Source organism: Stegostoma tigrinum, chromosome 23 (genome assembly GCF_030684315.1).
Source record: "Stegostoma tigrinum isolate sSteTig4 chromosome 23, sSteTig4.hap1, whole genome shotgun sequence".
In the NCBI taxonomy this organism is placed as follows: Eukaryota; Metazoa; Chordata; class Chondrichthyes; order Orectolobiformes; family Stegostomatidae; genus Stegostoma; species Stegostoma tigrinum.
In genome coordinates, this window is record NC_081376.1 from 37,427,555 (window position 1) to 37,571,733 (window position 144,179).

A 144,179-nucleotide genomic window follows, 5' to 3' on the forward strand; every position below is an offset into this window, starting at 1 on the left:
CCCAAGTAGGCTGGTAGCCTGTCACCAACTCACCTTTAATTTACACACAAATAATACTGACCCAGCTAGTACAGAGCCAGCTCCTATAGTGAGTAGAACCCCTGACAGAGATAATGGGAACTGCAGATGCTGGAGAATTCCAAGATAATAAAATGTGAGGCTGGATGAACACAGCAGGCCAAGCAGCATCTCAGGAGCACAAAAGCTGACATTTCGGGCCTAGACCGTTATATCTGTCAGCTAGGACTGCCTGATTGGACCAGGTTAACAACCCCAATCAGGGAAGTCATATTGTATGAGATCCACTTGGTTGACCTCGTTCTAATCACGACATTATGAAATGAAATACAGTGGGTGTCCAAAAAGACAGGGCGGGGGGGGGGAGTTGTTGGTGGTGGAGGGGCTCCAGGTGCACAGATTTTTAAAAATGTCGTGAACAGGTGCAGAATAAAATCAAGGAAGTTATTGGAATGCTGGTCTCGTAAATCTAGAGGACTGCAGCACCAGGGTAAAGAAGTTATGTTGCAGTTACACAAAACCCTGGTTAGCCCCCACTTGGAGTACTGTGAGCAGATCTAGGCACCTTAGGATTGATGTATATTGGCCTTGGACAGAGTACGACATATGTTGACAGGAATGGCACCTGGACTTCAGGGGTAAGTAATGAGGAGAGATTACACAATTTATGCCTGTTTTCTCTAGAATTTATAAATTTAAAGGGTGATCTGATTGAAGACTTCAAGGTGTTAACAGGAAAAGACAGGGAAAATAAAGATAAACTATTTCCACTGCTTGGGGATTATAGAACTGGGGGACATAGTCCAAGATTTAGGGCCAGACATTCAGCAGAGATGATAGGATGCAGTTCGACATACAAAGGGAGGTAGACGTTTGGAACTTGCTTCCATAAACAGCAGACAATGCTGGATCAGTTGTTATTTTTAAATCTGATATTGATAATTTTTTTGTTAAGCAAAGGTATTAATGGAAATGGGCCAAAGGCAGATGGAATTCATCCAAAGATCAATCATGATCTCACTGAATAGTAGGATAGCCTGCTCCAATGTGTCTGATGTGCCTATGTGTGTGTCACTGGTAAAGTCAGAATTTGTTGTCCATCTCTAATTGTCCTGAACTACATGGCTCATTAGAGCCATTTCCTTGTAAAAGGATAGTTAAGAGTCACCCATATTGTTGTCGGTCAAAATTCACATGTCGGATAGACCAGATAAAGATGGTAAATTTCCTTCCTTGGAGGTCATTAATTAACCAGGTAAGATTTAGAAAAATACTTTGTGGTCACCGTTATTGAGCTTTATATTCCAGATTTAGCCACTAAATTTCCACCAGATGTTCTAGTTAGATTTGAACTTTTGTCCCTAAGAGTTTTGGTGTCTGGAATTTTAGTCCAGTCACATACCAGCATCTCTCTTTTATGTTAAAACTGGAATCCTGTTTTCATGACTTGCCCCAATATCTACACACCTTCAATGATTTGCACAGAAAAATCCCAAGGTCCCTCTGTTTCTACATGCCCTTTTAAAATTGTATGCTTTATGTTACCATTGCCTGTTCGTAAGATCTAAGACCAGTAGGGATAAGAGCAGAATTAGGCCATTCAGCTCATTCAGTCTGCTTTGCCATTCAAGAAGAACATTTGCCTGCTTTTCCCCCAGAACTGTTGAATTCCTTTCCAATTAAAATTCTGTCAATCTTAGTCTTGAGCATACTAAATACTAAATGAGTCAGCCTCTGCAGAAAAGAATTCCATAGGTTTACTGGACTCAGAGTGCAAACTCCTCCTCATATCTGTCTTAAATGTGCACCCCATTGTTCTGAAATTTTGCCCTTTGGTCTTTGACTCTGCCAGGAGGAAAAACAACCTTTCCGCATCTACCTTGTCAAGCTCTGTAAGAATTTTGTATGTCTCAGTAAGATCACCTTTCTCTCCTCTAAATGCCAATGAGTACAGGCCCAACCTACTAAACTTCTCCTCATAAACTTGTCCCACTATACCAGGCATCTACCATGTAAACCTTCTCTGAACAGCCTCCGAGGTCAGTATATCTTTCCTTAGACAAGAGACCCTAAACTTTTCACAGTATTACAGCTGTGGTCTGACTAGCTGTGTACTTTTAGCAAAACTTCCCTATTTTTATATGAACTATCTTTGAAAGAAAAGGCAAATATCCCATTTGCATCTCCTATCATCCTTGAATGCTGGCGTCTTGTGATTCATACGAGGACTCCCAAATCCCACTGTTCTGTAGCTTTCTGCATTCTTTCTCCATTTAAATAATATTCTGTTCCTCTTTTCTTCATGCCAAAGCACACACCTCATATCTCTCTGCATTATATTCTATCGGCTGAGATTTTGCCCGTTCACTTAACCTGTCTACATCCTTTCAGTATATGCCCTCCCACCTATTTTTGTGCCATCACAAATTTGATGACAGTACATTCATCCAATTCATTAATATTTATTGTCAATAATTATGTACAGCACTGATCCCTATGGCACTCCACAAGTTACAGGTTGCCACCCTGAGAAAACCCCTTTAATCCAACTCTCTATATTCTATTAATTAGCCAATCCTGTATCCATGCTAATATACCACCTACACCAAGGGCTGTAATTGTATTAAGTAGCCTAATGTCCGCTACCTTGTCAAATGCCTTCTGAAAGTCCAAATCTGTTTATATTCACTGCTTCCCCTTTATCTGTCCTGCTTGTTACCTCCACAAAATAATTCCAGTAAATTTGTCAGGCATGATTTCTTCTTTGTGGAGCCACACTTACCTGTTTAATCTTATTATGTATTTCTAAATGCTCTGTCACTAAATCCTTTATAATACTCTAACACTTTCCCAATAATAGCCATTCAGCTAACTGGCTTACAGTTAGCTGTTTATTTGTCTCCTTCAGTCATTAAATAAAGGTATTACATTGACAGCTTTCCAAATCTCGGGCTTTTCAAGAATCTGAGGATTCCTGGAATGTTATTGTCAGTGCATCCATTATCTCTGTACCTATTTCCTTTAATGTCCTACGATGCAAACTTTTTTTTTAAATTGACCTATCAGGAACACACCTCTGGAGCAGGTCGGGCTTGAATCCAGGCCTTCTGAGCCAGAGGTAGAGACACTACCACTACACAACACAAGCTACCTGGGTCTGCTTTTTTTAATTTCCAGTAGTGCTCTTTTGTTTTTTTTCAATTGCCAAATCACTGTGATATTTTCATTCTTGTTACAAACTACTAACCGCTACCAAGAATCACCCCTGCAGTCGATTAGATATTTACATGCAAAGCCTGTTCAGAGCAATGAAAACCATTGAAAATGAAGGAGAGGTATAGAGAGTGAGGAGGGGCTAAATCAAAATGGAGTTGGACATAATCACATCCATGGCGGTACCCAACTCTCCGTAAAGGCATTGAGAGTATTCGTGGGCAAGGTGTGTTCTCTGTCCAAGGACACACACCCGCTTTACGAATTTTCCTAATCAACCTGTTCAGAGCTGTTATTACACACACCTCTGGAGTTGGTGGGATTTTTTGAAACTAGGTCACCTGGCTCAGAGGTAAGGATACTACAATTGTCTGTAAGATCTTGAGGTCTGCTTTATTTATTTATTAAATCAACCTGTTCAGGGATGTTATGACTCACCTCTGGAGCAAGTAGGACTTCTGACTCAGAAATAGGGAAATAACCACAACAACTGCATCACAAGAGTCATCTGGGTCTGCTTAACGAAGGGTTTAGGTGGTGAGTTCGAGCAGGGCAGGGCAGGCCGTTCCTGTTACTAGGGGAACTCAGACTCAATGAGCTCCACAAAGAGATGAGAGATACCCCATGGACTTGGAGGGGTTATCACAGTTATCAGGGATTAATGTACTCCCATTGTTACATGCCCTCATCATTTCCTGATATATTCTCTGTCCCATTGTATAGTTAATGTTAGGCAGCCTACAAAGTAATCATGCCAGAGTTCTCCTGCCCTTCCTATTTCTTATGTTTATATGGATTCCATGTCTTCCTGTCCAAATCCTATCTTGATATTGTACATGTTCGATCCCATGCCAACAATACCGGACCAAGGATCTGACAGCTGCTCCTGAGTTCACAGGCTTTCTTGTAAATTTCTTATGGTTATTATATATCAGAAGCAAAACTTGTTACATTTTCAATCTTTTTCTGGAACTTTTATAGTCCCAAACAAAATACACAAAAAAAGGCAAAGGGAAAATTTCATTTTCAAATGGAGTTTGTGTGGGAGACGCCTCCATGTGTTTGTCGAGTGTCGATGGAGAGGGACTTTTTCAAATTTTAAAATTTCAGCAAAAAAGCAATAAAAGTGTACGTGAAGGAGCGATTACATTTACGTCACAAAGAAGGAGAGTTTTTTTACAAACAGCATTTGTGTGGGAGAGGCCTCCAAGGGTTTGTTGAGTTTTGATCTGGGGAAGCTCTTTTTTAGTTTGAAACTTCATACTTCAAACAAAATTTACTCAAACAAAATACAGAAAGGAGGAGAGATTGTTTTACATATGGAGCTTGTGGAGATACGTACACATGGATGGCTTTTTTTAAAATCTGGAGATTGAAAGGTCACAGTTGGGGGACTTGAGGAGGAGGCAGTTTTTCCCGACTGTTTCAGCTAAATACATTTTATTTAAATTTTTTAAAAATCTTTTCCATGATTAACATTAAAATCTGTAGGTAAGGAAAGGTAGTTTGTTTTTATACATATTGACGGCTTCTTCTTTTGAATGCCCTCAGTGACATTAAACTTAAAGAGACACAAAGTGTGATGACTAGTCGATTTAAAGAAGTGATTACGCATATGATCATTCAGATAAATGGGTGACTGTCAGGAAAGGTAAGAAGGTAGTTCAGAAGTCTTCTACGGCGATTCCTCTCTCAAACAGATATTCCATTTTGGGTACTTGTTGAAGGGGATCGTCTCTCTGCGAAAAACAGAAGTAACAGTCAGATCTTGGGCGGTAAGAATGAATCTTATGTTAGACTGGGTTTGTTAAGATTTAAAGGATAATTGTTATAGGGAAGTCTCCTGTCAGGGGCACAGACAGGAGATTCTGTGGCAGTGAGCATGAATCTAGGACAGCATGTTGCTAACCCAGTGCCAGGGTTAAGGGATCTCATAGACATCCTATAAGTACATTACAAGCAAAATAGCACGAGAGAGAGAGGACAGCCCCTTCAAGATCGATGAGATCGTCTTTGTGTCGAACCTCAGGAACTGGGAAATATATTAAATGAATATTCACATCAGTTTTCATTGTGGAGAAAGAAATGGATGTTAGACAACTCAGGGAAATAAATATTGATGTTTTGAAAATAGTTCACATTACAGGAGAGGAAGTGCTAGAGGTCTTACAAAACATATAGGTGGATAAATCTCCAGGATCTGATCAAGTATATCCTAGAATGTGTGAGAAGTTAGGGAGGGAATTGCAGGGCCCCCTAGCAGAAATATTTGTATCACCTATAACCACAGGTGAGGCGCCAGAGGACTAGAAGGTGGCTAATGTTGTTCAGTGTTATTTAAGAAAGGCTGTAAGGGGAAGCCTGGGAAATATTGACCTGTGAGTCTGACATTGGTGGTGACTAGGTTGTTGAAAGTAATTCTAAAGATAGGATTTCTGTGCATTTGGAGAGGCAAGGAATGTTTGGGGTAGTCAGCATGGTTTTCTGTCAGGGAAATCATCTCTCACAAACTTGATTGAGCTGGAGGAAATAATGAAAACTATCGATTAAGGGCAGAGGAGTAGGTACTGTTTACTTGGATCTTTGTAAAGCTTTTGATAAGGTTCTGCTTAGTAGACAAATTAGACAAGTTCGACTACATGGGATTCATGCTGAGCTTGTCACTTGGATACAAAATTGGCTTTACACAAGGAGACAGAGGATAGAGGTGCAGGGTTGTTTTTCTGACTGGAGGCCTGTAACCAGTGGTGTTCCACAGGGATTGGTACTGGGTTCACTTTTGTTTGTCATTTGTATAAATAACTTGGATGAGAACAGGAGGCATGGTTATTAAGTTTGCAGATGAAACCAAAATTGGTGGTGCAATGGAGAATGAATGTTATCTAAGATTTAAAAGAGATCAGTTGGGTCAAAGGGCTGAGGAGTGGCAGACAGAGTTTAATTTGGATAAATGTGAGATATTGCATTTTGGTAAAACAAACAAGGGCAGAACTTATACAATTAATAGAGCTGTGGGTGGTGTTGTAGAACTGGGAGACCTCGGGGGTTAACGTGCATAATTATTTGAAATTCGCATCAGCGGTAGACAGGGAGTTAAGGCGGCGTTCAGCATGCTAGCCTTTATTGCCCAGATCTTTGGGAATTGGAGTTGTGACATCTTATCAAGGTTGTACAGGACATTGGGGAGTCCTCTTCTATAGTACTGCATGCAGTTCTGGTCACTCTGTCATAGGAAGGATATGATTAAATTGGAGAGGGTTCAGAAAAGATTTACCAGGACATTGCGAGGAGTGGAGGGTTTGAGTTATAAAAATAGCCTGAAACTTTTTTCACTGGAGCATAGGACGTTGAGGGATGAGCTTATGGTGGTTTATAAAATCATAACGAGCATAGATAAGGTGGACATCAAATGTCTTTTCCCTAAGTTGGGGGAGTTCAAAACTATAGGGAATACTTTTAAGGTGAGAGGAGAAAAACTTAGAAAGGACATGTGAGGCAACTTTTTTTTTTACACAGAGTGGTTAGTGTGTGGAATGACCTGGCATAGAAAGTGATTGGTAGATGCAGGTACACTTCTACCGTTTAAAAGACATCTGGACCAGGACATGAGTAAGGAAGGTTTGGAAGGAAATGGACCAAATAAAGGTAGGTGGGACTAGTTTAGTTTGGGAACATGGTCGCAATGGACTGGTTAGACCAAAGGGCCTGTGTCCATACCATATGATTTTCAATAAACACGCTTTTCTTCCAGCTTGTCTTTTTGAAAAGTCTGATATCCCTGAATTTTAGCTCCTAGCTTTTACCTCGTTGTAACTAAGCTCATTTAGCAACACAACCAGTAGAATTTCAATTCCTGTCCTGACTGAGGTAGACACAGAACCCCTTTCATCACCTTTCTGCATGTTTGATGAATATTGGGCAAGCTTTACATCAAATGGTCTCTCTCTGATAGAGAGAGCTATTATGGTGACTTGTGGAGTATGGCTCATTATTCATTTACCTCCCACATTCTTCCAATAAAAACGATTACACTACACACTTGCATTCCAGCAGCCCTTGTCCATCCTACTGAAAGCTCTCACCAACCTCAGTTGCTTCAGTCATCTGCCCATTCTTCTGCGTTGGAAATAGTCTAACGTTTTACCATGAAAAAGTTCACCTTTGATAACCTGACTCTAATTTCGGAATTAAATAACCTGTTGTGTGTCTATCTACTTTGTACCATGTGTACCCAAAGGAGGGATCGTCTGGTGCAGGAGCAGTTCCCTATTGTAGTGTTCAACTCCCATCTGCTCCGAAGGTATGGTTATAACACATCTGAATAGGTTGGTCGAAAATGTAAATACTGATTTAATGGCGCACTGGGAGCGTTCTTACCTCTGTTCAAGTACATGTTCAAGTTCCACCTGCTCCTGAGCTGCATCAGAAGATGCCTTAACTGCGTGGCTAAAAATATTTGTACAGCCAAGCAGCAACGGAGAGTGACAATAAAGTTGGTTTTGTTTAAAGTGCCATCAAGCAAGTCCTTGGCAACGGTCGTAAAGTAGCGGCTAGTTGCCGTTAGCAACGGGGAAGATGGCGGCTGTGGAAGAGGAGGAGGTGGTTGAGGCCGAGCAGGCGGCTGCCACATGTCAAGCGCTGAGCCGCCACATTAACTGTCTGAGCAACGACAGCAAGAGTTCTCGACGCCGGGCATTGGAGTGTATCCGCGCTGGGACGGTGGAGCAGAAGCAGCTGTCTAGCGGGGTCCAACAGCGCCTGTTGACCTCCCTCCTGCGGCCTCTCCTCCGCTCCCTCTCCGATCCGGCCGAACGCTGCCGGGAGCTGGCCGCACTCACCCTCGCCGACTTTGTACGGGCCGTGCCCCGGCCCCACGAGGCCCTGCCTCAGCTCATCCCCGCCGTGGTGCAGCGCTTGGGCCAGCAGGAGATCACCGAGCCGGCTGAGGAGCTGCGCCTGACCCTGCTGCAGTTGTTGGTGCTGACCGTCGAGGTGTGCGGTCGGCAGCTGGCATCCTACCTGGAGGACATGGTCAGGATCCTGCAAAGAACCATCGTGGACCCTTTCCCAGAGGTTAAGAAGAAGAGCTGCGAGTGCGCGGCCAAGTATGCGAAATGCACCCCCGGTAAGTGCAGAGTTTGCCCACTTTCACCATGCTCAGGAATAGCAACATTGTGGATTGCCCTTGTCAGCTTCGATGCTGGTGAAACTTCTTGAGACGGTTACACCTCCTAACACGCAGGATGTTACCGAGAACTACTCAATGTTTTGATATACCACACCCCCCATCAAACCCGCAACATGCAGTATTTAGAGACAATGAGAACTGCAGATGCTTGAGAATCCGAGATAACAAGTTGTATTCCACCCCCTATTCCCAACTCCTTCGCCTCCGCCACATCTGCTCCCAGGATGAGGCATTCCACTCCCGTACATCCCAGATGTCCTCGTTCTTCAAGGACCGCAACTCTTCTTCACCCCCCCCCCCCCCCCCCCCCGCAGTGATCAGGAACGCCCTCGATCGTGTCTCCCGCATTTCCCGCAGCTCATCCCTAACAGCCCGTCCCCGCAAAAGCCGCCAAAAGAGAATCCCCCTGGTCCTCACATATCACCCCAGCAACCCCTGCATACAACGCATCATCCTCCGACACTTCCACCATCTACAATCCAACCCCACCACCAAAGACATTCTTCCATCCCCACCCTTGCCTGTCTTCCGGAGAGACCACTCTCTCCGGGACTCCCTTGTCTGCTCCACACTCCCCTCCAACCCCACCACACCTGGCACTTTCCCCTGCAACCACAGGAAGTGCTACACTTGCCTCCACACCTTCTTCCTCACCCCCATCCCAGGCCCCAAAATGACTTTCTACATCAAGCAGATGTTCACTTGCACATCTGCTAATGTAGTATACTGCATCTGCCGTACCTGTTGTGTCTTCCCCTACATTGGGGAAACCAAGCGGAGGCTTGGGGATCGCTTTGCAGAACACCGACGCTCGGTTCGCAGTAAACAGCTGCACCTCTCAGTTGCGAACCATTTTAACTCCCCCTCCCATTCCTCAAACGAGGTGACACTAAGCCACGTGAGAATATTAGGACAGATGACGAAAAATAAAGAGGAAAGAAATGGGTTTTAATTTTAGGAAAGGGCAAAATTCCTGATTCCTGTAGGCATGGCTACCAGTGGCGTGCTACAATCACACGGAAGACAAAATTCCCTTAAGTCTCACTCTGATCTCTGACTATCATCCAATGCAATAAGTGCACATGTGGGCTTGCTGTTTTCTTCCCTCGCTCTGCTACTACTCTTCTTTCCAAATTGCTAGCCAATTGTCCCACTCTTCCCATTCAACTGGAGCTTTCTGAGATCTGAAGAATTCTTCCCAGGCTTGAAATGTTAGGCCTGTTTAACACAGATGCTGCCAGATCTACTGTATTTGTGCTTGTGACTGAATTTTGATCTGGTCAACAATTGCCAGCTCTGACATACCACGTTAAAAATTACTGTGTATCTCTCTCTGTCTTTTGTCAAAACTGTTTAATTTTCCAGGCAACTCAAAGTTCATTTTGCTCACTGCTAACTTCTTGAAGTCCCTTTCCTCCGATCTCGCCACCTCCAGTCCAATTACAGAAGTGGAGTCTTATGAACTTCTTCTTAAAAGATTGAGACGAATGGTAGAGCTACGAGTTTTTCCTTTCATTACAGTTTGCTTCGAACATTGTGATTAAACCCATCATTTACCTTTTTTCTTATTGCTCCTTCTCCCCTAACCCTCTCAACATTTATCTGCTGTAGGAGATCAACTTTCTGCTATGTCTCTTCTGATTGTCATACCAGTCAAATTCCTTTGCTGACTCTTAGTTGAGTAATGCATTAATTGTTCCCATTGTTTGGAAACAGTCATCTCAATCTTTTTTTTGCAATAAAAAAATCCAATCATTTGTCCAAAACTTTTTCTCTATCTCTCACTTGCAGCATTAAGAAGGCTCTGATCACAAATTTTGTTCACTCTGTCATGTTTGACATTGTGGACCACACCATCCTCCTCTGCTACTTCTTATTTATCATTTTTTAAAGGCCACATTCGTGTGGTTACACTGCAGCTTGTCTGAATGCAGCCGAACATCTATAGCAGTGATATTTGTTCTTGCCCAACACTTGCATTCCAGATCTACCTCGATTCATGTCATGATGCCTTTCTTCTCTCTACCGCATCTTCTTGGCGATGTTGTCTGCAGACCCGGATTCAACTTACCCATGTGTTTGTGAAGACACCTCGCTCTGACATAAATAACAGTTGCATCATAATCCCTCCTTAATCACAATCCCTCAAAAGGCCTTCCTCAGTTGTAGGGTCTGCTGGATTTAGACTTAGTAGGTTCCTCACTCATCCTTCTTTTAGCGGCAAAATTTCTTCTTGGTCTTCCTGCCTTTCTATTCTATGGAAGTGACTTCCACGTCGAGGGTTGTAAACCCTGATAGTCTTCTATAATTCTGTGTGAATGCTTGTGTAGTAATTTAAAATCAGACCAAATAGAGATGTAGAGACACCAGTCTGTTATTTGAGCCTTTTAGCATATACAAATGTGTTGGAGGGTGCTGAGAATGGAACATCCTGAAGAAAGCTCTGTTAGCGTGAGTGGAGGAGCAACAGGGCAGATATTTTGATTTGAACTATAGTTGAAACCATGGGAGGGAAATTACGTACAGGTAGGCCACAGGAGTCATTTTCATTTTTGAAGTAGTCGAGTGGTAGGTTGAGCTTGAGCCATCAGAAGGTAAATCCACAAAATGGAGATGTATCTTCAAATGTTAAACATTTTGTTCTTCTGTGTCTGGATAGTATAGGCTTGATTGCCTCTTTCCCCCCCCCCGCCCCCCTCACCATCTTCAGATAACTGAAGATTAATATTAATATTTACTGTTTAGCATCATAGTTTTTCTGCTGTTATTGCCTGCTGTTCTATTGATGGGGCATTTTAAGTGTGGAATATAATATTCTTAGATCTCTTTTAGTTTCATTCAACATAGTTAGTCTTAATACTGACTTGTAGCTCGAAGCAGGTAAAATCAAAGCATTTGGTATAGAAAGGTGTTCACGTTCTTTAAAGTGCATTCATTTTAAGAACACTGAATTATCAAGGGAAATGTGCCCCCATGTTGACATTTGATGATTATTGCACACTGCAAAGAGGGTACAAAATAATAACACAGATTAACTGCGTTAAAGAAATTCAGAAAACTCTGAACATACTTAACTGATCTTCCAGCAGCTTTGGCAGGGGAAATAATCAACATCTTAGATTGGTGACTATTCAAAAGAACTTTGAAGGTTTGACAAACTGAATGGTCAACTTTGATTCTCTCTCCAAGGATACCGTCATATTTGCTATCTATTTGCAGCATTTACTTTTTTCAATTTCTAGCATCCCACATATTTTGTTTTTCATTTTGAAAGAACGTTCTCATAAGATTGTGTTATGATGTGAAATAAACATTGCATCAAACATACAATTCATACGTATCTTGAGAGGCTTTCCAAACTTATTCAATTGGTGCTGACATAATTGCACTATAATTCACTTTTGGAAATAGGCAGTTCACCCAGTCACTGATGTGAAAATTCAAGGAGGTGACTGTTGACAAAGCTGTTTCACAACCAGTAGCGAAGCCTCTCAGTTCTTACTGGTGCCGCAGCCAATACTATGCTTCCAAGGCCTTGGTTTTCTGCCCTCTGAGACTCTGAAAAGAGTGTGGCTTGGCACAATGTTGTTTGCCTGCCTTGAGAAAGTTTGATAGCAATTTTCTTTCTTAACTGGGACAAACTTCACAATTTTGCCAGAGAAATTTAATTCCAAGCATTAGAGCATTAAGCCCTAGAGAACATTTTTTTCTAACCTATTAACTGTTATTACAATGGTTGATTATAACCTGTGGACTTGTGCCAGTAAAATGGCAATGCAGTGCTGGTTCTATGCTGGCTTCGTTCAGCTGTCTGCAAAGGCATGGCAAATGTAAAACATCCTGTCACATCCCTATGAGACTTCTGGCAGCAAATTTATTTTGACTGCTTACGTAGCATTTGGAATATGGGCCAGGTGGATCTCACTGACTATGAGATCCTTGATCAGAGAGATTCAGAGTCTTCTCATTCTAGGGACTGGCTCTGAGCTGGCTGGTTAGAGCCCATGTACAATGCACTTATAAATAAAGGGTGACTTGTGACAGGCCTTTGTGCAGTCATTTCAGTGATGAAGAGAGAAAATAGTATACTTATGAAGAAAATTTACTCACAACAGTTGTCTTTGAGTTGGGGTAAACATTCTGGCATCACACCTTTATTTGGGAAGCTGGATTCGTTTGATCTTGCTGTCAAAGACTGGGATAGTTTGTGGAATGAATGTGTTTATTTTTTCTGGGCAAACAACATTGGGGCAGATGAAAAACAATAAGCAGTTCTTCTGACTGCTTGCAGATCTGCAGCATTTTCGGTTTTTAGGAGTCTAACTCCTTAAGTCGCCAGATACTAAAAACTTTCAAGAGTTGATGAATTTAGCTGAGGAATATTATGACCCCTAGCCTCCCCTAATTCTGAGGCATGGTTTGAGAACCAGGGGAATCTGTATCAGTGTGTTATCAAGGTTAAGATGACTGGCAGAGACATATGTATTGAATTAACGTTGAATGAGATGCTGAGAGACTGTTTGGTATGCTGGATTAATGTTGTAACCATGCACCTACTAGCTGAAGCCCAAGTGGACTTCAGGCAGGTAGTACAACTCGCTTTGTCATTAGAAAATGAAGCATGTGAGTTACAGGGTATGTCAATGGAAGTGGACACTCTCATCTGTCCGATTGAGCTTGGGGAATACAACTTGAATGTAGAGAAGTGCAAAGCCTCACATAGTGCATATTACTGTAGGGAGCAACAGTGATTGTGTCGAGTAAAGGTCACCGCCAGCTACTGGCTGAACTTCAGGGTTGTCTTGGAGTTTCCAAAATGAAACTGTTGTCAAGAAGTTACATCTGGTGGTCAGGATTAGACATTAACATATCTATCTGTGTTGTTGGGGTAGTGTCCAGAGTGCCAACATGGACAAAAATTACTGCGTAACACCCTCACATTAATGCGAATGGCCAGGTCTCGGTAATCCTGGACCTGTCGTGATCTTAACAGTCCTAGTCACTGTAGATGTCAATTCAAACTGATTGGAAGTGCATAGACTTGATTTGGCAAACCCAGGGATGATTGAAAAGCTGTGAGCACATTTGCAATGCACACAGTCCCAGAAATATTGGTCAGAGACAACGGGACATCATTTACCAGCAGGGATTTCAAGTATTTCGGAAAGTCAAATGGCATTCGGCATGTTTGGATAGCTCTGTCATCTAATGCTCTGGCAGAAACTGCAGTCTGAATGTTGAAGGCAGGTTTACAGATACAGCCTACAGCATCACTTGATACCAAACTGTCCCAGTTCCTATTTGATTATGGGACCAGCCCGCACACAACAGGGATAGTTCCAACAAAATTGCTGATAGGTAGAAGAATCCGCACCAGGTTAAATCCGATATTCCCTGACCTGAGACAACAGAATGTGGATGCCTCCTCAAAGCAAGAGAGACAATTTAATTCAGGAAATGAATTTTGGTGTTGTAAATGGTCCTTCATGGGCATGAAACGAGATTGCATGAGGTCAGGTCCCATGACATTCAAAGTTAAGGAATGTGAGACGTCCTGAACAAATAAGTAGATCACCTGAAAGCTGCTACCTCGCAAACAGGGCTGAAGAAAAACGTACCTGACCCCTGGTAGCCCAGGTAGCCCCAAGCCCCTGTGGAGGCTGTCACAAACCATGGTTCTCCTCGCTCTGTCCAGTGTTGAAGAAACCTCAGAGCCTGAGATTGATGCAGCCTTAATACTGTTCCTGCCTGAAGAAGAGAAGGAGGAAACTCTCCCAGGATGCTCCAGGCATGAGAGCCAGGTTATGGTCTGGTACACGCTGCCTGAGTCCAAATCAGAGATGGAGGAACCAGACCTGGGCCAAAAAATTTCCAGGAGAAGCTACAAGAAAAGGAGCACACCTACATCCCATGGATCCGGAGTGGAGGAGGGTGTAGCAATTGGAACAAGGGCCAGGTGGATCTCATTGACTGAGGTCCCTGATCGGGGTCACCTTGGGCCAATCAGCAAGCTATGGCTGACCAATATAAACAGGAGTGTCAGGGGTTCTGTTCACACTAGGAGCTAGCTCTATGCTAGGTATCCACTATGCACATTTAAATAAAGGGTAACTTGATGACTAGATGTCTGTGCAATTATTCCAACTTAGAAAGGTGATTCTTTGCATTTGTGAAATTAAAATTCATGTACTGCAAAATTATCTTTAATGATGAGTCTGTACATGTTTTTAATTAACTCTGTTGCCAGGACCTAGAGGTGCCACATCGGAGGGACTTCAAGTGAGTGAATTTATAATGGCTTTTCTACCTTTTAATTCACAAGTCACAAAAGGATTCTGTTTTGACTCTGCCAGGTTTTGTCTCAGTTGTAATAGGGTGGTTTGATGCCAAAAAAGTGCTGTTAAATTTTTGAAAAGTGCTCAGCCCATTGACATACTGCAAGTGAAACTTAGTCCATTCATTGGAAGTGGACTAGTATGTTTATGAAGGAGTTCAGTTTTAGTCATCTTAATTGTGAAAAAAAGTGTTTTATTTTAAGAAATCTGCTGCAAGTCTCAGTTAACCTCAGCAGAAATAAACAATAGTGCTGACAAAACTGAAATTTGTTTTCTGGTCAGACATTGAAAGGAAATCCTCTTTTCCCTTCACTCTATTAAATGCTGAATAAGATTATAAATAAGTCTTGTATATAATGACTTGTGAATAAAATTGGATTATGTTCACTCAGTTTTTACCTTTTTCCAGCAACTTTTCATATGCAGTCCGAATCTTTAATAAAACCGCTGATGCAGACCATATCTCACCAGCATTCAAAGGTCCGTGTGGCAGTCATACAGGCAACAGGAACAGTCATTCAGCATGGCAATGGAAAATCTGTTGATGATGTTCTCTCTCATCTGGCACAACGACTTTTTGATGATGCACCACTGGTGAGAGAAATTCTATCGTGTTGGTTTTCATCATTTAAATAATGTAGCTATTATTTATGTCAATAAGTAAAATGTCTTCTTGCAAACTGGTTACAAACATTGCTCTACCTTGGAATGATATGGTACACTTTCCGCTTTACAAGCCTATCACAGGGCCAACAGCTTAAGCAAAGTATATTACTCAGTCGTGTTTTTAGCTTTGTTCCCAGTCACACAAAATTAAAGCCCTGTATTTTTTTTTTGAGTTTTTAAAACTTATTCATTAATGGGATGTGGTTGTTGTTGGTTGGCTAGCGTTTATTGATAAGGTGGTGGTGACGAGTTGCCTTATTGAACGACTGCATTTCTTGCTGCCAGGAGTATTTAACTTTTAAAAGTATCAGAATTTTAACTTGGTAACAGTTTAACAAATGCAAGATATTTCTAAACCCGGATGGTGTGAGATTTAGGGGAGATGTTGCAGTTGGTGGTGTTCCCACGTACCTGGACGGCACGAGTTGTTGTGAGAGTTCGTGGATTTGGAAGATGTTTTCAAAGGAGCCTTGGTGAGTTGCTACTGTGCTTCTTGTAGATGATGCACATTGTTGTAACTGTGCATTGATGGATATGAATATGAATGGGCTGCTATGACTTGGTCCTACTTATCTTGCTGAAAAATTAATTCAGTTAATGGAACACATTGGACATAGCTCTTATTGCATTTATGTTTTAGGCATATCTTCCCCCATTAAATTTCCTTGTCTCCAAAGTTTCACCATTTTCTTCTAGGATCTGTTTCCATGAATGCTCACCAGCCTTTCAAATGGTTACTTTGAAAAGGTTTACTTTGTTCAAGTTGATTGTCAACATGGCAATTTTGTTTGTGACAGAACAGCTCAGATCACTCCATGCTATCTTAAGTGCCCATGATTGCACATTGAAGGAAAAATACTCAGTTGGGATCTAAATAGCCAAACCTAAAGTTTTTGTTATTCTTCCAATGCACTAAACGGCACTGACAACAATTCTGGAATGCATTGAGACTGTCACAATTTTCCTTCTATGTTCTCATTTTTGATTTGGAACGGAGGGTTAAAGTTGAGAACTGAACTTCGAATATCAGCTTACTTTTGAAAAAGAAGTATTGCATTTTGGCAAAACAAACAAGGGCAAGACTCGCAGTTAAAAGTAGTGCCTTGGCTAGTGTTGTGAACAGAGAGATCTAGGGGTTAGGTACATATTCTTTGAAATTTGTGTCCCATGTAAATCGTGTGGTTAAAAAGGTTTAGCATGCTTGCCTTCATTGCTCAGACCTTTGCATATAGGAGTTGGGATGTCATGCTGAGATTGTACAGGATGTTGGTGAGGCCTCTTCTGGACTGACTGCCATGTTACAAGAAGGATATTATTAAGCTGGAGAGAGCTCAGAAAAGATTTACCATGATGTCACTAGGAATAGGGGCTTTGAATTATAAGGAGAGATTGGATGGGCTGGGACAATTTTCACTGGACTGTAGGAGGTTGAGGGGTTACCTTAGAGTTTAATAAAATCATAAGGAGTATAAATAAGGTGCATGGCAGGTGTCTTTCCCTGGGGTGGGGGATTTCAAGACAAGGGAGCATATTTTTAAGGTGAGAGGAAAATCATTAATAAAAAGCATGGTGTGAGTTTTTTTCAGAGTGGTTTGTGTGTGGAATGACTTTCCAGAGGTAATGGTAGATGTGAGTACAGTTACATTGTTTAAGAGACATTTGGATAAATACATGAAAAGGAAATGTTTGAAGGGTACTGGATCAAGCGCAGGCAGTTGGGACCAGTTGAGTTTGGGATTGTGGTCTGCATGGGCTAGTTGGACTGAGGAGTCTGATTCCATGCTTTATGATTCTATGAGAGAACAAACTGGCCTGGAAAGACAATGCCTGATAACTTCTGCAGTAAGGACATTGTAGATGATTTGGCACAGAGATATTGCAATGCTCAGGGATTGACTGCTAGTTGGAAGTTGAATTGGTCAATGAAAGGAAGACCAGTGCTGACCATCCCACCATTGAGAAAGAACTGTAGATAGACAGGACACAGATAAGTGAATGGACAGGGGTTTGGCAGATGAAATTCAATGTTGGTAAATGTGAGATCATCCGTTTTGGGAGAAATAACAACAAAGTGGACCATTATTTAAATGCTAAAAAAACTGCTGCATACTGCTGTGCAGAGGGACCTGGGTGTCTTTGTGTATGAATCACAAAAAATGGGTTTGTGGGTTCAGCAGTAACTAAGATGGCAAATGGAAGTCATTGCGAGGAGATGGAGTTCAAAAACGGAGATTATGCTGTAGCTGTTGAGAGTGCTAGTGAGGACACACCTGGAGTACGGTGTACAGCTTTGGTCTCCTTAATTAAGAAAGGACGTACTAGTCCTTGAGGGGGTGCAGAGGAGATTCACGAGGTTGATTCTAGAGTTGAGGGTTGGCTTATGAGGAGAGATTGGGTAGACTGGGACTATACTCACTGGAATTTAGACTGAAGGGGGGGGATCTCTGTAGGAACAGATAAAATTATGAAGAGATAGATAAGATAGAAACAGGGAGGTTATTTCCACTTGTGGGTGGAACTAGAATTAGGGAATATTGTTATGAAGCAGACTTTGACACCCCTTTGCTAAGTAAAACTGAAATACCCAGAGAGAAAATCTTTGCCATATAATCTGTTAAAAGGAGTGTGATCCGTTTTTTTCTGTAACTTCTAGTAATTAAGTAAAATAAACCCCTGATGCTCACTTTACAATCAACAAGTAACAAATTATTTATCCAACTCTAACAATGAACAAATTAACTAAATTATTAACAAATTGAATAAACCTCTTCTAACTACTATCTATTCCCAAATAAAACAAGATTCTCATCCTATGCTGTTCCAATAAATAAAAGTCCCACTTATAAAAAATAAAATGTAATAAAAATAGTCACTCAAAATTGCAGCCAGATTAGGTATCTTCTGGAATGTTCTGTGCGTTCTCCATGGAATGTTCTGTCAGGATCGCCTTCTCTGGTATATTCACTAGTTGTGTCATAGGTACCTTTGATTTAGATGGTGATTTTTCGAAAACTTAGTGAAAAATGTGACATCTAGCGATGCTCTCTTGAGAGCTGACAGCTGTTAACTTTTAAAGATGGCAGCTTGCACTGCTGTCTTAGCTCAACTGCCCCTTCTTTTATGCACTTGATGATATATCAATATTCCTTACAAAAGCATTGGTCCTGTCTTGTCAAAACTATCAAATCTGAATTTAATTGGTTTTGGTATCTGGGTGCCTGGTTCAAATCAATTGGCTAAATTCAAGATTTCTTGTCATGATAACAAAACAAAACTGCTGTTTGGCCTACTGACTGTACAGACTTTTAATACAAATGTTCTAATTCAGGAGTTCTGTGCACCTGCAAACCCAAAAGCTGCTGCCCACAGACATCCTTTTTGAAACCCTAAGCATAGAAAAAGCACATCACCTTTTAAAGGGACCACTCATTGCTTTCACGCTTAGCATTTTACAAATGCCAAATTCTAACATCCTGCCTCCCAGTCCACAAATACTTCGCCCAACTTTGCAACAGTAGCCTTGAAATCAAGGAGATTCATCTTCTAAAAGATTGTGAATCTGTGGAATTCTCTGCCCAGAGAAGCAGTTGAGGTTAACTCATTGAATATTGGCAATGATAGTTTCATTACTGTTCAAAAAGCTAAGGGTTATAGTGAGCAGACAGGTAATCGGAGTTGAGTCCACAAAAAGAACAGTTGTGATTTTTGGAATGGTGGAGCACGCTGCTCATGCCACATGGCCTTCTGCTGTTGTTTCTTATGTTCTCATATAAAACAAAAGAATAAAAGTGATTTTGACTGAGTTTTGAGCAACAGGGAATTTTGTACTGGAAGCTTCCTCAATGGGGCTATCTTTGGTTCCTGCACCCTCTAGTTATCATCAGTTACCAATCTGTGAAAAGAACTAAGTAAGTTTCCACAGTTCTCAGCACGTTATTTGCATTAACCAGTGACATGTGAATTTGTGCAAGATATACGGTTTCACATGCCTATAAGACAACTCATCGTTCAAAGATTTCACTAAGGCCTGTTATTCATCGTTGAAATGATTACCAAACTAGCAAATTATACTTCTTTGACTTTTTGAAATCTATCTCTGAACTCTGTGTGAGAGCTAAGGGTTTGAATCAAAGACAGTTGGGATTAGATTTTAGATATTAAACAACAAGGCAATCTAATTATCTGTGTTTTGTGTTATTAGTAAGAAGTTAATTTTAAGTCGTAAACTTGATGTTCAAGATGGGTTGTTTGTAATGTCCGGTTAGAGACAATTAAGCAACTTTGAGGGTTATTGAATGTTATCATTTCATTGTGTTGTAAATGAACTGATTGTAGGTTGAGATAATGGGAACTGCAAATGTTGGAGAATCCAAGATAACCAGAGGTCTGATGAAGGGTCTAGGCCCGAAACGTCAGCTTTTGTGCTCCTTAGACGCTGCTTGGCCTGCTGTGTTCATCTAGCTCCACACTTTGATAGTCGGCTGATTTGGCTTAGTCTGTTATCCCCATGTTGTAACAAATGACACTGGTTTAATTTTAAGTGTGATATTCAACTTTTATAAACTCACTAATTATTGTAAAATAACTATTGCAAAAAATTACCTCTGTTGAAGTGGGCCCTATGATTAAATGTCACCTAGGCTCAACTGCCAGTGCTCTTACCTCAGAGTCAGAAAGTTATGGATTCAAAGCTCTATTCCAGAGAAATTAGCAGAAGTTGAAACTTAAGAACAGTACTGAGGGATTGCAATGCTGTTTAGTGATTAAATTGTGAGTTTGCTCAGGTCACTGAAATATTTCACATTTCAAAACGAGTGCAAGGGACTTCTCGCAAAGGTACTGGCTGATGTTTATTTCTAGCCATTGCAACATTGGGGGGTAGCTGATGAAATAGTGGAGGCGTTGGTTGTGATCTTTCAAAAGTCACTGGAGTCAGGGAAAGTCCCAGATGATTGGAAAATCACTGTTGTAACCCCCTTGTTTAAGGATCAAGACAAAAGATGGAAAATTATACGTTGATGAGCCTAACCTCGGTTGTTGGTAAAATTCTAGAATTCATTGTTAAGGATGAGATTTCTAAATTCTTGGAAGTGCAGGGTGGGATTAGAGCAAGTCAGCATAGATTTAGTAAGGGGAGGTCGTGCTTGACAAACTTGTTAGAATTCTTTGAAGAGATAACAAGTAGGTTAGACCAGGGAAACCCAGTGGATGTTATCCATCTAGACTTCCAAAAAGCCTTTGAAAAGGTGCCTCACCGGAGGCGGCTGAGTAAGGTGAGCGCCCATGGTGTTCGAGGTGAGCTACTGGCATGGATTGAGGATTGGCTGTCTGATAGAAGGCAGAGAGTTGGGATAAAAGGCTCTTTTTCGGAATGGCAACCGGTGACAAGTGGTGTCCCGCAGGGTTCAGTGTTGGGGCCTCAGCTGTTCACTCAATATATTAATGATCTGGATGAAGGGACTGGGGACATTCTGGCGAAGTTTGCTGATGATACGAAGTTAGGTGGACAGGCAGGTAGTACTGAGGAGGTGGGGAAGCTGCAGAAAGATTTAGACAGTTTAGGAGAGTGGTCCAAGAAATGGCTGATGAAATTCAACGTGAGCAAATGCGAGGTCTTGTACTTTGGAAAAAAGAATACAGGCATGGAATATTTTCTAAATGGTGAGAAAATTCATAAAGCTGAGGTACAAAGGGATCTGGGAGTGCTAGTCCTGGATTCTCTAAAGGTTAACTTGCAAGTCGAGCCTGTGATTAAGAAAGTGAATGTGATGTTGTCACTTATCTCAAAAAGGTTGGAAGAGAAAAGCAGCGATGTGCTTCTGAGACTTTATAAAGCTCTAGTTAGGTCCCGTTTAAAATACTGTGTCCAATTTTGGGCCCCACACCTCAAGAAGGACATACTGGCAGTGGAGCGTGGCCAGCGGAGATTCACACGGATGATCCCTGGAATGGTAGGCTTAACGTATGATGAACTGCTGAGGATCCTAGGACTGTGTTCATTAGAGTTTAGAAGGTTGAGGGGAGATCTAATAGAAAGTTACAAGATAATGTATGGCTTAGAAAGGGTGGATGCTGGGAAGTTGTTTCTGTTAGGCGGGGAGACTAGGACCCGAGGGCACAGCCTTAGAATTAGAGCGGGTCAATTTAGAATGGAAATGAGATATTTCTTCAGCTAGAGAGTGGTGGGCCTGGAATTCATTGCCACGGAGTGCAGTGGAGGCTTGGACATTAAATGTCTTCAAGGCAGAGATTGATAAATTCTTTATCTCGCAAGGAATTAAGAGCTTTGGGAAGAGTGTGGGTAAGTGGAGTTGAAATGCCCATCAGCCATGATTAAATGGCGGCGTTGACTCGATGGGCCGAATGGCCTTACTTCCACTCCTATGTTTTATGGTCTTGTGGCCAACATAAAACTAATGACCTTTGCAACCTCAACAAAAATGCCTAAGACATGATACAAATGATAACCAGAAGGAAACAGTTTCTAAATTGAAATCTGTTTAGACCTGTGATTGACATTAGTTTGTCACTGTCTGTTCAGTTGCAACTTTCCATAAATGGTTTGCTTTCTACAGAGTTGGAAAAACACATCCAGATTGAAAGGTAAAATGTGTCAGTGAAGCAGTGTATTGCATTTGGAAGTGAAATTATTTTAACAAGGTTAATATTTGACTTTGTCAATTCAACCGATAAATTGCTTCTTGGGTTTGAATATGAGTAGACCATTCAGCTCCTTGGACCTATTCCATTCAATAACATTATGGTTGATCCACATCTTACCGTACCTAACAGTGTTAGGATTGATTCAACAAGTCTGTCAGTATCTGTGGAAAGAAAGCAGAATTAATATTTCGGGTGCAGTGACCCTTCAGAGCTGCCTTCTCTCCAGTTGTGCTTCCTCTGCACAAATGCAGCCAGACATACAAAGTTTCTCCGTCAATTTTCTGGTTTTGGTTTTGTTTCTGATTTCCAGAATCTGCAGATCTTGGGTTTTTGTCATAGTATAAATGTTGGGTATAATCTTGGTGGGCTGAGTGACTTTTCTGTTGGGCTAATTCTTAGGAAGAAGGCAGGTCTTATTTTAGTTACGTGAATGTTTACAGGGAAATAACAGATATGAACTTGTAGTATTGTATGTTATGGAATTCTTGTTTGTGTTAAATTATAATAGAAAATGTTGTTACTTGTAACTCAACCAGGTACGCCAAGCTGTTACGGAAGTAGTGGGGGGATGGCTGCTGGAGCTCAGAGATCGATACTCTTACTTCTACAAGCTCATCCCACTTCTGTTGAGTAGCTGCAGTGATGAGATTCCTCACATCAGGTAAAAGCACAGAATTACTATTTTAAAGTGTCTCAGATTTTTCTAAATATCTAGAGGTAGATGATTTTGGTGGTATATTTCTAACAGACCTTGTACCTTTTCAATTGGTTTTTTGTTTTATTTTGAAATGGTAGCTAATGACTCTTTCAAAATAATATTTTCTTGTGAAGATGTGTCATTTCTCCCTATTGTGCAGACAAATAAATAATAATACATTCAATCTCATTAAGTTTCTGTATTAGAAATCTAAAATGCATTCTGATCTGGTTACTGTTAGAAGTGTTTTCCGGACATTGAAGGTAGATTCGAGTCTAGTGGTGTTCATGAGGAATCTTTGATATTCCATGTATGTGATCTGTGGTCTGCAAAAAGCTACATGTAAGAATCAAACAAAGTATTGCTGCTGCTTGAGCGACTCCAAATGTTCTCCTTGTTCGGAGAAATATATCATGATAATTGTAAATGCCTTTTCTTTTAAAAGATATTTGAAATAGCAGCAATATTTTCATTTTCCAAAATACTTGTTGAGGAATAAATTTTCAAAAAAATTCATGAAACTGTAGAAAATACTATGAGAAGCTGAGGATAATGTTGACGTGTGTGTTATGCACCTGATATCAGCTCACTTGCTGTTAAATTCTTCCCCTGACCACTTGAATCCTGAATAGGAGACAGAGTTACCTAGTGATCAAGCTAGTATTGCACATTTTTACATTGTGATCCAAGGCAAAATCCACTCTTTTTCCTTCCTATTGTCAGTACTAGTATGGGGGAATACTGCAATTTCTTTATGACAAACAATTTGTGGTAGGCTTAGAACAACTTAACTGATGGAGGAAAAAATAGTGAATATTGCAAAGTAAACAAAGACTATATTGATTGATTTTAAAAGAAAAAAAATCAGTTATTTAACTAGCAATAAAGTGTCAGACTGTATAGGTCAGAATGAAGTGTTAAAGTAGCCACAACTACAACGTATCCAGGTGGAGTCCTAGACAGTGCGTATCCAAAGTAGAATACACAAATCCTGTACAGATAAAGTAAGCAAAGTAGTTTTAAAGAGCATGAGGTGAAGAAGGAAACCACTCCAAATAAATGTGTATCCTTACTTAAAGAAGAATGATGAGAAGTAAACTATGTATGTAAACACCAGCAGCTTCTAGTGGTGGGAACAAGTAATACAGTGTTGAGATCTCACAGTCTTTCCATTCATTCGGGAGGCCTTTCATTGGCATTCTTGTGTTGGCTCCGATTCAAAGCATGCTGTTCTCTAGACCTTGATCAAATGGAATTTTCAACCCTAATTGACCTATGAAGGCTAAGTTGTACATGATGTACTGCCACCTTGTTGAAAGTAAACTTAAATTAATGGTATGAATGCATTAATAAATAAATAATGTGGTGTTTTGATCTTGTTTGTTTAACCTTGTGTTGGCAATGTAGGGAATTAGCTTCTGATTATTGGAGGAAAGTTGGACTCCAGTGGCAAAAGGAGAATGAGGATGATCTTAAAGATAAGCTTGACTGGTCAGCCCAACTCTCTGTTCGCTACCCTGCAGGTGGTAGGTGCATAATTTTATATCTTCATGTAACTCTTTATTGGTTAGAAAAGCTCCTCTTGCTCCTTGCATCATGAAATGTTCCACAAAACATTATGGACACAAAGCTTAGCAGTACTATTCGAGTGAAAATGTTTACAAAATGCAATTGCTGATTTAGGTGAGATTTTCATCTTAGATGTAGAGTAAATTCTGCATTATTGTATACATCGAACCAGGTGTCTGACTGGAAAGTAACAGCTGAATGTTGCCTGACTCGCGTGACAAACATGCAGACACAGTTTACAATAGGAAAATAGTAACATAATGGTAATGTTGCTGGGTAACTAATCTAGAAGCCTGGATTAACATTCTGGGCAAACGACTTTAAACCCCACCGTGGCTAGTAAGGAAATTTAAATTCATTTAATAAGTCCAGAATAAAATCCAAGCCTTGTCATTCTTGTCATTATAATTTTATGATTGCAAATATTCATCTGGGAAGCAAATGTGCCATGTTTACCCACAGATGAATGTCAGTGACTGACTGTTTAGCAATGTGGTTGACTCTTCACAGCCCTCAGAAATGGCTGAGCAGGCCACTCCGAAATTTCAAACTGCAAAAGCGGGAAAAAAAAACCTTGTGCCACACTGCAGTGGTTTAAGAAGATGGCTCACCACCAACCAGACAGGAGTAATTGTGTTAGGTGATTATTTCTGGCCTTGATGATTCAATCCAAATGATTCAGAATGATTCAAATAAACCACTGGGCTGTAGCTGCATGTATAAGCAATATTAATAGTGAATTGTGACATGAAAATTCAAAATTTCTGTTATGTAACCAATATTTCTTTTTATGTGTGATTACAGCCCAGTAACTTGATAAGTGTTATCCATATAAATGTTTTCACCTTTAATCTTGAACTAAATGATCAGATTGTCAAAATAGAAAAATCATGCAATTATAGGGTAGTCCTCTGCGTAATAACCCTTTGCGCTGATCAAAGGAGTTGACATGTCTATTTGAATTCAGAAGATGGTTTTACTTGAGAACAAGCCTCCTTGTGTATACAGTGTCTAGTCAAACTGAGAGTATTTGTACTGATAGTAAGATTTTTAAACCAATCATCTGGAGTAGTTTGCAAATATAATGCCATTTTGTCTTGTATCCTTGCCTTTATTCCCTGTGTGATCTTTTTGTTCTCTAACACGTTGTGAGTTTTCAGCTGGCTTTCCTATGACTTCTCTGATGTGCAACCTTGATGCCAAGATAGGAAGCAAAGAGCTAATTAAGCATGTCCTATATTTAGACCCAAATTATCAGGAAAGTTGGGCATAAAATGTATTTTTGCTGTGCCTGAACAATTTTGTTTGTAAATTTTCTCAAATCGGCCATCATTGTTACTTGAAATATAGTCAAAATACACCCTGATCCAGAAACAGCAATGCATATAGTTCAGCTGAAGTGTTTGACTATTAAATTGCAACATCCGGATAAGCTTGCACACTACTATCCAACATTGACACCTGTGATAACAGGAGCCCAAGACGTCAGTGCAAAAAAAAGGCAGAAGCATTCGCAGCTAATTTCAGCTGGAAACAGAGTGGATGATCTGTCTCTGCCTTCCCAGCAGCACTGATGCCAGATTTCAGCCAGTTTGATTCATGACCTGTGATGTCAATGTTGAAGGCACGGTATACATCAAAAGCAGTGACACATGCTAATTGTCATGAGATAGTTGTGCTCCTGCACTAGTCACATCTGTATCATATTGGATCCAGTACATCTGCAACACTGGCATTCATGCAACAAGTGGAAAGTTGACCAGGTATGGCCTGTCCATAAAAAGACAAAAAAATCAAATCCGCCCAATTACCATCGCTTTGTCAGTCATCAGTGAAATGAGAATGTGTAAGTTACATTTCCTGCCACTGCATAGGCTGTACAAGGTTTATCTGTGGCAGTAACTTCCAGAATCAGAAGTCAGTGCATCAGCACTTCAATTGACATGGGCAGATCCTCTCAGCAGCTGCACAGCTTAGAGATTGCAAATGGTATCAAGTTGTCCTTGTGCAACAATAACCTGGTAAATAATGCTCAGCCTGAGTTTCCCTGAGGCAATTGCTCTCGACCTTGTAGCTTTGATAGAAACATAGTTAATAAATCTGAAATCCAGAGGTGAAGTGAAAGTGACTGTGCTTGATACTCAAGCAATATTTGATTGAGTATGGTGCCAGAGAACCCTGTCAAAGTTAAAGCCAACATGAATCAGTGGAACGAGCTACAGTGGCTGGGGGGCAGAGCTAATAGAAAAGAGGATTGTTGTGATTATGGAAGTACATCCCTTTCAGATTTCTTCACGGCTATGTGTTGCGCTCAATCATTTTCCAAGTGCTTCATTACATTAATGCTCCATTAAGTTGTAAGTGGAAATTTTCACTGATTACATAGTTTCATTCACAAGGACTCTGATAATAGAGCAGCCCTTGCCTCCTTGCATTGCCTTCTTAAAAACCTGAACCTGTGCTGATAAGTGGCAAGTCACATTAATGCTGCACAACCATCGTGCAATGATTGTATGCGACTGGACAGATTGCATCTATCTTCCCTTGAAATTCAAAATATTCAAAGCTTCACCATTGCTTTGTTGCAACCTCTTCAAATCCACTCTCCACCTTCAACACCTTGGGTTGTCACTGACCAGGAATTTAATTTGGCCAGCCACACAGACTGACGATGAAAAAAGGAACAAGTCTGACTGTGGTAACCACAGAAGAATCTCCCTGCTATCACCTGTTGACAAGTCATTGCCAAGGTTCACCTCCCAATAGCTGAGGAACTCCTCCTGGAATTGCAGTGTGGCTCTCGGTTGTAAACTGGCACGACAGATGTGATTTTTACCATGTGACAGCTGCAGGAGAAATGCAGGGGAAAAAAACCAACCCCTGTACATGGCCGCCTTCGACATCATCAGCTGAAAAGCATTAAGGAGTGTCTTTGTCCGTTTTTTTTTGGTTGCATCATGGAAGTTTGTCACCATCCTTTTTGTCTGCTGTACGATGACCGTGGAAGTCACAGTAATGACAGATGACTCCACCACAACCCATTCCCTGTTTGGACTGTTGTCAAGCAGGACTGCTTCATAGCCCCAGCACTATTGGGTCTCACTCTGAACATCTGCACGACAGTTCCTTCACCAACCTGCCCCAACATATTGTGGAGTGAACCCCCGATCATCAAGGCTCACAGAGAGGCCTTAGAGAATGTGACCGTTTCCAGTACTTGGGTCTGCCCTGTGAGCCAAAGCAGCTATTCATGAAGGAATCCAGCACTGTGTCCAGAGTCCTAGCACAGCCTTCGGCTGCCTGAGCAAATGGATGTTCAAGGACAACAACATCGAGATCAGACGCTAAGCTCGTGGTTTATAGAGCTGTAGTGGTTCCCAACCTCATGTTTGGTTCTGAGGCATGGACGGCCTACAGCAGATATCTCAAAGATCTGGAGTGGTACACAAACGCTGCCTGCGCAAGATCCTGCAAATTTTCTAGGATGAAAGATGCAAAAACACCAGTGTCCTTGACCAGACCAACAGGCCCAGCATTGAGGCACTGAACACCCTTGATTGGCTGCAGTGAGCTGGGCACATTGTCTGCATGACCAACATGTCTCCCTGAGCAGGCGTTCTATCCCCAGCTCTGAAATGGCAGGCAACCCCATGTAAACAGAGGAAATGCTCCAGTGATTTCCTCGAGGCCTCACTTGGCAAAGTGATTCATTCCCACAGACACCTGAGAATAACTGGCTCAAGACTGTTCGAAGTGGAGGAGGAACATCCTGGAAGGTGTTGAGCACCTCAAAACTTACAATTGGGGGAGAAAGTGGAAGCCAGGTGCAAATAACATAGGGAGCGTGCAGCCACACCAGTTAGTACAATCACCTGTAGACTCGGCCCAGGAGTGGAAGAGAATTATTCTTGTCTGCGAGGGACTATCAATAATGATGATGGCTTTGACAGCAGATCACAGGCTGTTGACTGTTCCTCTTCACTCCTCAAGGTCTGTCCATCATTTAGCAGGCACATGTTGGGAGTGTGATAGAATGGCCTGCACTTTCCTGGACTGTTGTAAAACTCAATCATTAAAGGCAACAGTGTATAGTATCTACAGGATTTATTGCAGCAACTCTTCAAACCTATTTTTTGGTGGATCTCCTAACCTCTACTACTTAATAGAACTAGCCTAGCGGATACAAGGGAACACCATGTCCTAGAAGATCCCTCCATGTCATGCACCATTCTGACCTGGAAGTATGTCACCATTCCTTTACTGTTGCAGAATCAAGAGCCTAAAACTCACTTTCTTAACAGCATTGCATATACACCTATTAGTGATGGATTGAAGCCGTTGAAGAAGGCGTATGTTTGGGTTTTTTATGTTTTAAGACGACATTGGAGAGTTGCGACACCATTCGACACTTTTTTCACTGTTTTTGTAGCAAAATTTGCATGGCAATAAATAAGTCAAATAATAAACCACCAGCACCTTCTTGAGGGCGGTTAGGGTGAGCAATAGATGCTGGCTTTGTCAGTGACTTCAATGCCCTGCAATTTTTAACAAGTGCATTACGTTTATGTGGGCTCATGCGCTTTCTTTCACTCTTAGAAAAAAATTGCCATCAAGTTTTTGATAAATGTTTGACATGTGCATAGTCTTGTAACAGCTTGACAATATTAGAAGCTTAGGTGTTGGTGGTAACCAGAAGGTACATCTGGTGGGTAAGCATTTGGGTTCGTTTAATATCCTTTTAATATCTCATCCAGTCTGGCCTAAGTGTTACTCCTGGCTCACAACAATGTGGTTGACACTTAGCTGCTCTCTGGGCAGTTAGTAATGGATAATAAATGCTGGCCTGGCTAGTGATGTCTGCATTCTGTGAATGAATGAATGAAGAACATCGGAAATCTGAGCACTAGGAAATAGATCTGCAGAGAATTTCTTAAGTTTTGTTTGACTGTGTGAGATTTTGTAGGAGAGTACCTAGTTTTGAAGATGTTGTGAAATTTAGGCTCCCAATTGCTAGATTTCTTTTATGTAACCCCTTTAACAAGGGGTTGAAGCACAGGAGGACAGTTGCTCGTGGCTCAGTGGGGAAGGTGGTAAAATACTGCCAGGTGATACCAGGTTTTTGCAGGTGGGTGCCTGGATTCAATGGAGAGGAGTAAAGGGAGGTTCTCATGTAACACAAACATCACTTGATGTGGATCATTACTGGCTTGATTATCCTTGATTGCATTTGCTAGTTGGGCCAAATGGCCTGTCCCCGTGCTGCCCAAACAGTGTAAAGTACATATTTTGAAATTCTCAATTAATCTGTGCTGTGGGGATCAACACCAACAGACATGGTACTTGGATTTTGTGGCACAAATTCCTGTAGATAGATCTGATGTAGCACTGGGGAGCTGTAATCGTGAGGTCCAGGGAGTGAAAGTTAGAAAATAAAAGGAGAACAAATAACTTAAAGAAATTTTTATCTTGAATCAACCTTTCGGTAGTCCTTTCTGGGTAAGATAATATACTTGCTTCTGTGAAGAATAAGAAATTGTTGCCTGTCTTTTCTGGAATTTGAAATCAAAACACACAAAACCAACCATGCAAAAAGAAATGCTAGGACCTCATGGTCATTGAGACTAAACAGGTGCAAGCTCATTACTCTCAAATCAGAGGCCAAGACTTATACTGTTCTAGGTCAAACCTCTTTGTTTTGAATTGGAAGATGAGCCGGGCAGCTTGTTCATTCATCAAGGGTAATAAATAGAAATTGGCATCTTAGGTATTTAATCCCCTTACAGAAGAATTTATAGACTATTGTTAGAAATGTTAACATTTTGCAAAATCTTAGCATTGACAAATTGAAGTTTTCTTTTCTGAACAAGGGCCAGTATTGCGTTTGTTTTTTTTAGTTCAATTAACTTGACTTCAGTTACCTGTCTGAAATGAATCTGTAACAATTTGTTGAAGAAAATGGGAAGCAAATTGATTTAATTGTTGATCAACAAAGCTCTGGGAGTCGTATGCCCATCTGTGGGCAGGAGCAAGGATAGGTGACCCAGTGATCATTTTAGAAAGTTGGGACTGTATAATGTTCCATAGTTGTCTTCATGGATGTTCCATATTCACACAGCTGTTGTGGAAAATCATTGGGCTTGCTGCTAATTTCCAACAACTTCACAATTGAAGTACAAATGCAGTTTGTGCTACATTTGAGAGGTATTATCTTAAGGCTGGCTTGTCTAGCAGTTTACAGGACTTGAGGAATAACTGGCTATATAAAAATAATGTTGATAGAATTACTAATAGGCTTTGTCTTAGAAGATTAATAATATGATGACTGCCAGTTTATGCATCCATTGGTGTCACTGGTAGAGTTTCTGTGCTTAAGACAAAACAATGGACAAAGAAAAAAATTTGGGAGGAATTAACCTTCAGACTGTGTATGTGTAATGCAAGTGATATTCAGCAAACTGCTTACTGGTAGGAGAGTTGGTATGAATTTAAGGTTGTTGTCAAAAGTCTAGAGCTGATACGAGAACAATTTATTTTTATGCAATTAGTTGTTGTGATCTGGAATGGACTGGATCTGAAATGATGGTGTAAATAGACTCCAGACTACATTTCAAAAGAGAATTGGATATGTAATTATATGACCTAGCTAGTGGGACTAGCTGAATAGCTCTTTGAGGCCAGGCACCAACACACAGACCAAATAGCCTTTTCCTATACTTCAATCATTGTTATGATTCAGTGCTTCTCTATACTTAAAGGTGAGAACCCCCACACAATCGGGGAAAAATAAGAAATAAGAAAAATAAGAAATTTCATGGTCTTTCTGAAAAGCTACCACAGATGTAATAGGCTAAGTGGCCTTCTGTACAATATTATTCCGTGGTGGTTCTAGTTAAATATTTGCATTCCACCAAACGAGTTGAAAGACCCTGTATAGGTAATTGGTATACACTTCCAAAAAATTCATGGCTCAACACTTGAGGCTGCGGATGTTATTGGGCCTGCATGAATATAGGAGCATGGTGTTAATGTTACTGGACTAGTTACCTAGAGTATGAGTTCAAATTGTACATGTAAGAATTTTATTTCAATGCATTAAAAACAATTTTTGAACTAAAAGCTTATAAAGTAGCTCTCCTTGATAACAAAGTGTGGGGCTGGATGAACATAGCAGGCCAAGCAGCATCTTACGACCACAAATGCTGACGTTTCATGTCTAGACCCTGCATTGGAAAAGGGGATGGGGAGAGGATTCTGAAATAAATAGGGAGAGAAGGGGAGGTGGACTGAAGATGGATAGAGGAGAAGATAGGTGGAGAGGAGAGTATGGGTGGGGAGGTAGGGAGGGGATAGGTCAGTCTGGGGAGGACTGACAGGTCAAGGGGGCGGAATGGGGTTAGTAGGTAGGAAATGGACGTGCGGCTTGAGGTGGGAGGAGGGGATAGGTGAGAGGAAGAACAGGTTAGAGAGGTGGGGACGAGCTGGGCTGGTTTTGGGATGCAGTGGGGTGTAGGGGAGATTTTGAAGCTGGTGAAATCTGCAACCGCAGGAAGTGCTACACCTGCCCCCACACCACCTCCCTCACCCCCATCCCAGGCCCCAAGAAGACTTTCCACATCAAGCAGATGTTCACCTGCACGTCCGTCAATGTGGTATACTGCATCCGCTGTACAAGGTGTGGCTTCCTCCATGTTGGGGAAACCAAGCAGAGGCTTGGGGACCGCTTTGCAGAACACCCATGCTCAGTTCACAGTAAACAACTGCACCTCCCCAGTCGCGAACCATTTCAACTCCCCCTCCCATTCCTCGGACGACGTGTCCCTCCTGGGCCTCCTGCAATGCCATAATGATACCACCTGAAGGTTGCAGGAACAGCAACTCATATTCCACTTGGGAACCCTGCAGCCCAATGGTATCAATGTGGACTTCACCAGCTTCAAAATCTACCCCCCCCGACCCCCACCCCACTGCATCCCAAAACCAGCCCATCTTGTCCCCACCTGCCTAACCTGTTCTTCCTCTCACTTGTCCCCTCCTCCCACCTCAAGCCGCACCTCCATTTCCTACCTACTAACCCCATCCCGCCCCTTTGACCTGTCCGTCGTCCCCAGACTGACCTATCCACTCCCTACCTCCCCACCCATACTCTCCTCTGCATCTATCTTCTCCTCTATCCATCTTCGGTCCGCCTCCCCCTCTCACCCTATTTATTTCAGAATTCTCTCCCCATCCCCCTGTTCTGATGAAGGGTCTAGGCCCGAAATGTCAGCTTTTGTGCTCCTAAGATGCTGCTTGGCCTGCTATGTTCAGCCAGCCCCACACTTTGTTATCTTGGATTCTCCAGCATCTGCAGTTCCCATTATCTCTGATCACAAAGTAGCTCTCCTTGCCAAGTTTTGTCAATAACTGTCTTTGATTTATTAAAATACTCCAGCTGCTCAGGAAGAAAATTCACCTTCGCCACCATAAGCTAACCAGAGTTGCATAATAAATGCCAACCTGTTAAATGACACCCATATTGTGAAAGTAACTCTTTAAAATAAACAGCTAGAACATGCATAGAGCTTGAAAGGAAAAAACACCATTTTCTCTGTGCAGGATCTGCTTTAACAGGAAGCAGCTATTTGTGCATCTGTCCTGCCTTGAAAAGATTCTGGAGATTACAGGTGTTTTGCTAAATTTAGAGAGAGAATTCTATAAATGACATGATGGTTTTCTTTAATCCTGAAAGTTGGCAGATGTGCATGCGACTGCTAATGAAGAATTATTTGGTGCAGCGTGTTGGCCAGTTTATGCATAATACCTGTCACTGCATCTCAAAAGCATTTTCGTGAAATTCATTTTCAGAGGTGATTTGCAGAATGGATAGAATCGATTCAGTAGAAAAACGCATTTTATGATGGCAGCCAGTTGGTGCTTTTGGATATTGTGAAAGCGCTATTACCACTTAGAAAATCAATTGCCGCTCAAATCATGAGAAGAAACTTATTTATGGTCCCCATGTTTCAAAAGGTTTTAGACAGCTACTGAGTTGAATGTGGGTCAGTGTAAGAGAGAACATATAAAAGTTGTGTGCAAGTTTATCTATTGCACCCGGTGATGTGTGTGGCTGCTCTGATCATGAGGTCTCCAAACACTGCAGCAGTGCAGAGGTCATAATGATGCAGGACAGCAGCCTAAGCAAGTGATGATTAGCATGACAGGGATCACAATGATGTCAATAGTTTGTGCCAATTAGCAGAATGGGTATTGACACCTGTTCCACTTGTCTGTCAATGACATCACAGCCACCAACTTGCTGTAATATTGGTTTTACGGGATATTCAGATCAAGAAATAGTTTATAAGTTATAATCAGCAGGTGTCTGATGAGAGACATGAGCTTTATACTTGTTGATTCTGAAAAGCTTCAACCAAGGGGCAAGTTTCATGATGTGTTGACTTTTTTAAGCTTAACTGTTTTGCTAAGTAGTAGAAAAAAAGTTGAAAGAAAGTCTATTAAGCTGGTCAGGAGCGATGAAATCCTTGACTTGTTCTAGCCAGTGACACACGTGAAAGACATTCGCAGCACTGACGTGCTACCCAAAGGACAAGTAGTGATACCACCTGTAATTTTTTGATTTAAATCAAACAAATTTATTGAACTAAACATAAACCAACCACTTGGTAACTTCAATGTATAATAGCTTTAAAATTAAAAGCTTAATTTTTCTTTCAGGAAAATGAAATTGATATCACATTGTTCTTTAGAAATTACACTTCACATGATGTGTTTCATCCATATGTATCTTTATGGCCTTTGTTGAAGTTGAGTCAAATTGTTTAACTCTCCCTTCATTTCCTGATGTTTATCTCAAATGCAAAATGATAAACAATTATACTCAAGTCCTTTTTGAAGATTCCTGAAAATTTCCTTCACACTTAGTTAATACCACCCAGTTTTGTGTCATCAGCAAATTTGGTAATGTTCCAGTTGGTCCCCACATTAAAACTGTGGATCTAGCACTGATCTCTAGGCTATCCTGAGAATGATCCATGTATTGTTATTGTTAACCATTTTCTCATCCATACTAATTTAATCCCATGCATTCTAATTTTTTTGACTAACACCCTATGTGCAACCTCATAAAAATACTTCTGAAATCCAATTTCACAACATTCTCTGGGGGTTCTTTAGCTGTGCGACAAATGACATTCTCAAAAATTTGAATTTTGCGGAATCTTACCATCCTTTAAGTGTCCTGTTATCCTATTTTTAAAAACAAATTCTAACATTTTCTCCAATACTGATGTCAAACTAACAACAGGCTAATTTCCCTACGTATCTATCAATTCTTTCTCCTCTTAGAGTGAGGTTGCATTTGCAACTTTGTAGAATCCATAGCATTTTGAGAGAAAGATGCACCCATAATCTCTTTAGCCCCCCTGAGGGGATTCATCAACCGTTAATCCAGTTAACATTTCCATTACTGTCTCATTATAAATACAAATTTATTTTACTTCCTCGAGTTCACAAGTCTCTTGGTCATCCAAACAAGGTCGTACACCAAACATGCATTGTCTGACCTAAAATGTCACCTCTTCTATACCCTGATTAAACATTTAGTTCTCTCAGAACAGTGACTTCAAAGGAATTCGGGGATTTACATGTACATATTAATCAATTAAAACTTAACTGATTAAAGATTTAACAGCATCTTAGGTTTGTTTAGTACATACTCATTAGTGGTGTGACCCTTTGATCTTTTACTTATAAATTCTGTGTCTGATACTAATTCTCTGGCTAACACCTGAAGAGGGAGTAAGACTCCAAAAGCTTGTTTTCAAATAAACATGTTAGACTATAATCTGCTGTTGTGTGATTTCTGACCTTGCCCGCTTGTAAGGATCTACATTTTGTCCCAGTTAATGTTTCACATGCATGTGCAAGCTTTTATAGTATTCCTTTGTTTCTTGCTTGCTTCCAAATTTTTTTTTCTTAATCGGTTTCTTGGTCCTTTTGCTTCGTTCTAAATTGCTCCCAATCTGATGGTTTACCACTTTTTTTCTGGTATCCTTATTAATCACTTTTATTCTGATTTACTGTGGTCTTTAAATTTATTTTGTAAACCACAGTGAATTCCCCTTTCCTTCTTGAACATTTAGCCTTAATCTGCAACAATTCTTTGCCGTATTTCTTTAAACACTAGTGAGTGCCTATCTGCTATTAAATATTTTAGTGTATTTTCCATACCCACCGTAGACAAGTTTCCCTTCAGACCTTGAGAGTTTCCTTTGTTCAGATTTAAGACCATAATGAACCATATGTTGTCAAACTTAATGTTCCAGGAATTCTTCAACCACTGTTACTGCTGATTTGGTTAATTCAATCTATTTGTAAACTGGAAACTGAATATGGTAACATGTAACCCCACCATACTGTTCTATATTTGTAAAAACTTCCTTATTGTTCTAGTTTGACACCATCACCGTGATAACTTGTTATGATCACTCTACCTGAATTAGTTTGTACAGTTTTGAATTACTTGTTACTTTTGTTAGATCCTTAGCATCCAACTGTTATCTGTCATGTTATTCCAGCTATTTGGTTTGTCTCCAGTATCGTCTTATTTTTAATCTTTTGTAATTATCTCTCTGCCTCGGTTAATCTCATCATAGGTCATCCCTTCATTTGCTGTTCAGCTGTTGACACTTTACTGTCAGTGTTTGACACTTTTGATCACCAGCAGAGACTTGTTATTCAGCCTATTGACACTCCATTCCCACCGTTTATACTATGCTTTGATCTCTCTGCCTATAAATTCTGTGCCTGTGTGCTTCCCATCACTTCGCCTGATAAAGGACCAGAGCTCCAAAAGCTTGTGATTTCAAATAAACTTACAGGACTATAACTTGTTGTAGTGTGACCTCTGACCTTATTTAAAAATTGAAGTTGCCACTACGTCTGTCTGTGTATTATCCATATTATATGCATCTTTAATTTTTTTTTGTCAATGCCCAACCTTGCCACGAGTGTGTTTATAGGTCACCAAAATGTTCCTTCCACCAATGTTTGCTGCACCATTTTCTGAACACAACTCAAACTGATTGCACATCTTGATCCTTCAGTCTAATATCCTCTGTCACTATTGTACTGCTCTTGTCCATTAAGTTGTACCCCAGATCTTTTTACATCGAAACATAGAAGATAGGAGGATGAGGATGCCATTCAGTACTTTGAACCTTCACCATCATTCTTCATGATCATGACTGATCGTTGAACTCAATAGCCTAATCCTGCTTTCTCCCCATAACCTTTGATCCCATTCACCCTAAGTGCTATATCTAGCTGCTGATAATGAATTCCACAGACTGACTACACTTTGGGTGAAGAAATGTCTCCTCATCTCCACTCTGAATTGTCTACCTCAAATCCTCAAACTGTGATTCCTGATTCTGGATGCACCCACCATCGGGAACATTCTCCCTGCATCTACCCTGTCCAGTCCTGTTCGAAGTTTATAAGTCTTTGAGATCTTCCATGCCTTCTCCCCCCCGCCCCCACATCTGAACTCTAGTGAAAACAATCCCGACCTTGTCAATCTCTCTTCATACATCAGATCCGCCATCCCTAGAGTTAGCTTGGTAAACCTTCGCTGCACTCTTAAGAGCATCCTTCCTCAGAAAACAATACCAAAATTGCACACAATATTCCAGATGTGATCTCATCAATGCCCTTTACAAGTGCAACAACACATCCCTTTTTCTTTCTCTCCTAACTACCAAATATATTTGGATGTTCAATTTCCAATCTTGGTCACCTGTAACTGCACCTCTAATGGTAATCATATGATCTTCATCTCAATTCATGTCTTCAAATCATCAACCTTTTTGAAAATGCTATGTGCATTCAGATAGTGAGCCTTTAATTCTGTCCTTCTTAACATTGCTGTCCATGCTGATCCCAATTGGTGCTCAAACTGATGAAAAGCTGACCATCAATATACATCATTCTTCACATCTAAACATGCCAATGATGAAATAAAGTAGAACAAGAGAAAGAAAGCAAATGAAGCACGTGCTGTGTTCTGGATGTCATTACGATGGAGACATCCTGCCTCATATACTCACAGACCTGTGGGTTGAGAATCAGCCTGTTGCTTGTGGATCCATGATGACAGAAGCAGCAACATAATTTGGGTGTGCAATGATTTCATTAATCAATACACCATGTTGTGTTAGACTGTGTAAACGAGCCTGGAGACTGGCTGTTAAAAGAGACACGGATAGACATTGAAATATGCGGATTCTTGTGGTGCAGTGGTTCTGTATTCAACTCAGAGCTGAGGATAGAGGCCTTGCTTCACCTCCCACCTGCTGTCTGAACAGGTTGATTAGGAAACATTTAGTTGTAGGAATGTTACTGAAGAAAATTGCACTGTTCATCCAGCTGTACACCTTGTTATCTCAGATTCTCCAGCATTGGTGTTCCTACAATCTCTGAAAATAAGTTGTACCTCTTTTGATCTCAGCAATTGCCAGATGTACAGGAAAATCTTACTAAATTAAAGTTCTATTTCTTTTCCATGGGATGTTCTTTTAACAAAAAAAAACTTGTCAGTTCTTGGCCACCCATTTTGAATAACCCTGAGTTGTGGCATTCAACTAACTCTCAAAATTTCTGCAATTATAAACTATAAAATATTAAGTGTTCAGTTTCTGAAACCTTGATTCCTATCTAAACTTCTGTATATTTCAGAATTTTCTGTGACTTAAACAATGTTTAATTTTTTATGATTGGTTAGTGATAAGGTGTGTTTTGGACTCGCATTTTCCCTGGATATTTAGAGGCAAGTCTTGTTTTCTGCAAACTGGTGTATTTGAAGAAAGCCAAGAGGTTTTGCTGTATCATAAAAAGTATCTTGCATTCAAAAATGTTTACTTTCTGTCTGTATCAGATAGCTTTATAGCTAAAAATGTTAAATCTTGTACTTATTTCCCCATGCCTCAATTTTAAATGTGTAATTGTGTAATTTTTCTCTTGAGGGAATGCATTCTTCATTGTCTCAGCCAATAGGTCAGCTGACCACTTTGCGAGCTTCTAGCAATTGACAGTATTCTGGTACGAATGATATCTCAAAAGTGAAGATTCCATTTTCCCTTTTCTAACCTGTATTAATACATGGAGGTGAATTTGATATTTTTTTAAACCCACTGTAGAAGCCAGTTATAATTTTGTTTAAATTTCAGTCTGGGTTTGCTGCCTTTCATAAAATCCTCCTTTTTTTTCTCAAAAAGGATTGCTCACTCAGTTCATAAATTACACCATAAAATGCAGATTTAAGCTGATTTCTGATGATAACATTTAACTTTGCCCATTCTTTAAAGCTGATGAATAGAAATCTTCAATGACATCCCTGGAGTTGAAGTTATAGTAGTAATGGGAAGAATTGTCTTGCTTTTTACAAGTGATATGCATTTTTTTTGTCTTGCAAAATTCTGTTTTAAGCTGGTTTGTTGCATTTAAAAAGTGTATTTTCATTTTACACCATAACACTCTTTAGATTTTCCTATAACTGGCATTTTTTCCACCAAATGAGAGGGTTAATACTAGTCTTTCCAGTTCTGTACAGGTAGTAAGGAAGAACATGAGAATTTTTCCTTTTTTTTGTGTTTGTTTAGAGCAGAAGCTGTTTCAAGAACCATGAGCATTGAGCCACTTGCCACATTTCTTTTCTGCAGTTGTAGTGGGCACCCCAGTTCTGATTTTATTCATCCAGTTTGTAAAGTACTGATAGTCTATCATCTTTCCTGTTCTGAAGTTCCATTTTGAAGTACCATGAGCCAGGACTTTATCACAGACGTTTTTGTTCTTTCCTTCTTCTACTTTGTATTGCCTTCCCATCAAAAAAAATCTTAGCCACTGCAAGGTAATTAGATGGCTACTGTACCAACAAGTTAGTAATTTCGGAAGAGATTATGTTGGAATTGGCCTCAAGATTATTGTTTGAACTTTTACAATCTGAAGATATTTAATAAAATATAGAACATTACAGCACAGCACAGGCCCTTCGGCCTTCGATGTTGTGCCGACCTGACATACCAATCTGAAGCCCATCTAACCGACACTATTCCATGTACATCCATATGCTTCTCCAATGATGACCTAAATGTACATAAAGTTGGCGAATCTACTACCGTTACAGGCAAAGCGTTCCATTCCCTTAATACTCTCTGAGTAAAGAAACTACCTCTGACATCTGTCCTATATCTTTCACCCCTCAATTTAAAGCTATGCCCCCTCGTGCTCACTGTCACCGTCCACCCTATCTAATCCTCTGATTATTCTATATGTCTCAATTTAAGTCACCTCTCAACCTTCTTCTCTTGAACGAAAACAGCCTCAAGTCTCTCAGCCTTTCCTCGTAAGACCTTCCCTCCATACCAGGCAACATCCTAGTAAATCTCTTCTGCACCCTTTCCAAAGTTTCCACATCCTTCTTATAATGCGGTGACCAGAACTGTACGCAATACTCCAAGTGCGGCCGCACCAGAGTTTTGTACAGCTGCAGCATAACCTCTTGGTTCCGGAACGCGATCCCTCTATTAATAAAAGCTAAAACACTGTATGCCTTCTGAACAACCCTGTCAAACCTGGGTGGCAACTTTCAAAGATCTGTGTACATGAACACCGAGATCTCTCTGCTCATGTACACTACCAAGAATCTTACCATTAGCCCAGTACTTTGCCTTCCGGTTACTCCTACCAAAGTTCATCATCTCACACTTGTCCGCATTGAACTCCATTTGTCACCTCTCAGCCCAGCTCTGCAGCTTATCTATGTATCTATTTCTGTGCGGGAAAGAGGTTAGACTAAAAGTGGTTTGAAATTTCTTGCATCTGCAGCTGACAATACATGCTGTCAGTGTTGAAATTAACAGGTTCATTCACGACTTCTGTATCCGTGATTGTTCAGTAGACAAATTCCAAAGAGCATGGTAATCTTAGATTATGAATTCTCTTCATGGATTCTGTACTTTAATATGAGAGCAATTTAGTCTTTTTTTTAAAACTTTGACACTAAAGATTTCAAGTTTTCAAATGTTAGGTGATGTACTTTATGGCTAATTAGCTCCTTTCATTTTTGATTGGCATTAAAAGGAAATTTTTCTCTCTTCCTTCACCCTGAAATTTGCCAAGAGTAATTTTAGAAAAATGTTAATTTTGTTCCCCTTATAGGTTATGTAAATGTTGATAATTGGAAAATATTAAGAGTTCATTTGTAGACTTGCAGCACAGTTAAATGGGCAGAATTGATAGATCAACTTTTTTTGTACATTCATATGTTGGGATTTATTGTTCTTTGGATAATTTGAACAGAAACCAAAAAGATTTCCACTCAGCTCCAACACATTGGGTCTCTGAAGCAAGCGTATCCAGATAGAAGGTTGATTTTTCTTCTTCCAGATAAATATCAAGCTTTTTCAAAAGCTGTTTTTTTTCAGGGCTAATGTTCTATGAAATGTTTATTGCATATTAATCACTGGCAAGCATTCATCTATTGCTCATTGTTTAGTTGCCTCGAGAGGAACATGATGGGTTGCCTCCTAGAACCACGACAATCTTTGTAGTACTAGTGTTTTCACAATGATGGAAATGGATTCATAGCATAGGTGCTGAGGATGTGCAGCTGCATGCTGGTGAGCTACAAATGGTAGGGTGCCTCTCTATGCCAACTTAATAGATTCTTACTGGAAATATTAAAGATTCTGTTGGCAGCAACACCAATAAAAAGCATACCACTCCTTTAAACCTGAACTCATCCCAAATGCAAACGTGGTGGTGGTAATAATATCTGCTGGAAGCATTAAATTTTAATGAATATATTTCTTAAACATAGTCAATGGGTATCAGCTAACACAGTTTTGTTGTCTCATCTGCATTTGTGGTGACTAGCCATTGGGAATTAACCATATTTTTCAGTGGGCATCAATCAAAAACAAAATAACTTCTTTGGACTATAAGAAGTAACATTCCTCACTTTGCTTGGCTTATTTGACCATTAGCTTCAGCTGTTGGCCCTCAAAAGTTAATTTGTTCTCCAAGCACTTGGATCTTAGAAATGTATATGTTTATGAGGAGGAAAATATTATGGCCAACCACTTCTATGGAACGTCACAGGTTGCTGTGAATTAACGAGCTGATAGCAGCTGGCTGAGAAATTTTAGGCACCAAGTCAAAAATGTAGGCAAGTTGGCATGAAAATCTGTTGCTAAATTGAGACACTAGTGAACTCCAGAAGCAGTTTCTTTCATATGAAATCTGTTCTTCAAGTTTTTTTTTTCTATCTTCCCGCAAAGGAAATGAACAATCTCTATAGAGATTGAATTATTTACCTATTGGATCAAACGAGATATATGCAAGAGGAAGTGCAGTTGTGAAATTTTCATGAAATATTCTTAGCTGCCCCCTCCAATTGCCCCCCACCAGTTAATGTTTCACAGTTAACTGACAGGTTTTGCCGAAGTTTTAAATAAGGCAGTTTCGTTCTGGTCAAGGTATTGCCCTGAGAAATTAACCATGATTTGCTGTAGTCCATTTTCTTGAGTTAAAGCAGATACAATGGGTGTCCATGTTCTTTCTGTTTGCAAAGAACAGAGCCCCTGCATTAAAAGATGTAGCTTCCTGTAACACAACTCCAACGTCAGATATACATCTGCATTTAGGCATCATTTGCTGGCTAATCCCTAACCTGCCAAGAATTGTGCAATCAATTTAGGATTGTCAGTTGAACTCATAGTGTGGTGCACTTGAGTATATTGGAAGCTGTATGTATTAATCAACATGCCCCTGTTCTTTACAAGCAAAAAGAATATGTGCATGCTCTGTACCTGTTTGAATACAACAAAATAAGTGATTACCATTTGTTGGTGCATTTCTTTGGATAATACCTTGGTCAGTGAGTCACCTTGCCCATTTAAATTTTTTGGTGAAGCTGGCAATTCTTTCCATCAGCATTAGTTGATACATTTTCCATGACAATGTCTGTACCAATCAGAGTCGACTTGCCAACAAATCAGTTCCTCTCATCAAATATAAATCTTGGTTTTCCCCCTTAAATTAGTATCTTTGTGATGTGCCCTGATGAATACAAGGAAAGCTTGGGCTGAATGTGCCTTTTCCAGCAACACACCAGAACAATAACTGTACAAGTTAAATGCCATTTTGCATTAGCTTGTTACAATGTTACTCCTCAGGTGTTACTCTTCAGAATTTAATCTGTATTACAGAAAAAAGTTTGTTTTATTTTGTCACAGGCAATTTGTTCCCTTTTAAGGAAGAATAGTCAGGAATATGAAGAATAACAAGCTGCTTATCATCAATATGTTTGAATTGTGCCATGAATGTTCCTTCCATGACCACGTCCTGGAGTTAGACATGAACCTGGAGGTTCTGATTCAGTGGCAGGGGTGCCATTTACTGAGCTACAAGATGTACAAAAAAAAATTTCCGTATGCAAGTCTCAGTATAGCCATGACTTCCTGAACTGAAATCTGAAGGGGTGCCCTTTTGGTACTTTTTTCGCTATTCAAAGTGAAGGATGGTTGTGTGGGGAATGAAGTTCGGTCAGGAATCTAGTTTCAACATCAGACACTCCCCTAAATAATCTCTTATGATCCCTTTAAGCAAGATTATTTGTATTAGGAACAGATTTATGCTGTAGACCCTTGATGAGTAAGAACTGGTTTAAAAGTTGACCTCTGTTATTTCATTTGGTAACATTGCACGCACTGAACAGCGGAATCTTTCACCCTGTCGTGGTGGGCTAGATTTGTACTTGCGTCCCAGGGTGAATACATTATTTTTCATCCCCATCATAAGAAATCATTCGGATAAAGTATGATTGTCCTCCATTTGTGTGTATTCACATGGCTGAAGAAGCCAGTCCGGGATCCACAGATTCCTTTGCTGTATGGGCATTGGTGGGTGGTAATGGTGATTGGTGGTGACTGGGCCTTCCTGATGTTCTGTCTCTCTTTGCAAGAGAGTTGCTTCTGTTCACTAGTATGGCAGAGATTGTTTTCATGGTGTACAGCTCCCTGCTGCATGATGTTTCTCAAGTGAGTCTGGTTGGTCGCCATGTCCTCCCAGTTTTTGGTGTTGGTATGGAGTTTCTTGAGGTTGATCTGAATGTTATTGTTGAAGTATTTCTTTTGGCCACCAGGAGCAAGCTGATCTTCTATCAGCTGGGACTAAGTGATCTGTTTTGGGAGGTGTGAGTTGCACTTTCAGATGACACATGGCCCCTCCATCACAGTTGCTGTTGAATTATGTTGGCGGTGACACTGGCTATATTGGCCTCCTATGCTGGTTTTAGTGGGCTTGTCTTCCCAGGTGACGTGCAAGACTTTTTGTAAGGATCTCTGGTGGTGTTGTTCCAGTGCTTTAAGGTGCCTACTATAGGTGGTCCATGTTTCAGCTCTATATAGTAATGTGGGAATGACAATGGCTTTGTGGACCAGAAGTTTAGTCGGGGCCTGTACGTTTATAGTCTTCAAATAACCCTCTTCTGAGCCAAGTGTCGGCTCCATTGGCACAGCTCAGATGTTGTGTTTCTGCATTGATGTTGGCCTTGGAGGAGAGGAGGCTGCTGAAGTGTGGGGAGTGTTGCACATTTTCAAGGGGATGGTTGTTGATCTTTATTGTAGGAGGGTTGAAAGGACCGTTGGGTGGTGATTGATGGAGTTCTGGAGTCTTTAATGTTAAGGTTAAGGCCGAGGAGCTCATGTGCCTTTGCAAAGCCATCCAAGATGCACCGCAGATCTTCCACAGAGTATGCTGCAATGGCATTGTTGTTAGCATATTGACGTTGACCTTGATCGTTAACCTGTTAAGGTTAAACAGCCTGCCATCAATATAGTAAATAATTTTAATTCCCATGGGCAGGTTTTGGCCAATGAGATTGAGGATGGCAGCAATGAAAATGGTGAACAGGGTAGCTTTGGTGCAGCTCTGCTTCACCCCTGTTTCTGTAGTGGAAGGCTCAGACTTCAGTCGATGGTTGCTAAGCACTGTTGCAGACAAGTCATCCTGCAACAGCCCCAGCATCCTAATGAACCTAGCAGAATAGCTGCGTCGTGACGGTTTCTGCCAGAGACCCTGACAATTAACTGTGTCAAAAGCCTTAGTTAAGTCGATGAAGGCCATGCCTAGCGGTTGTCTGTTCCTGGCATTTTTCTTGTAATTGACATGCTGTGAAGATCATGTCTGTTGTTCCTGTGGCCAGTTGGAAGCCACACTGCAATTCAGGGAGTATTTCCTCAGATAACAGCTGATGTCTGTTGGCAAGGACATGTGCAAGTATTTTGACGGTTGACAGAAGGGAGATGCCAGTGTAATTCCCACAGTCAGCCTTGTCACTCTTTTTGAATGTGGTCACAATTGGAGCATCCCTGAGCTCCAAGGGGAGTTCTTCTTTGAGTCAGATCTTCAAGAGCAAAGTGTGTATGTGTTTATGGAGCTGTGGGCCATCCTCCTTTAGGATTTCTGCAGGAATCCCATCAGGACCAGCAGCCTTGTTGTTTCTTACGCTTGTTATGGTATCGTGCACAGTGGGGGTGGGCGTGGGTGTGGGTGTTCTCCCATGTCACCTTGCCTAGATCTCGGGGGATTTGGTCAATGATTGTCATGTAACATTGGTATTGTGGTTGAGGAATTCTTAGAAAGTAATTTTCCAGCAGCTGTTTATTACCATTTTATCCATGAGCAATTTTTGTCTATCTTTCGAGCACAGGAGATTTAAATCATGGCAACTTGGACTGCATACTGCCTTGGTGGCACCGAAGCAGCCACTTGTGTCGCTGGCATCTGTCAGCTGCCGAATTTCCAAGGTCTCATCAGTCTACCATTTGTTTTTGAACTCCTTTTACCCTATTGGATATCAGCCTTAGCTTTGGCAGAGGCCCTTCTTTTGGCCTTGCAATTGATGTCATTTTGCCAGTTTCCATGCCGTTCTCATTGAACCAGTCCTGATGTGTCTGGACTTCTATCTGTTACTGCAGGTACTGAGAATATTTGTTTTGTTTGTTTTTGTTTTGTTTTGTTTTAAGCAGACTCCAGTGTTCTCTTCAGCCCTTTGGGTATTCTTGAGGTAAGTTTTTAGCAAATGAGGCCTGTAAATGTTGTTCATTCTTTCTGTATAGTCTCCTGGACATTGTGGAACATATAAGGCAGTGATCAGTCCAGCAGTCATTTGAGCTGATCATAAGCCTGTTGACATTCACATCCCCACGATCCCTGGAACGAGCAATGATATGATCATTGAAACAATGGCATCTCAATCATGGGTGCCTCCAATCTGCTTTGAATTTGTTTTTCTGACAGAAGAGGTGAGGTTGTACTGACCGCATTCGATGAGAAGAAGGACTTCATTTGTTACCAATTCTGTCCCATCTTATGGAACCATTGCAAAGATTATGGTCTCAACCAACCTTGGCATTGAAACCTTCAAGAAAAATGATCTTGCCCTTGTTCGGGTGTTCGACAACAATATGTCAAGGTTGGCGTAGAAAGTCTCCTTCACTTCCTCCTCTGAGTTAAGGGTAAGGTATAAGCGCTGACTACTGTAGCTACCCGGTTGTTGGTGAACATCAGGTGGATGGTCATGAGTTGGGCATTGATCCCCACAGGAAGCTCAGGGAGGCAACTGATTGTGAATCCAACACTGAATTCTGGGCTCATCAGCAGCCTTCCCTTTCCAAAAGAAAGTGTAACTATCTTTCACCCCCTGTTGCCCTTTGTCTGCAATGCAGATTTCGGAAAGAACAGGTGGGTCTATCTGGCAACCCCTCAGTTCTGTGACTATGATTGCTGTTCTTCTCTCAGGTCAGTCACCATCAGATGGGTCCAACAGGGTTCTTACACTCCAGGCCTCAATTTATCAGGTTTTATTTCTGACCACGTGGGGGATCCCTCCAGACATGGTAATCCAGTCAGAGTTTTGAGGCAGGCTATTCTTAAGGCACCTCATCCAGCAGTGCACCCCCTCCCCTGCTCAAAGCGAATCCTAAACAAGGCTGTTTAAGTTGTTGGCACAGTTGCTGAAATGCTGTGTCTACTTCACCCAGAAGCAAGACAACTGAATCCGACACCCTCCACTCAAAATTCAACCCACTGGGCTAACAACCTGTCATCAACGACTGGCTTTTCTTTACTTCATCTACAAATGTTTCACAACCTTGATACCACTATTATTTTGCCTCACCTTCGGGGCATGTATTAGACTCACACCAGGCCAATGGCAATATAAACCTCTACTGCAACATAGTTTTGTATTTCTGTTGCTACTCCAATTTCCTTATTATACTTGCCGCATCAGTCTCGTTTTATTGCCTGGCATCCATCCTTGCTGTTGCTTGGTCAAAAATAAGCTTGCACATCTCTCATATTTTAAATATTTAATCACTGACTGATATATATACACAAATCACAAATGGATACATAACTGGTAAGAACCATTTAATCCTTGCAGATTTGATTATTGACCTTGAATTATGATGGTGCCTGAACATATTTTCCACAGGATAACCAAGGCAGTGTACTGAGGATCGACTGACACAGATAATTAAAAGAAAGCTTGCGTTGCTTTGTCCATTCACACAGAATATTGTTCTCCCCCATATGATACAAAGTTCCCCTTCCTGCTGTAGGTGGGGGTACCAGTTTTCAAGATGAAAATAGCTTTATGCTACACTGTTAACAGTCAGCAGTTTTAGTCTTTTTTTTAGCTGTTAATTAAAGCTGTATGCAATTTTTTTGGCAATTTAATTTCAAAAGTTATTTTTCTTCATTAATACTACTTCCAATCTAATCAATCATTCAATCCAATTAATCACTTCAATATCAGATTAACATATATTAGTAATGTAGTAATGTATCAACATTACTGTGTTTGCTGTAAAACCTTGCATGTAATGCTGTGTGAGAAGTGTTTAGAGCAAAAGTCTAACATTGCTGTTAGTTTTACTTGTAATTAACTGAACAGATGTGTCTGTCTATACTGTCACTGAAAGCTCCCACCTACAAAATAGCCATTGTTCTCATGCACACATGAATAACAGCTTAAAAGTTTTAAGAATGAGCAACAACAATGAGTGACTGGGCCTTTGGAGAGAGCCGTTTCACCTGTTCAAGAATTAAGTTTTTATGTATCCTGAACTTCAGAAATAGAAATGCACTTTACTTTAAATGATGGAACTTTTCATTTGGTGAAGGTAGTTAATGATACTAGAAGTAGGTCTGCACAGACTAGGTTGTCAATTTCAGGTTTATGGGTTGTGATTGAATTGACTTATCCACATGCAGCATATGTTAGCAATCTGCCTACATGCTTTCACAAGGATATGTTTGCACAGAGACAGACAGTTTAATTTGTGATCTTGGGAATCCGGTATCAGGAAACCTGGAGGTCTTTGTTGTTCATATGTCCTTTCACAAGGTTTTAAACCAGTGAGGTGAGCAGTTTATTACTTTAAAAAAAAATTGGGGAAAACTGTGTCACTGCTTATTGGCAGGACTCCAGTGATACACAAAGGCGGAACAATCCAGCAGGTTAGTCATTATGGAGTGTAGTAGAGAGTGAAGGACCACTGAACATTGGGTTTAAGGGACTTGTGTAGTTGCTCTGAAATTCAAGTAATGATGAGTTTAGCTTATAATTTCCTTTTGGTGTCTGAAGGAGTAATCCTTCTTGAAGTAAAATAGCATTTAGTGAACGGACAGAAATTCGCTGCAAGAAACCGGTTGCAGCAGTACCAGCCTAAATTTGAGCAAGGGTCCTGAAGAAATTCAATTGTGAAATTTCCACCTTTTCTGGTACCTTGAATTAAATCCTCCCAATGTTTTGTTGCGTGTGATATTTTCTGTGGTTTTCAGGTTTAATAAACATTTTTGTGTTGGGTGTGTTTATGGATGATGCCACAAGTAAGTGGAGCTTTGTCGTCTGAGAGTGCAAAAAGTCCGAGTTGCAAGTGACTGTGTGGGAAAAACTAGCTGTGTCTATTGTGTCAGAATTCTTGCCAAGCAGAAAACAAATCAGACCACAACAATTTCTTAGATTAAATGTTCAGCTAGTTACAAGATCCAGAAAAAAAGCCAGCAACAATTATCATCTGTTTATAAATATCTTTGGAAATCAGCAATTCTGGTGGCTGTTAATTAATCTGGTCTCCATTCATGTGTAGTGTGATCAAGGCTGACAGTCAATCATCCTCCTTTTCCTTGAAATCAGGACCCTCCTACCAAAGAAATTTACAGTTTGTTTGTAATTGTTCCTGTGTTTTCCGGATCTTGCAGCTAGTTTAAGCTTTAATGTTACGCTGGTGTGATGACATGGGTGCAACTGTGAATTCCCAGATCACAGCAGCTGTGTTGGGAATAATTCTTTGTTAAAAGTACACTGGCAGCCTCTGGTCATTAACTGACCTCCGTGATTAAAAATCAAACAAAGCTAGGATTTAATGAGCTGTGTTTCATTCTGGGATGTGACGTAGCTTGTGATAACATAAGCTGGAATCATAATGATAAGCACACCTAGAATGTAAATTCAGTTTTAGATCAAATCCAGGTTGCACACACACACACACACACACACACACACACACCAGTGCTCAGTTCCAAATATTAGAATAAGGAAATGACCACTGTACCTGGCATTATTGTCATTCTATCTGAGCAAGAGAGAAGCAGCATAAATGGCCTGGCTGGAATATGAACTGCGGAGCAATATCAATTGTGTATATAGATGCTTGTGCTCATACCAATATAATTTTTATATCGCCTAAGGTGTCTGATCTTTGCAGTAGAAGTATGTCTTTAGCATCATGAAAAGGATTTTCTTTTTGTAAATCCCTACTTGCTAGTTTGAAACCAAGTATAGAAAATGTTGTTAGTTGTGCTGCTCTTTCCTCTCCCCAGGCTCTTTAAATTGTAACTATTGATCCATTAATTAAATCTATGAAACAGTAGCAAACTGATTCCTCATGTACAGTGTAAAATATATTGGTGCAAGAAAGATGGATTTTTTTGTCAAGGATTTGCATCAGTTTTGCAGAAAAATGACTTGAGGCATGGAACTTCTGAGGAAACTGATCATTTAATATCCAAAAGGGTGCTTTGCAATGTGCAAATAGCTTTCAAAGTAAATAAGTTAAGGGTGTGTATATGTAATGTTCATAACCCAGATGTTTTTCAAATTCTTTGCAACTTTCCAAAGTATTGGCTGAGACCACAGACATGTGACTGAATTAATTTACATTCTCAACTTTGAAGTGGTGACCAGATCCGCTCATGTTCTGCACGCCATTTTAATCAATTTCAAAGTTCTCTGTGTGGTCATAATATGTGTTGAAATATGTTGTGAATATTGAGGTACTAGAGTATCAAAATTTGGCTAGTTTGAGGGAGTGCATGAGAAACACACTGAGCAATTAAAGAATTAGGCAGCTATCCAGAGAACCTGCCTGATGGGAAGTGACAATGTCGACGTTCATATCTGAGGCTTGGAGATCATTTCAGATGCATTGTAAATGGAGAATTTGTTTCACAGCTGTGTGTGGTAACTTAAGCTCTTGTTTATATGAGCAAATTTGAAGATTAATTAACTCTGAGTGCTTAAAGACTTTTCAGTTTAAAAATGTGTAAGTAATCTTGGCAAAGCAGATTTGCTGCAAATAATAAAGATGAATGCTGTTATGTATAATTAAATGCAATTGTGGAAAGAAAGAACATTTCAAAGTTCTAAACGTTATAGTTTTTGATGAGAGCACAGTGATCATGCTGCTGATTTCAGGTAAATCTTATATTTGCACTGGATTTTCTCAGGGACTGGAGAAGCTGAAGAGAAAAACCACTTGGAACACAACAGCAACAAATGACGAACACATTTGTGCGTATAGTCAGTTGAAGTTCAAACAGAAGTCTGCTGTATTTCGACTTAAATTCTTGAAAAAGGAAGAACCTGCATCGGAACAGTGCTGTCCATAGACTTTGGTTGTCCTAAACACTTCACAGCCAGTTAATTACTTTTAAACTGAGAGAGATTGCAATTAATGTGCATACAGAAAGATCCCATGCATACAAATAACCAGCTTATCTGTTTAGTAATGTCAATTGAACTATACAGGCCTTCTCAACTATTGTGCACTGTACCCCTAAGCAATGAACATCTCCAAGTCTCTGCTTTATGCCTTACTGCAGCTTCCTGTCATAAATGGGTTAAGTGAAGGATATAATTGTAATTTCAGAGCATAACATAAGAAATCGGAGAAGGAGGAGACCATTTGGCCCTCAAGCTTGTGCTGCCATTCACTGAGATCATATAACTGTAATTCAGTTTTCCTGCCTGACCTCCATTACCATTAACTCGTTTGTCAGTCAAAAATTTTTCTAATTTAGCTTTGGATAAATTCAGTGATTTAGCTTCCATGCTCATTGTGCGGTTCTCCTGTGCTGAGTTCCAAATATTAATGACTCTCAAAGAAGAAATTCTTGTTCGTACATTTCTAAAATGGGAGAGCCCTCATTTTGAAACTGTGCCCTCGGTTCGATTTTCCTCCACGGGGAAAGCATTCTGTAGGCAACGACCCTGTGAAGACCCCCTAGGATCTTTCACATTTCGACAAGATTACCTTGTTCATCGAAGGACAGAAGAATATTGGTCTAACTTACTCAACCTTTCCACATGAGATACCCCAGGAATTGGTTTGGTGAACCTGTAGAACCTTTGACTTGTTTAGATCTTGTGGCAAACAGAAAGACACTCTGCAAGGAGGAAATCTCAGCCAAGCTGTGCATGCACAAAATCTTAGCTCGAGCTGCACCTTTATGACTTCTCCTTCTCTGCTGAAAAGTAGGTTACGTTTTACAGGAGTTACATAGTACAAAAATCACTCCGTATCCAAAAGCAAAGACAGCAGAAGAGACTGCAACAACTAGGGGCATCTCACTTCTTAGCATCATGGGGAAGGCCTTCGTGAAGGGCATACTTAAAAGATCTCATATGAGTTTGTTGTCTTGCTCATCAAGTTAGCTCGTTTTTGTTCAGACACTTCGTCTCCATGATAGGTGGCATCATCAGTGGAGCCTCCGATGAAGCGATCTAGTTCTACTCTGCTTGGAATTTATACTGTCTAGTCCGTTATGATGAGTACTGACATTTCCGGTTTTGATCTGTGTGGGTTTGTATATGGGGTCTAATTTCCATATGTTTGTTGATTGCATTGTTTGTGGAGAACAATGCCTCTAGGAATTCCTGTGCATGTCTATGTTTGGCTTGGGATACTATGGCTACCTTGTCCCAGTTAAATTGACGGCCAAGGTAAACATAGGGACCTAAGCCAAATATAAACATGTGTAGGAATTGCTAGAGGCTTGGTTCTCCACCCATACTTCAATCATGTCAATTTGGACCCCATATATCAACCCATGCAGATCAAAACCGGAAATTACAGTACTCACCACAACGGACCGGACAGTATAAATTGCAAGCAGAGTAGAACAGCATCGCTTCATTGGAGGCTCCACCAGTGATGTCACCTAGCGTGGTGACAAAATGTTTGAACAAAAACAAACCAGCTGGGCGAGCAAGTGAACAACCTGAGCTACAGATCTTTGTCAAAACTTTAGACCCCATATGCCTACAGACCAGGTTTACCCAGAAGCATACTGTGTAGGTTCTGTCATAACTTGTTGGCAGATCTATTGTGGACACAATGTTTTCCATATATCAGCTACAGAGAAGTATGCAGGACAAGCTAGGTGTCTTTACCTTACATTTGTAGATCTCACCAAAGCTTTCAATGTTGTCACCAGAGCAGGCCTTGAGAAGATCTTGACTACCAAAGCTGCTTGGTCTCATCTGCTCCTTCTGTGATGGCATGCCGTGCATGGTTCAGTTTGCAGCCTTTCCAACAGTTTGAAGCATGGAATGAAAAGGGTAGACTCAGCCCCCACAAAGAAAATATTTGACATCTTCTACATTCTCTTGACCTTACTGCAAATGTGAAAGGAGGTTTCTTTTACAAATCAGTCATGTGCTATGCTCTGTAATCTATCAAGACTGTGTTTTATAACTTTGCATTCAGTGACATAATCAGAGAGCTCTACTATGCTGGTGATACTGCACTCCTCACGCAAACAGAAATCCAGCTGAAAAGAGGTGCTGTCTGCCCCATACCTTTTTAATTAGGTCTTGATTATGAGCATCAAGAAGAAGAGGTTTGTAATGCATAAGGTGTTGTGATTCTGCCCACGGTTACATTCATTAACACTTTTCTGGAAGTGGTTAGAGAATTCTGCTTCCTGTGATGCAAGGTGACAGCCTATTTCATAATGTAGAATTTGTTGCAAGCATAGAAAAAAACAATGACCACCTTTTTGGTTGACTAACTAACAACACACATGAATTATATCATGCTGGCCCTTGGGATCAAGATGATAGGTGATTTGGCTTGTGCACTAAGTTTGTATGGTTGTGAAACATTGATGGATTACAACTATTAAGAAAGGAAACTTGACAGTTTCAATCTTGCTGTGTGTACTGAATTATGGGCATATGTTGGCCACACAATTATATGCAGCAGCTTTTTAAAAAGCAAGCACTTGAAGTTTGTTAGCTTTCAGAAAACACAGATGGTTATGTTGGTTTGGGGATGACTTAAGAATGGAAGATGGTCGCATACCGAAGGCTATTTGTGGTGTTGCAACTTGTGTTAGACGATCAGTAAGACACCCAAAAGTTGTTCTTCAAGAATGCTTAGGCTTTTGAGTCATGTTTGTAAGCATCGACTATTGCATCTGGAAGACAGTGGTTAAAGGAAGAGAACTATGGTGGTATTTCCTGTATGCTGACATGTACCATTATGATACATGGTATCTGTATTAACTTGTTAACTCATGTTAATTCTGCAAACAAAAAGGCAAAATGGCACTTGGTAGCTCCATGTGCAGCATTTGCCACAGAACCTACATCTCAAGGATTGGTCTCTTGAGCCGTCAGCAAAGGTGTGCCCTGAGTAGGCTATTGCTTCTGTCCATCCTCCTCTGTAAATGGGAGGGTGCCGAAAATGGCTGATGGGTAAATATTGGCCGGAGAATCATGCAAACACTCTAGCTCATTTTTGAAGTAGTGCCGTGAAGTCTTTGTGATGTTCTGATGGATTTTTTTAATATTCAGTATTGGGGGATAACATTCATTTAGCCATTCTCCCATAAGGTAACACTCTAGTCATTAAACAATCTATCTGGTGATCAATTTACTGTTTCCAAGGTACGGTAACAAAATGTTCACATCAGTTTGTGGATTCAAATGCCTAGATTTCCAGATCCATTGCTTTGAATGCGTTTTCTTTTGCTGGGATGTAGGGGGTTGAGAGGTCACCTTACACAAGTTTATAAAATAATGAAGAGTATAGATAAGGTGAATGTCAGGTGTCTTTTCCCTAGTTTTGGGGGATTTCAAGACTAGGGGGCATATTTTCAAGGTGAGAGGAGAAAGATTTAAATAAGACACAACAATTTTTATTTTACAGAGTGGTTTGTGTGTGGAATGAGCTCCTAGGTGGATGCACCTACTGTTACACCATTTAAAAGATACTTAGGAAAAGTACATGAATATTAAAGATTGGAGAGATAAAATGCAGGCAGTTGGTCTAGACTAGTTTGGGATTGAATTTGACATGAACTGGTTGGACCGAAGAGTCTGTTTCTGTGCTGTCTGACTCCATATATAAATACATATTTGAAGTCTTATACACCAGTGTAACAAACCATTCTTAACTCAAACAATAATAACCCAAAATTCATGTCAATAGGATTGAGATAGAGATATGTATCCTGATTATAAAAAGCAAAATATGATTGATATGATAATTGAACTAGGGTTCAATATTGTCTTGGGCACCAAAAAACGTATTTACGTTGATTATTATTGCAGCGTAAGCCAAGTGAATTTTTGCTGAGTGGGGAGATGAAAAGTTAACCTGTAGAAAGTTTTTGAGAAGATTTTGAAGCTTGGGTTGTGGACAAGGTTGCAGACTTGCTTGCCGAGCCATTGTTGCAGTCGTTTTGTCACTCTGCTCAGTAACATTATCAGTGCGCCCCCAGTGAAGAATTGGTGTTCTGTCCCATTTGTTATTTATCTGACTTGGTTTGCTGGAGTGGTTGACATTACTTCCGCTTCTGTTTTTCGGTGGTTTGTATTATTAGGTCCAGTTTGATGGAGTTCCAATTGGCCTCCAGGAATTCCCTGGCATGTCTCTGTTTGGATTGTGCTATTATGGATGTGTTGTCTGAGTCAAATTTGTGTCCTTCTTTGTCTGTGTGTATTGAGACTGGTGAGAATTGGTTGTTTCTCTTGGTGATTAGTTGGCGCTTATGTATCCTTCTTGTCAGTTTTCTTCCAGTTTGACCTAAGTAATGTTTTTCAGTCCTTGCATGGTATTTTGTATATTACATTAGCTTTATTGGTTGTGGGTATGGGATACTTTCTCCACGCCAGTAGCTGTTGCAGGGTGGTTGATGGTTTGTGGGCTACCCTAGTACCTAGACGTCTAAGTAGTCTCTGATGTATGGTAGGGTGACTAGTGTGTCTGGCCATGTTGCGTTATCTTGTTGGTGTCTGTCGCAAAGATAACGGCAGGTTGTGCTTTTTGAATATCTATTACTTTTAAAAACCCTGTATAAGTGCTTCTGTTCTGCTTTGCGCAATTCTGGATAGCTGCAGTCAAACTGGCCGCAGATGGGAGACAAATGCCATCTGCCTGAGCATGGCCTGCAAACAGCTATACTTCCTGCTTGAAAGCCTCAAAAAACAGGTACGACCACAAAGCTTAAAATATAAACCACCAATCAACAATCCACAGGCATAAAAACCTGACAATAAAGATACACAAGCACCAACTAGCCACCAATAGATGTGATCAATTCATGCTGGTTTCGATTCACACGGACAGAGGAGGACACATATTTGACTGGGACAACATATCCATAATAGCATGAGCCAAACTGAGACACATCAGGGAATTCCTGGAGGCCTGACATTCCAACCAGAACTCCATCAACAAACACATTGAACTGGACCCGAAATACAAACCACTGAAAAACAGCCGGAAGTAATGTCAACCACTCTAGCAAACTGAGTCAGATAAATAACAAGTGGGATAGAACACCAACGCTTCACTGGAAGCGCACTGATGATGTTACCTAGAAGGATGACAAAACGTCTGCAACCAAACACTCTGGCTCAGTGAGCAAGTCTACAACCTGAAGTTAACCTGTAGTTTGAATGGAGCCATTTTAACTTTTAAAAGACACTTGTTCATAGGTGAGCATTGGAGAATTTTTTTTACAAGGCTTCTTAGAAATCACATTACTGGTGATAAATGCTTGTTTTGCTGTAAATCCCTGCTTGGGCTGTTTTTGAAAGTGATTGAATAGAGAGTTTGTTATTTAGTTTTCAGCTGGGGAACAATGAGCCTCCAAGGAAGGAGACCCAAGTAATCTCTTACGTTTATGAGGATAAAATTGTCCTGTTGAGTTCAGGATGAAACCTATTTGTTCTTCTGAAGAGTGTGATTGGGCAAAATTCCCAATGTAGTACGTCCTAAACAAGTTGTATCTGAAAGAGTCCAAGAGATACTTGTATGAGGTTAATGACTTGACCACATGTGAATATCAAAGAGACAGACTTTGAGACATTTTACACTTGATCCTTTTACTTTTGAGACTGACCCATTGGCTAATACCTTTCTTTTAGAAAGACAAACTCTGCATGGAAATTCACTTTTTCCCCTTATGCATCTGTGTGTGAGACAGTGTGTGTTTCAGGGCTTTTTAGAGGGAGAACCATTATACTCAAACATTACTAACTGTGTATTTTAGCAAATGTTTGCATATCTCTATTGAATAAGTATTTTCTTTTGATAATAAATCAATAAATGTGTTTATTAACGACCTGGTAGTGAATTTTTTTTGGTTTAAACCTGATATAATTAAAGTATTTTGGTCATTTTGAACATTGGGGAAAGTATATTTATTTTGCATTTTAGAACCACGATGTAGAGGCACCATAAGACCACGAAGAGATATGAACAGAATTGGGCCATTTCAGGCCATCAAGTCTTCTCCACCATTCGATCAGTGTTTCTCAACCCCATTGTCTTGCCTCCTCCCTGTAACTCTTGATCCCCTTACTAATCAAAAATATATCTTGCTCTGTGTAAAATGCCCTCTTGGTGTCCACAGATTGACACTTGGCTGAAGAATTTTCATCTGATCTCATTTCTCAAGGGCCATCTCCTCACTCTGAGGCTGTGCTCTTGGACCCTAGTCTCTCCTAGTAGTGGAAATCTCTTCCCCACATCCACTCTATCCAAGCCTGTCAGTATTCTCCAAGTTTCAATAAGATCCCCTCTTCCTTACAAACCCACATAACTACAAGCCCAGAGGCCTCAACTGCTCCTCATGTGATAAGCCATTCATCCACAAGATTATTCTTGTAAAGCTCCTCTGGACCTCTCCAACACCAGCACATCCTTCCTTAGATAAGTGATCCAAAACTACTCTCAGTATTGCGAATGTGGTCTGACCAGAGCCTTGTACAGCCTCAGCATTCTTGCTGTTGTATTCTAGCCATCTCAATGTTAATGCTAACATTGCATGTACCTTCTTAACTGCCAAGTTAACCTGCATGTTAACCTGAAGAGAATTCTTTCAAGTGTCACTGTGCTTCAGGCTACTGAAGCCTTTCCACATTTAGAAAATAGTCCATGCCTCTAATTTTTGTACCAAAGTGCATTAGCTCAAACTTTGCTACATTGTATTCTATCTGCCATTTCTTTGTCCACTCTCCTTGTCTGTACAAGTTTTTAGCCTCTCTGTTTTCTCAACACTGCCTGGCCATCCGCCTATTTTTGTCGTCTGCACCAGAGTGACAGTGTGCTGCTTAATCCTTTGTCATAACACATTATTGCCATGCTGGAATATTTCAGTGATTTCTCCTGGACAGTTTTAGTTAATAAGCAGATTCTACACTTGGGTTCCAACTTTGTGTAAGATCTTTAAAATCAAATGTGCTATGACCCTTGACAGCAGGAGAAAATGGCAGCTGTTGTATCACTTTTCGCATCTCTGTCTTAAAGTGATAGTGTTTATACTCCATTTAATGAATTGCTCCAGAAATTGTTTAAATCATCTAAATCTAAGTTAATTCAACTTCTTGACAATTGTTTCCTCTTGAGGCACAATTAGGATGAACATTTTGTTTTGAAGAATGTTGTAATTACCCTTGGTATTTGATATGTTTTGATGTGGTGTGCTGGTGTACTGTGGGTTTTGTGTGTGGATGTAATGTTAGATAAATAACAAGGAATATAGGTGTGTGACCCAGTAGTTTTACATTATTCTCAAAGTGAAAGAATTTTTCAACCTTGAGGCAACTCTTGCCTTTTAATAATTCTTCATTGACCACTGTGGCCTGCTTTCAAGTTAATGAACCTGGCATTCTAGCCTTCCCATTCTTTGATCAGGGTGACAGCTGTAGAAGGTTAGAGGAAAAGTGAAGTCAGCTCCAGTCCTTAGTTGAAACCAGGCAATGGGATAATTTTTCTCTAGCACAGCAGTTATCGCCTTGAGATACAGGTGCAGACAATTAATAGGCGCAGTCTTTGACAACAGGTAGCTGCAAGGCAAATGGCTAAACTAGTGGACTGAAGTGAAGAAAATGTTTAAAAGAATGGTCAGAATCTAAAAATCCTGCCTTAGGTCAAAAGAGGCCTCTCCATATTTTTCTTTCAAGCACTGGTTATTACCCAACCTTTTACCATCTATTGGCATGTAATTATACAGTACAATTGTTTTTGTTAGAATTCTTCTCACCACCACCCCCCCAACATTTCGTTCTTTCCCATACTTGCTCCTGTTGTCAGCACTAATTACGTCTCCCAATGTTAGACACCATCCCACATTGTGTATCGTCTTGCAAACAAAGAAGTGATGACCTTAACTTTTTGGCTGCAGTGCTCTCTCCAGCTGCCAGGCAGAATACTATAGAAACTGAGATTCAGTTTCTCACAAGGCAATCTCTTCTGTTCATCTCTTTCTCTCCCTCCCCAGCCCATCCTGTTTCCTCACTAGTGAAATTTAGCAGTTTAGCTCTTTGTGCAAGCAGGTTTTTGTCCTGGCTGGACTGAGGAATTTTAAAACAATCTTGTAAATTGTTTCTGGATCGTGGCATTCTGTCAGTAAATTAAGAATGCTGAATTGTTAACGTGAAATTGTGCAGTTAACAGAAACTAAATTTCCACAGCAACTTAGATTCATGCTGCTATGTAAATACAATAAAACGTACTAAAATACTCCAGAGAAGCATTATACAATAAAATACAACCCCCGAAAAGAGATTTTGGGGTAGGTAACAAAAAGCTTGTTCCAAGCATTGGTCTTGAAAGAGGAAAGAAATAGAGAAGTTTAGGAAATTTCAGAGTTTAGGGTCTCCACAATTGAAGGCATGGTCATCAGCAGTGGAATGATAGAATTAGAGAACCTGTATATAAGGAGGGATGTGGGGTTGCTGGAGCCTGAAGACAGGGGCAAAGAGGTAGAAGGACTTGAAAACAAGGACAAAAATTTTAAAATTAAGTTGTTGCATGTTATGGAGCTAGTCTGGATCAAGTGAGCATGGAGATGTTGAATGGACATGGAGCGCAGAAAGAAACTATCAGTGTTTTTGATGAGCTCATGGGATGATTCAATATGGGAATTGTATAAATTGCATTGAAATCATTAAGTAGAGAGGTGACAAATACGTGATTAAGAATATCAGTCTCGGAGAAAGTCAAGACCAGGATGAGGCTTGGCAATAATACTGAGCTGTATTTAAACTGTCATGGTGTGGATATGAGGCTGGAAGCTCATCTTGTCATCACATGCTCATTTCTTCAGCCGGAAGCTGTTATTTCCTATAGGAGGAAAGAAAATCTGCATTTATGTAGGGTCTTTCACAACTTGAGACATCTGAAAGCACTTTACCATGAATTGAATACTTTTTCGAACAGTAATGTAAGAAAAAAAATTCTCTGCTCAAACTTCTGATGATCAGATCTGTTTCTGTAATGTTAATTGAGTGACAAAGATTGGCTGGTGCACCAAATATAACTCCCCTGCCTTTATACAAAATAGCTCTTGGATCTTTTACATCCTGTGAAAGGGGATGTATCATTTTAACATTAACTGCTAAAGTTTTGGACACTGCCACGCTCTCTGAGCATTAGACTGGAATGTCAGTTTTGATTTTTGACTTCGTCCCCTCAAGTCAAGTTCATCTCAGTACTTTCTGAATCTGAAGCAAGACTGCCGCCAGCGAGCTGCAGCTGACAAATTCTTGGATTCAAATGATTATATTGCTGAATCTAAGTATGTTGCGGTAGGATATCCTGCATTATCTGTGGGGTGCTATTTTGACATCCTTCTCAGAACTTTGCTCAATGATTTGCAGGCTTTTAGTAATTGGAAATTATAATTGCAACTTGGAAAAACACTGACCTTACCACTTACAAATTGATTATGATTCCTGAATGATTTTGTTATCTTATGTGAGCAATCGATTGGAATTGCTGGGAGTGCTAAGGAGACTCTTTGACTTGTACAAGGAAGAATGCAGGCAGTCTTCATTTAACATGCCCTGTATAGTGTTGTTTAACTCTGAGGTCATGGTTATTTTAGTCTGAAAACTTGTTCAACATTTGTGAGATTTGTTTAAATATTATTTATGGTACCTGACCTGTTTAGTGAGATTTTGGCACAAGCTCTCTGACTTGAGGCTACTGTCAGTGCCTGGCCTCCTGACTTGTAACCATGCTACAGTGTTGGCCAAGGTCTGCATCCAGGTCACCTACCGCTAGTCACCAACCATGCTGCAGCCGGCACCAGTAGCATCATGCCAAGAAGCTGTGCCGGCCCACCCCAAAGACTACCACGACTGCCTGAATCCACCTGGACGGGCCAGAGTCGATCGTTCCCCTAACTTAGCCTCATGACAGTGGCCAGAACTGCTGGGTCGCAGCACCCAAAGCCAGTGCTTAAAGCAGGAGAGCTACTGTACACCATTCTGGACAAGTGGTCATCCCCCTCCAACTATCCCTGTGATGAGACAAAACCCTGTGGTCCGTTGACCGTGCTGCCCTGCTTGCTGTGAGCCATGATCCGCCTCAGGAGTCCTGCATTCTCGGCCTCCATGCCAGAAAGAGACGAAGGAAATGGCACCAAGCCCATCCACAGCTAATGTCATAAGGAGAACAAATGGCAAACCTCTATACCAGCCAAGAGGAGCAGCCTGTCCGAGTGGGGCCTGAGCAGACTCCTGGAGGTGGTGGGATCTGACAGAAAGGGGTGTTTCAGTCCCCCATAAAAGACACCACCAGGCAATGTTTGTGACAGCCAGAAATGAGTAATGGCCTCGGCAAACAGTGTACAACCTGATGAACAAAGGCTTTTCAGTGCAGATCCCAAGCCTCAAGGCCCTGTATTCCACTCTGAGGGTATATTACAGTAGCTCTTGTAAGTAGAAGGTATTCCTTGAATATGAATTTTTTAATAATTGTTTTATTTTAAGTTACGTCATTTACTGGTGAAGTAACTTTACTATTTACTATTTAAAGTACTAGTTGAACTTGAAGGGTACAAGTAAAATGTTGTAATGGTTTTTTTCAGCTAAGGCAAGTCATACAGAATCTAGCTCCAGTTTTATCCTTTGCATTTAATTTTAAGATTTTCAGGAGCATTGCCACAACTTTGTGAGGATTTGAGTAGAAGTATGGAATATACTTGCGTAAAGGAAAAATCAGTAGATGCTACTTTGATTATAAATTGGAGATTTTTGCAAGTTAGTATTATAAATGGCAGTTCAGGTGGAAGGCGTTGAAATATAGATCAGTCATGATTTCGTCAAATTGTGGAAGAGGCTTGAGGATCTGAATGAATTTTTTAGATGCGTTTTCAAAAGTAATTCTGTAGTCATTTGATTCGCTGCAGGAACTGCTGCCTCCTGGTGTTAAAAACCTGGGAAACTTTGAAACTTTTCACCATGAAGAATATATTAAATTTTGCTTTCGTAGTTGTTGCACATGGTTTAGAGAGACTCAGACTTTCTAGCTCACTGAAAATCATACCACACTTGCTTGTAATTGGCCAATCGTTCTAGAAGACATTGTCTGATGTGGGTCACATAGCTATTGAATTTATTTTTGTTAACTTCTTTGTTCAGGAAAAAAAGGGTCAACATTATAGATGGCCTTCTAGTGAGTTGCCCCTAAATAACAGGAGGTCAGTGAACAGGAATAGGGTGGTTGGCATTCAGTCAATTCAGTTTTGATGTGAATTTGTCTGTGTATTAAAGCCATGAATAGTGCTAGGAAAGCTTTCATTGTGTTGATGTAACATATAATTATAGAGCCGCAAAACATTAAGCAGAAGATCCTGTTCTGTCTGAGTGCTGTAGTCTGTTATTTGTCATGGAAGGATATGAAGTTAAAACCCGTTATTGGGTTTGTGGGTGCATGTGTTCCACAATTCTAAACCTCAAACAGTTGCAGGGTTGGTATGCATCTGAAATAAATCAATTATATTTAATCCAGGTGTGTGCTCTGAAGCTTTTGATTGTAAATTCATTTATTGCAAAAAAGGAATTTGTATTTGTAAGATCTTGTATTGCAACGATCATGACCACTTCTCTGCCAGAAGATTCAGATTCAAGTTTCACCTTAGGATACGATGACCACTGAGGTTTGTCATCACATGCACAAACAGTTTGATTTTAAAAATAACTTGTCTTTACGTGCTGTAGCTTTAGCACCTACCAGAGCCGCTATACCAACTCTTTCCCACAATGTTCTCATCAGCCAGTGTAGAACTATTGCCTTGTGGGAAACTTAGCAACCCAATGACATGCAGCAATACTTTTCAAACAGCAGTGAAATAATTTGTTTCATTAACGTAGGTTGATAGATCAATGTTGCTTTGGCTATAAGGAAATAATGCTCCTCTTAAATAGTGCCTTGCACATCATCTCTTTTAAATTGTGCCTTTTAAATAAACTTGAGGCAGTCACGGCTTTCTGTTCAATAACTTATGCTAAAAACTGTACAGTACTACTTCAAAACTGTGGGGGGGGGGGAGGGGGTACTGTAGCCTGTGTCACAGTTGTGTTAGTTAACTTCTGCACCTCCCTAATGAAAATATGAGGCCTGCCAATTCTATTGTATTGATTTCGTGTCTGGTTTCAGGAGGTGAACTATTACCGTCCTTTTTGGACACGGGCATCCATGCTTTATGTATAAAAATTAACCATTATTTCATCCCTCCAGGTTATGTCCCAACAGTGACACTTAGACTGGATTTTTGTTTTTTGCTTTTAGTGGAACGACCTTGTCTTGGATGCCGAGAGCTGGTGTTTCGGAACTTGTCCAAAATTTTGCCGGCTGTTAGTCGAGACATGACTGACTGGGTTCCTGCAACACGTGTTAAAGCATCACAGCTCCTGACTGTGTTGCTGCTCCATGCTGAAGATCACATCACACAGCACATGGAGCTGCTTCTCAGTACCATGTATCGATCATGTTCTGATGAAGAGACACTTGTGGTTCAGAATGTATGTAGCTTCTTCTGCTGCTTTCCCTTATGAACAATATTTCAATAATATTTATCGCACAGATTTAACAGGATTAGTAAAATGAGACAAAAGGGGTATGAGGAAAAACAGTTTTACATGTATGGTTAGGTTTTGGGATGTGCTGCTGAAGAGGATTGTGGATATAAACTTAATTAAAGGTCTTTAATAGAAAATTGGACAAATATTTTGAAGAAGAAGGTAGAGCATGTACATGGTAAATGAAAAAGTGGGTATTGGGATGAAATGGGTTACTCTTCAAAACAGCCAGTACAGATTTTAATGTGTTTAAGCCTCGTCCTGTGTTGTATTATTCTGTGCAAGTAATCAGCATAAAGGTAAAACTGTCACAGTCCCCGGTGGTCTGTTGGTCTGCTCTCTCATTAGAGGGAGACTACTGATAATGAATTTAACTTGAGGATCACCACACATCAGTTGAGCATGAAGTTGGGAAGACAGGACCTTCATGGTAACTTCAGCTGGTGTGGGAATTGAACCCATGCTGTTGGATTGGCTCTGCATTGCAAATCAGCTATCCAGACAATTAAGTTAGCCAGAGATAATGGGAACTGCAGATGCTGGAGATTCCAAGATAATAAAATGTGAGGCTGGATGAACACAGCAGGCCAAGCAGCATCTCAGAATTAAGTTAGCCAGTAGACTACCCAGAGAACATCTTGCAAACAGTCGCTCAGAGGGAAGTGTTTTTAATAAAATTTTGCATTGAATGAATTTTTAAATCTCATAAATGAGGTTAAGATTTGGAAAAGTTTTGGAGTGGAATTCCACAGCTCAGAGCCAAAGTAGTGATAGGCATCGCTGCCAATGCTGGAATGAAGATAATTAGGGGTACAATTCTCAACTTTTTCACTGTACAATATCACTTGAGGTATTAATATTACAACTTAATTGCTGAGCAATCTACAGTTTGTTTGACTTGTATTCCTCTATTTTGAAAGCTGTTCTGTTTTATAAGCATTTGCTGTTTAATTTTTTCTGCTGCCTTAAGGGGTGATTTCTGGTACTGCATTGTTTTCTCGAGGATGACGAACACTCGTGATATGCAGTAACTGTCAAGCTTCAATTTAACACTAGTTTTTAAAATGCTTCTACTGGGCTTTTTGACAGTGATGTATGTTAGGTAAAAAATGATAGTTTAACCCAGTAGCCATAAATGCTACCAGATGTAAATTTTTTTTGCAAGAGCAGCTTCCCAATCACAAGATAATATTTTTATTTGCCAAGACTGTTTGTCATACCAGATGCCTAGTTCGTTGCCCATGTGTTACTGATAGAGCGGTAGAGGAGAATAATTCTTCCAATTTAACCAGGAGCAATTCCTATGTGGAAATGCTTCTAACATATGAATTATTGTAGCTTCGTACATTGAATGCCTTTTATTTTGATGTATTGTTTTTTACATACACAGAACATATTGCATTGCCATGTTTGCAATCTGTTAGCTGCTGAACTAGTCTGCATTATATTGTTTGTACTTCTCTGTTATAGTAAACTTGGTTCTTCCTGTAGTTTTCAAGAGAATGAACCCATCTGAATTCATTGTTTAAACTTTTTTTGCAAGGACTTAACGACAAGCAAGTTATTGAATAGTATTTCTTTTCCCAAATGCTTCGTTTTGAGAGTTTGGAAGGTGAATTGCTGCACTGCATCTTGTAGGTGGTACAGGCTGCTGCTATTAAGTGTACGTAACCCTGCAGAATATTGATAGTGGAGGATTTAGCAATGATAATAGCATTGAATGTCAAGGGCTAGTAATTGAAATCAATCTTGTTAATGATGGCCATTACCTGGCAGTTGTATGGTTGTGGATGTTACTTTTTCACTTGACAGTGCAAGCTGGCTGTTGTCCAGGTTTTGCTGCATTAGGACATGGTCGTCTTTGATATTTGAAGAGTTGTGAATTGAGTCATAGAGTCACGCAGCACGGAAGCAGACCCATCAGTCCAGCGCATCCATGCCAATCAGCTGTCCCAATTTGACTTAGTCCCATTTGCCAGCATTTGGCCCTTATCCCTCTAAGCCCTTCCCATTCATGGCACCCATTCAGGTGCCTTTTTAAATGTTATAATTGTCCCACCTCCACCAATTCCTCTGGCAGCTTGTTCCTGACACGCACTACCCTTGCATGGAAAAAGTTACCCATCCAGTCCTTTTTAAATTTTTCCCCCTCTCACTTTAAACCTGTGCTCTCTAGCTTTGGATTCCCCCACCCGAGGAAAAGACCTTGTCTATTCACTTTATCCACGGCCTTCATGATTTTATAAACCTCTGTAAGGTCATCCTTCAGTCTTCAATGTTCCTGGAGAAAAAGCACCAGCCTATTCAGCCTCTTCCCTTAAGTCAAACCCTCCAGTCCTGGTAAAATCCTTATTAATCTTTTTTTGCACCCTCTCGAGTTTCAGAACATCCTTCCTATAGAAGGCTGACCAGAATTGTATGCATTACTCCAAAAATGGCCTAACCAATGTCCTGTACAGCTGCCACATGACATCCCAACTCCTATATTCAATGAAGGCAAGCATGCCAAATGCCTTCTCCACCCTGTCTATCTGCAACTCCACTTCCAAGGTCTCTTTGTTCAGCAACGTTCCCCAGTGTTACCATTAAGTATGTAAGTCCTGCCGTGGTTTGCCTTACCAGAATGCAACACCACACATTAATCAAAATAAACTCCATCTGCCACTCGCTGGCTGTAGGGCTTTGTAAGTAATTTTATGGCATTTGCAATTTAAGAAAATTGAATACTTTTGAGGAATGTACTTTGAAATATATCAGGTGATTTCCAGTTTCCAGGTTCCAGTTCCAACCTTTGACTTCTTAATACTTCTGTCATTTCAGTCTGTAAAGGCAGCAGAGCTGATTGGAACTTTTGTGGATCCCGAAGTCTTTTTGAAATTGATTCTGACAACACTCGAGAAGTCAGCCTGCACTGCTCACCTGATGGTTCTCAGTGCGGTCATTAGAGGTAGCTCAAAACAAGTGCTGCATCCACATCTGCTGAGAATTGGAGCAACACTGGCTCTTCCTGACACATGCCAAGTGTCCCAAAAGGTAAATGTTAATAGAGTTAAGGTTTGTCAGCTAAAATCTTGGCCAGTATTTTTCTCATAGTTACTTTTTTTCTCTTCGAAAACAAAACTTTGTAGATACTGGAAATCAGAAATAAAGGTGGAAGATGCTTTAAATGCACAGGAGGTCTCACTTCCACATTTACTCAGTTCCTTTCTCATTTACATTAAAAACCCAAGTTATGGAAGATAAAGAGGAAAAGCAGAAATATTGGAAATACTCAAGGGGACAGAAATGATCCGTGGATAGATGTCATATTGAGGTCCTTTTATCAGAACTCATAGGTTAGATATGCAACATATACTCAAGAAAGAATTGAGATAATAAAGTTGGGGGAATGGGATCAGAGGCAAGGAAGAACAAATGGCAAATCTCTGCGATGAGGTGAAAGACAAGAGCCCTTAGCTCCTTTAATGAGCATGGATCTGCACTTGAAGCATTGTAACTCGCAAGGCTACAGAATACATGCTAAAAAGTGGGATTGGAATGTGTTCCTAGTTTATTCAGTCAACACAGATATGCTGGGCTGAATGGCATTTCCTGTGCTGTAACGTTTCCATGGTCATCAAGTAATGGGACTAGAAAAGAAGTAAAGGAGAGGTCTAGAAGAACTGCAAACAGCGGAATCAATACGTGCTGACTTTGTATTTCCTTCCTGCCCTCACTTCCCTCCCTCTATACTTGTTTAAAAACCACTACATTTCAGCTTTCCAATTCTGATACCAAGTTTCCAACACACAAGGTCAGCTCTATTTCTCTCTGTACAAATGCCGCCTGATCTTTTGCTGTTCTGTAGTCTGTCATACGATGTAAGCACATATGATATGCTTTTGATTTTTATTAGATGAAGACAATTATTCTTTCTTTAGGAAGTCTGACTAATTTGTGTCAGATAACAATGCAGTTTTTTAATCAATTTAAAAATTGTGATAAAGAAGCATAGAACAGAAACAGGAAATGCTAGAAATACTCAGCTGGAGTGGCGGCATCTGTGGAGAGAAAGTTTGTTAATGCTTTGAATCTTTGACATTTAATCAGAACAAAAGAAGGAGGATTGGTGAACGAGTAAAACAGTGATGTATTGAAGCTCTAATTTAGTTGTTGTATGTTTGTCTGTTTATTTGCCGGATGTTAGCAGGACCAGATGTGGATTGATATGTACAGGTTAGTGCTATGCATGTTTGGTACAAAAGCTAACACATATCTTGTGGTCATTAGAAGATGGAATGGTAAGAAGAAATACTGTGCCAAACAGCAGGCAATTAGAATCATAGCGTCATATAGCATGGAAACAGACCCTTCAGTCCAACTCATCCGCGCCGACCAGACATCCCAATCTTACTTGGTCCCATTTGCCACCTTTTCACCCATATCCCACTCAGCCCTTCTTATTCATATACCCATCCAGATGCCTTTTAAATTTCCTGTGGCAGCTCATTCCAAACACGCACCACCGTCTGTGTTGACAAAGTTACCTCTCGCGTCTTTTTAACCTTTCCTCTCTCACCTTAAACCTATGCCGTGTAGTTTTGGACTACCCTGCCCTAGGAAAAGACCATGGGTGTTCACCCTATCCATGTCCCTCATGATTTTCTAAACTTTTATGAAGCCAAAGCACAGCCACTATCACCACCACTGACCCACCCCTAACCCTCCAAGCCTCTGAAGCTCCAGGAGATCCAATTCCCAGCCTACTCAGCCGATCCCTATAAACTCAAACTCTTCCGTCCTGGCAGCATTCCTTTGTAAATCTTTTCTGTACCCTCTCTCTAGTGTTTTCAGAATGATAAACCTATGTTGGTTTATCTGTTGCTGTCAACTGTTTTTCACTATATTGAGATTATGGAATACCAGACTTGTTGTGAGTTTGAACCAGAAATGACTAATAGAAATTCACGAGTGTTGCAATTGGATAAGCTGAACTGCTTTGGAGAAAATGAGCATCTTCGTGAGATGTGGGCATGGAACAGTAGGACGGCGAGAACTGAATGTGTTATTCTCACTATTTTAGCTACCCATGGATTAATGATCGGTTTATTTAAGTAACAAAAAGGAAGAAATTTAGATCATTAAAAGTTTGCTGCCGTGTATGTTGGCACGCACTTCCTCTGCTATTGTGGTGGCTGTAGTGAAGCTTTTCTTTGAGGACTTAAATTACAAGTTCACGTTTTCTGTTCCTGATTTAAGGCAATAAGTAAGAAGAAATTCAAAATTAGCTGAGTGGTAGAAGACAGAGAATAGTAATGATCGCTTGCTTCTCAGAATGGTGTAAAATGTATAATGGGGTTCCTCCGGGTATGCTATAGGAAGACTGATTATTTCTGATGTTCCTGATGGATCTCAACTTAGGCATTTGGGGCACAATTTAAAAATTTGGAGATGACACAAAACTTGGAACTGTGGCAAGGATAGTGACTGATTTCGTGAGGAAGTAGGCTGGTACAATGAGCAAGCATGTGGTAGGTGAAATTTAATGTCTAGATGTGTGAAATGATTCATTCGGGTACGATTATCAAGGAGATGTAGTGGGGACTAAGGATAAAATTCTAGAAGTGCTGCAGGAACAGAAGATTCTGGTGCAAGTATGTACTAACTGTTCAAGGTGACAGGGCAGATTGAGAAGATGATTAATAAAGTATCTGGACACCTCGGCTTTATAAATAAGTGCATATAGTCCAAAAATAAAGAAGTTACGGTGAACATGATAAAAACCTAGTCCAAACTTGTTCTGATCCAAGAGACTTAGTCATTGTTAAAAATCATGAAACTGAGCCGAGTGGACAAGGAGAAACCGTTTCAATTGGCCAAAATGTGGAAAACCAAAGAAACCAAATTTAAGCTGCTATTGAGAAGAACATTTTGATAGCCTGCTGAAGAACTAGAATTGGACTGGCTGAGTGTGTGGTGGAGGTGGATTCAATTGTGGATTTCAGAGAGGAATTGGATAACTATTTGAAGAAGACTTTGGCCAGCTGGGGGGTGGAGGTGGTGTGCATATGCAGTGAATGGGACTAAGTAGGTCTTGCAGAAAGTTGCATGACATGATGGCCCAAATTGCCCCCTCATGCTATAACCATCCAGTGCTTTGACTGCCTTATTAGTCTTAGATTTTTCAGTCATTGCTAAATCCATCAATAATCCAATTAATAATGAAACATAATTAATAAGCCCAAACACACTTGTGCTTTTGTCAATGCTGCAGTAATTATTTTTGTATCTGAAGGTTTACATTGAATTTAAAAGCTGTATTATGAACGTGAAATAGTGTCGCTGGTAATTCAGCTAATGCTAAATGCATAGATTGTTTGAAAGGTTTGTCACAAATGAAAATAACAACAAATTAATTGATTAAAATGCTTACAGTATGCTGATTTCTTCCTTGTTCCGTACATTGCATGACAGTAATTGCAGCCAATTTGAGCAAAAAAATTAAAGCAGTAATGTTTTCATGATTTGTCCTCTGTACACTTTAATGATTGTTTCCAGTTAAGCTTGTGAGTTTGGACAACGTAGTGGTATTTGAACCTTTAGACATTGAGAAATTTACCTTGTATATGTGGGAAATTCATTTTCTTATGCTTGCAGTAACCTTTAGAATGGATAGTACTATAATTCATGTAAAGTGCTTTGCATTATTAAGCACAATTTGCTTAAAGATCCACCAAGCCTTCATTTTCCATCTATTCTCTCAACTGTTGATGTGACACAAGTGTATTAATTTGGCATCCATAAGCCAAGCAAAGAAATGAAAAGCACTGGGAGGCTGTTGGTGGTTTCTGGAAAGGTTTGTTTGGAACTGGTTATTAGAGTAACCAGGCACTAGCTGTCAGTGAGAAGGTTATTACAAACTTACACATACTTAGTCTCTATTTCTCATGAAAATAATGCTACTGAGAAAGATTGCTATCCAAGGTCTACTTCTCACTGAGTAAATCATTCCTTATGTACATTTATAAGTTATATCTCAACTATTTGACCTAATAGCTTCACAGAGATACAGATTTACTGAAGCAGCCCCAAGCTATGGCATTTAAAGTATTGTTGCTGTTATTGTAATAATGCCTTTCAGATGCCATATGTATCTTTACTGCTATAATAACTGTTATTACTGATGATTAAAATATATTAAGCACATTGTTACTTTGCCAACTTCCCATTTTTGTCTCTGTTTTTGTTATTTTTAACTTACTCTTAGTTTGAATTCCTGCCCTCCTTGCCCCTGCCTTGCCTTTCTTGGATATACTGACCTGCATAGAGATCAGTTAAATTGGTGCTCATAGATTGTGTTACTTAGCTCAACTGCTGATCCCCTTGTTGATTACTAAGGGAAAGAGCGACACTTCTGTCGACTGAGAGCTGCAGAAGATCTCTTTACAGTGTTTTATGTTTTGGAAATTACATTTGAAAAACACAGCATAATTTCTACTCACGAAAGTGAAATGTGTTTTGTATCAGAACGAGCTTTTTTGTTGGGTGTAAACTAATCCATTTTAATGCACAAAGATCATTTTGTGCATTTGTGTCTTTCAGTTGACATGTACATCCCCTCCCTTTTCAATAGGGAATGCAGAAACACTGTACCAAGACATGGTCGGATTTGTGTTTATGTTTATCAGTCATCACATGGTTAATGGCATGATACTGCACATTCACATTCACAATCACATTTTGTCTTTAACCACCTGTCTGCTTGTTGTAGCTTTGCCACTTAAGTCTTTGTATAGATAGTTGTACTATCTCACTTTTGACCTCCCATACAATCCGGATTCCTTTTAGATCCAGGGATACTGGTCTAAAATTATTTGGCAAGCATACCCTACTTCTCTTCATTAGTATTGACTAATATCCCTGGCAGACTGTTGCTAACACACACTCCTTCCACTTGTTAATACTGCGCCTTTGTCAGGTTTTAGTTGGCACCGCACACAGGTATTAACTGGACACCACCATTAAAGAAAAGATTGTTACCACTGATTACATTTACTATTTTTTAAAATTCTTTTCCAATTTTATTTTTGCCTTTTTTATTCTTTGATAGACTCTTTAAGTATTTTGCACTTCGGTTGTTGCTTGATTGCGTGTAAAAATAATTGAAATTGCTAATTCTATGGTTAATGAATGAAAGTAAGTGTAATAGCTATCTCAAGATAAAATATGAATTACTGCCCAACATTGATATTTGTTGCACTGTTTCTTTGGGGAGTAAAGGGAAATTTTTTTGTTCATCAAATAGATTGTATAGAATTTACCTGGAAACACATTTCTTTTCCCGAATAGAGCCAGGTGTTAATAATGGTGGCTAAAGAAAATATATGATGATTAGCCCAACAGCAAATTGAGATTCTTTGTTGTGGAAGGGAGCTCACTCCTTTCAAAAATTGTTCAGCGTCTTCTCTGGAGGTATTTGCCCTTGTGTTCTCAGCCAAATTTTGCACCTGGCAGTCTAGCTGAATGAAATTTGATCCATGTCTTTGAAATCTGTTGCATTAATGACAACCTGCGAGAAAATGGTATGAGAAAATAGATTTGTGTCTTTTGTCTAAACAAGTTGAGAAAATTTTGTGCATGTACAAAAGGAGCAGTACTTCTGCACTCAATAAGGTCACACAGACTCAATCCTGATCTCGTTTTAAATTAGCAGTAATTCTTTGACAGTTTCCTAACACCAGAAATCAAACAAATGGAAATAAAGGATTCAAAAATTCAAAATCCAGAAATGATGTTTAAACGGTCCTTTTTAGCCATTATCGAAGCTGTTCACCAACTAGCAATCTGTTGCCAGCAAGGTGATTTAACTTTTATCTTGTGTCTCCTGCTTCTGGAAACAAGTTGATCTGTATGAAGCAGCAGCTGATCTGTAGAAAATGTGTAGGTTCCCAGCATATAATCTGAAGTGTTTTTTCCCCCCGCTTCTGTTCCCACCAGAGTAGTTGCAACTTACTGAATATGTGAAAACATGTTGTGAAACATTCAAATATAGCTTTGAAATAAAATTTGCAATATACTTTTACTTAAGGCAAATAATCTCCCTTTGCATTCTAGTCATGTGAACAAGAATGAAATTAAATGTGCATTTCTAGTGGAAAAATGTGAGTTGATTATTTCATTTTCTTCTTTCTGAAACTGTAGGTTGAGTATTTGGAACAACTGCTTCTTTGTGTGCAGATCCTAATTACGGTATGTGGAAAGCAATGCAGTGAAATCAGTTTGCATCTGCTTAAAGTGCTGGTGACCATCACGTCCTTAACACCTGATCAAGAACTTGAAAATAAGGTATTACCACATGCAAACGTATCCACATCAACTATTTGAATAGCCTGTCTGTAAATTAGGTTTTGAAAAGGTTAACTCTCTTAAACAAAACATCAATTGCTGAGTGCATTTGCTGTCTCTTAGCTTTGTCTTTAACTTTAAATACCTTATTTTATAATTGAAGTTTCACCTTGCAATATGTTTGATTTTTATAAGTTGAAATGATTTTGAATTGAAGATATGTTGAAGATGTTGAATTAAGTTCACATTTTTAAATCTAATACAAGGTACACTGAATGTTAGCTGTTTCCCAGTTGGTTGTGCTGTTTTCTCTTGGTCAGAGGTTACGACTTGAAGTTCCACTTCTGGACCTGAATCCAAAAATCAGAGGATATTCCAATGCAAAAGTGAAGCCACACTGTTGAAGGTGCTGTCTTTGGATGAGCAATCGAATTGAGGCTCCCTTTATCCCTCAAGTGGATGTAAACTATTGCATGGCACTACTTCATAGCAGAGTAGGGGAGTTATCCCTGATGTCAAGCCTAATGTAGATGCCTCAATTAATATCACAAACAGATTATCTGGTCATTGCCACATTGCTGTGCAGGGAGTTTGCTGTGCAGAAGTTGACTGTTGGGATTCCTACATTAAAACAGTGACTAAATTTAAAGTACTTAATTGACTGCAAAGAAGTTTGAGACTTTTGGTCCTAAAAGGCGAACTCTTTTTATGTTTTTGAAATGAAAACTTCAGTGTTGATCATGCAGCCAGAATTAGTTTGTCCCTGTGCATTTTCTCTCTCACTTGCATCATTATATGTGCTTTAATTCGCACAAAAATGTCACATTTCTTATCTTGCTTGGTTCTAACACTATGGTTGATGGCCTTGTCGTGCCACCAAATTGTATTGGGATATTGAAACCCCAATTTGCTTTTGTCCCCCAGCTCTTTGCTATAGCTTTGCTTGAATTTGAACTTCACCGTTCGTAGCTAGTTTAAGAGCAGTTGGGGTAGACTGAGGGATAGCAGACCATTTTTGACTCGGGTGCAAAATTTCCAGGAGATTTTCAATATGGTTAATTGGATCAATGCATTAATATGTAAATGGATTTTCAGAATGCTTTAGGCAATATTCCATATTTCCAATTAAGCAGTTATGAGCAGGTTATCTCAGGAATTATCGCGGAGATCACATATTTCAATGTACAAATCTTGATCGTCGACACAGCAAGTGAAACTGACAATTTGACTAATAACGAATTCAGAAGGATTCATGTTTTTTTGAATGGATTTTGGGTAGATAAAAGACGCTTTCCAGGAAATTGTAAAATTGTGTGAAAGTGTGGAGTCACATGGGAAATGTGTTAAATTAAATAAGTTTACTGCAAGTTAGGCTCTGTTTATTGTGGATAGATCTGTGAAGTAGCACTAAGGCACAGTAAAAAAGACGAAAAACACTATTTGGTTGGATTAGTCAGTGTTAGCGTAGAGATTCCAAGGTAGTAAGATTTTGGAATGCTTTGAACAAGATCCCATGAAAAGCATTGGTCAGATTTTCTTAACTGATTTTTTCTTTGAGAGACGAGCAGTGAAGATTCTTGTGCCCATCAGCAAAATGAGGTCACGTTGGACTTTTTACTTTGGAAAGGAGAATCCGTTGAGGTGATGTCATTTTGAAGTTTTCAAGATTGAGAGGAATTGGAAAAAAAATTGAGCTGAATTCTTTACATTGACAAATGGTTAGGACTCTCAGAAAATAGGGGAATTTCCTATTAAAGGGAGATGAAGCGACCCAATAAGCAAGAAAGCCTTTGAATTCATGCAACACTTTTCACCACCTCAAGATAACCCAAAATGTTTGCTAACGAATAAAGGTATGTTTTGTTGTCATCAATGTAACGTAGGAGTAACACAATATGAGAATTATATTGGAATGTTTCAAACTTTAAAAGATAGTTGGAAGACATTTTTGAGAGAAATTTAGAGGACAAGTGAGGTAGGTCTTGTCTCTGGCAATACAATGGCTAGGTTGGGTGGAAGGCATTTTCTGCTGACAAAGATCTTAAAATTTTGTACAATACAAGATCATTTTATGCCTCTTCAATCACTATTCAGTCTAAGTTAAAATTATTCTCAGTAACAAATATAAAGGGGAACAAGTTGCTGTTGAGACTTCTCATGCAAGAGTAATGGAAAATGGGTGCTGGACGCTGGAACAAATTACCTCAATCCATTGCTTTTGACAATTTGGTGCATGAAGTATTTGACTCAGACCCTAGTGGAAATCCTCAAATTTATTCAGATGGTGTATTAGGTACGTTTATTTTTAGGTTAAAATTCTTTCGAGTTTTCAACAAATTTCAACTATCTGAAGACTAAAATAGAGCTCAGGTGGCTTCTGGAGTTGGGGCCGCTGGTGATTTGGGATTTCAATTATTTATCTTTGCAAACTGTTGTAATAATGAATATTTAGGCACCTTTTAGTTTCACAAATATTTTCTGAATATCTTTGATTATGGATGTTCTGGCTTCTAATCGAACGAGCGTATTTGTGTAGTCATTAGTAACATTTCAGAAAAAAAATGGCCTCTGATCCTAAGCAATTAATGTAGCTGCTGATTCTGAACTTTTAAAAAAAAATTCAATGAAGCAACTTAGCTTAGCTTTGGCGCCACGGGGAAGAATTGAGAAGAAGTAGACATTTTCAATTTGTTCCATTTCCTGACATGATTGGAGAACAGATAGAATAAATCAGAGTTTTCAGTTTTGAATCAAAATCATGTTTTTCTGTGACGGGCGACTGCCCTCTTTTTGGTCTAGTTGTTTAATGGAGATACTTGAGCAGGATAGAAAAACCATGGTAGAAGTACACTAGGAGGTTCTTGCCTACCCTTTTCGTTTAACGTTCTTGCCTGATACTGTATCCCATTCATCAAAAGGGGGCTGACCAGCATCGTTGCCATAGTCAACCATTGATTAGGTACATAAGATCAACTGTGGCAGTCTTGTGTAGAATTGGATATTTGAACTTTTAGTTTGCCACCTCAATTGCAATGCACTTGTTTAATTTGCATGGAGAGAATCTTGAAAAAATGACTTGGAAATAATTTTCACCACCTATGTTATGAACTAGAGGTAGCTTGTCCTGTTTGGGTTGTAAATTAATCCTACTTTTTCTCAAATCATTGAAAAACTATGCCTCCTTTTTGAAGTGTCCACCAACGTGCTTACTCATGCAGGAGCTTCAGATTGACTGCTACTCAGACGGTGGTCAACACTGATCTGCCTTAATTGCTAAGATTTCTTACCTTTGTAGTTCTCATCGTAACAACCTTTCTTTGATAACATTCTCAGAAGTAACTTTCTTTGTGTGACCTTGAATTAGTGCAAAATCATTTGAACTCTGGAACCTAACTTTGAATCCATTGCAGATAAGTGGTTTTAAAAAAAAAGGCAGTTGGTACTATGTGTGAAATGGGTTTGATACAATCAGATTTCTAATGAGCATTGTTTCATGTCACAATTAGTGTCCACTTCCCATGTTTCTTTCCTCCTTTCTACCTAGAAAGGTAGAAAGACCTTTAAGAAGAAGACCTTTTCTTAAAATTAAGAAATGTTGAATTTATCCAGCATACTCCTTAACCTCAGAACATTCCATAATACTTGACAGCCAGATGACACCTTTTAAAGTCTAGTTACTATTAAAATGTCAGGAAACAAAGCAACCAATCTGCACAGCAAATTTCCACAAATGGCAATAAGGTAAGGACAAGTTAACCTGTTTTAATAATTTCAGCTGAGCCAATGTTAATAAAGGCACTGGAGTCAGCTAGAAGACTTCACCTTTGACAATGCAGTGGCTGCCTAATACTGGCCTAAATTTTGTGTTCAAGTCCCTGGAGTGGGACTTAAATGTGCAACCTTATGTCTCAAGGAAGAGAGTGCAACCCACTGAACTGTACCCAGGAGTATAGCTAATGTGAGAACAGATTGGAAAATGCATCCTGGCACAATAGGGGAGGTCTGCTGGTTGCTGATATTCTCCAAGTAACAGATTACTAATGTGCCTATGTCACAGAATGGTTTAATCTTGTAGAAAATCATTGGCGAATCGAAGGTTTGAAACAGTTGAGCAGATGAGGTTTTCAGAAGCACAGTTAGTTCATTCTCACCTCGACTTTGAACCCAGCCGATAATGATGAGATGGAAGTCTGTTCTGTGTACCTGCTATAAGGGCTTGGAAGTGAAATAAATTTGGGCAGTCTCCATCCATTCCCTAATGGGCACAGGGCCACAACGCATAATTTTGTGTAATTAGGCACAAATTGGTAATCTGACTGTGAAAAGCTGTGAAGATGGGTGGAGTGGGAAGTAGAAGCATCACATTGGTGTAGCAGTTGGTGATCATTATTTGACTTGGGAGTGAAGGCACAAGTTTTATGCTTCCATGACACAATGTGATATCTGTCACAGGAGTGTTTGATTTTGACAGAAGAAATGTATTTTGAATGTCGACACAGCATTTAATGAGCATGAATTCCTCTTTGCACAGGTTATGATTTTAAAACAAACATTTTAAAGTGCATGTACAGTAAAACCTTTCTAGACTGTTATTAAGCATGTTCTTATCTATGAGCTGACTTCAACCTTGATATTTTTTCCGCAGCTGGCACAGATGGCTGTTGAGTTGGGCATAGAACAATGCATCCAGTACAAGCAAAAATCAATCTATCTGATAAAATGTATTTCATAGAATCATTTAGCACAGAGGTACATTCAACACATTATGACTGGACTGGCTCTTTTAAAGAGTCATCCAGTTAGTCTAACTTGTCTGTGCTTTAACTGTATTGCAGTTTTTTTTCCATGTATCCATCTAATTTCCTGTGTGAAACTTATTGATCTGTACTTATTGGGCTGTAACATGAAGGGAAACATCATCTGAGCGTTTACTCTGTTAAGCCCCTTAAGAATCCTCTCATTCTTCTAAATTTTAATGAATAAAGTCCCAAACTGTTTGGCCTTTGCTGATAAGACAATTTCCATACCAGGGTCATTCCCAGTGAACCTTTTCTAAACTGTATCCAATGAAATAATATCTTTCCTTAAATAAGGGGACCAAAACTGCTCATGATATTCCAGACATGGTCTCAGCAGCACCATGTACAATTGCAACAAGGCTTCCCTACTCCAACTCCTTTGAAATAAGAACCCACATTCCATTAGCTTTCCTGATTACCTGCTGCACTTATGGACAAGCTTTTTGTGTTTCGTGCACAGGTATACCCAAATCCCTTGTAGTCTGTTGCAGTTTTTCTTCATTTAAATAATACTCTTGTTCTTTTGTTCTCCCTTCCAAAATGAACACTTTCTCATTTTCCCACATTATACCCTTTTTGCACACTTACTTAACCTATCAGTATCTCTTTGTAATCTGTTTCTTTCCCTCTCACAACTTGCCTGTTCAGTTATTTTTGTGACATCTGCAAATTTGGCAGCAGGACAATTGTTTCCTTCCTCCAAATCATTAACATCATGTGTAAACAGTTGTGGTCCCAGCATTGATCCCTTTGTAATGTCATGGGTAACAGATCTGAAAAAGATCCCCTTATCCCCAGTCTCTGTTTCTGGCTCATTAGCTAGCTCACTGCTCATGGGTGTGCTAGCTCCAACACCGTTTTATGACTTTAGTGAGACACCTTGTCAGACGCCTTCTTAAGTCCAAATACAACACACATCCTGGTTTCCCGTCCATCCACTCCAGTTGAGAATTACTCAAAAAACTCTTAAGTGCTCCGAAGCATGATTTCCCTTTCATGAAGTCATGCTGACTCCACCTGATAAGATAATGATTTTCCAAATGTTCCATTATTAACTGCCTGATAATTGATTCCAATAATACTTGTTAGGCTCATCAGCCTATAGTTAACCACTTTTTGTACACCCCCCCCCCCCCCGCCTTTTTTTGAGTGGGTCTATCACATTGGCAGTTTTCCAAAAATCTTCTGATACTTATGTAGAATCCAAGGATTTTTGGAAAATTACAATCAATGAATGTGTCCACTATCTCTGTAGCTAAGTCATTTAGGATTCAATTATGTAAGCCCCGAGGGTCAAGGGACTTATCCCTTTCGCCCCATTAGTTTGTCTACTACTACTTACTTAGTGATGGTGATGGTACTTCCTCCCCCATATGCTTTAGGATCAATGAGATGTTTGAAGTATCATCTGCCGTAAAACTGATGCAAGCCATCTGTTTAACTCCTCTGCCATTTCCTTGTCTTCTATAATTGCCTCCCCGATCCTTTTCTAAGAGGCCTATGTTCACTTTGACCTCTCTCTTCCTTTTCATATGTTTAAAGAAGTCTCTGTTGTCAGTTTCTATATTCCTCACTAGTTTACTTTTTTCTTTCTCTGTTTTCTTTTTAGTTGTCCTTTGCTGGATTCTGAATTTATCCTGGTTTTCGAAGCTATCATCACTGACTTTTGCCTCTTTTATATGCTTCTGCTTTCAACTTAATACTGTCCTTAACTTCTTTCTGTTTGTCTAGGTAAACTGTAGCTCATGTAGACATAAGTTTGTTTCATTTCTTCTTCTACTCTGCTATGATGCAGGATTGCTTCTCCATTGAAATCCTCTTCTTTTGCGCTGATCTGTTGACTCTGCAGCTGTCACAAGGAAGAGCTTTGGCATCATTCATTCAAATATTGGAACTTGACACACCCAGTTGTTTACTGGCAATAGATATCAGATGTAGTAGGCACATTGGGTCTGTGGTGAGAAGTCTCCTGTAAATTGTCTACTTAATTCTAGTGAATTAGTTATGCCATTGCAGTGAGCTGTTAGGTTCATTTTGCAACATGTTAAGAATGTGAACTTGTTGCAGGTAGAGAAGACCTTGACTTCCTTGGCTGCAGCACAGAACTTCAATGACTCTTTGCATCTGTACAGACAACATATGAGTCAACTGATTGGATGGGTGGCCAACACACAGCACCAGTGGACTAGCTACTCTGTGCAGCACTTGCAGTTTGAAACTATTATAACTCAATCAGGTAAGAAATATAAATTGCTCAGCCAGATTTTACATTACTGATATATTGTGGCTATGTATCTTTTTTACATGTGTTGCAAGTGAAGTTTTTTGTATACTTGAGAAGACGTAGTATATTTCAGATTGTCAAGCTGTATCCTTAAATAAAACACTGTACAGTGGGCAAAAGTGTGACCTGGGAGTTGGAGTAGGACACTTGATTGCGCACTCCTGCTCTGCCATTTAATAAGATCATGGCTGATCTGTCTCTGTCTTAAGACCACATCCCCACACAATCTCCATGTCACTTGAAATGTCCATTTATCTGGAAATCTACCAGCCTTGAATATGCTAAATAACTGAGCCGCCAGATTTCTGGGGTCGAGAATTAGAAATATTCACAATCCTTTGACTGAATAAACTTCCCTTTATTTCACTCCTAAATGACCAACCCTTTATTCTGTGATGTCTAATTCTACACTGTCCAGTTAGGGGTAATATCCTTCATCTAACCTGTCAAATCATTTAGAATTGTATCTGCTTCAATCAGATAACCTAAATTCTTCTGCTTTATGCTTTTTTTTTTAAAAATTGAACCTGTTTTTCTAATCAACCTGTTCAGAAATGTCACTACACACTTCTGAAATGGATGGGATTTGAATCTGGGCCTTTCGGTCTCAGGGTATGCCTATATTTTACAGAATTTAGGAGAACTATTTAGTTCTCCTAAATTCTGTGAAATATAGGCCAAATCTGTTCCACCTTCCCTCAGAAGATATTTTTCTCATTCCAAGAATTATTATACTGATCAGACTCCTACATAAGTAGAATAAGAACTTTGCCATTACCTGCACCCTAATTATTTGCCTTCCCACAACAGGTCTCTCAAATGATTTGGGGAGTGGGATTTAGATGGTAAAAGCTCAGTTTTATGGTCTTTTAACTCTAATCTTTTTCTGCCTAATATAAATTAACCTCACATTTATGACAACCTCTTTGAGGCCAGTGGGGAATCACTAATTAATCTCCCTGTGGAGTTCATTGAGTATGGATTCCCCTGGTAACAGGCAATGGCCTGTCTAGCTGGAATTCAACTGAGCCCTTTTAGAAAGCAGACTTGGCCCACTTGACGCACAGAGGTAGTCCCTACCCTGAGACCGAAAGGCCCAGGTTCAAATCAAACCCATTTCAGAAGTGTAGTCACATGGCTGAACAGGTTGATTAGAAAAATTGGTTCAATTTTTTAAAAAAGCATAAAGCAGACCCAAGGATGGGTCTGTCGAACTATCTGTCCTGGGCTTGGACTAGCCGATATATTCTATGAGTAAAGGTAGTTCCTTTCCACTCGGGCTTCACCAATTATTACAACATTCAAGAAAGACTGTTTGTTTGGGTTTCAGATAATACAGTGTGGAGCTGGAAGAGCACAGCAGGACAGGCAGCATCAGAAGAGCAGGAAAGTTAATGTTTCAGATCAACTGGATCGTCAACTTTCAGACAACGCGAAACATCAACTTTCCTGCTCCTCTGTTGTTGCCTGGCCTGCTGTGTTCCTCCAGCTCCACGCCGTGTTATCGCTGACTCCAGCATCAGCAGTTCTTGCTTTGGTTTTTAGTTGCCTTTAGCATCTCCGCCCATGCCTGAATTACTACATTGCCAGACCAATAAATCCAAATTTTGCATTCACCTGAATACTTTCCTGTTTCCAGTATCCACCAGCAATGCTTCTTTCATATGGTTTGTAATGGGATCTCCATTTTATTAGTTTCATTTTCCAGTATTCAAAGCAGTTACTTTGAAACAAATCCAGTATCCTGACATTCAGTTTAACTTTATTTTTCAGTTCTTTTGATGAGTCATAAGTTACAACTGCTTCATGTCTTTTCAATTTAATCCTAATTGAACAATTGCGTTCATTTTAATTTAATGTGTGCTTGAATTGAAAAGTCTGTTCTAAAAGAACAAACGAGCTTAATTGCACACAAAAAAAATCAATGACCTCATTTCCACTGCCTTCTGATGCATACTGCTCCAATGCTGCATGGTCCTGAGAGAGAATTTTGCTTTCTCTCCACAAAAGGATGACCTCTGCATTTTTTACTGACCCTGCCGTGTGTATTCTGGACTTGACCACAAGAGGATGCACTCTTTTTCCACATCTGCTTTGTCCAGACCATTCAGGATCTTAATCTCTTGAATCCCACCACTTGCTGTTCTCAACTCGAGCAGAAACAAGCCCAATTTGTCCTACTTGTTGTCATTCTGCTTTGACAGTCTGCTTGTTCCAGGCATCAGTTCAGTAAACTTGCTGTGAATTGCTTCGAGTACATTTATAAATCCTGCTTTAAATAAGGAGACCAAAACTTTAGCAAATATTTGAGATATGGTCTCACCAGTGCCATAGAATCATATAGCATGGAAACAGACTCTTCATTCCAACTAGCCCATGCCAACCATGTTCCCAAAATAAACTAGTCCCACCTGCTTGCAATTGGTCCATATCCCTCCAAACCTTTCTTATTCAGGTACATATCCAAATGTCTTTTAAACATTATAACTATGTCTGTATCTACTACTTGGGGGTGTGTGTGTGTGTGTGTGTGTGTGTGTGTGTGTGTGTGTGTGTTTGGGGCGGGGGTGTGGTTGCCCCTCATGCCCTCTCTTTTTTGATCTTTCTCCTCTCATCATAAAAATGTGTCCCCAGTTTTTCATCTCACCCACCCGAAGGAAAAGATCCTTGTCATCCACCTTATTTACGCCCCTCATGATTTTATAGACCTCAATAAGGTCACCCCTCAACCTCCTATGCTCCAGTGGAAAACAGTTTATAACTCAAACCCTCCATTCCCAGCAACATCCTGGTAATTCTTTTCTCAACCCTCTCCAATTTAAACATGTCCTTCCAATAGCAGGGGGGTCCAAACTGGGCACAGTACTCCAGAAGAGGCCTCACCCACCCTGTTCAATATTATGTCATTTCCCATAATGGAATGTAAATGGCTTTCTGAAGTGACTGTTCACTTCAAAGAGATGTTGTTCCCTCCGGGTGTTTGATTCTCCACTGCACCAGTGTAATGTGTTTTCTTGTACTCCCTTTTATGACCTGGCCAACCATGGCCCTAGCCTTTGGGCAGTGCAGTTAAAATCTCCAGTGTTCAGTGATGCAACACTTGGCCATCAGCTCAGTGGCAGGATATCAGGCCTGGGACAGTCTCACAGCTGACCCTGTGCTGGCAAATCATGGAAGTCATGCTTAGGGTGTACAAGAGCCATAGATCCTCCCCATTCCTGGGGGCTCCATACTGAGGCTAGTGATTCTCAGTATGAGAGGCTGTAAGTCTCCTCCTGAGAGGTGACTCTCAGTATTACTTATGGGACTAACAGGGAGGTGTCTACCTCAACACTGGAAGTTCACCCACCAAGGAAGTGCAGCCATTACAATATAATGTCAGACCTTACGGAGAGAGAGAGGGAAGATGGGACTAATACCATCAGGCAGGATGTGATAGACCTGAGGAGCTTTCTTCAGCTTGAGGGCTCTTTGTCTAGTCTTCTCTTTTATGAAGGATTGGCCTAGAATATTGCAGCTCTCTGGTTTTTGTGGGGGTACCCACTGTCTTAGTGATAAATAAAGCATAATGTCCTTCCTTTTATGTTAAATTCCTCTCATGTTGAAGGATAGCATTGCATTAGCTGCTCTAATTACTTGCTGTATGTGTATACCACCTTTTTGTGACATGCTGTAAACATAGTTATCCAGAGGATCCCCTTTATCCAACTGCACTTATTACTCATAGAACAAAGAACATTACAGCACAGTACAGGCCCTTTGGCCCTCAATGTTGTGCCGACCTGTCATACCGATCTCAAGCCCATCTAACCTACACTATTCCATGTACGTCCATATTGCTACTCCTTCAAAGAACTTCAATAAATTGGGTAAACATAATTTCCCTTACAAAACTCCATGTCAGCTCTTTCCAATTACCGTAAGTTTTTCTAAATGCCCAGTTTTTCACCTCTTCAATAATCAATTCTAACTCCATGGCCAGCTAAATGGCCTAGGGATTCCTAATTAATGCATCCTACTGCTTGAATAGAGAGTGTTATTTGCTCATTTTCAGTCTTTTGGAATCCTTTCCAAAATCTTGGAAATTTTGGAAGTTAACAAGAAAGCGTCTTACTAGCTTCTCTTTTAAGACCCTAGGATGAGGTCCATCAGGACCCGGTGCTTGTCAGCCTGTAGATCCTTCAGTTTGATCAGTACCATTGCCCTGATGATTGTAATTTTATCAAGCTCCTCTCTCCCTTCCATGTCACAATTTACAGCTATTACTGAAATGTTTTATGTAGGCTGTATTATAAAGACAGAAACTAAATACTTGTTCATTTCATTTTCCATTCTCTTATGTATGAACTCTCCATTCTCATTCTCCAAGCAGCACTAACTTTAAGTCTTCTCTTTCTCACATACCTATCCTACCCATTTTCACATGTCTGTCTAGTTTCCTCTCATTCATAATTCCTTTACCCTGATGATTTTTCTTTAATTTTCTGTTATGTCCAATCATCTGACCTTGCACTCACCTTTGCACAACTACAAGCTTTTTCCTCAAGTTTGATGTTTTCTTATCTTTTCTTTCATTAACCATGGATAGTGAGTTGTTCCTTTATAATTTTTCTTTATGGTAGAAATACACTTGTTGTGAGTACCACGAAATATACGAAATACCTTCTGTTGCATCTGTATTATTCAGTGCTGCAGTCCAGTATCCCAGTTTACTTCAACGAGCTCAGCTTTTATGTTCACATTGTTGTCCTTTGTCATGTTTAAAATGCTAATCTTAGACTCACTGTTCTACCTCTCAACTGGATACAAAATCTAGGCAAATTTTGGTTGCTGCTTCCCAAGGCTGTCTTTATTCTGAGGGAATTACTTAATTCTGTCACATTACATAAAACCACAACATGATGTCTTGAACCAAAGTAATCTGTCACTGTTGGACCAATGTTACCCATAAATTAACAGTGTTAGTCCTCCGGCTTTACCTCACTGCCTTTTATTCTTGAATGTAATTTCTCCCGACGTTCACAACCCACTCCTTGACATCATGCAGCTGCACCTTCATAATTGTTATCAGGTCACATTGCTCACGATGTACAATCAATTTGTATACTTTGTTACAAATGCTACGCTCACTCAGAAAGCTTCTCATTTTACCTTTTTGTTAATTTTGTAACACTACTCATGACTATTAGTGCATTCTTAGGTTTATTGTTTCTGTCACACCATGCTAATTCTCTCACCTTAATTTCCAATATGACTAATTTGCTGTCCTGCCATGACTCTACCTGTGGTTTTCTCCACTAACTAAGCTTGATGCCTTATCCCATTACTTGTCTAGTTATATAATTTGTTTTGTTAGAACATTAGTCCCAGCAAAGCTCAAGTAGAGGCAATCCCCAATAGTGCAGTCCCTACTTTGCTTCACAAACTGGAATCTACTTCTCTTATACCTGTGTTTGAGTCACCTTTCATTGCAATAGTCTGATATGACCTCTGTCCATTGACATTTTGGTTTAGAGATTATTACCCTTGAGGTACTGCTCTTTGATTTATACCTAACTAGTTATACTCTAAATAGAATCTCTTTCCTTGTAATACCTAGATCATTGGTACATGTGTGCTACATACTGACTGGATCTTTCCCAAACCACTGAAAATTCCTGTCCTTCCCTGAGCAGATGTGTTCACCTTGGCATCAAGTAGGTGATACAGCCTTCTGGATTCATGGCCTTAACTGCTCAAAGCAGTAACTTTCCTATACTCCTGTTCGTTCCTTTTTACTTCCTCCACTTGAAGGTGAATCAAGGCCCTGGTTGGGACAATCATCTTCCTCACAGAGCTTGCTTTCATCCATACAGGCAAGTACCTGAAACTTATTAGATAATTGTAAGGACTGAGGCTCCTGCACTGCAGCATTCTCCAACGTCTTATCTGCCTCAGTTGTGATCATTCACTCCTGCCCCTTACTGTCGATGGCATCAGACTGCCCTATCCTAGGGAATGTGACTGCTTATGGATCAAAATGTAGCAGTACCTCCCTGATTTATCGCAATGTCTTCAACTCAGTCTTCAAACTAATACCTCACAATTGGCGCTCTATTTTATAGTTTTAGAAATATGTCACAAATGTATTTGAGCTGGATCACTTTTGAGTGTAGGATCTCCCACATTCCGTTGCTGCGGCACACGTCTTCCCAGTGACCATGTGCTGATCAATTAAATGCATTTTGTTAATTTAGTTACTTAGTTAATATTGACTTATGAGAGAGACTGGATAGGTTAGGACTGTATTCACTGGAGTTTAAAAAAATGAGGAACCTAAAAAGTTCGAACACACTAGATAGGGTAAATGTAGTCACAATGTTCACAATGTTCCTGATGACCAGGGAGCCCAGAACTGGAGGCCTCAGTTTAAGGATATGCCATTTAGAACTGAGATGAGGAAATGAGGAGAAGTGTCTTTACCAAGAGAGTGGTGAGCCTGTGGAACTCTCTGTCATAGAAAGCAGTTGAGGCCAAAACATTGATTGTTTTCAAGGAGAATTTAGGTACAGTTTTTCGGTTTAAAAGGATCAATGGGTAGGGGAGAAAGCAGGAACAGGCTACTGAATTGGTTGATCAGCCATGATCAAACTTAGTAGAAGAGCAGGCTTGAAGGGCCAAATGACCTTGTCCTCCAATATTTAATGTTCCTATTTAATTGCTGTTATTTGTGAAAAATTTGCAAAATCTGTTAAATACTGAGGGATGTATTGTTGGTAGATTATTAAACCAGAGACCCCAGTAATGTTTTGGGGACAAGGATGAGATGCCAGATGGTGGAACTGAAGTCAGTTCTTTTAAAAAATCTGGAAGTAAACGTCAAATTGAACCATGAAACCATTGTCGATTGTTGGAAAAATCTGTCTGGTCCTTTTGGGAAGCAACTCTGCGATCCATGTCTTGTCTGACCTCCATGTGACTCCTGACCCACAGCAATGGGGTTGTCTCTTAATTGGGCAATAAATGCTGGCCGAGCCAGGACTCTGGTATCCCGTGAATGAATTTGTAAAACCTTACAATTGAAATATATATGCTAATTAATTAAACAGGTAACTATTTTAAGTACAAAAACAGAAAGCAGAGTTAACATTTTGAGTCCAGGGATTCCCCTTCAGAACTGATTTCGATATCTGTGTTCAAATTGTCGTACTTTTTATTTCTAGACATGCAACATGGGTGTCCTCAGTGTACGTACATAGTGCTTACCAGGTGCCTGTTATGTCATCCTTGTTTTTCAATCTGATTTTCAAAATGAGTTTGCACTGGCATCTAGCAGCTAAAGTGGTGCCCTCCAGAATGATTAGGAAAGGAAATGCAACAATACACCGTCTTTAAGCACACCTCCTTCCCCCTTTCCGGGTTCCAAATTCATCTGATTCCCACACTTATCAACTTCTTTAGACTTACACTCTGTGTCAGCTGCACTTGTAGCTGGTTGCGCTCTCTCAACCCTATATACTCCTGGTGACTTCAGGGAGTCAGCTCTGCTCTCCTGTTGTTCGAGAAGCTAGTTTTAGCTGGATTTGTAATCAACTAACTGCACTAAACTGCTGTAAACATTATAGAGTTTAGTTAAATTTAAAATCTAAAACACAAAATCTCGTCTAAATACTGAATGCTAAAAGCAGCTAACATTGCACTGAGCTGTAATTAGGCATTTAAAATGGGAAATCATTGTTCTCACAGACTAAAAGTATAGATTAGAGAAATATGTTTTTAATCAATAATGGGACTGGAATTGTTACTGCAGTGCAGTGAAATACGTTGTGGAGCAATTTCTATGGTAAGAATATTACTAAGAAACATGCATTATTGACCTAGTATTGAGTAAAATGTTGCAGGTTTTCTTCCAAATACTTAACCACTAGCTATCAAATCTCCTGTGTGGAGAAAGAAATAGAACACAGCTAAGTATCCCATGTAGATTCTAACCGCTAGAGAAACACACTTTGGAATTATGATATTTGCACAAATTACATGGGAGAAAGTGTTGTTTAATATTCATCTTATTCATGAACAAACTTAGTTTTTGTTAAAATAGTCAAACTAGTAGCTCTTTATTTGCTAATTTAGTTTAGAGACTCTGCTGCGAGCATGAAATGATTTTCTATTCATTTACATCTTGGACCAGTACCTGTCTGTCCCATGGAAAGTATGTGATAGAATTGATGCAACACAAAGATCCTTGTTGCAGTAACATCCAGAAGAAAATCTGAACTCCTGCATTCCAGAAGCCATATTTAAAACAGTCCTTACCAATGTCTGCACCCAAGATAACAATTTTCAGTTTCAGTAACCTGGTTACTGAATTTGACATAATCTTGTGCTTTGGTTCCAAATTTTGCTCAGTGATGAAGATATGAAGATGCCCATGACCACTTTATTGATCATGTTAATCATCTTTCTCCACACAAGTGGTGCCTATGTGTATTTACTGAAGATATTTTGTTCTACACTACAAATGCAGTTTGTTTTCCTGTAGAATGAACTGTCAGAGATAGCTGTGGATGCAGGTACAGTTACAATGTTTAAAAGACAGTTGGATAAGTTCAGGAATAGGAAGGCTTTGGAGGGATATGAGCCAAGTGTAGGCAGGTGGGACTAGTTTAGTTTGGGAACATGTTCAGTGTGGAATGGTTAAACTTAGGGGTCTGTTTCTGTGCTCTGTGACTTTATGCTTCTGCTTGAAAATTTGTTAACTCTCAGATGTGTGCTTTGGGATCTTTTTGTACAGTTTGAGCAGCCGTGTTTTGGAAGACCTGTGTCAATCAACTTCGATTTCACTTGGCACCCTCACAGCTGTTATAGAAAGTTTTCATTGCATAAGTCTTGGCCAACTTTGAGCACTGGGTTTCCAGATCTGATCCAGCATACTAGTCAATCCCTTTTGTAGACTTCTGAGGCAGAGCATTATGAACGGCTGCCACTTAGTTTTAATGGATTGGATTTTGCGGTCAGCAGTGAAGGATTGGAGCGCACTATTCTCTCACTGACAGCTGCCCACAAATGTTTTGGAAGCTTTAGAGTACAGACTTAGTTTAATCCAGTGTCTGATCCAATATGACGCTGTCCGCAAGACGTCTGATAGCATCTGTGAGTAAGGCATAATACAGCAAGGCTCTTCAGATTTAAGTTTCCTCTTTGAGATGTGAAGAATCTCAACCTAGACACACAAAGCAAGAATAATAAATCAGATTCTAATCATGGACAGAAAGCAAAATGAAGATTGGTAAAATAGGTGTTTGAGAAAAATTGATAAAGATATGGGCAGGAAAAGTGGGGAAAGTTTGAATCTTAAAAATTTCCCAACCCTAGCTAACTTGGAAAGAAATCAGACTACACTTCTTCTAAAATGAAGTTTTCTGAGTCAGAGAGGTTGTTTGTAAGATGTAAAATGTCATCAAAGTTATTTACTTGTCAACGTACCAGCTCAAATCTCTTCCGATGTGCTGATTGGGCATTTTCCTCAACTTCATATGTTACATATGTTTCAGTGTTGAGCTTGTGAAAGAGGTTTGTTACAAGGTAACTTAGAGAACTCCTCCCGTTTTCTGCATATAATTGCACATATGTGTATTCCTGAAGTTGCAAACCAGTTTACTCCACTGATGAGACAAATGCTGTTAAAGCAAAATGAGGGCCAAAGTGCTGGTGATGTGACCAGTAATTGAATAACTTCATGATTTGTGGCCTGCTCGGAAATGCAGTCAAAATGATTTTACAGTTTACTGCAGATATTTCTTACAATTAAAGCTTCCTATACAATATGTAAATGAAGTAATAAGTAAACTCTATCTTCTAAAGTCTAAAATTAAAGCAGATGTTTGTGCATCATCTGAAAGGAAAAGGACATTTGCAGTTATGTATCCTTGATGAAACCAATCTCTTCTCATATTTGGAATATGTATCATTGCGATGAGAATAGCAAGTTTCTTTCTTTTTCTTCATGCAAACTGCAAACGTCTGATAAATATTTGAGTTTCATGCCAGTCTCTTGTTTCTTTGTGATATTTTCTGCCTAGCGTGTTTCTCAGATTCCATAAGTAGCAATGTTCTTCTCTCAAGTCTCCCACCATGTTCTTCACCTCTCTCTTCCTATTTTGACCATACCCATCTTTCTCAACTTTCTGACTACCCCACATTCTGAACCTTGGTATGATTTTGTATTTTGTTAACCTGGAACGCACATCCTTATAGCTTTATATTTAAAAAAAAACTGTGGATGCTGTAAATCAGAGACAAAAATAGAAATTGCTGGAAAAAGTCTTGCCAAAGTTTTGTAGCTCAGGTTGTGGGTGATTTGCTTACCAAGTTGGCTTGTTTTTGTTGAGACATTTCATCACCATGCCAGGTAATATCATCAGTGAGAATCGTTGCACAATGCAATCAACGTCTAGAATTGGACCCCATGTACAAACCCAGAATTGACACTACTCACCATAACGGACTGGACAGTATATATTCCAAGCGGAGTAGAACAATATCGCGTTATCAGAGGCCTCACTGATGATGTTATTTAGCCAAATGACAAAATGTTGGAACGAAAACAAGCCAGCTTGGCAAGCAAGTCAGCAACCTCATTGCTGGAAAAGCTCAGCAGGTCTGGCAGCATTTGTGGAGAGAAATCAGACTTAACATTTCAGGTTGACTCACCCTTCCTCAGAACTGATGGTAGCTAGAAAAATGTCAGTTTATATGCAGAAGATAGGAGGGGAGGAAAGTGTGAGGATGAGTGGAAGTAAGTTCAGAGCTTCCAAAATGTCCACCTTCTTCCTCCACCGAATACTGCCCAGCACCATTGTTGACAGGGCCCTTAGTCGGGTCCGACCCATCTCCCGTGCTTCAGCCGTCACCCCCTCTCTTCCCTCCTGCAACAATGACAGGGTCCCCTTGTCCTCACCAAGCACCCCACGAGTTTCCAATCCAGAAGATCATTATCCAACATTTCCGCTACCTCCAGCAAAATGTCACCACCAGACACACGTTCCCCTCCTCTCCTCTCCCCTCCCCGCCTGGCGCAGGGGCCATTCCCTCCGGGACACCCTGGCCCACTCTTCTTTTACTCGCACCATCCCCTAACAGCCTCATGGCACCTTCTGTTGTAATTGCAGAAGGTATAACACCTGTCTGTTTACTTCTTCTCTTTTCAGTATCCAAGGGCACAAGCATACCTTCCAGGTGAAGCAGTGCTTTACCTGTACATCATATAATCTAGTCTACTGCATTTGCTGCTCACAATCCTCTACATTGGGCAAACAAAGCATAAACTGGGTGACCACTTTGCAAAACACTTGTGTTCTGTTTGTAAAAAAGATCCTGAGCTTCCAGTTGCCTGCCACTTTAACACAACTCCCTGTTCGCTGGCCACCATCTCTGTCTCAGGTTTGCTGCAGTGTTCCAGTGAAGCTCAGCGCAAACTGCAAGATCAGCACCTCACTTTCTGCCTGAGCAGCAGCCTTCTTGACTCTATTTCGAATTCAATAACAGTAGGGCTAAGCTCTCCTATGTCTTCACCCCAGCACCTACAACCTGGCCTTGGTATCACATAGTCTGCTATGGCATACCATCCATTGTTAGCCACTAACAGTCCCCATTAACACTTATTCACCTTACTAGCAAGATTGTTATACACTCCTTTGACTGTCAAACTGCTCTCCTTTCTCTTTGGGCTCTATTCCCACCCACCATTTACTCCTTAACCCGCCCTGTAATCTATCTACTGCATATAAACTGGCATTTTCCGAGCTACCATCAGATCTGAGGCCACTCAACCCGGAACATTAACTCTGATGATTTCTCTGTACAGATGCTGCCAGACCTGTTGAGTTTTTCCAGCAATTTTTTATTTTTGTCTCCTTTCAACTTCCTTCTGTTTAAGCCTTTCCATGATTATAGAAACTGACTCCAGTTTAGCTAATTCAGGGTGGCAAATCCAACAAGCTTTTGCCATCTAGTAAGGTTGTGACGTGATTTCTAATAACATTGTGTATGCCTACTGCTCGTTGGAAAATACAAGCACAAATCTCTTGTTCTGTATGCAGCTGTCAAAGAGATATTTATGTGGAGGTTTGAGCCCATACCTATGTGTTGGAAGTTATTTTTTTTGCTGTCTGAAAGCAAAAGGAATTTGTTAATTTCCAGTAGAAACTATTGATCATCGATTTGTGAATATTCTTAAAGATGAGGATCAAATTTAGGTGTGAATTATACTGTTAATGTTCCTAAGGGTTTTGGCATTAACATACAGATATATCTGGGTGTGCAGGTCCACCGTTCCCTAAAAGTGGCAACACAAGTGGCCAAAGCGACTAAGAAGGTGTCTGGCAAGCTTACTTTCATTGACCAGGGCATGGAGTACAAGAGTTGGAAAAACATGTTGTAGCTATATAAAACCCTTGTTAGGCCGTGTTTAGAGTATTGTGTGCAGTTTTGGTTGTCATTTTACCAGAAGGACGTGGAAGGTTTGGAGAGAGTGCAGAGAAGGTTCAGCAGGATGTTGCTTGATCTTGAGGACATTGGCTATGAGGAAAGGTTAAAAGACTAGGATTGTTTTCTCTGTGAGACAGTGGCTGAGAGGAGAGCTGATGGAGGTTGACAAAATGATAAGAGACGTAGATAGGATGGATAATGAGAGGCTTTTTCTCAGGATTGAGGTTTTAATTACGAGGGGACACAGGTTCAAGTTGAGAGGACAAAAGTTAAGGGAGATGTGCAAGGTAGGTTTTTCACGCAGAGTGTGGTAGAAGCTTGGAATACCCTGCCAGAGATGATGGTGGAAGCGGGCACATTGACTTTTAAGAGGCATCTGGATGGTTACATGAATGGGGAGGGGATAGAGGGATATGGATCGAATAAGAGCAGAATTTTTTTTAGTTTTTTCAGGGCATGATGATCAGCACAGGCTTGGAGGACCAAAGGGCCTGTTCCTGTGCCATACTTCTCTTTTGCTCTTTTGTTCTTAGTTGAACAGTGCATATTTGACAGCTGTCCCTGCAGCTCTCGTCACCTATGTTATGAAATTAGTGCTTTCAAAAACTTACATTAGAGTACTTGGTTAGTTGTGATGCAAAATAATAGACAGCAGTAATGCTTGACCTTAGAAGGTGACAATGCGCAATTGTTGAGCATTTGATATTTTAATGTTGAATTTGCTGCTAGAAAAGCTCCACTGCCATCAAAAAACGTTCAAAGATGTGTTATAATTTGAGATTCATTCAAAATACTCCTTGTCAAGCAGCCAGACCACGTTGATAATGTTGCACTTGTTTCATTGCAGAATTAAATCTGATGACCTAGTTTTGTAATAATACTGTACGTAAAGCATGTTCAAGACAAGTTCTGTGCATGATCTATGCATTGCCACAGGGCTGCAGCTGAGTAGGGGTTTAAATGAAACTACTTACCTTTAGACAAATTCATATTCATTTTCTTTGGAGGCACTTTTTAACCTGCTAAGCAGTAAGTGGAAGTTTTATTTCAAAATAACAAAATTGCCAATTGGCACTGTTTATATTGTGGGTAACAGTTTGGTCAGAACAATCCAGAATTCACAGTCATTGTGTGAGGTGAGAAACTGATAGGATCTTTGAGAACTGACAGCTTTATCACAGATGTGAGTTTACTCTATTGAGCTTAGCAGTGCTCCTAAGTGGAACCAGATACTTTGAAAACCACTCAGAATGCAATGTGATTATTTGTTACACATAAAGTACTTACCACAGTTGAGCAAATAATGAATTAAGTAAAACGAACGTTCTTTTTATCGTGGTTTCCGTACGGCAAGTTCTCAAGTAGCTGCAAGATGTGTGAAACTAACCGGATAAAATCTGAATAAAATTGACTTCAGTTTTGTAAATGTTCATTTCAAAGTAGCCATTATGCATATAGGGATTATCTAGCTTTTAAGTACACTCAAAATACCTCTTGAAAATACAGGTTCTGTGGAATCAATTCCTGAGATTTTTGCATTTTGTTTTGTAGGTCCTGTGCTTGGGGAATCATTGCATGAAGTTTTTCCAGTTTTGAAAACTTGCCTTCAGCCCAGCAAAGATCCTGAGATGCGCTTAAAAGTCTTCACAGTGCTGTCAAAATTATTGCTTAATGCCAATGAAACTCTGAATTCTCAAGGGTAGGTGTATTACAGATGCATGTTTAAGTTCAAAATTCCAAATTTCTCCGAGTGAGAGTTGTGTCAGTTAGCAACTTCGGATATTCTCGTAGCTTGGTTAAGGAAAAATTTATGTCTGGTCAGTGGTTACTAGATTCATCCCTTTACAATCGTTTGATGTTGTTCGAAGGCACGTCTGCTTTATTGAGTAATCAATAAAGGAATAAAAATCTTAAAATGACTAAATAGTATTCACACTTCAAGATTTTGAGTAATCTGAAGACCATTGTTCCTCTGAAGCAGGCCCAAATCCTCGCTCAGACATGTATGCATCTCATCTGAGATTTCAATCGTTTCGGGAATTCCACCAAGCCACTTTCGTGAAAGATGATGATATACCATTTAAAAAATGGTTGCATTTCTGGAAAAGAAACTACCTTCTAAACTAGGAATTGTCATGTCAAAGAGCAGTTTTGCAAGCTCTCAATTCATGGTATTTAGACAGTGCGAAGTTAACTTGTGAAATGCAGAAGAGAGATTTAGGGTTATGAGACACTATTCCACTTTGAATGGCTTGCTTCTTCGTAGTTGATTTTTATATACATTTGTTTCATCATGCATGCCAGCTTTGGTTGACATGAAGGACAGCAAATTTCTGATGCTTTATTTGCAGTGACAATACAAAAATCATTACTGAAGAACAACTATATCCTTGGACAGATAAGACTTGGTCACTGCAGGATATTTTCAACTTTTCTGTGGAATTTTACAGACTTATGATTCAGATGACAGGTGCACAATTTCTCTGTCATGGCGAAGGGCCACACTGTCTCATTCTTTGTCTCAAATTAATGCTAATGGTGCTGGATATTTCTTGGCAGTGCAGACTGAATGGCCCACCCACTTGTTCTGTTTTCACTCTCATTTTGTTTTCTCTTTTTCTTGTTTTACATGATTGGCCTTGAATAAAAAGCATTTTTGTTTTTCTTCCTTGTGCAAATCCTATTGGAAAAATGTTTAAAGCCAAACAAATATTGTGCTTTGATGTGGACATTTTACCTATCAACAGTTCCTCTGAACAATGCAAACACACAGACAAAACTGGAATTGGGTCATTGAATGTAGACCACCTCGTAGAATTGTGTTAGTTAGTTAAGGTTGCATTATTAACTGGATTAAATTCAACGTTTCCTTCTTGGGATAATCCAACATCAGTCACACATGATGTATTTAATTATGTTGTAAGAAATTACTTTTAATTACATGCTATTTTGGATGGAACTTGAATGAGTTGTAATTTTGGCAGCAGCTGAGGTCACTTCAACAATTATAATAAGGGAGTGCCATCTTCTGGACAGTGCTGACTATAACACAGGTGAAAATCATTTTTCTCTCGCTTGCCTTGTCAGCCAAAGCTGCTGAGGTTAACAGGCATGTTCCGACTGTAGCATCCACTAATGGGAGATTCAAGTTTGGCATCCTAAGTGCATTTTTCTGATGTAAATGTGTACGTTATTGATGAGGTATAGCTAAATGTAAATTAACATGTTGCATGATATTGCTGACATCTTAATTTCTTCATGTTTATAGTGTCTGCCTTGCTTCACGAAATATGCATGGTATGTACAAAGGGGGAAAAGTGGGAGAAATGAGCTAGGGAACAAGAGATAAGAAGTAACTCTGGTATCTTATGATACCCTGACAACCACCACTCCCCTAAACTCTCCAATCTGGTCAATAACATTAAAATTCAGGCCCTTTAGTCAGTTTATTTTATCTTTTACAATGATTATCCTTGTTCTGTTGTTTCATATTATGTCACAGGATACCTGTTATTTTAGCATTGCTATTTATTTTCAAGCGTGATTTGCATATATTGTACAGGTTTGCATGCTTTAAAATCAGAATTCGTCATTTTTAACCTCTTGTTAATACTGCTAATTATTGCTATGAATGCTCCTTAACAGAAGGAAATTCTTTCTGTGCACCACTTAACAATCTGACTTTTATGTACACTTCTGTTCAAATTTGAAGGACTTTGTCATAAATTTTGGAAGTTTTCTATTGAACTTTGTTGCATCAACTGCAGCTGTCTCTTCTCTATTGCCTGTGGCTAGAAGTGTGTTATACTCCTTTCAGACGAACTTGCTTTGTACTAAATCTGTACACCTTTCCATCAGAGGAGGCTTTGGCTGTTACCTGCCATTCAGGCAGAGTTGGGAAATACCCAAACAAAGGAATCATTCAGGGTAGCCAATAAATCCAGCACTTTGGACCACAGTCCTCCAAGTAAACATCAAAGACTCAGTTTTCAATGGCACATTGAAATATAAAGAAATTGGGAACAGTGAAAGTTAAGGTAAATCAAGCTAAGTTAACAAGCACATTTTGAACTACCCAAACCTGGTTTTCCGCACCATGCCTATCTTGTTTAAGGCAGCAGAGCAGCAGACAAGTGCTAGCTCCTTAATGTTAAGGAAACTCTTGTAAAAGATGTCCTATCAGGTGGAGGTTTATACAGTTTTGATTTACCTGAATGGTGGGGACCCTCCATGGAAACAACATATCCTGAGAGCCTCCACACAACCCTTTTTCCTGAAGAAAATGTCAACTGTTAGAAGAAGAACAACTCTACTACTGTACATAAAATTTCTCATTATTATGCAGCTGCAGAAGTTACCTGCTGTTAATTCAGGTGCAGAAATTTGATGTCAGTCAAACATCACCTCCTTTTGCCAGAAAGATCTGCCCTTTAAATCTTCAGCTCAGGAAATCCTCAGATCCTACAGAATTTAGATTTGGCATATGTGTTCATGGGTCAATTTGCTTCTTACCTGCTTATCTACTTGTCAAATTTCTTGAATGTATTGTCACTTCCAGGTCTGTTCCCATCTTTCCCAAACTCCATGTTTGAATCCCTGTAAGTGGGGGTTCCTCATTGCCCCTGCTGCAGGACCAGACCTTATCAAAGTAACTATTGTCACCCTATGTGACAGTGTGAAACAAATAAACTTTTCCATCCTTGTCCTTTTTGACCTCTATCTACAACCTTCAACACAGTTGATAAAGTCATCCTTCATCAATTCCTCCCCATGTCTTCAAACTGGATGAAACTGCTCTCATTTGGTACCATTCATATCTATCAAATTGTACTTGCTCCTGCAACCTGACCTCTTCTACCGCCATCCAATTTCTCATCTATATGCTGTCCCTTTGCAGCACCATCTGAAAGCAGAGTTAGTTTCCACATTTGCTGGCAACAAGCAGCATTATGATGTCACTGCCTTTCTTAACACCTTCATTGCTGTGAAATACATAGATTGGTTATCTTGAATCCAGTGCTGAATGAGCATACATTTCCACCAGTGAAAATATTGGAAGGACTGAAACCATTTTTTTGTCCCTGTCCAAACTGTGCTCCCTATCCCCAAAACTGACTGTCTCCCAAATAACAGTGAGTGATTCAACAAACCAGTTAATAAGTTGTGTCTCTGTATGATCTTGAAATGAACTACAGATCACATTCACACCATCATTATGACCACCCATTTCCACATCTCAACTGGTTCCGGTCTTTGTTGACGCCAGAATTGACTGTTCGAATGGTTGGCATCCTACATTCTGTCTCCCTACAAATTTGAAGCCATATAGACCTCTGCTGCTCATGTCACAACTTGCACCAAGTCCAGTTGCAATTACATTTGCAGAGTGTACATCATCTAGCAACAAATTGCAAATTTGTTTGTGCAGTCGGACTAGTTATGGATGTCAGAGTTATTAGCATGATAACAGCTCTCTGGCTCCTGGACAGAAGAAGAAAGAGAAGAATCAGATCGCAGAGAAGACTGGAAGGCATTTATAGTAGTAGTTAGTTGCTGTAAACAGTTGCCCAGAACTAGTAAGGGAAATACATTACAATTAGTGTGCCATCCATTAGTGTATCTTCCTCAAAGAATCTAGAAATAAGGAGACTGGAGAATTGAAGTCTTGGGAAACCCAACGGATACAGCATCGAGTATTGAAGACTGGTGTTATCAAACTATTTCTTCAGCATTTTTCCTGTATCCATAAGGCCCATATTTGTCTATCTTTATCTGCCTGTGTGTGCGCATGCAGGGGACTAATTAGGGCATTAGAGTTTCAACTATAAAGCCATATGTTGATAATTCATGTTTTGTTTCTGTAATTAGAACTGATTTATTTGTAATATAGAGTATTTCTTGTTAAACACAAGCCTGGTGTGTGTTTTCCGTTAACCAGAGTCTTTCAAAGAGGTAAATTGGGGACTTCAAGTACTTAGACTATATCTTTAATATTTTTAAATTAGACTCAAATAACAGGGCATTTCACAAAATGGCTTATGTCAACCAACATTTGAAGACTTTTGCCCGTAATTAATCCTATAACTGTAAAATGTGTCCATAGATCATCGACTGAGTTCGGGGAAAAACCTGCAATTCTTGCGAACAACGGTCAAAATGTAATCACTGTAAGCTAATGTACTCTGGCCTGCAGATGCATAGTTCTGAGTGGACCTTTGGATGTGTCTACAAATAACTTGCAAGACAGTAGGTTGCAGTTAAGGAGGGCTCTGAGTCAAGTACCTAACCTCCGCATGTTGTGCTAACTCAGAATTATTATAGTGCCCAGCTCTTCCCTGGGATTGTTCCCTGACTGCTCGATATTCTGCAGCTACAAAACTGAAAAAGTACATTTTACAATTAATGAAAAACTTACAATTTACTTGAGATTTCAGGCCAATTCACATTCAGTAACCTCCTCTGAAAACTCTGCTCACTTTGACATCTGTGATAAATTGTACCACAATAGCCGAGGTAAGCCATATTATTTTAATAAGTCAGTGTGTCCCATTTCCCAGTGCTCATAATTTTTTTTGAAGGAAACAGGTCCAGATCAACACCTTCAACAAAAATGAAGCAGTTCTTAGGTTGTATTCTATCTGTGGACTACTTGTTTTTTTTAAACTTTGCCCACTGGTTTATGAGCTGTGTGTTTCAGATTTTAAAAAAATGAGAACATGACCTCTGCTCACCTTCAGTCACAGAAATAATCACGAAATGTGAAAGTAAAGCAATTATGCGTTGGTTTTTATTACTAGCTGGAAATTTTATTGTTTTACATAGGTGTGCTAACAAGGCTACCACTTGTTACCCATTTCTAATTGTCCTTGAACTGAAGGGCTTCCTTGGCCATTTCAGGGGCCCACTGAGTGGATCTGGAGTTAGTTAGAGGCTAGACCACACAAGGATGGCACATTTCCGTCTCTAAATGACATTAGTGAATCAGACAGCTTTTTATTTTTTTGGAGAATTGATGGTGTTTGAGATGGCCACCATCACTGCAGTGGTACGATTTTACCCGACATCTTCAGACTACTCACCTGGAATAACTAGTTCAGTGACATTGCCACAATGGTACCATCTTCTGTTATCCTAATCACAGAAATTAAACATATCATATCCACTTGCAAATTGGAAAGCTCTTTCCCTTTGTCTAGATTCAGAAATAAACAGCAGATACTTAGCAAGATATTAAATTATAATTGGTTCAAGAGGAATTACACTCGATAACAATGTACCTATATTCGGGAGAGGTCAGATACTAGGACGGAAAGAGAAAGAGGAGAAATAAACCTTTGCTTTGCTGCATGGTTTGCCTTGGTGTTGACAATTATATTAAGTTTTTGGTATAAATATAGAATATATAATTCCTGATAATTATCCATTTAAAAAGGCAAACTCTTGACAGAGCAGTTAATGGTAATCTTGACAAGAACTTGTGAACTGTAAGTAATATTCTCCACAAGGCTACACACAGCAGTCATTCTAGTGATTATTCTCTGCAGCCACCTTTTGTTCATTGATTCTTTTGTGAACTTGAAGCATTTTATTAATACCACAACGGTAATCTGTGAGAAGTGGGTTACTCCCTTCCTGGCCTGATGTTTTTGTTAATGCAAGCTGCCTGCAGCCTGTGGTGTGTTTTAGAAAAAAAATACGAGGAATACTGCAGAACCCACAATTGCAAGACATAATTTGATTAATATTCCATCTTTAACAGTCAGTCTATTTGGTGAGATTAGTCTATTTCTTATTGAGCAAAGCCAGTCAGTTCAACAAAACAAAAACATTGTTCCTGTCCGACTAGACCTTGCCTGCAGAATTATTTGTTTGGAAATTCAGTCACTTTCCGCCCACAACATTTTAAAATTAAAAAAATTCCACATATACAAGTTAATAATCCTGCCTCTGTTTTCCATCGCTAACTGCAGTGTCTTTTGTTTTGCTTCAGGCATTTCAGTAGCTACCTGGAGATACTTGTAAGAGATATTTTGGTGCCTAATCTGCTGTGGCATGCTGGGAGGACAGCAGCTGCAATCCGCACGACTGCTGTATCCTGTCTGTGGGCTCTGCTGCATAGCAAGATGATTACATTGGAACAGGTATATTCTAGAAGGGTCAAAGATTCGAAGACAAGCTATCTCAAATCCAGTCTATTGTTAACTAATCTTGTCAGGGGAAATGGTAGACAGGCCACCTATTAATTTCAGAATGTCCGTGTTGCATTAATTTCAAATATGTTAACATTTTTGGAGCCTTAGTAAGGCTTCAGTGTCATGAAATCCAAGTAGAAGAGCAGATAATGATTCCAGTGGAACTTGTCTGTCAAATCTTCTATATTCCGTCATTCTTTAATGACTGTCTGTCTCATTTAAGTATCGCCAGTGTGTGCTTGTTGTCATTTTATTTTTCTGTTGCTGTTCTTCTGTTTCTCTTTGCTTTCTTCCCTTTTGCTCCCCTAGAACAGCTCGTCGTTCTTCAATTTTTGTGCATCTGTACTTTTTACTTGTTCCCTCCAGACACCTCTTACTAGGGATAACTTAGCAATTCAGTGTGTCAAAAAAACACTTGTCCAAATATTTGACACTTGTATCTAAAATAGTGAATAAAAGAACCTGTCTTTTTCTCTCTTTCTCTCCCCCCCCCCCCCCCCCCCTCCCCGGTTAATTTTTGCATCTGAAGAACGATGAATATGCATATGAATAAAGACAGGTTCTTAAGGCATTACTTGAAGTTTTAAAACATGTTCTCTTACATACCAGTGAAGGGAAGACAATGTAGCATTAGTTCTTTTGCATGTGGCATTTATTTTCCCTGTCAAAATTGTGAATTCAGATGCTCTTTCCTCATGAGGAAGACATTTTGCAACTTATTTCTGACTGAGATTCTGACAGTAGGACTTTTTGGCAATGACCTTTCTGTTGTTACCTGTATGGCCCAATCTCCTCCTAGTTTTGATCCCTTCAAATTGAAACCATATGCATACTCTGCCCCTGTATATAACTAGGGGTGCTTTTTTTGCTGTTTCAGCAGCTAGTAATAAAACTGCATTATGTGTTCATTGTTTCTGTTAAAATACTGGGGATTTGAAAGCCTTGGATATTGGCATTCAAAGAGCAAAATTTCAAGTCACCAGAGTTTCTTTGACCCCGACAACTTGTAGAGCCATTTATTGTGCCATGGCAAGCATTTTGGTCCATAAGGTCCCTCTAGCTATCTGTTGAGCATTACAGTCAGTTCCATTCCCATGTCCTGTGCCCCTAGGCCTGCAAGTGTTGACACATGTTGCATTTCATGCAGAAACAGTGATATTGCATACCTGTGAGGGCAGATATGCCAGTACGTTTGAATGCATTGCACCCTGTACAAGCTTAGGTGCATGGCAAATTCCTATTCTGGGTTATTCAAGGAGCATAGCAGGCCAAGCAGCATCTCAGGAGCACAAAAGCTGACGTTTCGGGCCTAGACCCTTCATCAGAGAGGGGGATGGGGGGAGGGAACTGGAATAAATAGGGAGAGAGGGGGAGGCGGACCGAAGATGGAGAGTAAAGAAGATAGGTGGAGAGGGTGTAGGTGGGGAGGTAGAACCGGTTAGGGAGGCAGTCACAGGTTGGACTGCCTCCCTAACCGGTTCTTCCTCTCACCCATCCCTTCCTCCCACCCCAAGCCGCACCCCCAGCTACCTACTAACCTCATCCCACCTCCTTGACCTGTCCGTCTTCCCTGGACTGACCTATCCCCTCCCTACCTCCCCACCTACACCCTCTCCACCTATCTTCTTTACTCTCCATCTTCGGTCCGCCTCCCCCTCTCTCCCTATTTATTCCAGTTCCCTCCCCCCATCCCCCTCTCTGATGAAGGGTCTAGGCCCGAAACGTCAGCTTTTGTGCTCCTGAGATGCTGCTTGGCCTGCTGTGTTCATCCAGCCTCACATTTTATTATCTTGGAATCTCCAGCATCTGCAGTTCCCATTATCTCTGATACTATTCAAGGAGCATCCTGTCTTCATGTAAAATGTACATGAACTGTCACTCTCCTTCAAGAATGCAGTTCAGGTAAGGTCTCCATGAGGGATTGAGATTAACTGTTAAAAAGTTGCAAATAAATGTGAGTGTAGGAAAAGAAGTCATCATTTTCCTGTCTTTGCTTAGTCCTAAGGATTCCCAAAGATGTTTGTTTCACCAAGCAGCCAAGGGGTATGCCACAGTGCCAGAACTCATTTCCAGTACTTCAACTAGTTTTCATTCCTGCATGTGGTCTGTCCCTATTGAAGGCAGGTTTAGATTCATCCCATCAGGAAAATTCCTGGAATTTGTTGGATAATAGAAAATGAGAATTCCCAGGGCAAAGTTCAGGCAAATAGGCTATCTGAAGTTGAATGAAGTGATATGTGAGAAATCTGATTGTGAGGCATAAAATCTGTCTAAATTCCGAACCAAACATTCAACCATAAATGCCCATCTGAAACAGTGTCTTCCCACTGCCAGTGTCCTCTGCTTGAAGTTTAAGCAGCTGGAGCTTTCTGAGCGGCATGTAAATAATGATCTTTGAATATGGATCAAACCATTTGGCATTAGAAGAAAATTCCCATTGCAAAGTTGCATTTTAAAGTGGGCCAACATCAGACCCTAAAACCACTTCACAAAAAATTGGTCAAATTCCTGGCAAAAATTCAGGCTTCACTTTTGGAGAAATAACATTACCTGAAGCCATTTGATTACTGTTTCAACACCCAATGGAAATGTTGGCCACATTTCCTTCACAGATGAATTTCTACTTTGCGTATATCTTGGAAGAGGTTTTGCTTTCTTTTAAGTATGCAAATACATAAGCTGAAGAAGGAGCTTCCAGTGTTCCTGCTAATTTGCTTTCAGGTCACCAAGTAATTTCCTCATCAGCTCTACACAGTCAAAAATAAAGCAGAAGAAAACCTTATAGCACAGATGGTATATGTCAACCTTAATAGTGGTTTGCAAGAGTACAGAGTTGCAATTAATTGTTCTTCGAGTCATCAACTAGTTTAACAATTCAATTATCATGTTTAAAATAATAGTATAGCATTGCAGGCAAATGCAAATTATAGCTTTGTTTCAATCCAATGTGTGTTAAGTGTTTCCCAGGTGGAACAAACCCTTGGCTAGTATGTTACAAAGTATTCAGGGATTGTGTGTAGTTAATACAGTGCACACTAGCTATGGATGAGAAAGGCAGTTCAATCCATCTGAGTACATCCAGTTGAAAAATCCTGGATTTCCTCATTTCATGCTGCTCTTTCCTGAATTGATTACAAGCATTTAGCTTTTATATATCCTAAAAAACCTTTCCTTTTGCAAATTGATCACGTTGTGTGCCAGAAATCTGAAATAACTCCGAAAGTTGACATTGGCAGCTTTGAACCTATGTCAGTACCGATACTGAATTTAATCATTTACTGGCCATTCACTTCTGATTTGAGTCTGACTCTAAGATTAGATGTATTGTAATTGATGTATTTCATTTTTACCTATTTCTGCAGAATATTCAGAATCACAAAATGAGAGAGCATATCAGAACACCATTTGGCCCTGTGCCATTAGTCCCACTTCTCTGCTATTTTTAATTGCATATCGCTTGTTTTTCCTTCTTGGTCATAACTTTCTAAAAGAATGTCAGTTAAATATTAAATTGGTCAAAGAATATTTATTAAATATTAAATTTTACTTCCCATTTTTCAGACAGTGTTATATGTCATTACAAATTTCTGGGTAATTTTGTTTTCCTCATTTCACATCCTGGTTGTACTGCTCATGTATGTAAATCTGTTTGCACTGGACACTAACCCTCTGCCACTGTAAGCAGAGTTATTAAGATGAAACTGTCAAGACATGATATGATTTGGAACAAATTAGTCAAATTGCCTTTAGCTGTGTCTGCTCTCCTTTATGCATTTCTCTTGAAATATGAATTTTTCAGCTTGATATTAAAATCATTAGTGATTATCATATAATTTCTAACTCAATGTGCTTAAGTACAACAGAGGAGCAGCGATCAGTGAGTCAGTATTTCAGAATTCGATTTTCCCCTAAAGGGCGATTAGAGCTGTGCGGAGTTGAGAGATTTAGATGAAAGAACTGAGTCCTGTTTACAATTCCATGTTATGTATTTCTGATCAAGCAAGGTTGCAACAACAAACTTAGGATTGTATTTTGGGCTTTCAAAAGTTAAAATTTTGTGACTGGACTGAAGTTTAATTGTGGTTTGCAAGAGTTTTGTAAATTTGTACGTAACTCTCCCATGTCACAATATTCAATTCATGTGGGCCGGCAGTATAATACCTTTAGTATCGTAACTTTGTTTCACTTGTAGTTTTGACGATTGTGTGAAAAGTCAGATATGTTTCTTGTAATTGTTTGTTAGGCTCTTGGATTATATGAAGACTTGATGCCAAAAGTGATTACTGCATTGGATGAAGATTCCAAAATGACTCGATTATTGGCCTGTCGGATTATCAGTGCTATTTTAAAAGTTTGTGGGAATCAGTTAGGTCATGACAAGCTTAATAAATTGTATCCAGGTAATGTATGTACCAGGAATTTTTGGAATGCCATGGTAGTATCACTATAAATGTTTTCTTGCTTAATTTTCATTAATGCTTGCATTTTCAGATATTTTGTTAATCCTTTTTGACAAGCTTGATGTTTGCAGTGTGTTTGATCACGAGAATTACAAATGGCAAAGAAAAGTTAATTGGAAATTTTGTAGATATGACTACTTCCTGAATCCTACTGAATTCAAAGAAACTTGTTTGGGCCTGAGTTTTAGTTGATCTTAGAATCATATTCCAGATTATTGCTGCTGGAGGTCTTAGAAATATTCTGTTTGTTTGCTTTCTAATCATTCATACAAATTCTATGCGCCACTAATGAGCATTTTCTATCTTTTTAAATTAGAGCTTTTAAAACGTCTGGATGATGGTTTGGATGAAGTCCGTGTAGCAGCTGCCAAAGCTTTAAGTATTTGGTTCCAGTGCGCTGGGAATAATTATGATCAATTACTGTTCAAGAGCCACCTTGAGTTTCTGTATCGTGGACTTTTGGTTCATTTGGATGATCCAGAGAGTCATATCCAAAAGCAGCTTCTCGGTAGGAGTGAATAGTACATTTCCTTGATTTTCTAATTTCCTTTTTATTTTAACTGAAGCATCTGTTGATAGTCAATCTATCAATTGTCGTAGAATCATACAAGAAAGAAACAAACCCTTTGATCCAACTAGTGATGCTGACCACGTTCCCAAACTAAACTAGTCCCGTTTGCCTGCGTTTGACCCATATCCCTCCAAACCTTTGTTATTCATGAAAATCCAAATGTCTTTTAAATGTTGTAACTGTACCCTACATTCACCACTTGCTCTGGTAGTTCATTCCACATGTGAACCACTCTGTGTAAAAGAAGTTGCTGAATGGCCTTCTTAAATCCTTCTCCTCTCACCATAAAAATATGCCCCCTAGTTTTGAATTCTACCAAAATGTAATATCTCATATTTGTCCAAATTAAACTCCATTGGCTACGCCTCAGCCCATTGGCCCAACTGATGAGATCGGTTTTTAATCTTGGATAACCTTTTTCACTGTCTTCTAAATAATCAATGTTGAAGTCATCCGCAAGCTTACTAAACATGCCTCCTATATTCTTATCCAAATAATTCATAAAAATAACAAACAAAAGTGGAGCCAGTGCCGATCCCTGTGAAATACTGCTGGTCACAGGTCTCCAGTCCGCAAAACAATCCTCCATTATCACCCTCTGTCTCTTACCATCAGGCCTTTTTGTGTCTAATTCCGAGATCACCCTGATTCCCATGTGATCGAACTTTACTTATTAGTCTACCCTGTGAAACCTTGGCAAAGGCTTGTAGACAATGAGGACAATAATCTCAAGGACACAATAGACCCCATGATTAAAAGTTGCATCAAGTGCAATGGTAATGTTATACATATTTCAGTTTGATTTGTAGTCTGTAGCTCAATTTTGCTCACCAGGGCTTCCAGAGATAGCAATGGAAATTTTCATCCAAAGCCAGATCATAATAGGACACTGGTGTTGCATTATGAACTTTAATGCGAAAGGATAAACTCAAAAAAAAGGAGCACGAAAAATGAGAAACATAAAAAAGAATATTGGATAAAAACCCTTTTAAAACAAAAGGTGATAGGAGAAAGGATCAAACCAGTTTTAATGATCTGGGAAAGCATTTAACGTGAATAGTTAGACCAACGTTTCTCGTGGACTGCAATAAATGGTTTTAATGGCACACCTGTTCTTGTTTCTCAACAAAATGGCTGGCTTAGCCAAGAATGTTTGAAACCCTACATTGCTAGGGCCTTGTTAACCTGTCTTTTAACCTTGCCCAGTTTGTTTGCCTGGTCTTCCATATGGCCATAGATTGGCACAGCCAAAATTATAAGCAGACCGATGAATGGAATCTGTGAGAGAGGTAGGCAAAATGATAGGGGACCAAGATGAATAAAGATAACACAAAATTAAGACATGTTAATTTAAAAATTTTTGAATGCTAGATTATATCTTTTGAACTGAAGATGGCACCACACCTTGAATTTTAGATCTTAGTAAGTTTAATTTGTTGCTCTTTTGTTTTGATTATCTTTGTTTTCTTTATCTGCTGAAGATTTTGGATTGGAATACATTATGACAAACATCACATTGCTTTTGGGATCATCTGAGCATTGTCGTTAGTAACATGTTAATTTTGGAGGCTGAACTGAGCTGTGAAGAAGTGGATGATGGTGCTAATATACCATGCTAGGATTGTGTAGCATAAAACTCCTGGTTGTAATATGCGATACACCTCAATTTTTCAGGTTCTGAAGTCGACTTGGGTTGAAATAAGTTGCACCAGCAATGTGTTAAGGTTCATTTGTGTGGCTATTTTCCCAATTTTAAGTGTATTCAATAATTAACACTTAAAAGTTAGTATAGAATATTTTAAGCCATGTTGACAAACAAAGTTTTGGAAAACCCAGTTTTTGTGGCCAAGTAATACATGTTTACACCATAGGTTGAGCTGTTGTAAAGAACCTGATTTGAATCTCTCTGCTGTTTGGTGTTCATGGCTTGAGTGCTGAATTAGACTTTTAAAAGTAAGTAGTATCCAAATAATGTCAAAGCAAAAAGGCTTGTGCTTATAAATCCGATTTGTGTTGCATTTGAGAATGGACATGTCGAGAACTGAACTGTCACCCTTGTCATTTCATGCCTATTTTATCTGCTTCGTTATCACACTGTGTGAGTGACTTCCTGCCCTCAGGAAGTAATTGGATTTAGCTCTCTTGACAGCAGTTTAATCCCTTGTCAAATTGTAAAGGTTCAGTAGGTATTTGGTAACAGACATTCTTTTCACTTAGAGAATTCTCGTCTGGTTTCAGATTTTCTCTTGTTCAGTGTTGAAACCCCAATGTGGAGTTTGTTTCAAGACATTTTGTAACTGACATAGATAATTATTTTGTTCCAACCAATGAAGGCCCAAAACAAAGGGGAGGCAAAAGAAGCTTTCGTAATGAACAATACCAAAGACAAGACAATGAATCTCTGACAATTAAATTCATTGTGGGAGCGATGTGTTGTCTCTTTTGAGAAAGCAGAGAGTGAACCTAAGGTATTTCCTTATTTTGAGGTAGAGAGGACCTAATATGAGCTGATACCGTGGTGACTATTTAATATCAGGAATAATATTATCCTGCAGAGCAGGCTGACCCTTTGCCCCATGTCCTAGGGAAACGAATGTTCCCAAAACCATGTCCTGCCAAATGGTTTGTTCACCTTGACCCATGTCCTGCAGTAGAGGCTGGCCCAGATTTGTTTTTCTGCCCTTATCCAGTTGGTTGATCTCCACTGGGCTGGCAGTAAAGGGTGCTGCTGTGTCATTGAGCGAGGAAAGAAATTGAATGACAATTCCAGTTCCAGCAGCCTCTGGGAGTTGCTCAGCATTGGATGATGTCAACAGTTTCTACATTATTGATCAGGAGAGTCATTTGTATGCCAGATTTAGTGCTGATTGTACATGAAAGCAGTCAGTTTGTTGAGATTGCTGGCAAAACCATGACTGTCATCAGAAACACAAAATAACTCCTCCAAAAACTTGTATTCTGCATAAACTGTCATTCTGCTCGTTGCTAGAATATACAAATTTCTGGTGGCAGTCCTGATGCTGTGCAAGGGCATTCTTGCTAGCATGGTTGACACCTCTGAAAAATCCATTCATTATAGATTTATTCAATGTTCTTATTGAGTGCATTTGCATCAATAAAGTAACATGAATTATTTTATAGTGCTTGATCATGTTTTTCTTCATGCAGAGCTAGTTCATAGTTAAGGAACTTTAAAAGAAAACTGGTGAATCTATTGAAGAATCCTTTCATAAACTCTTTGCTTTCACAATTGATATTTACACTTTGCTGAAATGTCTCCACATGAGTACTTGTTCCAATAAAAATATAAAAGTTTTGAATGAAGCGTTTTTCAAAACTATTTTTCATGCAGCATGATTAGCTGTAACATGGCTTTGCCAGGTTTCACTTAAGCAAACTGTAAAATGCAGCCTTAGCCAAAGTGGCAGTAAATGAACAGCAATGGTATTGAATGCAATTTTTGCTGGTAAGTTGGGTTTCCTTACTTCCTTTGGTTTTTTCAATTTATTATTTATATAACTCAATACAATGTGAATATACACATTTTACCAAGTGTGTGTCCGAAAGGTTGTTTAATGTCTTCAGATACCTACTTGGCATTGTGTTATTCCTGGGTGGTATGATAAGAAGGCTGAGGCTACCTGGCACACACATACATCATTATCACTTCATCTGAATTATTCGCTTTATTTGTTCATTTTCAGCCTGCCATTTAAAACTAAGATGTTTTACATAATGCTTTGCTCAAGGAATTATGTTTGAGTTGCTCATCTCTGACATTGTTGAGTAAGATTTGAAACATTTTGTTTAACAAGTTCAGTTTTAATTTAACTTAAAACCACAGACGACATTGATTTATTTTTTTTCCTTCCTTCCCTTGAATATCTGCCAGCCCTTCAGTTCTCTTGTTTTGAGCTCTTGCCAGCAATGAGTAGCAGTACTGTCAGGGAAATGGTGTCTCTTTCTTCTCGATGGTTAGCTGTGGACAATTCTGGACATGTTCGAGCAAGGTTTCCATTGAATTTGAATGCGACTGGGTCAGTGTTGACAACACTGCAGTCAAAGTCGTATCCGTTATTACACTTGTGAAAGCAGATACATGCTAACGCCAGTCTTTATTATGGTTAGCTGCTTGGAACAAATCAAAACTTCAAGAGCACTGCCAAGTGACCCAGCATGAAAAGGACCTAACGCAGCAAGATTTATGGATTTTTGGATCTATTTTCAATGAACTCTATAGAAGAAAACATGCTTTGAGGGTATAAACTCACCAATGCATTTTAATTAATGTATGTTTGTTTTCCATAATTTCATTTTAAGAACAGGCAGTGCAATGTAAGCAGTGCAATGTCGGCCACAGTTTTGGCCTTTCCTACTTGCTGCCTTCAATCTCAACATCCCTTTTCAAGCTGGAAGCAAATGGTTAGCCCTCAATTAGGTACTGATTCTCATACCAGTTTGACAATTGATTGGTTCAAAAAATTGTCTTTTTTTAACCTATTTTTCTAATTGGCCTATTCATGGATGTTCTTGCACATCTCTGATCTTGAACCTGGGCCTCCCAGTCCAGGGGTAGACACTCCACCACTGTGCCACAAGAGGGCCTAAAACATGTTGGTTGGAATGAAAAGAGAATTGCTTCCACATGCTCATTGATTAATCATTTATTATCTGTAATCACACACCAGTCACAACATATCCTTTTTGTAGCAAGGAATCATCATCCAAATATTCATTTTGTGTTTTCTGTCGATTAACTAAGACCTAATTTTGGATAGTTCCTATGCAAAATGCTATAGGTTATTGGGTTGATCGAAGAGAACTTCTGAGAAAAAAGCAAGTAATGTTCAGATTTAAAGGAGCTCACTTGACTGCAACTTTTGTGGTCTGATGGCAGATAGAAAGCAGTGCAACAAAATGATATTTCATACCCTGGTTAAAGATAGGTTGTGAGGCTATCGTAGATTAAGCATTTGGAATTCCGAGCTCTTCCTTTGTTTATTTAAAGCAAATTGCAGAGAAATTGGATTGTGCATGTGACCTTGAAAGCATCTCTAGTGCCATCTGCTGGAAAACCTTATAATTAGAACTCATTTTTAAAAATTAGCTATTCACAGATTTGGGATGTGAATGACATGAGCAAGACCAGCATTGCTGTGCATAACTAATTGCACTTGAAATCCCGGTGCATTTGTATTGTTAACCAAGAGTGTAGGATAAATTTCACCTGATTTTTCTTTGCCAGATCTGGAATGAAAGCAGGAAGTGCTGGAAAAGCTCAGTTGGTCTGGCGCCGTCTATGGAGAGAGAAAAGTGAGGCGTCACCATTTAAGACAAATGAAGAATTATTTTTCTGAATAGTGAATCTGTGGAATTCTGTACCAAATGAAAGCTGAGTTTTTTTTTAAATCGGTAAAAGACCGAGGATTATGGGGAAAAGAGAAAAATGTGGTATGGAGGATTATCGGATCAGCAATGACCTCATGGAATGGCAAGGCAGACTTTACTGGCTGAAAAGCCTACTTCTGCAGTTCTGGACTTTTCCCATAAAAGAGTCTCACCCATGGCTTACTAGATAACACACACCTCTGAGTCGCAAGGTTCTGGGTTCAAGTCCTCTTCCAGGGTGTGACAACATGAAAGCTGACTTTTTCTGCAGTACTGAGGGCTGTTGCAGTGTTGGGTGTGCTGTCTTGTGAGATGAGATGTTGAACCAAGGTCCCATCTGCCTGCTTATTTGGGATACCATCAGTAGTAATGCCTAGTTTGGAAAGCTGCCTCCTTATTCCAGCTAATTATTCAAGATTTATTTGGATATTTTTCTATCAGATCTTTGCTGCAGATTTTTTGGAAAGAATCTCTAACTGTTTCACTGTTTTTTTAAAAAAAAATAATTAAAAGATTTATCATTGTGATGCCAACTCTATGAAAATAGGATTTTATTATCCGCTAATGTTCCTGCAAACGTTAACCAAATAAACTGTGGATGCTATAAATCAGGAACAAAAACAGAAGTGGCTGGAAAAGTTCAGCAGGTCTGGTAGCATCTGTGAAGAAAACATCAGAATGACCCTTCCTCAGATCTGGAACCCAGACCTGCTGAGCTTTTCCAGCACCTTCTGTTTTTGTTTGTACAAATGTTCATTCAGCACAGTTACAATGCCATAAATTAAAAGTGTTTTTTTTAATTGATTCATGGGATGAGGGACTGACCAGGCCAGCATTTATTGCTGATCCCTAATTGCCCAGAGGGCAGGTAAGAGTCAACCACACTGCTATGTGGGTCTGGAGTCACATGTAGGCCAAATTAGGCAAGGAGAGCATTTACTTCCCTAAAAGACATTAGTGAACCAGATGGGTTTTTCCCTACAGTCAACAATGGATTCATGGTCACAAGAGTCTCTCAATTCCAGATATTTATTGAATTCTAATTCTCCCATCTGCAATGACAAGATTTGAACTTGAACCCCTGGAACAATACCTGGGTCTCAGGAATAACAGACCAATGATAATGCCACTAAGCCGTCATCTTCCTTATGGCTGATTTGAAACTTGATGGCTTATAATTAAGTACATTAAGTCTGTTTGAGCATTATTTTCACACTGATTTACTAATGGCCTTCAACTAGTCAATATTGGTTTTACTTGGTTATAATGTAAGTGTTGATCATGGCTTTGCTGAAGAATGGTTCTAATCTCAAAAGACATCCAATGTAATCTACTGAGAAATAGTAGTGCCTAATACAACTTATTAAACAATTCACTGTGGGTATTATTCTGAAGAGCAGCAGGGGAATTTTCTGTTATGTTCCAGTCAATATTTATTCAGCGTTGGGCTGAAGGGCCTGTTTCCACACCAAAGGGATTCCATGAAAATGAAAAAAAAATTTACTGAAATGGGTTATCTAGTGATGCTTTTATTGCAGTTTGTAGGAGTTTGCTATATGCAAATTGGTAGCTGTATTCCTGACACCCCCAAAAAAATCTACATTTAAAAAGTAATTCATTAGCTGTAAAGCAAATTTGAATGTCTTGTGGGAATCATGAAATGTGTGATTATAAATGTAAGTGGTCATTTTGTAAAGGCTGTTTTGGTGACTTTGGGATTGACTTTGAGAAGATGTTTGTAGGTTTTGGTTTTAAAAATGATTTTCTCCTGATTTCCTCTCCACAGATGTCCTAAAGATAGGGAGTTTTCTTTCTCCATCATTACTGACACAAGAGATCGAGGCTGTGAAGCACAAACATCGCAGCCCTCATTACTGTGAACAGCTGCTACAACATATTCAGGCAGTCAGTGGAGATGCCAGCTAAGTCTGGAACCTGATGCTTCAATTGGAGATGCAATACAGATGCCGTGTTGAATCATAGCGGAAAAAATATGCACATGGTATTTATAGGATATGAATGAAAGGGGAAAAATCTTAAAAGTTAAACATGATATTTAATGGTAGACATTTTAATATCAAAATACTGATGATGGATTGGCATTGACAGCTATCAGAAGTTAGCTGAGAAACATTGGGTTCTAATCCTTCATTTTGCTTAAGTTCTCAGACTTTTCAGAAAGGAGAAAGAACATCTTGTATCAAATTGCTGGTGGCTCAAACATATGCTATCCTAATCTCCTAAGCAATTTGAAAGCGCAGTACAGTTTTCAAACTTTGAAAGATATTTCCATTGTGTAAAATGGCATGTTCGAAAGAACATGTGTGAAGCACAGGAACGTACTGTTCATACCGTTTTGGAATTTGTTTGGAGCCTAGAATGTTGCAGTGGTGGGAAATTCTAGAATACACAGCAAAACAGTTGGCATTTTATGACAATATGAGAGCAGTTTCAATCTTGTTTCCAAATGCATCTTTTCTCCCTTGTTAATTGGGCTGCTGTGTACTTCTGCCACTTAAGTACTTTATTTATGATGCCTGGCAATTTCTGTCTTATTTCTGTTTCTAAACCTTTTGTCTCTTTTGGAGGGGTGGTTGCGTAAATGAGGAATAACCATATTCATTTTTGTTTCTTGGAAATTGTTGATTTTGTTTATTGAAGATTGCCTGTTTCAATGCTGCTCTGTTTTTAGTGTCTACATTTTTGAAGCATTTATAGTTTTCTTTACATATTTTCTGGGATTAAATTTTTAGTTTCTGATTATTCCCCATTGAAGATCAGTCAGCAGATATAGTATTTGTTGTTCCTGAATTATATTTTTCTTCATTTTTGTGATTTTTGTAATACATTGCTTTTGGCTTGAATATTTTTGTTTACTACTATATTGTAACAGTTTGCAGTGTTAATATGAAGTTGTATTGACATTTTTATGTTGAGCTTTATAATTTACAGTAACATATTTCAATATCTTTAGGATATCCAAAAATTTCATTGATTTCAAATAAGAGTTGAGTTTTTTGAGTACCTTTACAATAAAAGTAAAATAATATTTGCTATATTTTATGCAACACGTTTTGTACTGTTGAATTAGTAATTGATTGGGAAAAATTCTGTTCGGGAATAGCAGTTTAGCATGTGGAACAAACAACAGCATTAAAGGAATTATTCACCTGGTATAAAAATTTCTGCACAAGATTGAAGTTCTAAGCTCCTCACATACATATGAAGCTTGAGCACCTTTTTTATATTTGGATTTCCTTTTTTTTTAAAAACATCTTGGCATGGAAGCTGAATTCTGGCAGTAACACACACCTGCTTTCAAAAGGTGAATATCTCCAAATAAGGGAGTTTGGTTAGTAAGTAATAAGCTTTCCTGACTCATTTGACATAACCCATACAAATCAGAACCAAGTGTAACAATTTGAGAAAATCAAAGAAAGCTCCATTCTTTATGATTTCAAGCTGGAAAACAAGGACCCTGAACAAAATTACACTATTCTCTGTGCTACTATTTCCTTCTTTTCCTGTCCTACCATTAGTATCAGGTACTTTTACTCAATAGCCAAGTCATTTCTTGCAACCAGTATTGAACAATGCTGTGTAAAGTGAAAGTATTTCCTTCAACTTAATACAGGATTTTAAAAGAAAATGTTCCTTACTCTTCTGTTAAAAACCTTGTTCACAAATTTTATTTTGAAGGTAAGAATGCTGTTGCCTGTTGATGATTTTTGGTGTTTTCCCCACCATAACTCACTGCCCTTCACTTACGTTTTAATGTTTCCTTTACATTCTGCCGATAGTTCTCACAGAAGGAGTGAAAATTGCGGTACCTCACATTTTCAAGCTTCAGCCATGTGGCTGTGTCAGGAATCAATGAGAAAACAGGCCTTGATCTTCCCTCAGCCACTCTCCTCCAAGGGGAGAAAAAAATCACTGGATTTGTCTAGTCCAACCATAACTATTTGGGAGCTGCAGTTAAGCTTTATAAATTTGGGAGGAACTCAACTGTTCTTCACAGCATCACAACAGATGATATGACTTGCCTTATTGTTCAACAAAATATCTAAGGAACTATGTTTCTGTGATTAGGCTCATTGATTGACTAGGAAGGCCATAAAAGATAACAGCATAGTTTGTTATCCTGCATCTCTTCACAAGCTTGGCTTTGTATTCTGCTCTCTAACCTGGATTTTGATCTCCAAAAAATTCTTTCATACTTAAAGCAAGCAAACTGAGTGACTTGAACAGATGTGACTCCACTGTTTCCATCAATGTTGTGGACGATAATTCTGTTTGTGTTAACTAAATGAGTTAAATAGTCATTTCTTCTTTTGACCTGCATATTGCCTTTAGAATGTTCTTGGCTCTGGGTAGAAAAACAATCTGTGCAAGCTAATGGTTGTATGTTATGCAGATGGAGTTTAGTTTTGTGCTGTATTGAGAAAAGGTGAAAATAATCTGAATAGGAAGCAGAGTTGAAAGAAAACAATTGTTTTGCAACCATTTCAAAACAATACTTATACATTCACATGCTTCTATCTCTACCTCTGTTTCTGCTGCTTACATAAAAACGTAGAAAATAAGAGCAGGAGTAGACCATTCGCCCTCTTTGAGACTGCTCCACCATTCAGTATGGTCATAGTGATCATTCCACTCATACCCTATTCCCACTTTCTCTTCATAACCTTTGATCACTTTAGCCCAAGAACGATATCTAACTTCTCTTGGAAACATTGAATATTGTAGCCTCAACTGCTTTCAATAGCCTGGAATTGCGCAGGTCCAGTCCTCTTGGGGTGAAGAAATTTCTCTTCGGTGCAGTATCCTTTAAAATGTGATCCCCTGGAAAGAGGTTTTTGGACAAAAGATTTTGACACCTCAGTACTTGACTATTTCAATCTCTTGGCAGAAATCCCATCCTCCACCTAAAGTAAATTTCAGCTCATCCAAAACTTTTGTTAGTATCCTGTCATTGTTGACTGTTTGTTTCAGTACCTCACTGTCAATACTTCACCATGCTCTTGTCCCCCTCTATCTGTTTTTCCTCCAGCCTGAGAAGTTCCACCATGTACTGTATACTTCCTTTTTCAAATGCCCACACTATACTGATCGTTTTAAAACTTGCTTAAAAACCAACATTTTTTTTGAAGGATAGTGAGTCTTTGACGGTTATTGAGGCTGTGAAATTGAGTATCTTCAAGGCTGAGAGACTCAAACTTTAATCAGGGTTATGGTGAAAACTTAGGAAAGTAGAGTTGACGATTATCAGATCAGCTGTTACCTCATTGAATGGCTGAGTAGATTTAATGGGCTGAGTAGCCTACTTTTGCTCCTACATTTTATGGTCGTAATCATATCTCATCTATAGTTTCTTGGTATATTAGTGTTACTGACAGCCCAACATTTATCACTGTTTATCAAGTGACTTGAATAACTGTTTTGGTCAATGTTAAACAATCAAGCATTTTGTTTACTCTGATTCATTTGTGATAGTGGTCACCCAAATCATTCACTTGTAATACTGATGTTTATCACTTGGTGTCACTAAAGAGTTGAATTTCTACAAGATCCAAATTAGTGCATTTATCTGATTTACATCAAAGGTTCTTTACATTTGACCCCAATCTTCAGCCCCGCTCCCCACCAACATCGGTTGAAAGTTAGGTCCTGACCTTTGTGTACAGTGCTTTTTGCTGCTTCTCTAGCGTTTCCTCTTATCAAGCTTCTGATATCAGTTTTAGAAAAGGAATAAGGAAGCCTTGCATTTATTTATCACTTCAACCAATTGTTAGACTTTGATCAGCAGTTTACAGCCAGGTGAGTACTTTTTTCAGTTGTAGGGATTGGTGTAATCACAGAAACATAGCAGACACTCTCAAACTGAAATGTGATAATGGTAACATTATTTTATGTGATGTTGATTGAGTGATAAGTATTGGACAGACAGCCAGGCTTCAGTTTAACATCTTTTCCAATAATTACCATGCTCAACAGTACAGCATTCCATCAGCACTGCACTGTGATTTTTTTTCTCAGCCTTGGTTATTTTGATGTTGTAGATAATGCTCGCTGAGCTGGTTGGTTTGGTTACGAATGTTTCATCACCCTGCGAAGTATCATCGTCAGTGCGCCTCTGGTGAAGCATTGGGTATTATTTCCAGTTTTGTTTCTCAGTGGTTTGTAAACAGGGTATAATTCAATGCGTTTGTTTTTGAGTACCGATTGGAATACCAGGCCTCCGTGTCTTTCTTTGTCTTGTGCAATTATTGATGTGTTGTCCCAGTCAAATTCATGTCCCTGATTGTCCGACAAGTGAGAATTGGTCGTGCCTCTTGGTGGCTAGTTGGTGTTCCTGTACCCGTATAGTCAATTTTCTTCCAGTTTGGTCTATGTAATGTTTCTCTCAGTCCTTGCGTGTATTTTGTATATTACCCGAGTTTTTTGCCAGTTTTGGATATGGGATTCTTTACATTTGTCAGGAGCTGTCATAGAGTAGTTGTCGGTTTGTGGGCTACTCTGATACCTAGGGGTCTGGGTAGTCTTGTGATCATCTCTGTATTGTCCTTGATGTATGATAGGGTGATTTGGTGAGTCTTGTCGTGTTGTCTCTTCCTGTTGTGGTCTGTCTCACAGGTAACAGCAGATTGTGCTTTTCAGATATCCGTTTCTTTTGAAGGCTCTGTATAAGTGTTTCTGTTCTGCTCTGCGTAGTTCTGGGTTGCTGCAATGTGTTGTGGCTCATTTAAATAGTGTGCTGATGCAGCTCCATTTGTGGGCATTGGGGAGGTTGCGAGTGTAATTGACTATTTGGTCTGTATGTGTGGTCTTTCTATATATGCTAGTCTGGAGCTCCTTGTTTTTGTGTTCCACCATTATGACCAGAAAGGGGAGTTGTTGTTCTTTCTTATGTGAATTTTATCCTGTTAAGGATGTTGTTTATGTGTTGGTGGGTTTCTTCCAGTTTAGTGCGTTTAATAATCACGAAGGTGTCATCCACATTTTGGGTTGTATAGTGGGGAGCAGTGTCCATTTGAACCTTTGTATTACTGCTTCTGCAATTAGTCCTGATATTGGGGAATCCCAGTGATGCTCTGCTGATTTGTTTGTATATGTTGTTATTGAAAGTGAAATGGGTCATGAGGCACAGATCTAGTAGTTTCATGGTGGTGTCCTTATTGTTGTTGGCAAGTCCTGGGTTGTCTGCTTACTTGATTTGTCTAGCAGTGTGGCAATTATTTCTTTGGCTATTTCAATGTTTATGGATGTAAATCGTCTTGTTATGTTGAAGAATTTCATTATCTCGTCCTCATCTATCCTAGTATCATTGATGTTGAGGAATTCTTAGGATGAGTAGATCGAGTAGGTTATTTTGATTTTGTTTTGAGTCCTGAAAAGAGATTTAACCAAAGGATTAAGGAGGAGACTATTCAGCCCTTTGAACTTGCTCCATCCATTCAGTGGTTCCAACTCCAGTTTCCCATCTCAAATCAAACCCAGGTCACTGGCAACATGAGGCAGCAGTGCTAACTAATGAGCGACTGTGCCAACCCTGTTCCGGAAAAGTAAGCGCCATCATCATTCCCCCCCCTGTTCAACAACAAAAACAAAATTGCTGGAAAAGCTCGGCAGGTCTGGCAGCACCTGTGAAGGAATAAACGGATAACATTTCAGGTCCAGTGGCCCTTCCTTTGGAACTTTTATCTTCCCTCTCTTACCTCCTGCTCACAGGACCAGCACTCTGCAGACACGTCTTGCACTGCTCATGGATCAGAGCTCTCTTTACAACTAAGGCACATACCAGTTTTGTTCAACTGTTCTTACCTACTTCATTATCACAAATGCTAAAACTTCCTGCCCTCAGCATTTCCTACTCACTCAATGGAAAGCATTTTATCATCATTCCTGCTCATGCATTGCCACTAACTGCTCTTCCATCCACTGATCATACTCCGTTCCCCCCCCATTTTGTCCCATTGCAGGAAGAATTGATACCTACACACTTGTACCTGTCTTCCAGAACGGAGTGGCCAAGCTAGGACTGGAATTAGATAAGCCCCTTGACTGACTGTGGTGGTACCTCTTGGCTACCCCTTACCCTGTTGACTCATGGAGGTCAAATGAAGGCCTGGAGAAGCAACTGGTGAGCTGCTGCCTCCAGGTTACAGCTCTGACTTTCATGTTGGAAATTAGTGCAGTTTAGTTTCTCTGTGAAACAGGAGAATCGGAAGCTGCATAGAAGTGAGGTGAGATTAGCCACTAAGTGGCTAATAGTGAGGTGTAAATATATAAAAATAAAATATTTGCTGCTCATTATAAGATTCTGAACTCAGCCTTTAAACTATAGGGTAAAATTAGACTTTCTTGATATGGAGTATCAGATTTTTCCAGTTTTGCTGTACTTTCCCACTATTGCTATCACAGCTGTTTGCAGTGGAAATGTACATCCATAATTGGTGAATACATGAGCTGTTTTGGGTGAAGGCCAATTAAATTGGCACGGTGAGCCCATAGTGTGTTGACTCCCATCTTATGTGGGAATGGGCATGGTCACAGTTGGGTGAGAAGCCTCCTCAGGCATCTGGCTTGAAATATCGAAACTGGCTCCAGCAGCTCAATGAAAAGGTTGACAAGAGGCTAAGTCGTCCGGCGTGCCTCACACACCAGCTGACATGACTCCTCCATCTTGGCATCCTGGTCCCACTACCCAAAATAGGGCCAAAAATCACAGGTCCCAGTACAGCTTAATGTGACAAAATGTTGGCATACACTGGTTTCATTGTAACAAAGTAAAAGGATTTATTAATTAATAATGGAAGACTGAACAACCAGGGAATAGTTTGTGAATTACACACTGCCTTTACTCTCCACAGCTTTTCAGGCAAGTTAACATCAAGTCTGATTTGACTTCTTTCTTCTGTTTCTCTCATTTCCTTTATCTTCTGTGAGCATGTGGACTAAATTCCTCTCTAGTTCCGGCATCCAGTTTGGAATTTTCCAACCATATTTTGTCATGGATATCCAGGAGGAATTCAATAAAATCCCTGAAGTTCATCAAACAAACAGCAAATTGTTGTCCTGGTTAGCAAATTGGCTAAGTGGCAGGAGATAGGGATTAGTGATTGTGGATACACGCTCAGTAGAATGAGGCTACTGATATAGTGTTGGGGATCTAAGCAATTCACTATTTGTTAACAACTGGCCTTTCAGATAGAAAGCCACATCAGCTAATTTGCCAATCACAGAAGATAGGCAGCATTGTTAAGTATAACATTACAAAGTTATGTCAATGGATATCCTCAATCTGACTGAGTGGGGAAAGGTGGAAAAAGGAATTCAGTGTAAGTCAATGTGGGGTTGCCTACTTTAGACCTGAAAACGATGAAACAAATTTGTTACCTACATGGTGAAAAACTGACAGTGAAAATGAGGGGACCAGAGATAATTACATTCCTTATGCTTGTATTGAATTAGTCAAGAGGCCATGCCTTTACATGATTTGGACATGTATAGTCCTGGTTAGCCAACATCTTGATACTGTGAGAAGTTCTGAGCATCACACCTGATGGGGATATATTGTCCCTGATACATTCGCAGTGAAAATTTACCAAAATGGCACCTGGACCTAATGGATTAAATGACAGGAAATTATTACTAAAACTGGTGGAATTAGAAGTCAAAGGGGAAATTTTCGTAAAGTTTTCAAGATGTTCAGGAGAACAGAGAAAAACTATTTCTGTTGGTCAGGGAATCTGGGTCGAAGGAGCATGATCAAAAAGTTAAGTGCTAAATCTTCTAGAGATGACATTAGGTACCAGTTCTTCACCTCAAGGTTATTAGAAGCTGGAAACTCTCGTCCAGAAATTGCATTTGCTTCTCAATTAATTGTTGTTTTAAACTGAATCTTTGTTAACTAAATGAGAAGAGGCTATTTGAATGGCAATTAGCTATTGGTCATTTTAGTCCTTCATATTCCTTGACATTGTCCTTTGCCAAACTGCACAAATTTCTGGAAAGGCACTTGCCAACACGTTTTACTGTTGCAGAAAATAAACAGTTCCCCAAAATCTTTATTTGTGAGACATCGATGCAATCTTCACTTTTGCTCTGCTCTTATCTCTGCATTCTCTACAGTGGTTTCCTCAACTCCGGCACCATAAAATGCTTGAATTACTTGAAAATAAATCTTGGTTGCAATTTAAAATTGGTACATTATTGCGATTTGCAACATTAAACATATCTTGTACTGTTGCTAGGCATAAAAGGGGCTATCCAAATTTAGCAAAACAATGGGTGGATCAGGGACAGCTTAAACAGTAAGGAATTGAACACCAGGGGACTTGTCTACTGAAAGGCTTTGCTCAAGTGTTTGTAATTATCAAACAAAAATCTCAACCTTGCTCCATATGATTGAATTTCTCTGTAATTCAATCCAAGGTTGCAAAGGGTTCACATGATTAAAAATTTACTTTTACAAAATAAACTCAGCACATACTTTGTCATCGACCTCCCTGATCCAGTTGCTTTGAGCTCAAACAGTTGTTGGACCAGAGAATTTGCCAGCCTGAGGAGAACATAGGACAGGCTTGAGAAATGAAGTTGAAGTATTGATCTGGGCTATCACAGGTTGCAACATGGTCATGGGGATAAGATTGTATGGAGGTAGTCATATGACTTAGTGGTAGGATCCCTATCTCTGGCCCAGAATGTCCAGGTTTAAGTCGTACCTGCACCAGAGTGTGTCACCTGTGATGTTTGTCACCACATTACCAGGAAAGATTGATTAAAAAGAACTATAGCGCAAGGAGCTATCTTTTTGGAACAATCTGTGTGCTTGCTCACATACCCTGTCACTTTGCATCTGGAGCAAGAACAGCTTGGAAACAGAAAGAAAGAGAAATCTGCCAGCAGTTAAAATTGGGTCCTACGAGTATTCTTAAGAATCAGAAAGAGAAAATATTTGCCCAAAGCAGAAAGGCCTATTGGAACCAAAGGGTATTGTACAGTTTTGCAATCACTAAGTCAGAAAGCAATGAAGCCCATGTTTGAGTTAGAGAATCTACAGTTGCTTTTGCTTAAAAGGGGTCAGAGGGTGACCCAGCCAGATATGACTGGAACAACCCCAAAAAATCTGGAATACTACCACAGGCCTAGAACACAGATTTTAGTATGGGAGGAAAATGGTGTATTGGAATGGCAAACAACTGGAAGGGTACGGCCATTTTTACTGATAGAGTGGAGGTATTCCATAAAGTAATCACTGCAAGGAGACCATGTTGGAGGCAACAAATGAAGTAGATTAGATTGAAAGAATTACATATAAATCACTGCTTCACCTGCGATTACATGGAACAGTGTTCCGAAGGGGCGGTTACAGTGGAAGAGGCACTGATAAAGTGTTAGAAGTGCAGAGAAGTGGACCAAGACATTGCAAAAAACGTTCCCTGCAAAATTCTGATGAGGGAGGGGAGGAGGCAAAAGGACAGATGTTGCATCCTCTGTGATTGCACAGCAAGGTACAATGAGGGAATGAGGAAGTGTAAGGAGTGATGGAGGAGTTCCACAGAGGGAACAGTTTCTGTGAATGCTGAAAGGGGAGGGGAGAATGTGTTTTGTGGTGGCATCCTGCTGGAGAAAGGCCAGAGGAAGATCCTTTGAAAATGAAATTGGTGGGTGGAAGTTAAGAACAAGAAGAACCTAATTGTTGTTCTGGGAGGAAGGGAAAGGTGTGAGAACAGAAGTGTAAGAGGTGGGTTGGACAAGGCTGGAGGCTCTGTTATCCATGGTGGTAGGGCAGGGAAGTTCTCAATTGGAGAAAAAAGAAGAATATGTCAGAGACACTCTGTGAAACCTTGGGACAGAAGTAACAGAGATGGAGAAATTCCGGGAATAGAATGGAGTCCCTGCAGGAGACAGGCTGTGAGGAAGTTATCAACTGGGAAGCAGTGGGCTTGTGATGAATATTCGTGGCTAGTCTGTCCTCAGGAATGGAAACCATGAAGTCAGGGAAGGGAAAAGTCAGAGATGGATCGGGTAAAAGTGAGAGGAAAGATGGAAGTTGAAGTAAAGCTGAATCTATTTTCCAATTGCAGATGAAAGCAGGAAGCAATAGGCAGGGCATCGTTGATATATCAGAATATGAGTTAATCGGTATGGCCTAAATAGGACTGGAACAAGAAATGTTCCACGGACCCCACAAAGAAACAGGCTGAGCTGGCACCTGTGTGGGTGCCCACGGTCACACCCTCACCCCGGAGAAAGAGAAATGAATTAAATGAGAAGTTGTAAATGAGAAGTTGAGCCAGAGAACTGGCTCAGCCAGACAAAGGAGGCGGGTGGTGGTGAGAGACAGTTAGTTCTTCAAGGAAGATGTGGAAGGCCTTCGGACTATGTTGAAGATGAAATAACTCCACAGGGGCTGATACCTAAGACCAAGTCACCCTTTATTTACACATGAACGATCCTTGACTTTCATATTGCCTCATTTAAAGTCAGCCACCAGTGTGCCAGCCTCTCTGACATTCCCCTTATCAGTCAGCCAGGGCTCCCAGTTGGAGGGCTGTTAATTTGGTCCAATCAGGGAACGTGCTGGCTGATCTCATTCCAGTCACCATAGGTTGGAGATAGTTGTGTAGTGAGCTTGTGTGTCACACTGAAGGAGAGGCTGGGGTCAGGAAACTGGCAATTATGGAGCTGATGAAAAGCACCAGCAGAATCACAAATGCAAGTTGGAAGAGACTTAAAATTGGGTGAAAAATAGAGTCAAGATTGAAAGAAATAAGTCAAATGGACCAGAAGGGAAGATTGCGCTGGAGATGAGGTCAGTGACAGTGCTGGAAAATTCAACCTGATGTTCAGTGGTGGCTTTGTCATCTGGGGGAGACAGGAGGAGGTGTCAAAGAGTTGTCACTCAACCTCTGCCAGTAGCGGTCAGCACACCAGATGATAAGCCTGCTGCCCCAGGAGGTTTGATTATAAAACTGGGTGAGGAAATGGAGTGCAGCAAGTTCAGAAGGAGATAGCTTAGAGTGGATATGGGGAACAGGCAACTCAGGTGGATTATATCATGTCGACAGTTGTTGGTGAAGAGATCAGTATGGGCGAAAGACCAGAGAGAGGGGTGCAGGTGGAGGGAGAGTACTGGGGATGGATTAAAGGGTCTGTTTGTTGGGGCCTGGACTCCTATCCAAAGAAGTATGTGTGGAGACAAAAGTGACTGGAGAAGAGTTTGATATCATGTACCTAAAATTCATTGATGTGGCACCAGGAAGGGATAAAGTTAAGTCCTTTTCTGACCAGATTGTTCAGAAATATTAAAGTTGGGGGTATAGTAAACATACGGTAAAAAGTAGGGATCGGAGAATCAGCAGGAATGGGAGGGAAGAGGAATCCAGACTGGCATCAGTACCTGACAGTTTTTGAAGCTCATTCCTTGAAACAAAGAGAAAATGTTTCTCTTCTCAGAAGTGTTGAATGAGACAAAGTGTGAAATGAAACTGAGGACTGCTAAGAGATGACCTCATAGAGCTTTATAAAATCATGTGCAGTATAGATACGGTTAATGGCAGGTATCTTTTCCCCAGAATGGGGTCTTCAGGACCCTGGTCCTATTTTTAAGGTGTGAGGAGAGAGATTTTACACGGACCTGATGGGCAAACCTCATACACAGATGGTGGTTCGTGTGTGGAATGAACTTCCTCAGGAAGTGGTAGATGCGGTCACAGTTCAAACATTTAAAAGATTCTTAGATAAGTACATGAATTGGAAAGGTTTGGAGGGATATGGGCCAGGAGCAGGCAGATGGGACTAGTTTAGTTTGGGATGAACTGAAGGGTCTGTTTCCATACAGTATGACTTCATGAATCTATGACTGTATGACCAGGACAACTTTGAGACACCAGGAGATTCTGCTGACAGAGTGTGAATGCCATGTGTTAGATGGCACTGAATGTAGTTCTCAGGATGTGGTGGGAACAGCTGTGTGAGGAGCTTTGTATGTTACAGAGCTATTTTCTCCTGTTCACCATAACACTTTACATCTCAACCTCTCCCTTACCAAAATTAACATTCCATTTGTCTTTTGCTTTGTACACCCTCTAATTGTTCCACCTACTTCTACTTCACCTTTATTAAAAACATTAAAAGACATCTTTTTCAGCCATCTTCTGTTCCAAAGAAGGGTCTTTAGACTCACCATTAACTCTATTTCTTTCCCAACATATGCTACCAGACCTGCTGAATTTCTCCAACTTTTATGTTTATATTTCAGACTTCCAGCATCCATACTATTTTACTTTATTGCTCAGCTCAGAACTTTGTGCAGCAGAGCACTCCCAAGAGAAACACTATAAGAATGTCTTAAAGTATCCTGAAGAAGTAACATATTCCTGCTGACTAATCAGAATCCCTGATTTGTGACTGACCCAAAAGAACACAGCGAGTCTTCAGCGGGAACAGGCAGAGATGAAGCTTATGTGTTGGACAGGGCACATTAACCTCCAATTTAGCAAAGTGGCCCTTTGTGACAATAAAAGGATATTCAACTCAATATTCAAGCAACATTTGCCTGCATTTGGTTGTGTCTGCAGATCACTCTTCGGACTTAACCATTGCAAAACCAATCAAACTGCAGTGGAACAAAGGCATTCTCAATCCTGATCAATGGCCAAGGAAGAAGGAGGAGACATGAATATCCAACAGTTTTAAAGTGATCTAAATTAATCATAAGTATATGTGATTTTTGAAGTAATTGTAGTTTTAATTTTATCACATACGATTTCCACTGTATATCCGATGAAAGAAAGACTCCATTATTTGTACATTCGTAAAAATTATTGGAAGGTAGCCCAAATCATACCTGAAGGACATTGCAACACTTGATTCAATTGTTGGCAAATTTCTCTTTCCTGTCAGTTGCAGGTTCCAGTACAAATGTATTTAGGCAAGGAAACCCGCCATCCTTACCAGGCCTGGACTACATGTGACTCCAGACCAATAGGAATGGGGTTGAGTCTCTGAGGCAACTAGGGATGATTAATAAATGTGGCCTGGTCTACAATGCCTGTATCCTGTGAATGAATTTTTAAAAAATATTTCAATCATCAAATGATTTGACTGGAAATGTTATTTTCCCGTATAATTTGAACACTCCTGTCTGTTGTATTTCACAGAAATAATGTTACACATGTAGAAAGCAGAAAAGCGTTCAGAAAGTCAAAGAACGAGAACTATCAGATACATATAATTATCTTGCTTTCATCTGTCTGCAGCCACACCCAATAAGCTGCCTCATTGTCCTCGGGATAAGGTATCTGAGAACAGCCCATGATGACTCATCCTCTAAGAGAATTCCGGGGATTTTTTTTTGACAACTTCTGATGGTACTGTGTGATCAGGAACTCAGTGTGTACACTTTTCTAGCTAAATCCAGCCTACTGGCAGCAACCCATTTAACACTGCGTGTTCAGGGTTTGGTCACATTGTAAGCCTTTACTCCTAAGAGAGAAAGCTCCAGCTTTTAAATTTAAAATTATAAATAGCTGTGATTTTTCTATTTATTATTTGTTGGTGGGATCTGCTCATCGCTGACTGACTAGCATTTATTGCCCATCCCTCGTTGCCCTTGAAGAGGTGGTGTTGAGTTGTCTTATTGAACAGCTGCGGCCTACACACTGTAGGTTGTTCCAGAATGCCACTGGGGAGTGAATTCCAGGATTTTAACCCAGTGACAGTGAATGAACAGAGATATATTTCCCAATCAAGTTGTTGAGTGGCTTGGAGGGGGGCTTGCAGATGGTCGTGTTCCCATCTATCCTTTTTTATATTCACTTGCAGTTTGTGAACGTCACTGGTTGGCCAGGATTTAATTGTCCAACTCTAGTTGTCATTGAGAATGTGGTGGTGAGCTGCTTTCTTGAGCCACTGCAGTCCATATGTTGTGGGTTGATCCATGATGCACTTAGGGAGGGAATTCTCAGATAGGGATATCTGCCCTTGTCCTTCTGGAAGTAAGTGGTGATGAGTTTGGAAGGTGCTTTCTAAGGATCTTTGACGAGTTCCTGCAGCACATTTGTAGATAGTACACACTGCTGCTACTGAGCATTGGTGGTGTAGGGAGTGAATGCTTATGGATGTAGGCCAGTCAAGCGGGCTGCTTTGTCCTGGATAGTGTCAAGCTTCTTCAGTGTTGATGGGGCTGCACCCATCCAGGCAAGTGGGGAGTATTCCATCACACTCCTAACTTGAGCCTTGTAGATAGTGGACAGGCTTTGGAGTGTTAGGAGATGAGTTACTCATTACAATATCCCTAGCCTCTCGCCTGCTTTTGTTGCCATTGTAATTATGTGGCAAGTCCAGTTGAATTTCTGGTCAATGGGAACCCCAACATGTTGAGAGTGTGGTGGGTGGGGTATGGGATTCACTGATGGTAATACCATTGAATTTCAAGGGGCAGTGGTTAAATAGTCTCTTATTTGAGATGGTCATTACCTGGTGTTTGTATGGCACAAATGTGACTTATCACTTGTCAGTTGAAGCATGGATATTGTCCAGATTGTGTTGCATTTGAACAGTATCCGTGGAATCACAAATGCTGCTGAACATTGTGCAATCATCGGTGAACATCACCACTTTTGACCTTATGATGGAGGGAAGGTCACTGATGAAGCAGCTGAAGATGATTGGATCGAGGACACTACCCTGAGGAACACCTGCAGCGATGTCCTGGAGTTGAGATGATTGATCTCCAACAACCACAGCCATCTTCCTATGTGTCAGGTATGTCTCCAACCAGCAGAAAATTTGCCCCCGATTCCAGTTTTGCTCGGGCTTCTTGATGCCACACTTGGTTGAAAGCAGCCTTGATGACAAAGGCTGTAACTCTCACCTCAACTGTGAATTCAGCTCTTTTGTCCATGTTTAAACTAAGGCTATAATGAGGTCAGGACCTGAATGACTATGGTGATACCAAAACAGGGAGACAATGAGCTGGTTATTGCTGAGCAGGTGCTGTTGATGACACTTTCCATCACTTTACAGGTTATATTTGGTCTTTTTTTGTGTAGAGGACAATTGGGCAATTTTCCACCATAATAAAAACTAAAAGAACTGTGGATGCTGTAAATCAGGAACAAAAATAAGTTGCTGGAAAAGCTCAGCAGGTCTGGCAGCATCTGGGAAGGAGAAAACAGAGTTAATGTTTCGGGTCTGGTGACCCTTCCTCAGAATTTTCCACCTTGTTTGGTAGATGCCAGTGTTGAAACTATACTGGAAGAACTTGGCTGGAGGAGTCTGGAGCACAAGTCTTCAGTACTATTGCAGTAATGTTATCGAGGCCCAAAGCCTTTGCAGTGTCAAGTGCATCCAGTTGTTTCCTGATATCATGTGGATTGAATCAATTTGGCTGGAGACTGGTATCTGTGATACTGGGAAACACTGGAGGAGGCTGAGATGCATCCTCCACTTGGTATTTTGGCTGAAGATTGTCCATACCTGTTTTATCTGCAGAGCGTTTCCAATGTTGTCTCTTTTTATTGCCAATGCAATTGTATAATCAAAAGCATTGTATTTTTTCCCATGTTCACTACACTATTTTGTTTTTCTTTCCAGATTATCTACTTATATTTTTGTCACAATTATCTAACCCAGGCTGACATTCCCAGTGCAGGATGAAGGGAATATGTCTGTCGGACGTGACATCAAATTGAGGCCCTGCCTGTCCATTCAAGTGAATGTAGATGATTCCCTGTCACAGTTTTAAGGAGTGGGGGTGTTCTCCCTGGTGCCCGGCCGCTTGTTATTTCAACCAACATCACAAAATCAGATTATCTGGTCATTATATGTCTCTGTTCAAGTCATAGTTGGATGATATTGAGCAGTTATTGTCTGTATCTAAGGAAGGATGTGCCGGTGTCAGAGGGGGTCCAGAGGACATTTACAAGAGTAATCCTGGGGATGAAGGGCTTGTCAAATGAGGAGTAGTTTAGAACTCTGTCTCTGTGGAACTTAGAAGGAGGAGGAGGGATCTCACCAAAACTTTAAAAAAAATGATGAGACCTGGATAATGTGGACAAAACATTTCCACTTGTAGGAGAGACTAGGACAAGGGAAGGTGATGGCCTAGTGATATTATCGCTGGATTTTTAATCCAGAGACCTAGGTCATGCTTTGGGGACCCGGGTCCAAATCCCACCACAGAAGATGGCGGATATCAAATTCACTTTGTAAAAATCTGGAATTAACAGTCTAATGATGACCATAAATCCATTGTCCATAGTTGAAAACATCCATTTGGTTCATTAATATCCATGAAGGAAACTGTCATCCTTGCATGGTCCATCCTACATGTGCCTCCAGACCCACAGCAATGTGGTTGATTCTTAACTGCCCTGTGGGCAATTAGGAAGGGCAATAAACGCTGGCCTTGTCAGCAACAGCTTCATCCTATGAATCAATTTTTAAAAAGACTAGGTCCTGAGGGCACAGCCTGTCAGTGAAGGGACAACTCTTTAGAAGTGAGATGAAGAGGAACTTCTTCAGTCAAAGGGTAGTGAATCTAGGAAATTCATTGCTACGGAAAGCTGTAGAGGATAGGTCATTCGAGTAGAGACCGAAGTAGATAGGTTCTTGATTAATAAGAGGATGAAAAGTTACAGGGAGAAGGCAGGGCAATGGGGTTGAGAAACATATTAATAATGATCGAATGGCGGAGCAGACTGGAAGGGCAGAATGGACTAATTCTGCTCCAATATCTTACAGTTTTCGAGGCCAGTTAGCTTAATGCCAATTATTGGGAAAATTTAGAGTCTGTTGCAAAGGCTGTAATTGCAGATTATTTAGAAACACATAATACAATTAAGCAGGTAATCGTGGCCTTCCATATAGTCTTATTATCACACTGCTGTTATGGGAACTTATGCTTTTCTCCATCATGAGGTAAGAATTGGGGGTGTTTGTTGATTGAACAGTGTTTGGTTTCATGTGCAACTCTTCAGTATCTGAAGTAGTCCATGTGCAATTGTACAAAATCCTGGGCACGTTTCAGGCTTGAGCTGAAAATTGATAAGTAACATCACCCAATACCGATGCGGCATTAATGATCTTCTGCAATAACTGTGCTTGGAGGCAGAGGATGTGGGTGTATTCACCCTAGGTTATTGAGAGAGGCAACAGAGGAGATTGCTGGGAGCTTGAACATGATCTTTGTATCCTTGCTAGCCACTGGAGAGGTCGCAGATGACTGGTGAGGAGCTAATGTTGTTCCTCTATTCAAGAAGGGAAGTAGGGATAATCCAGGAAACTACAGACCAGTGAGCCTCACAACAGTGGTTGGGAAGCTATTGGGGAGACTTCTTCAGGATAGGATTTATGCACATTTGGAAAAGCATGGCCTAATTAAGGACAATCAGCATGGCTTTATGCAGGGCAAGTCATGTCTTACTGAGTTGATTGAATTTGTCGAGGAGGTGTTGAAGGTGATTGATGAGGGTAGAGTTGTGGATGCTGTTTACTTGGATTTTACTAAGGCTTTTCAACAAGGCTTTTCATGGTGGGCTAATCCAGAAGATTAAGATGCTTGGGATCCATGGTGACTTTGCCGCTTGGATTCAGAATCGCCTTGCTAATAGAAGAGAGAGGGTAGTAGTTGAAGGGTGTTTTTCAGGCTGGAGGTCCGTGACTAGGGGTGTTCCACTGGGATCTGCACCGGGATCTCTGCTGTTTGTGATATATATAAATGACTTAGATGAAAATGTAGATGGTTGGGTTAGTAAGTTTGCAGATAATACAAGGATAGGTAGAGTTGTGGATCGTGTAGAAGGTTGTCAAAGGATATAGTGGGATATGGATCAATTGCAGATCTGGGTTGAGAAATAGTAGATGGAGTTTAATCTTAGTAAGTGTGAGGTGCTGCACTTTGGGAGATCCAATTTTAGGGAGAAGTATACAGTCAATGGCAGGACTCTGAACAGCATTGATGTACGGAAGGCTCTTGGGGTTCCAGTCCATAGCTCCCTGAAAGTGGCCACATAATTAGTTATGGTGGTAAAGAAGGCGTAAGGCATGCTTGCCTTTAGTAGTTGGGGAATTGAGTACAAGGGTCAGAATGTCATGTTGCAGCTTTATAAGACTTTGGTTAGGCCATACTTACAGTATTGCATTCATTTCTGGTTGCCACATTACAGGAACGATGTAGAGGTTGTGGAGAGGGTGCAGAGGAGGTTTACCAGGACGCTGCCTGGATTAGAGGGTCTGAGCTGAAAGGAGAGGCTAGAAAAAACTCAGGTTGTTTTCCCTGGAGTGGCAGAGGCTGACAGGAGACTAGAAGTCAATAAAATTATGAGATGCATAAATAGGGTTGACGGTCAGAATCTTTTTCTCAGAGTTGAAATGTCTAAAACTCGGGGCCGTGCATTTAAAGTGAGAGGGGAAAAGTATAAAGGAGATGTGAGAGGCAAGGTTTTTGCACAGAGAATGGTGGGAGCCTGGAATGTAAGACTTTAGAGTGGATTTCTGTCTGGAATGTGCTACCAGGGGTGGTGGTAGAGCTATAATAGGGGCATTTAAGGGACTTTTAGACAAGCACATGAATATGTGAGGAAGGGAGGGATATGGTCCACGGGCAGACAGAAGGAATTAGTTTCATTTGGCATTATGTTTGACGCAACACTGTGGTCCAAAGGGCCCATTCCTGTGCTGGACTGTTCTATGTTTTAAGGTAGAATTGGAACATTCCCCTTTAATGTCACTGGCATTATTATCTAGTACCATCAGGATCCTTGCAATCATCAGTGAACAAACACTTAACTGCATGAGTCACATAAGTACTGTAGTTTCAGCATCATTTCACAGGCTGAGAAAATTGCAATGAGTAACTCACTTCCTGACTCTACAGCCTCCCTACAATCTACAAAACTAAAATCAGGACTGTGAACAAATACTTGCTAAGGCAAGTGAAGCTCAAACAATATTCAAGAAGCTCAACAACATCCACAACAAATCAACTCACTTGATCGACACTCCATCCCTCACTGGTGCATGACAACTGCAATGTGTACCATCTACAAGATGCATTGAAGCAACTCACAAGTCTCCTTTGACAGCATCTTCCCACTCGCAACCCTTACAGTCTAGAAAAGCAAGGGCAGTCAGAACATGGAAACATCATCAAAGTTGGTCCGAGCCCCACACACAATGTTCATCCTCACGGCTGCTGGGTCAAAATCCTGAAAAACCCTCCCGAATAGCACTTTAGGCGAATGTACATTACACAGACTGCAGCAGTTCCAGAAGGCAGTTTAAGGGATTTAGGAATGGATAATAATTGTTGGTTTTCCACGCCAGATGAATAAATATGAAATACATAAATGCAAGTAGTTTCTTTCTATGATTGTATCGTCAGTGTTTTCCTGAAACTGGTGATTCCATTGGTGACACATGACCCCACAGGAAGACAGGAGGATGGTATTTCACATAAGTCCTGCATGATGTATAGCAGTGGCAAATACAATGAGCGTGATTTTGCCCTGTTATTAGAAGTGTTACCTTTCGGATGAATTGTTGAATTAAGGCCCTATCTCTCTGTCCAAGTGGTTGCTATGTAAGATCCCATCTTTCTAGTAAAAAAAAGCAAACAGTTATCCTCCTTTTCATTTCGGAACCTTAACTTTCAATGTGTGACATGTTGTTTGACTGCGGAAGACTTCATTGTTGAGTTCAATTTTTCCATTGGTAGATGTCTACTCAGTCATGCACAGTCACTTATTGAAAGTGAACAGCAGCAAGATTGTAGCTGGGTAGCTTTCCTTGTTATGGAATCAGTATGTTGAGGTTTGAAGTCCCATTCCAAAGTCCTGAGTGCAGACATTCCAGGCTCACACTCCAGTATAGTACTCCCAGAGTGCTGCACTGTCAGAAGTGCAAACTTTCCCATGAACCAGTAATCTGATGCAAAACAAAAACAGAAAGAACTGCGGATGCTGTACATCAGGAACAAAAACAAAGTTACTGGAAAAGTTCTGTGGAAGGGTCACCGAACCCAAAACATGAATTCGGTTTTTTCCTCCACAGATGCTGCCAGAATTGCTGAACTTTCCCAGCAACATTGTCTTTGTGACATTAATCTGATGTCCTGTGTTTTCTGTTACGTCTCAGGGCTAGCACAGCTTAAAAGGACATTCTCATGATATCATCACCGTAACATGGCAACAAGACCCCATGAGGGTGTACAGATTACATAGTCCATCTTACATCGAACCACATGACATACAAATGGAAGCATGCTGTTCTAAGTAACGTAATAGTTAGCTATTCGTCCACACGCTTAGCTTTCTGCAAAGTATAAAATATATAACAGTGATAATGGGAACTGCAGATGCTGGAGAATCCAAGATAACAAAGTGTGGAGCTGGATGAACACAGCAGGCCAAGCAGCATCTCAGAAGCACAAAAGCTGACGTTTCGGGCCTAGACCCTTCATCAGATGAAGGGTCTCTGATGAAGGATCCAGGCCCAAAATGTCAGCTTTTGTGCTCCTGAGATGCTGCTTGGCCTGCTGTGTTCATCCAGCTCCACGCTTTGTTATAATAAAACATATAACAGCTAGTTTTAATAACTGTTGGATCCTTCAACACCATTAAATATACACTTACTTTCTGATGTTGAGACATGACAAGCATTTGTTGGAGGCAAAATCATATGGCTGTCCTTACCTCAGGTGGTTGAACATTCTGGGTACTATTCGGAGTTTATCCTCTGAATAACGTCACAAAAACAAATCATCCGGTCATTGTCACAACCGTGTTTTTTGTATGAGTTTTCTATGCACAGGTTGCCTGTCATTTTTCCGACAGTAGAACTGCTTTATTTCGGAAGTGTTTTATTGACTGTAAAACTGGATGCCCTGACGTTTAAAGCCCCTCCACTGGGTATAGTTCTCAGTGCGTGCACTGATTCATCCGGCTTGTGTGGAATAAATATTTAAATCGCAGGGCAAAGTAACCTGTCGTACGTAAACTCGAATTCAGTTAGCCATTTTATTTTAGGGATGAGAATCTCAGGACTGCGGGCCACACAAATAACCCTTAAGAAATGTGTTTTTTCATCAAAAGCAAAATATTGTAACGTCAGCCCAATGACTTAAACGTCCAAAAATAAACCATTTTGAAACAGCAACCACTCTTGAACTCGTTTCTGCAGGTTGCTAGGCAACTGAATACTTCAACAAGATTCAAGCTGTGCTTGCTAAGTTGATACAGTTGACAGTGATTTTAGATTTGGGGGTCTCTTCGTCTGTTGCCTCTGATTGATAACATCTTATTGGGTTGTTTGTGGGGGTGGAGTTGCTGTCACTCGGCAGTCAGCGTTCCCACAAATTTCAATTCACTCTGTTCTGCATTGGAAAAGTAAATAAATTTGCAGATCATTGTGTTGTACAAATCAGCTCCCCAAACATTACAACAAGCTTTCTCCCTTCCCCTGAAAAATGACGCTTGATTTAGAAAGAAATGTGCTGCCCATAAATGAACAACTAAACATTGGACCAAAATGAACAAACATTGCTAAACTTTCCATTTAGCCATAAAGCATGCAACCCGTTTCATGTGCAGTGCAGCGTCACGTTTCCTACTGTTACAATTTTTTAACTATCAAAGATAGCACTGTTGTGTGACCGTTTTGTCTAACCTTTTCTGTCGAAGGTTTGTGCGGAGATTTTAAAATATTATTAAATGATTTCTGAAGGGTCGCGACCCGAAACGTCAGCTTTTCTGTTCCTAAGATGCTGCCTGGCCTACTGTGTTCCTCCAGCTCCACACTTTGGTATCTTATTATATGTTGCCGCTTGTGTCCTTCAGTGTTTCTTCACTTTTTGAATCCCCAAGCTTTAGGTAAGAGCAGAATTCATTGATGATGTTGTTCCGCTGCAGTCTATGTGGCAATTCATGTGATGTTGCGAATTTCAGCCCAGTAATAAGGAAACAAGAACATTTGTGGCCTGGAGGTGATGGCGATATCTGTACAAAGTTGCCATTTTTTAAAAATGAAGCTGGCGGTGGACTGAATGATGGGAGGGAGTTGCTGCTCTGCGTCCCGTCTTCAGTGTGCTGAATTCAGATCATTTGTTGCGGGCGCTGATGAAACGCGGGGAAGCTTCAGTTCATGAACAAAAACAAAGCTGCTGGCAAAGCTCAGCAGGTCTGGCAGCATCTGTGGAGGAGAAAACAGAGTTAACGCTTCGGGTCCGGTTCAGTTCTGAGGAAGGGTCACCGGACCCGAAACGTTAACTCTGTTTTCTCCTTCACAGATGCTGCCGGACCTACTGAGCTTTTCCAGCAACTTTGTTTTTGTTCCTGATTTACAGCATTCAGCTCTTTTTGTTTTTAATAAGCTTTAGTTCATGAACCCCTACAGCCAGCTCAATTCGGCTCAACAAGACTACATCGGCCGTCCGAAGAGCAGCCCACCCCGACCCATTCCCCCACCTTCCCTTTCCCATAACTAATCCACACATCCCTGAACACCACGGGCAATTTAGCACGGCCAATCCACTTGTCTTGCACATCTTCGGACTGTGGGAGGAAACCCACACAGACATGGGGAGAATGTACAAACTCCACACAGACAATCGCCGGAGGATGGAATTGAAACAATCAAACCGTGACTTCTCTGCTCCTCGGATGCTGTCTGACTTGCTTTGCTTTTCCAACCTCACATTCTGATGTATACACATGTTGTCGGGTCTACAGAATCTATTATACCCCGGTGTTTGCAATTTTGTTTTGGCAGGGCAGTCGCGGAAACCTCATCACCCGCGACCCATAAGATTTGCAGATGTAGCCTGCAGGCAGTGAAATGTCTCGTGTGTACAAATGATGCCGAGAGGAAGCTGCAGAAACCACTTTCTTCCCTTTGGGTGGTTTGCGGATGTTTTAGAGCTGGCCGCGTAGGTTTGTTATTGCGACCTCCCTGGATCAATTCCGTATACGTCCTGCCTCCCAGATTATTCCAACACGTTTCTCTTTTGTTGTCTTATTTATGGTTTGCCGTCACTAACATTCAGTGTTAACAAGGAAGATATTTTCTAACCGACCTGTTCAGAGACCTCTGGAACATGAATTCATAGCGTCCTAACTCAGAGACAACATCATTTCTTTGGTATAAACCAAGCACCCTCCCAACTCCCGGGTTATTCTGCAGATGATGGATCCCCGGGCCGCGGTGATTAAGAGCTGTTGGATCCTCAGGCCGCAATGATTGACAGCTGCGGGGATCCCGGGCCGCAATGATTGACAGCTGCGGGGGTCCTCGGGCCGCAATGATTGACAGCTGCAGGGTCCCCGGGCCGCAATGATTGACAGCTGCAGGGTCCCCAGGCTGCAATCGTTGACAGCTGCGGGGTCCCCGGGCCGCAATGATTGACTGCTGCGGGGGTCCCCGGGCCGCAATGATTGACAGCTGCGGTGTCCCCGGGTCCGGTCATTGACAGCTGCAAGGTCCCCAGGCTGCAGTGACTGACAGCTGCGGGGGTCCCCGGGTGGGCGGTGACTGACTGTTGCTGGATCCGCCCCCAACACGTGCTGTCCGCGTGATCACGTGAACAGCGTGAGGGCTCGAGCGGGAAGTTTTCAAAAGGGGTTGGCCGAGATGGCGGGACAAGGGCAGTGAAGGAGGGAAGGATAGTTGTCACCTTTCTTCGGGTAGGTTGGTAGGGCCGGCGGTTTGAAATCAGTCCTTCCCGCCTTGCCCGGTATGGGGTTTCAGGGGTCGGCAGGATGCGGTTCGTTATCCACAAGAGATGGATTCTCAGTGATTGCGGAGGGGCTGTTGCGGTGTTAGTGATGCCGGCCTTGGGGCCTAGGTGCTTGTCCGCTCCGATTCCGCTGATTCCGAGTTCCCGACGAGGGAGAGGGGAACCGCGTCCACCCGCTGGAGTTTCTCGCCCCCCCGACCCCTGGGTAGTGGCATTCACTCCTGTTAGTTGTCGTTATTACTATGTGTTTAACTTCGCATACTCTCGCTACCAGGATTTAGACCGTTGTTTTGTTTTAACGTTATTTCTCATCATGAATTTGCTTCCAAGTATTTGTTTTACTCTGTTTAAACTATTTCTTTTGCAATCTTGGTTTTTATATGCTCTTATCAAGTGGAAATTTGTAGGCTGGTGCTGTCAAGTACTGCACCGTCATCTGCACCATTGGATTCTGGAGGCTAACGGTAGTTATCGTGGGTACCGCCGTTACATTTGTCCAGAGTGCTTTTCAAATCCCATGAACTTCCTAAGTACTTCATAACTATGAAAAGGCTTTTGAAGTTAATGTACTGTTGCAGTTTCAAATTTGGCTTTAAAGAATTCATAAATAACTTTTCCAGCCTATTCAAGGAATTCGGTTGAAACTTGCCAAGTGTGTCATGTTTCTCTTAATTATTTTCTTCTTGCTTCTTGGCATACAGACTAGATTGTGACAATGGGAACGCTTATCTGCCATTGTATTTCTGTTATGTTTATTAAAATAGTGAGTAGTTGCTCTTTAGGTTTGAAGATGACTGAATGGAAGTTTGAAGTATGTTTCTGAATTGGGCTGCAAAGGCCAGTAGAACACTGGTTTATTTGGTAAGACTTGTATTTAAAAGGGATACCTTGGCATTATTATTTTTGAACATTATCTAAGATCAATATTGAAAGTGCATTGAAGAGGAGACTGCCATGATTGTGAAAATAAAGCACCAAATGCTGTGCTGGAAAAACTCAGCAGGTTTGGCAGTATCTGGAGTGAAATGGAGTTAACATGTCAAGTTCAACATTACTCTTCTTTGGAACTCATCTTTGGGAACCAGCATTGACAAATAGGAAAAAGGAAGCTCCGTTTTCAAAATCTATCTGAAAATATTCTTCATGTGGGATTATACTTTGGAATGACATACATAAAACCACTTAAACTGAGAAAATGTATGCAGTGCTCTCTAATATAGCTCTCCAATCCAAATGTGTGTCTGTGGGAAGCTGGTAGCATTTTAGCAATAGATGTATGCTTTATTTTTGCTTTGAATTAAATTTGTGGAATTATCCAATGGTTTGGTGTGTTGAGAATGATTATGTAATACGTAAGTCAAAAAAAGTTTGTTTTAATGTGTAGTGGTGGGTATCATAATATTGTTACCTATAAAATCAGTATCTCACTAAGGGTTCTCATATCGCTATACTCGAGTACAGATGACAATGTTTCTGCTTCTAATTCTAATGGTTCAGAATGCTTTAACCATGATTCCAGGCCAGAGTTTTATTCCAGCCTAGTTTACAAACCTGGCTTGCTTTGCCAGCTGTTGGTATATTTCAAGAAATAATTTGTGGTGATGCCATTAGGTCCTTTGACTGTTAGCTGAAAAGCTTTCTCTTTTCTAATCAAGATCCTGAGTGGTATTTTTACCCCACTGGCTCGTTTGGGTTAGCAAATCTTGAGGCAAAGTTAGAAAATTCGGTTGTCCCTCAAGGAGATGCCAGAAGAAATAACCGAAACCTTGACCAAAAATGTTGGCTTTGAGTTGGAACGGGGAGGATGTTTCCAAGTGTGGAATCTATTTTGACTCCTGTTTCCACTTATTTACAGCTGAAGTCCTTATCCCTGATCTTCTACACTTGATTATTTCTGTGCACCCTTGTCTGGCCCCTCTTCTAGCACCTCTGACGAACTTGAACTCATCTCTTGCCCCTGTCATAACTCATCATAAATCCCTTTACCGAAAGGCCGTCTTTGACCCTCAATCTTGAGAGTCTGTCAGATTTAAAGTGTTTGTTCTTGTTTTCAGATTTCTCATTCGTTGTCATTTGACACCTCCTGTAGCCTTGAACTCTTGCGCTTGCCTAATTTTGGTCTTCACACACTTGAGGTTACAAAAATGATTCTGGGTAATCCAAGATGGAGGATGGGAAAAGTTGCGGGTGTAAGAGCTGCTGCTTCTGAGGTATTTTCAGCATTGGAGTTGATTTCCTCATTTTAGGAGTAGTAATTACTGTTTTATAAGCTGTTGAACTGTTTAGGAACTTTGGAATCAGACAATCAAAACAGCATTTTAAAAAGGAGGAAGAGAGACAAAGGTCGTGACTACATGGCCATTGATTCAAACGGAGAAAGAAACCTACACTGCTGTCTGACCCAGCAATAACCTGCACAGCTGCTGCCTTTGCTGTCTGGTTTCATGTATCTCTGGACATAGGAGTTGGTTCTGAGGAAAAGAAAGGGAAATTTACATTTGATCTTGGAAAAACCTGTGTAGGAGCTTTTAGCAGGGGACCAGCTAAGTAGCTTCTTAAAGTAAGATAACAAAATGTGGGCCTGGATGAACACAGCAGGCCAAGCAGCATCTTAGGAGCACAAAAGCTGATGTTTCGGGCCCAGAAGCAGCATCTGCAGTTCCCATTATCTCTGATCACAATTTTAGCTTCTTAAAGTGTTACCTTTTGTAAAATTTCAAAAGTGAGTAGTGGAATTTAGATGGTACTTTGATATTGAGATCCATCTCTTGATTAAACTTTATATAAAAGCGTATGCACTAAGCTAGCCTGGACCAGTGTTTTTAGAGCTGCAAGACTGCTATTTTTTGGGTCTGTAGATTAAGGGCAAAGATGGTCTTTAGGAGAGTGATGTGCTCTTCCTGATGGATGTGGGAGATCAGGGAGAGTTTCCACATTACCGATGAATTTGCCAAACACTTCCTGCAGTCAGTCAGACCGCATAGATTGGCCAGAGCTGTGGTTAGAGGCAATGAGGAATTTATAGGATCGAGAGGTAATGGATGGAGCTGCAGGGAGGCAGAAAAACCGAAGGTACAGTCAGTTAGATGGGTGCCCTTCAGCAAAGGTTGGAAAGGAAGGCAGGTCATGCAGGAGTCTGCTGTGGCTATCCTCATCTCAAAGAAGTATGCTGTTTTGGAAAATGTAGTGGGTGATGGACTCTTGGGACTGCAGCACTGAGCCAGGCTTCTGGTACTGAGGGTAACAAAGGGTATGCCAGGTTCCAGGCAGTTGATCATGATAGGGGACTTGCTAGTGATAGAGCCCAACAGCATATCGACAGGCCTTTTAATCCAAATGGGTCCATGCTGACAAATGTCTATCCAGGCTTAACTCCATTTCCCAGCACTTGGTCCAAATCCTTCTAAACCTTTGCTATCCATGTGTTCATCCAAATGCTTTTTCAATGTTAGTGTATTAGCCTCAACCACTTCTGCCATGTATTCTTTCCCCTCTTAGCTTAATCTGATGCCCTCTGGTCCTTAATTCCCCAACCTTAGGAAAAAGACTGAGTGCTTTCACCCTATCCATCCCCCTTGTGATCTTATGCACTTCTGTGAGATCTCCCCTCAGTCTCCTATGCTCTAAAGAAAACAGTCTAGCCTGTCCAACCTCTCCCTACAGCCCAGCCTCTTGAGCCCTGGCAACATCCTTGTAAATTTCTTCTGCACGCTTTCCAGTTTAATAACATCCCCTTCCTCTAGTAAGGTGACCAAAACTAAACACAGTACACCATGAGTGGCCTCACCAATGGCCTGTACAACTGCAACACAACTTCTATTCTCAATGCCCTGACTGATAAAGGCCAATGTGCCAAAAGCTGCCTTGATTGCCCTGTATATCTGTGACTCCACATTGAGAACTGTGCTTGTGAACTCCAAGGTCGCTCTGTTCCACTACATTCCTTAAGGCCCTACCATGAAACTCCTACCTTGATTTGACTTTCCAAAATGCAACACACCACACTTAGCTATATTAAACTCCATTTGCCGTTATTCAGGCCACTTCCCCAGCTCGCCAAGATCCTGCTGCAATTTTTGATAACCTTCCTCACTGTCCACATTATTTCCTATCTTAGTGTCAACCACAAACTATGTAATCATTGACTTAGATGACAAACGGCAATGGGCCCAGCACTGACCCCTGAGGCACACCACTAGTCACAGACTTTCAGTCCGACAAGCATCCTTCAGCTATTCTCTGCTTCCTACCATAAAGCCAATTGTGTATCCAATTTGTCAACCCGACCTGGATTCCAGACATTTTAGCACTCCAGAGCAGCTGCCCATGTGGAACATTAGCGAAGGCCTTACTGGAATCCACATAGACTATGTCTACTGCTTTGGTCATTTCATCAAAGAACTGTTAAGTTTGTGAGGCTTGATCTCCCACGAAGCCAAGTCAGAAGCATGGACAGATGGTTCTGCAGTCAACAGCGAGATATTAGAATGCGTGTTGCTTCCCTGGAGCCAGGACCAAGGATGGTTCAGTGTGCAGAGTATTCTCAAAAGGGAGAGGGACCAGCTGGAGGTCATTGTACACATTAGCACTAATGACATAGGAAGAGAAAAGGATGAAAATGAGAGAATATTGGAAGTTAGGCAGGAATTTTGAGAGGTCCTTGAGGGCAGTAATATCTAGATTACTCCACGTGGCATGACCTAGTGAGAGTAGGATTAGGAGATTAGAGCAGATGAATGTGTGGCTGAAGAGCTGGTGCAGGGGAGAAGAATTTGCATTTTGGGATCATTGGAACAATTTCTGTAGAAGTGGCCTGTATAAGGAGGATGGATTGTACCTGAATTGGAAAGGGACTAATGTAGTGGTGGGGAGATTTGCTAGAACTGCTTGGAAGGATTTAGACTAATAAGCAGTGGGGGCAACCCTGGAAGATAGTGAGGAAAGTGATCTGTCTGAGACTGGCATAGTTGAGAAAAGGAGTAAGTCAAACAGACAGGAATAAAGTAGAGATCAAAGTAGGACTGATAACTGTTCTTAATGCAGCTTAATTATGAGGAAAGGTCACTGGACCCAAAACATTAATACTGTTTTTTGTACACAGATGCTGCCAGACCTGTTGAGCTTTTCCAACAAATTTGTTTTTGTTCCTGGTTTACAGCATCCGCAGTTCTTTCAGTTTTCATAGGGTAGTTATGGAAGTGGATCTTAAGTTTACAAAGAGTGGGACTGCAATAGTGTTAAGGGCTTGGATGGAGAGGAATTTATATATGTATATGAAAATGTTCTTATTCAGCATGTGGCTGTACCTAGTAGAGAAGGTGTACAACTCAAACTGTTCCTGGGAAATAAGGCAGGGCAGGTGATAGGGGTCAATAGGGGGAACTTTGGGGCTAGTGACCGTACTTCTGTTAGTTTTAATGTAGTGATGGACCAGATCTAAAAGTTGAAGTTCTTTATTGGAGGAAGGCCAATTTTGATGGTATTAGGTAACAGCTCTCGAAAGTTGGGTGTGGATGTTCACAGGTACAGGAACAGCTGGAAAATGGCAAGCCTTCAAAAATGTGTGTGTCCAGATATGGCATGTCCTTTATTAGGGTGAAGGGCAGGGCTGGTAGACGTAGCAAATGCTGGGTGTCTAGAGAAATTGAGGTTTTGGTAAAGAATAAGGAGGAAGTGTAGGTCAGGTATAGACAGTAGAAGCTGATTGAATCCCTAGAAGAGTATAAAGGCAGTAGGAGTGTACTTCAGGGAAATCAGGAGGGCAAAAAGGAGATGAGTGCTTTGGCAAATAGGGCTAAGGAGAATGCAGAGGGATTCTACAAATACATTAAGGACAAAAGGGTAACAAGGGAAAGAATAGGGGCCATTTCAAGATCAGCAAGGCCACCTATGAGTGGAACTGCATGAGATAGGTGAGACACTAAAGTATTTTGCATCAGTGTTGACTGTCGAGAAGGATATGGAAGATTAAGAACAAGGGGAAATAAATAGTGACCACTTGAAAAATGTCCATGTTAGAGGTAGTGATGCTGGACATCTTAAAACGCACAAAGGTGGATAAATACCTGGGACCTGATCAGATGTACCATAGAACTCCATCAGAAGCGAGGGAGGAGATTGCTGGGCTCCTTGTTGAGATACTTGTATCATGGATAGCCACAGTCGAGGTGTCGGAAGACTGGAGGTTGGCTGACATGGTGCCATTATTTAAGAAAGGTGGTAAGGAAAAGCCAGAGATCTCTGGATTGGTGAACCTGACATCGGTGGTGGGTGTGTTGTTGGAGAGAATCCTGAGGGGCAGAGTTTACATGCATTTGGAAAAGCAGGGTCTGATCGGGGATAGTCAACATGGCTTTGAGGGGAGGAATCAGTGTCTCTCAACCTTGGGTTTTTTGAAGTAGCAAAGAGGATTGATAAGGGTAGATTTGATCTTTATGGGCTTTAGTAAGGCATGTGACAAGGCTCCTCATGGTAGACTGGTTAGCAAAGTTAGATCATGTGGAAGAGAGGAAGAACTAGCTATTTGGATACAGAACTGCCTTGTAGGTAGAAAGCAAGGGTGATGATGGAAGGGATGGTTTTCAGTATGGAGGCCTGTGACCAGTGGTGTGCTGGAAGGATTGTTACTGCTTTCTATCATGTATATAATTGATTTGGATGTGGATGCAGGAGGTATGGTTAGGAAGTTTGCAGATGACACCAAAATCAGGTGTATTGGACAGTGAAGAAGGTTACCTCAGTGCAATGGGATTTTGATCAGATGGGCCGATGGGCTGAGGAGTGGCGCGTGGAATTTAATTTAGGTAAATGTGAGGTGCTGCATTTCGGAAAGGCAAATCAGAGCAGGACTTATACACTTAATGGTAAGGTCCTGGAGGATGTTGCTGAACTGAGACCTTTGAGTGCAGGTTCATAGTTCCTTGAAAGTGAAGAAGGCTTTTGATGTGCCTGCCTTTATTGTGCTGTGCATTGATTATAGGAGTTGGAGGTCATTTTGCAGCTGTACAGAACACTGGTTAGGCCACTATTGGAATACTGTGTGCAATTCTGGTCTCCCTGCTATAGCAAGGACGTTGTGAGGCTTGAAGGGGTTCAGAAAGAATTGCAAGGACACTCGGATGGTAGGAACTGCTGATGTTGGAGTCTGAGATAACAAGGTGTGAATCTGGATGAACACCAGCCAGGCAACATCAGAGGAGCAGGAAAGCTGACGTTTTGGGCCTGGGCCCAAACCCGGAATGTCAGCTTTCCTGCTCTGCTGTCTGGCCTGCTGTATTCATCCAGCTCCACACCTTTTTACAAGGATACTGCCAGGATTGGATGGTTTGAGCCAAAGTGGGAGAGGCTTAATAGGCTGGGGGTATTTAACTTGGGAGTGTCGGAGGCTGAGGGGTGACCTTAGAGGTTTATAAAGTTGAGGGGCATGGATATGGTAAATAAACCATGTCTTTTCTGACAGCTGGGGTAGTCCAAAACTAGAGGCCAGAGATTTAAGCTGAGAGGGGGAAAGGTTTAGGAGGGATCTGATGGGCAAAGTTTCCTTGGAAAGGGTGGTGTGTGTGTGGAATGATCTGCCCAAGGAAGTGGTGGAGGCTGGTACAATTACAACATTTAAAAGGTATCTGAATGGGTACAAGAGTAAGAAGGGTTTAGAAGGATGTGGGCAAATTCTGGCAAATGGGACTAGATTTTAGTATAACTTGTTGGCATGGATGAGTTTGAACAAAAGGTTTGTTTCAGTGTTGTACACCTGTATGATAATACGACTGTATAACTCAATCCTTGATAACCTTGCCTTCAGATGTCTGAGCTCCAACTTTGCAATCCACTTGTTATTTTTCCCAACAATCTTGAAGGTGCCATGTAAAT

At 40.3% G+C, this 144,179-nt stretch overlaps 1 protein-coding gene and 1 long non-coding RNA gene across 2 annotated transcripts; one reads left to right on the forward strand and one right to left on the reverse strand.

Moving 5' to 3' along the window:
* Positions 1-4,654: 4,654 nt before the first annotated feature.
* LOC125462384 (uncharacterized) lies at positions 4,655-7,760 on the reverse strand. Its single transcript, XR_007249653.1, has 2 exons — positions 7,609-7,760; positions 4,655-4,970 (listed from the first exon to the last, which is right to left on the reverse strand). It is a non-coding gene; the product is annotated as an uncharacterized LOC125462384 (long non-coding RNA).
* Positions 7,761-7,795: 35 nt separating this feature from the next.
* On the forward strand, positions 7,796-113,419 carry LOC125462383 (dynein axonemal assembly factor 5-like). Its single transcript, XM_048552399.2, has 13 exons — positions 7,796-8,356; positions 15,164-15,348; positions 22,620-22,744; positions 24,188-24,306; positions 62,794-63,026; positions 65,904-66,116; positions 72,264-72,407; positions 79,274-79,442; positions 93,510-93,657; positions 99,949-100,099; positions 104,394-104,550; positions 104,927-105,118; positions 112,356-113,419. The coding sequence occupies exons 1-13, from the start codon at positions 7,807-7,809 to the stop codon at positions 112,493-112,495; spliced, it is 2,526 nt and encodes an 841-aa protein (XP_048408356.1). The 5' UTR covers positions 7,796-7,806; the 3' UTR covers positions 112,496-113,419.
* The last annotated feature ends 30,760 nt before the right edge of the window (positions 113,420-144,179 follow it).

Coding starts and splice junctions, on each gene's coding strand:
- LOC125462383 (XM_048552399.2), top strand. CDS start 7,807: ATGGCGGCTGTGGAAGAGGAGGAGGTGGTTGAGGCCGAGCAGGCGGCT. Junction 15,349..22,619: donor TTTTTGATGATGCACCACTG/GTGAGAGAAATT, acceptor TAACTCAACCAG/GTACGCCAAGCTGTTACGGA. Junction 104,551..104,926: donor GCTTAATAAATTGTATCCAG/GTAATGTATGTA, acceptor TTTTTAAATTAG/AGCTTTTAAAACGTCTGGAT.